The sequence below is a fragment of the Colossoma macropomum genome, unplaced genomic scaffold (genome assembly GCF_904425465.1).
Source record: "Colossoma macropomum unplaced genomic scaffold, Colossoma_macropomum, whole genome shotgun sequence".
NCBI lineage: Eukaryota > Metazoa > Chordata > Actinopteri > Characiformes > Serrasalmidae > Colossoma > Colossoma macropomum.
The window spans coordinates 19,628,872-19,753,909 of NW_023494802.1; the positions used below are offsets into that span (position 1 = coordinate 19,628,872).

Sequence of the window (125,038 nt, forward strand, 5' to 3'; positions counted from 1 at the left end):
ATAAGTGGATACAGTTTAACACCACTGTGCAGTGCGCCGGCCGCATCAGATCCCCCTGGGATGGGATTGAGTGGTGTTCAGATCCGACCCTCTTAGCACGGGCAGCCACTCAGCTCAGGGAAAGAGAGGGGGAGGGGGAAGAGGGGGGAGGGGGTAAGAGGGGGATAAGGGGGACAGATAGTTAGTTCAGCACCAACATTCCCAGATTACCATAGGACTCTCTGTCCCAGATCTGCGCCTTATTCTAACAGGAAAACTAATTAACCAAAGGCTCAACTAAACAGGTAAGTTTTTAGCCTAGACTTAAAGATGGAGGCTGTGTCTGAGTCCCAAACACTGACTGGTAGGCTATTCCAAAGCTGGGGGGCTTTGTATGAAAAGGCTCCTCCCCCTGACGTAACTTTATTTATTCTAGGTACTAATAATGAGCAGCACCTTGTGATCTAAGTGGGCGTGTCGGTTGATAATAGGAAATAAGGTCACTGAGGTACTGAGGATCAAGGCCATTCAGAGCTTTAAACGTCAGTAGAAGAATTCTGTACTCAATACGGAATTTAACTGGCAACCAATGTAAGGTACACAAAACTGGGCTAATGTGGTCAAATTTCCTGGTTTTAATTGTTAATTGGCTTTAATTGTTCAAATCAAAGTACACTTGGCAAACACACCCAGAACATCAACATGTTTTTATCACAGGGATCTTTGGTCCACTTACACACACACCCTGAGCGTCTGAGTATCTGAGGATAGAAGTGCTCACTAAATCTACCTGTTTGTATCTTTTCTAAATCTGGTTTAATAAAACTGGTTTTATGTATTATTATAATAGTTCAAACTGGCTTTATGTGTTGGTTTAATCACATATTTCATACGCTGTATTTGTGTCTCTTGGCTCTGGAATGTATGAGCTCGGTAGCATGTAATACCTCACTGTAATGGGGAGAGGGGGCTACTTAATAGCAAAATCACCTGATATTTGTTGTGAATCACCCTGAAGACTATTTTATGCCATAAAGTGTTTTAGTTGTATGTAAGTCAAAGAATTAACTCCTATATTGTTTTAATTACTCTGTTAGGGGCTGTAATTTAGCACCATTTTGAAGCAGGTAAATAACTCAGAGTGAGAGCTACCCAGGCTAACGTACAGCGTCCACACTGTGGGGTTAGTTTTAACAGCCTCTTAAAGGAAACAATGAGAGATATTCATATGTCCTCCTACATAAATTCAAAACAGTCCATTTTATGGATTTTCTTGTATACAGATTTCTGTGTTATGATGTATGTATTTTATCTATTAAGGCTGTAAAGCTTGCCTGTTCTGAAAAAATGTAGAAAATGTGCTGATATTTGCTTTTCTACTGTGTTATGATATACATACATCGATCAGGCATAACATTCTGACCACCTCCTTGTTTCTACGCTCATTGTCCATTTTATCAGCTCCACTTACTATATAGGTGCACTTTGTAGTTCTACAGTTACAGACTGTAGTCCATCTGTTTCTCTGCATACTTTGTTAGCCCCCTTTTACCCTGTTCTTCAGTGGTCAGGACCCCCATGGACCCTCACAGAGCAGGTACTATTTGGGTGGTGGATCATACTCAGCACTGCAGTGACACTGACGTGGTGGTGGTGTGTTAGTGTGTGTTGCGCTGGTCTGAGTGGATCAGACACAGCAGTGCTGCTGGAGTTTTTAAACACTGTGTCCACTCACTGTCCACTCTATTAGACACTCCTACCTTGTCCGTCCACCTTGTAGATGTAAAGTCAGAGACGATAGCTCATCTGCTGCTGCACAGTTTGTGTTGGTCATCCTCTAGTCCTTCATCAGTGGTCACAGGACGCTGTTGGCTGGATATTTTTGGTTGGTGGACTATTCTCAGTCCAGCAGTGACACTGAGGTGTTTAAAAACTCCATCAGCACTGCTGTGTCTGATCCACTCAGACCAGCGCAACACACTAACACACAGTGTATTTTATCTATTAAAGCTGTAAATTGTCTGGTTCAAAAAAATATAGAATTTTATTAAATAATTGTGTTTTGTACCGATTTACTAGTGTTTTGGTGAATGTTACAAGTAGCCCTTACATTTACTACAGTTAACCCCGACTCTATGTTTGGCTGAATTGTACATAAACAGTATGTCGCTGTTGTCGGAAGAAAACCTCGTATCTCCAAAATGATGACTTTACAGAAAAAGGAAAAAACATACTTTACTGTCAATGTAAGTCAATGGAACCAGACTTTTTTCCAAGTCATTTTTGGCCATTTCTTTTGGTCCATTCATCATGAAATTTACAAACATGTGCTTTCAAATTATGTCAAAAACAAAAAAAAGAGGTTTTCTTCTGATGTACTGGAAATATGTTTTGTTCATAAACTGTATGTGCTGGAAAAATAAAATACAAAAAAAGTATCGCTGTTTTTGTTGATTTGTATTTTTCTACGTCATTTGAACACAGAAGCTGCCCTTTACACTGTGTGATAATGTCCTGATGAATGGACCAATAGAAATGCTCCAAAATCACTTACAATAAAACCTCTTTACATTAACTTACCTTATAAGCTAAGAGCGTTTTAACCTTCTCTTGTAAAGCTACTATTTTGGAGATACATGTTTTTCTCTGGACAGCGATATTAATCTTCCTCAAATGCTAAAATTATTTAGCAAATCTAAACCACTGATCACACAGGACACTGTCTGTACTGCATGGACGATAGTTTGTAAGGGCTACATCTAGACCACACTTGTCACGAATGAGTTAGAGATAACGTTTGATTTTCTAGTCTTCAGGGCTTCCATTTAACATCAGAAGTGCCTACATGCGAGAGAGGACCTCTCCTCTCCTGCAGATGGACTGTCTCGAGACCACTTCAAAGAAAACATACTTTCAGATTACCTCTGTCTGCGAGCTCATAACCTCAATTTCCTCCACCGTGTGAAGTCCGGCCGTATACGTCCATCACAGCCGCATTCCACGGGCCTTATGTAAAGCCGTGTGCATATAAATATTTCTGTTTTTGCGAAATAAATTACTATAACAGAAATATTATGAAAGAGGAAAGTACTGTATTTAAACCTTGACTGTTTTGAGATACTGTACGCAGACCTGGGTGGGCTGCTTTTGTGCTTTTCTAAACGTACGTCATGTGACATTAGACTATCCTGAAGACCCCTTTTAACCTCTTAACAGGCCAGAGTTTTATTACACACGTCTATAGCCGAAGAACAGCTCAACCCGTTAGCACTGAAGTCGCTGTAGTTACTGAATAATAAGTGTTAGTAGGTAATAAGCCTGGGATTTTAAGGGGTTTAACACTGAACTGTGGCACATTATATAGTACTATAATACATTATATAATACTATGTAGGCAGATCAAAATTGACAATGGCAGCTACACAGAACAGATATGATTTTCCATTTCATCCATATTAAAATGGATCATATTTTTCTTTACTCTGATGCAAAGCGGGACATTTACACGTCTGCACTGCATAAACTTTAAGTAACTTTAAGGGTAAAGTGAACAACATGCGATGCCATTATCTCCAACCCTTAATCTAAGCCACAAGCATTTGGCTCAGGAAATTCCACTGCGCATTCAGCTGCCTCTTTTACTGATCTGGAAAAGAGAGGAATTCCACACAAATTGAAGAAGAAAAAAAACCCTTTCGTAAATGCTCCGCATTTCTGTGGCCTGAAGGAAACACAAGGAAGCTAAATGAGTGTGTTTTTCAGAGACAGCCCTCCATCTCATAATAACGCTGTTTGGCATGCTGACTTCATCACGAATGTACACGCAAATTGACGTGATAAAACATGCACAGGATTTGCGGCCTTGGCTGAATTACACTGTCATAAACTCCATCTCTCTTTTTTTGTCCCAAGAATGGCCAACAGTACTGTGCAAAGTCAGAGATCACTTTTCATTTATTTAAGTAGTACCAGTTAAAATGGCTATTAAACGCAATATATACATGTTTCAGTGTCAGGAAAAAAAATAATCAGAAAATAAGCCTCAACAACCATAATCTCATATTTTTCAGAGTTCATTGTGTCCATTCTTTGTATTTTATCACAGCTTTTCTTCTTTTTAGGGGACTTTCTTTTGGTTTTTCAAAGAAACCTGTAAATGCAGAATTTTTACACACCTCCAAACTTCAGTCTTAGAAGTTGGTTGCATCTTCTGCTTCTCATGGTCTCAAACACAGTCAGTGATGCTGAGATTTGGACTCTGGGATGGTCTGTCCACTGAACAACTTGACAAAACTTGAATTGGTTGGACAATACTTGAAGATTTAAAAAAAACTCAAGAAGAATTATTAGTATAATGCTTTTAAATATGTGTTGTTTGCAAAAAATAAACTAATTTAAAAGGGTACACGTCACGGGATATGGGATTTCCTCACTTTTTAAATTAAACAGACTTGATGTAGTACCTTAACACTGCTTAAGTTTCAAAACACTATTCACTCTCTAGTCCATACAATCCATATATGAAAACTAAGCTGCAAAAATGGCCTGTTTTAAAAGTCATTGTTTTTGTGATGTCATGAAAACCAGATATTTACATATATCTGCCCATTTAGCCTATATCAGTTTAACCCCACCCATTATCATCATAGGGAATGTTTCAGTTCAGACTGTTTTTGAATAAGGCACAATACATGGAAGCCAATCAGAACAGAGCTTATTTACATATATCAGTCTTAAATGCTATATATTCTGCCTTACATGTTATGTAAATATGCAAATAGATATACTTCTGTTTCTACTCTCTTATACATCTTATGTCTAACTTAGGTCTATTTTTTTTATTTCTGCCTAATTTATGTTTATTTTTATTTCTGCAATTATATGTGTTGCTACTGTAACTCTGCAATTTCGCTTCGGGATCAATAAAGTTGTATCTAAGGGATAAAGAAAGGTTAGAAGATGGTCATGTACAAGTTAATTATGACTGTTATTGATATATAAAAACCACAAAAATGTCATGTGGATCTCATAGAAAACAATAAAATACAAGGAAAAATTAAGATAATGGCAAAATAGGTTTATTTCCAATCAGTAACTTGTTACTATGCAGTCTGGGCAGGTACTATAAACTGAAAACTGTTGTTGTTGTTTTTTTTACAGTGTCTACTACGCAAAGGTAGGGATCTGTCTAGGGCCCCAATGAGACAAGGGCCCCAGGAAAATACAAATTAGATTTACTGTACATGTTGATATTAAATAACATATTGCTAAATAAATAAATAAATGAATACAAACATTCATTGTAGTGACTATTTTCGAATTATACATATTGCAGCGATTGTTTTTCAGAATTTCAACATAATCCACCCCTCGGTCAAGGTTATAATGGATTATTCCATGCTGTTATGTACTGAGCCTTTAGAGAAGCATTAATCATAAAGAGTTATTGCTTAAAACAAATAAGAAAGTCTAGAAATAAGTTCAATAAATTATACTGTTCATACCACAATCTCAAATTGAGAAATATTACATATATCTTGGTGTTAATTTGATTTCGCTTGCTAAGATATATTGTGTAGACAGTTGTGTCACTCAGGAGCCCAGAACCTCAACTAAATTAAATCTGTACATCCAGGGACCACATTCCTGTCTTTTGCTTAATCAGTCTATAGTTGGTCTTTATTGTGATACATGCAGTTGCTCGGTGTTCTACAGCAGTACTGAAGATACCCATCATATACTCATATAGAAAAGTGTTCCGTGATTTTATCGCCTCCTCGAAAACATATCGTCATAACGCCCACCCTTAGCAGAATCTCCCATCTGAGAACTCTGTGATGCTGCTGTCCCTCTCTGTGATGTGAAACAATGGCCACGTCTTTTCAAACTACAGGCCAAAAGACCTTGTCGAACCCTTCAGTGAGCTGGAAAGAGACTTTCTTCACTGTGTCATTTTACCATGCAGACAGTCTGGGAACAGGAGAGACACTCTGTACCACTTCTCACTTTCCAGAAGCTGTGGTAGAGACAACATTGACTTAACGTGAAGGTTCTTTGACCTATAAATAGGTTCTTCACACTCACGCATTTACAGAAATGACCATTCTCTGAGAGGTTTATTAGGGAACCAAAAAAGTGGTTCTTCTATGGCATCACTCCAGAAAACAACACCTTTGTTGGGTAACACTTTATTTGGATGGTCCACTGTAGATGCTTTGTAAATGCTCAATTGGCCTTTAAGTAACATTCAACTTAATATCCATTAAATTCAACTGAACTTCAAGTTTAGTGTGAAAGAATGTATTAAATCTAACTCTAAAGTGTGGTTTTCAAAGGGAGCCCCATTTATTTGGATAGAAAACATTTTGGAGGTGAAATCCAGGGGGGTTGAGTCCTCTGAGGTTTGACGGTGGTGGCGATAGGTGGGGGTGGGGGACTTTTGAAGGGTACCGTCTTAAAAGTCAACTTGTAGATCTTAGGAAAACACACACACACGCACGCACACACACACACACACACACACACACACAGACATGCTTAACTATGCGAGAAAATGGTATCCAAGAAAAACACAAACCCAAAACCCTAATGTTCCTATAATGGAATCCCATTTATGGTGCTTCACTAATGACCTAATATATTGTTTGCTTTATGAGGAAATACAAGAAAAGACAATCAGTTTGCAGTTGATAAAATAGGCTTTATGGAAAACACAGTATTAAACATGTCCACATTAAATCACATGTTCATATTTTCCAATATGTTTTATTTGTTTTGATAGCAAACTAAGATATTAGAGTGCTGTAATGTTATTCAGTATGAGCGTTTTTGTAGTACCTTCTTAAAAAAGATGGTTCTCTTAGTGAAGACAGTGGTTGTGTTTAGAACTATGAGTTCTATATGAAACCATTTTATGCTTCATGGTAAAATTGTTCTTCAGACTGATGAAGAAACAGAATAATTGAAGAAAAGTGACGACCAGTAACAGCGAAGAACAGTGTGAATAAAAAAAAAGTTTTCCCAGATTTAATGTAAATATATTCTAAATGTATTATGAATATGTTTCTTGTGTATGCACTGTAATGGAAAACACTACTGAATACTTGGGACAGTGTATTCAGTGTTCAGCCATCACTACTTTTTCAAAGTATTTTGCCCAACACTGTTTATCATTAAAATCAGTGTTGGTATCAATTCCTTAGATCTCTTTATCACATGATTTCTTTTTCCCTTAGAACCAACATATTTCTGCCAGTTAATAATTTTGGCATTAAGCTGTCACTGTGCTCCTGCACATAATGTTTATTTAACCCAAAATCTTCATTAAAATTAAAAAAGTTTTGAATTACTGGCTCCCCAATAACACTTATCCCATATAAATAAAAAGAAGGCGTGGCCACGACTTATTAACGCATGGAAATGAGATCCTAATGCGTGGCCATGACTTAGTAAGGCGTGGAAACAAGATAATTAAGTCGTGGCCACGACTTAGTAAGGCATGGGAACAAGAGTATGCCTTACTATGTCATGGCCACACATTAGGATCTCATTCCCATGACCTACTAAGTCGTGGCCATGCATTAGGATCTCGTTCCCACGCCTTACTAAGTTGTGGCCATGACTTAATTATCTTGTTCCCATGCCTTACTAAGTCATGGCCACGCACAGATGTCACTAGCGGGACTCCGTACTTTTACACCTCTCTCGGCCTAATAATTCTAACTGATTTAGTCCTGCTGCCGTTCTCACTGCAGGTTTGTTGTGAGGAGTTTTGTTCTTCCCTTGATGGAGGAAGGAAGAGAGTTCTGATTGACTGAAAGGCGTGTCAAGTCACTGTTGGTCAAAATGGTCAATTCTTCCATCAAGCATTGTAGATAGTTACCAGTAACTTGGTCCATTATTAATTAGAAATTATTAACAATTGAATTAGTGTGTGCAATCATAAGTGTGTGCATATTGAGTATTTAGAACTGGAACTATTCATTTCATAAGAATGAAATAAGTATAGTAAAAGTCTTCATGGCTGCACTTTCTGGTTCCGTCTGCAGAACACACGGCATCGGATAAGTTCCATTTTGTGTAATTAGTGCATATCCAGAAACACATTCACACTGGTTAGCAATGCTCATTGGACATTTAGAAATCTAGAGTTATTATTGTTGATTTGCTCTACATTCGTTTACATTGCACAATTATGCACAACATTGTGCAAAAATCTTGAAAAATCAAAACAGCACTGACATTAGAATACATACAAACAAACAAATTAACACCATACTGTGATTCTATGTGTGTGAGTGAGCTTACGTATTTCAAAACCTTGAGAAAGTCTAGTATCTACAGTTACCATCCAGTTCATAGTTTATCTAATCACACCTTCATTAAATTAAATCAAGTGTTAACATGCAAAACCACAATTACTGCTGAGGTAGTTTTAAAAACGAGTGTGTTTACATGCACTTAATTATCCGATCATAATCCGATTTCTGCAGTTATCCGATTATTCAATTGGTCATGTAAACACCATACTCCGATCTAGAATCAGATTAAGAAATCTGATAAAAAGGCTGGATTTTAGCTCAGTAGTCAGATTTTTGTGCATGTGAACTCTTACTCTGATTTCTTTCAGATTTCTCAGTCAGCGCATGTGTGAAAACAGAAGAGATATAAGCGAGCAGCATTGCCGCGAGCAAAACACTTGGAGTGATGATGAAACCAACTGTGTGCTTGATGAAATGAGGGATTTAAATATTCTGTATTTTTTAGATGATGTATGTTCATATTTCCAGGTAAAGTTTTTTTTGCATAAAAGCTGCAGCATGAAGTTTGAGTTTTACGTTACATTTACGTCACCTTTTCTTCTGTGAGTTTATCGGCTTGTTGCAAAGCAGAAATCTGATTACTGCCTGACTCATGTAGGCCTGGAGTTTCCCCATTGTCTGATTACTCAAGTGCATATAATTGCGTTGATCGTATTACTGACAAATTAATTACTGACAAATTAATTACTGACAAATTAAGTATTAAGTGCATGAAAACGCACTCAGTGTTTACTGGACTGTATATGTATACATCATTAATTATCTAGATACTTAATAAATTACTTGTACGTTTCACTTACATTCTATATTGACAGCTCCATTTTGCATGTTTCAATATCAAAAGATGACAAACATGGTAAAAATATAAATGTTTTCTTTACCAAACATCAAATTCAAATCATAACATAACCCCTATTAATGAACACTGATATGGCATTAATTAAAAGTTAAGAAAACACACTTTCTCTGCTCGATTTAAATCATCTGCAGGCCCCCCTCTAGGCAATTCCGCCAACTTGACTTGGATTTTTCATTAATATAATCAAATTCTGCGTAACTCGTTTATGTGATTAACTAGGACAGTGTTGTTGAGCTGCTAGCGAGCAATGGGTTGAAAGGGGAGGGTGAGAACAATCCACACCTTACCACTAACACAGCCATGCGGTGTTAAAATGCACAACACAACTGCAGCTTACTTTCTATCAAAAAATCATGTGCAACTGCCACAATGAATGGAAATAGTATTTCAACACACCAAAAACACTTTTATAAAGCTGACTTATCTACTCATCTATGGAAATGAAAATCATATCCATTGCCACCAACATACTGCTGTATTATTTCCAAGTGATTTCTGAAGATTTTGTCAATGAAATTTAAGCATAAATATTGAACATTGCTGTGGTGGGCAGCCCGAGAATGAACCTATACGCTGGAACGGGTCCAAGAGCTCACAGACCGTTTTATGCCCGGATAAGCACATTAATAGAGGTTTAGAGTGTTGACTGGTGAACAATGAGGCTCAATCTGGGTCCCCAGCGTACAGATCTGCGTGCTGTTAGATACGGGAGGTCCCACACAGACTAAGGAATGTCTAAAGTGGGGTTTTAACTGCAGTTTGTTCAGCTTTGAAGAATCAGAGCGAGGCACTGTTTCTCCTGTATGAACGCGATGACAGTCATGATGGATTGATGTAACAGACCCTCTTTAAATGGCCCGCCCATGATACAAAACACGAACCATGTGGTAATATTGGCAGCCCTCATTGGAGACGAGGTGCTGATCAAAAGTGATTTGATTTAGTTTGACCTAATCTAGAACCTAGCAGCAGCTTTAGTGTCCAGATTTGGTGCGCAGTTCTTTCATACCCTTAAAGTAACTCTTAGTTATCACACATGGGGAGCCATTAAACAAAGATAGCGCAGAACCTCAAATCATGTAACTCTTGACGCGTGAATGTGCCTGGCTTTCATCACCTGCACAGCGCTTGAGGGCATCTGCCGAGACATTATTTATTTCCTACAGGTGTAGGAATAATTTACACTCCCAGACTCCGCTATATGACCTCCATCCGTCATCTTCAGCCGCAGATGTTTAAAGAGGAACCCACTTGTCTTGGGGCAGTTTTGATTGTTTGTTTTTGTTTTGTTTGTTTGTTTTCTTGGTACCATTGTTACGTCATTCAAAAGCATCTTCAAAGCATTTCTGTAACTGTTGGAAACAGACCTTGGTTTTTACTACCTGTTTTGTGTGTGTGTGTGTGTGTGTGTGCATGTGTGTGTGTGTGTGTGTGTTTTACACAATTATGCTTGAAACTGAGTCACATTTTAACTTGTATTTTGTTTTGCTTTTTTGGGTTGAAGGAAAAATCATATCACTTTCTGTTTTATCTCTATCTGCTCAGCCCACAAGGTTTTTGGACTAAATCCTATGGGCTAAATTCTAGCGGTTGACCACAACACTACAAAAGAAGCTTATAGTAATGGCTCTAATTAAATTGGCAAAGCCTTTAGACTTCTGGGGCCATCTGAACATCTGGACCCACCACTGTTTGTGTGAAGGCTGGTTGGCTGGTAGCTGCCCGCCAAGTAAAATTATTTAAAGTTGTATGGAAAAGTTCAAATGACATGTTTTGTTGATTTTCTTAGTAAAATGAAGACGTCGTTTACAGAGAACACACCTCTGCACATTGAACATGTGGTGGGGGCAGGGGGAGGAAGTTATGCCACATTTTAGGGAGTCAAACTCAACCACTATAGGGCACCTGCATTTTTATTGCTACAACATTTTTATTGCTATAATATTCATAATATGCAAAAACCTCAGCAGAAAATATAGACACTTGTAGTAGACTTTGAAATATTACATGAATACTTGAAATATTCAAAGTTTAAATGTCCCCAGGAGCTCAGTCTTTTAATCCTACCTATTTGTTTAAACTAGACACCTGGCATATTTTCTTTGCTGCACGTTCATTAATTCTTGGGCTCCATTTGCTGCGAAAATGTTGTGTATATTGTATATAATGTATGTATGTAATGTATATAATATAGTATATTGGCTGAACTGCAGCTGAAATGCAGCTAGTGTGTTTGGTGATACGACTGGTGTGGAACTGTAAAGAATTGTGTAAAACTGAGGTGTGACTGCTCTCCCTTAGACTGTTGTTGGGGTAGGAGAGTCTGAGCGCACATTAGGTTGCAGTGCATGCTGGGGTCTGTAGTGCAATGCATTGTGAGATGGGCTAATATTAACAGAAAATCAATATGCTTTCGTGGGCCGGATAGGCCTCGTGTTTGACACATGGGACTTAGAAAATTAACAATTAGTCATTTAAGTATGACTGTACTAAAAGAATTACAATGTGGGCAAAGAGTAAGAATAAAAGCTATTTAACCCTTAGAAACTTTAAATGTTTGGGGAATTTTTTGGTATTTTGGGGAATTTTTGGGTATTTTGCTCAGATATGCCATTGTTTGACATGTAAATGCTAACAGAAATGTTATATCTTTACGAATTTGGGTCATAATGGTGATTTTGGAGCTGGATTGCTGGTTGATTGATGGTCACAGGTGGATGAAATCGCTCTGGATGGTGAGGCAGAGTCTGATGAGTGATCTGATGTGTGAATCATGTCGCTGTTTTAACCCTTTGTTGGAATATGAAGGCCAAACAGCAGAGCAATAATATCAGAATTTTAGGTGATTTTCCGAGCCGAATTACTCACTGATGTTATTGACCTGTTGCCAATTAACCACCAGGTGTTTTTTTTAAGCATTAGACAACTTTACCAGCCTTTTGTTTCCCCCGTCCCAACTTTTTTGAAACGTGTTGCTGCCGTCAAATTTCAAAATGGGCATATATTTTTCACAAATAATAACATTTCTCAGTTTCAATATGTACTTTATTGTCTTTGAGGTATTTTCAATTAAATATAGGGTTTAAATCATTTGCACATTATTACATTCTGTTTTTATTTACATTTTGCATGCTATTTGTGGCTTGTTTGGAAAAGGGGCTGTAGGTTTGCACCATTTCTATTGGTGCATACATTGTGAAATCATAACAAAATATGATTTTGCTCGCTTATATTTCTTCTGTTTTCACACATGTGCTGACTGAGAAATCCGAAAGAAATCAGAGTAAGAGTTCACATGCACTGAAAAACAACAAAACAACAAAAATAGAGATGCCAGATTTTGTTCCCATGGTAACAATATGGGTCTCTTAGGATTTAAAAGATCAGTTTTTGAGCCCTTGCAACGAAAAACAGTATTTGTGATATTTTTTTGTAAATAATTATATATGTATAGTACGGCATTGTTTGATGCCTTTCATTTAAAATGAAGGGGCCACTAAAATGTAAATAAAACATAGTTTGGCTTTTTATTGTAAACGGTTGCACAAAATAAAGCAGAAAACAAAATAAAAAAGGGGCTGAATGGTTAACATATGTTTTTTTCGTTTGAGGGGCTCAACTGATAAGGTTGGCAACTGCTTGGCTGGAACGAAAACCTGCAGTGACACCAGCCCTTTGAAGATAAGATGGGGCCCCCTTGATTTAACTTATCTAGGAAAATCAAAAAGGACTCTGGCCTTCCATTTCAATAAAAGTCAGTATGAATCAGAAATTGCATTTTTCACTTCTTCCTTCTACACCATGACTCAGAAGATGTTTTAGTGGCAGGCAAAAGTCACAACGCTTCAATAAAAGATCACAGGAAAATGAGAATGTTGTGGTATGACATAATACGATGAACTGTGATTAATATGACCTGAACTAACATAACAAGGCCCATTCTGATTTCAGGTTGACTTGAAGCTCGCAGTGGCAGGTTTAAGGTTGAAGACTCCCCTAAATGGCCTGGTACTAATTCTACATTGGCCTTCCAGAAAAATCTATAGACTTCAGTCATATTTCAAACGTTGTTAAATAAACTGTATGATTTATATTTCCAATCAGCCAGCCTGACAAAGCAGTCATCAAATGTTTGTAAGACTTCAGTTACTACCTTTGCATATTAAAACAGTTAAAATTATATGTGAAAATAGAAAGATAATGTTTGTACAGAATTTATGTCCATGTAAGGAAATGTTGAAGCCACAACAGCCACGAAATAGAGTCCTAGTCTATGTCTGTGGCCTCTTTGAAATGTTCACAATGTGAAACGTCTACTTAAATGGAAAGCTGTACTGTGAACTTGTCTAGAAAGACTTAGACTTTGTCTCTGCTTCAATTGAGTCTTGACAGTCTTGAATTAATCTCGGTCACGTTCTTGGTTTGGTCAGTCATTGTCCAAGCCTGGTTCTTAATGGTTGTGATTTAGCTGGGATGTGCTGGATCTATGGTGCTTTGGGGGTCAAAGTGAGTCACCAGCAGGGACTCCATGTCAGTTCTATGTCTGAAGTGAATGTTCAGAGAGGTCAGAGGGGACACACTCTTCCTGCCTCCTGCTGAGGGGCCGCCGGTGCTCTCCACTATTAATTTCAGGATGGACACACACGCTTACGCTTGTTGTTGTTTTTTTTCCTGAATAAGTTTGCAAATATACATTAAACATGCAAGATTTTACACCAAAGTAATTTTGGACCGTTTATAATTTTTCATCTTAGCCCAACAATAAATCTAACTCTACCTCAGCCACAGTAACACAAAAGCATTTGCTCTTTCAGTTTTAAACAGGTTTTGGAAAACTGCTTTTGGAAAAAGTAAATTACAAAGTGAGAAGCATTTTGTTGGCCCTCTTTTCTTTGGTTATCATACAAATTAGGATCATTTTGTCCTCAAAATGTACAAAAACAAGCACACACACACACACACACACACACACACACATACACCTCTGTTCTTAGGGCTGAAAGATTAATCATTATTTGTCTTACCTGCAATTTAAAAGAGCTGCAAATGTAATTATAGCCTATGTTTTCAACAGCGTTGGCTTTTATTAGACCAATCAGAAATTACAAGCAAACAAACATCTATGAGCTGTTTATGTGACAACACAGCACAACCAGGCAGTCTAGCACACTAGGTCCAGTGTTAAAGCCTCAAGCTAAGAAAATGGATATGCTGGTTCTCTTGGCCAAAATAACAGGCATGGACCTTAATTTATAAAAAATAGTGACTATTTAAATCACAGTCACAATATTGGTCAGAAAAATTGCAATTAGATAATTTCCCCTAAATCGTTCAGCACTAGACTGGCGACTTGTCCAGGGTGTGTCCTGCCTTCCGCCCCATGACAGCTGGGATAGGTGTGTGTGTGTGTTCAGCACTAATTTACACCAAAAAAGACAGAAAAAGAGAGACGGTCTGCCCAGAAGTCCACAGTGCAGACTGAGTGCACGCTTAATGTGATGTTTTTCCAAACTGATTAAACATGTGCACTTGTTAAGATCACAAATATACAGTTATGTATCATATCTTTGTGGGACAGGCAGTTTCTGATGTTCTCTCGATTTTAACATTCATCACTGATATTTACAAAACAGCATGTTGCGCCATCACCAACACATTGACCACTGGGATATACGGTACTGTACAAAGGTCAGACACCACTCTTCATTTACAACAATTACATATAAGTTATTCATTTTTCAGGAGATATTTCTGAGGAGATTAGATATAGGATGAATATATCTTAAAGCTTTCATCTTTGAGAGGGAGAGAGGAGAAAAATCAATCTCCACTTTTGCTTCAGCTCTAAAAAACATTTCATCTTAGCCCAAAAATAAATCTTGCTCTACCTTAACCACAGTAACACAAAATAACCACAGTAACACAAAGTAATTGCTTTTGCCCTTTCAGTTTTAAACAGTGTTTCTGACCGTCTTTCCACTGTGAGAAGACTACACAACACTATGAGTCTGAAAACATGTGCAGCTGTGTAGAAAAAACTGTGCAAATCAAACAAAGAAGCTGCTACCTCAACATCACTGAATGTGTTTGGGAGTACTTCGTTCATGAGAAGCAGAAAACACAACCAACTTTTAAGACTGAACTTTGGAGATGTAGAAAAATATTCCTGCAGAAGCCTTAATACAGGCAAATCTATTCTATTATATATATGAAGCCAAAAATATCATATATATATAAAACCTTGTATCTCTATTTTCAGTTTTTGACATAATTTGAAAATGCCTGTTGTCCTTTACATTGTATGTAGATTACACGATGAACGGACCAAAAGAAACGGCCTAAAACGACTTGGAAAAAAGTCTGGTTCCATTGACTTACATTAAAAGTACAGTATGTTTTTCCTTTACCTGCAAAGTTGTCATTTTTGAGATACAAGGTTTTGTTCCGACAACAGCGATATACATATACATATATACATATATATATATATATATATATATATATATATAAATATATAAATATATACATACACACACACATACATGTATATATGTTTTCAAGCTAGTATTCAATAGATGTTTGCCATTTTTGATCACTGGATAAATGAATGGTCTCTAAATGAAGAGTGGTCTCTGACTTCTATACTGTACTATATTGTAGGCCAATATTGCTTTGATGTGTTTTTCAGGAAAAAGCTTGTTTAGAATGTGAACTTGCACTGTTTGAGGAACAGGACACACTTGGGACACTTATCGAAAAGCACACAAGTGACAGAGACAGAGACAGAGACAGAATCTGCACTAGATGAATATATACACTGTACAGGAACAGCCCAAGCAGAGGCTGAATCTCCAGAACATATCTGTTATGTCATTCTCACACAGCTAAAATTCCTATGAATATGACTCAGCTGTGAACCATCAAGTAGTATGAAAATACTACTTGGAATTTGTGGTGTAGGGTCACACACCCTCCCGCAGATGAGTGTGGGGGGGAGGAAGGAATAAAAACTAACTAGGGCCGAGTGCTACTATGCATAATTACTACCATCCCTCTTTCATTAACTACAGTTCTTGTAAATCGCTCCATCGTGTTTGTCATGATGAGTCCGCACTCTTGAAGTGTGGCTCGATCCCTGTTTATTCTGTAAGAAACTCCTCTCTCCCTCCCCCAGCCCAAACCTTTGACCACTACCTGACCAGTCGCTCTGACCTTCCACATTCATTTACATTTACATTTACATTTACATCATTTAGCAGACGCTCTTATCCAGAGCGACTTACAAAAAGTGCTTTGTCTATCCAGAGAAAGAATCTTCGCTAGCTACCGATAGGTTAGAGAGAAAGTCAGTCCTAAGCTCAGATACTGGTAGAATCAGAAGGTCATTGACACCTAGTGAAAAAGGGACAGAGTTAAACACAGAACAGTGCAATACGATAAAATACATAAGTGCTGTACAATACATTACAATCAATACTTAATTTAGTGCTCATTTAAGTGCTGAATAAACAGGTGTGTCTTCAGTCTGCGTTTGAAGACAGCGAGAGACTCTGCTGTACGGACAGCCAGTGGGAGTTCGTTCCACCACCTGGGTGCCAGCACAGAGAACAGTCTAGTTGCTTGCCTTCCACGCGCCTTGAAGGATGGCGGGTCAAGCCGAGCTGTACTCGAAGCTCGAAGGGCTCGTGGTACAGTTCGAGATTTGACCATTGCCATCAAGTAGGGAGGGGCTGGTCCATTTTTGGCCTTGTAGGCAAGCATAAGGGTTTTAAATCTGATGCGTGCAGCTACAGGAAGCCAGTGAAGGGAGCGCAGCAGTGGGGTGACGTGGCTGAACTTTGGGAGATTGAAGATGAGTCTTGCTGCTGCATTCTGGATGAGTTGCAGAGGCCTGATGGCCTGCATCGGAAGACCAGCCAAGAGCGAGTTGCAGTAGTCAAGCCTTGAGATGACAAAAGACTGCACTAGCACCTGAGTGGCCTCTCTCGAGAGAAAGGGTCGGATCCTCCGGATGTTGAACAGCAGAAATCTGCATGACCGAGTTAGGTTCACAATGTGAGTCGAGAACGATAACTGGCCATCCAAAACCACACCAAGACTTCTTGCCTCTGCTGACGGGACAATCAGAGAGTTCTCGAATGAGATGGCAAGATCTTGATGAGGACCTGTAGTTGCAGGGATGAACAGTAGCTCAGTCTTGCTAGGATTGAGCTTCAGGTGGTGAGCTGCCATCCATGAAGAGATGTCAGACAGACATGCCGAGATCCGACTGGAAACCTGTGTGTCCGAGGGTGAGAAAGAAAGCATTAGTTGAGTGTCATCAGCATAACAGTGATAAGAGAAGCCATGAGATGATATTACATTGCCAAGAGAGCTAGTGTAAAGAGAAAAGAGAAGAGGACCTAGCACCGAGCCTTGTGGGACACCAGTGGAGAGCCTGCATGGAGAGGATATGGACCCTCTCCATGTTACCTGATAAGAGCGATCCTCCAGATAGGACTTGAACCACTTCCACGCAGAGCCAGTGATTCCAAGGTTGGTGAGGACATCCAGAAGGATTGTGTGGTTGACCGTGTCAAAAGCTGCTGAGAGGTCAAGAAGAATCAGGACAGATGACATACTGGCTGATCAAACAAACTCATTCACATTCCTGCTAATGAGGCACTTTGTTGTGTCCGTAGGCCGTCGGAGCTGTCGTTAGGCTGAGATTGAGCGCTGGCCTGGGACGCCGCATCCATATTTTGATTGAGCACTGCTTAGCATCTTATCATAAACACTTCACAGCTCTGCAGCTTTGCTTAAGAAAGCAGAGATAAGCCAAGCTAAGCTTGTCAACGGGAGGCTTAAAAATCACACAGGGGATGTATGCTGACTTACGCTTAAAAATAAAGGTTCCAAAAAGGTTCATCCCAGATAGCGAGCATATATCAGTCTGCTGGCTTGATAAGGTCGGCACCCTGCTGACTGTTTGCCGCTGCTGGTCCACCGTCTGGCCTCCCAGAATGCTGTCCTGCATACAAGCTCTAACTAGTTTTTAATTAGATTATAAATGCACAGAGACTTTTATTTTAGAAAATAAACTAAGACAAAAATTACAAACATCTGAGAAATTAAAAATTATTATATTTATAGAAAATGGTGTTGCTGGCACTGTCCTGAATTAAAATTATTTGCTAAACCAATTTACAAAGTATTACTAAGGAAAGGAAGGAAGGAAAAATAAGAAAATTAGACTGTAAGTGGAAAATGAGCGATGATAAGTGGAGTTTTGTCTAATACTCTGCTTAACCACCGGTGGGCCGCCTAGAAAACGCTGAGCAAAACGCCAGTGGACCGCCAGCTTTGCCATCAGCGGGCCAACAGTGGCCCACTATCCTTTTGCTATCAGGGATGCTTTGGATGTACAGTCCTAGAAGAAGTCTTTAAAAGGCTGTTGCACTGATTTTTCCACCGACATTTCTGCATAATTTAATCATTAAGATGTAAACAAACTCATTCAGACTGGTTTGATGTGAAATGGTACATTGTAGAGAAAGTTACGGGAACTTACAATGGTGGTGATCAGAGCCAGCAGTCTAAAGCGTGTTATTGTTGAAATCTGCACGTATAAAATCCAGCCAGATGAAGATCCGGCAGTCTTCAGTCTTTAGTCTTCACTGGTTGCTGTTACCAGACTTACTTTAACTAGTTTACACTTTCCATTCTGTGTAACTGGATATATTCTGCCCTCTGAAGCCCTCAGGCTGAGCGGATTAGCAGAAAGCTAACAGGCCAACAGGCTAAAACTACAAAAATAAAAGACAAACTTTGAGTTCAAGCTTTCACAGAAAGACTTACTCAAAAACTGAGACTTACAAAGTAAAGATTATGTTAATAACATGACTGTTATGAGCTTAAAATGTCTTGATTTAAACTAGAGCTGACGTCAGAGTCCAACATGCTGAGCTAATCCTACTAGCTTGACACTCAACACACCATACGGCCAGTATTACTTTAGCACTGGTTGAGTGAATTAACAGATTTTAAAAGTGAATTAACAGATTTTTTCACACAAAAATGCAATAAAATGGCATTGATTTATGGTTTTATGCTTGTAGTTGAGAATAACCCTGATAGGAAGAGGATAGTGGGCCACTGTTGGCCCGCTGATGGCAAAGCTGGTGGTCCACTGGCGTTTTGCTCAGCGTTTTCTGGGCGGCCCACCGGTGGTTAAGCAGAGTATCAGACAAAACTCCACTTATCATCGGTCAATTTCCACTCACAGTCTAATTTTCTTATTTTTCCCTCCTTCCTTTCTTTAGTAATACTTTGTAAATTGGTTTAGCAAATAATTTTAATTCAGGACAGTGCCAGCAACACCATTTTCTATAAAATCATTTTCTATTAGGCCTAGCCATAATTTTTAATTTCTAATTTTTGTCTTAGTTTATTTTCTAAAATAAAGGTCTCTGTGCATTTAAGGAGATTAAAAACTAGTTAGAGCTTGTATGCAGGACAGCAATCTGGGTAGCCAGACGGTGGACCAGCATTGGCAAAGAGTCAGTGGGGTGCCGACCTTATCAAGCCAGCGGAGCGATATATGCTGCTATCTGTGAAGAACAAAATTGAAAAGTTGAAATCAAATATAAGGCGGCACGGTGGCGCAGTGGGTAGCGCTGTTGCCTCACAGTGAGAATGGCCTGGGTTTGATTCCCGGCTGGGCGACCAGGGTCGTTTCTGTGTGGAGTTTGCCTGTTCTCCCCGTGTCTGCGTGGGTTTCCTCCCACAGTCCAAAGACATGCAGTCAGGCTGATTGGACATGCTTAATTGCTCCTAGGTGAATATGTCTGTCTGTCTGCCCTGTGATGGACTGGTGACCTGTCCAGGGTGTATCATGCCTTCCGCCCAATAACAGCTGGGATAGGCTCCAGCACCCCACCAGGATAAGAAGCCAGAAGGATAAGTGGTTTAGATGATGTATGTATGTAAATCAAATGCCTTTTTTAGCATAAATGATCTGTGTAGGCTATAAATATGATCCTGGGACTACAGCGTTTCTCTCTCGCAAGTTCAGGATTCTTGAGAGATCGATTACAAACCTCTGCACAACAGCATTTAAACATCCCAACGATAAATATTATGTACATTTTTACTTATTCCACCATTTCTATCATATTAGGATGTCATTAGCATTTAACTATGTACTATTAGTATGTAAATACGGACAGTTTACACTTTGCAGGAAGTTCTGTCCACAAGCCACTGAAAACATCATGGGGCACAGCTATAAGGTGGATATAAAAACTTATAAAAACTCAGAACCCCGGGTTCCTATTATTCCAACCACTGTAAGGAAATATGAGTCTGTAAGTGGGTAAATTTTCCTACAAAGACTGAACTATGCAGAAATTTTTTAAAAATGTTGGAGTTCCCCTTTTATTGTTATAGAACCTTCACACTATATAGAGTTTCTTTTAAACAGGCTCTTAATAACTGCACTTCTCATTAACATTAAAAGGTCCTCTAAAGAACCATCTTTTGAAAGGTTCTTGGTTTTTGGTTCTTCTATGGCACCTTTATTTTTACGAGTGTAGTGTAATTTGGGATTTTTTAAAAGTTAACTTCCTTTAAAAGTTCTTCCTTATAGTTTGGTGTACATGCACAAGCTCTACAAATAACGTATATGTCTATACTGTTATATATGTTGCTGCCTTTGTGCTTTCGGAATATACCTGCCCATTCAAAATTAAGGGACAGTAAACTTTTCATATTATTTGAAATAAATTAGAATGTTTTTGTTGTCAGTTTCTAATGACTTTACATACTAAGCTGTTTAGATCTTTGTTTCTGAGCAAAATCTGCAAAACTGGAACAACTGACATGTTCTACTTCAGCAATAAGGCCGTACACTGCATATTTCAGCCACTTGTGATATCAGCACTTAAACGTTTAAGCTGTTTAATTCACTTTGGGGTTTTCAGTATATTGTTAATATGTGTTTTTAACACTAAGTTGGACAGAACAGACCAACATGAATTCCATTGTGGTCCAAGCTGGTTTGTGCTGATTTATGATGGTCTAGTTCTGGTTTAGCTTTTTACCCAGAATGGCCATGCTGGTTGACCAGTGTACCAGGCAGCATCCAAAACATAACATATGCTGGTTTTGCTGGTGACCAGTCATGCTGATCAATGCGCTTTTCTTTCAGGGAGAAAACTGTCAAATGATTATTTAGGCAAAATCTGCTTTTCATACCAAATAAGATTCATTGATGAACATAAAACTGAGTGTCACAGCATTTCGCTGTTGTCAGAAGAAAACCTTGTATGTCCATTTTTGTCCATTGTTTTTCAGTTTTTGACATAATTTGAAAAGGCCGGTTACCCTTTACATTGTGTGTAAATTTCATGATGAATGGACTAAAAGAAATGGCCCAAAATGACTTGGAAAAAAGTCTGGTTCCACTGACTTACATTAACAGTAAAGTATGTTTTTTCCCTCTCCTGTAAAGTTACCATTTTGGAGATACGAGGTTTTGTTCCGACAACAGTGATACACACATCAGCCAATAGCTGTTTTATGCTACCAAAACCTTTGCAGGTATTTTTCTTACATGACTGAAAGGTAATGGTGAACATTACTTGGAAAGTCTTGGAAAATTACTTGGAAGGAGTCAAGGTGTCCCCAAACGTTTGACAGGCAGTATTTACACTTTAACAGTTCATTTCTTTGCACGTCTGTTATTTTTATATGGATCATTTACAGAATTAGTTTAAAGTCAGAGATGAAACACATTTGAGACTTTTAACTGACTTGGACTAAAATCATTTTGCTTTGAGTGGCTCTGTATCTTAATTATGTTTATTTTATTTAAAAAAACATTGAATATTCAATTTGTCACTACTAAAACAATCAGATAGACAGACAGACAGATAGATAGATAGATAGATAGATAGATAGATAGATACTTTATTGATCCCAAAGGAAATTTAGCAGCCAGTAGCAGTCACACAACACAGTTATGATAATAAGGGTGAAAATAATCATGAAACTAAATATTAAATCATAATATTTTTTCATTAAAACACAATAAAAGTTTACTTAATTGCAGAAAATGTGTTTTGGTAGCGACAATTCTTAATGTTACACACTCATTTTCAGACTTTGTGACACATTTACTTCCAAACAATGGGATCTAACTGCTAACTATGTGGCCATGAGGGACAGAGATGCAGCCTTACTTTCTGCTTTAAAATGCAGGGGTGTGGCTAAAATAAGGCTCCACCCATAGACTAAAACTCTGTGTTTTTATAGTGACATGAAAAATTTCTAATAAAGATTTTTTAATCAAAAATTAAACTCATGATAAATCAAAATATTTCAGCTTCTCTTTTAGAAACCATTTCAATTATGATTTTGTGTATTTTTAGCTTATTACTATCTGTATTAATGCCTAGGGTTTAAAGTAATCATAACATGACCCTTGTAAGTTTCTAAGGTTTAAATATCTAATAGTTTTTTTGTTTTTTAACTGTGGGACCGGGGAATTAGTTTGAACTAATTCAGTGGAAAGGTCTATATACCTTATCAGTTAGTTTCTAAGCACTTCTTTTATGTTTATATGCTGCTTATCACTCTATTTGCTTCTTCAGTCTTTGCACAATTTGAGACGTCTTCACCACTTTCAGTTGAATCCTCTGACCACCAGTGGCGATTATAGCTCTTTTTTCCTGCCACTGTTCCAGTTCAGGTGCCAAATAAAGGCCTTCAATTTCAGAGAGCAAAAGTTTGTGTTAAATCACTGCCACCCTGTGGACAAAAACCGAACAACAGCCCCTGTTTCACATAGAAGGGCATGAGTACCGCAGTCAAGGACCAGAATACACTCCACAAATGAATGAATGAATAATAAATAAATAAATTGAACTTAATTTAATTATGCCACATATTTGCATTCAATCAAATACATTAGAGTCAGCATGTATGGACTTGGTACCTCAACAAAAATGCAATTGCAATTAATGTTGACATATTTTCTGCTAACCCCCTCGGTCCATGTTTTTTAGTGTACATATTACAAAGTGAAGGACGTGCCAATTCGAGCACAGCAGAAATTCCCTTTGAGAGCTTTAATCAATACTTCATTAGCCGGTGTGGTGGTTCTATCAGAAATATACAGGCTTCATAATAGCTGAAACATGCTGTTTCTCTATTTGTGTGTTAGATATGTGCATGTTTATTTATTCATGTGTTTGTTGCTATTCATTGATCCCATTTTCTGTTGTCAATACATGAAAGGCTGCTTTCATTAAAGATAATAATGAATAATTCAGCCAATGTGTTGGAAAGAAGGGTAAAGAAGAGAATAAACAATACCATGAAAAAGTCAGAGACCACCCTTTATGTATTTAATTCCAGCCAAAAGTAGTTTGTAGTTCTACAGTTACAGACTGTAGTCCATCTGTTTCTCTGCATACTTTGTTAGCCCCCTTTTACCCTGTTCTTCAGTGGTCAGGACCCCCATGGACCCTCACTCATTAATTATGTTATTACACTTCTGTTAATTATTAATCAAGATGACAGGCAAGGAATGACAGAAATAGACACATTATGTGAGAAATCCCATTGCGAAATGGGGAAAAACCCTCACAGAGCAGGTACTATTTGGGTGGTGGATCATTCTCAGCACTGCAGTAACACTGACGTGGTGGTGGTGTGTTAGTGTGTGTTGCGCTGGTACGAGCGGATCAGACCCAGCAGTGCTGCTGGAGTTTTTAAACACTGTGTCCACTCACTGTCCACTCTATTAGACACTCCTACCTTGTCAGTCCACCTTGTAGATGTAAAGTCAGAGACGATAGCTCATCTGCTGCTGCACAGTTTGTGTTGGTCATCTTCTAGACCTTCATCGGTGGTCACAGGATGCTGCCCACAGGACGCTGTTGGCTGGATATTTTTGGTTGGTGGACTATTCTCAGTCCAGCAGTGACACTGAGGTGATTAAAAACTCCAGCAGCACTGCTGTGTCTGATCCACTCAGACCAGCACAACACACACTAACACACCACCACCACGTCAGTGTTACTGCAGTGCTGAGAATGATCCACCACCCAAATAGTACCTGCTCTGTGAGGGTTTTTCCCCATTTCGCAATGGGATTTCTCACATAATGTGTCTATTTCTGTCATTCCTTGCCTGTCATCTTGATTAATAATTAACAGAAGTGTAATAACATAATTAATAAGCCCTTGGGAAGATATTCATATCAGACACATGTCTATGTCAATTGCTTTACTTATAAATACTTTCAGTACTGTGCAAGAAGAAATTCTGCTTTCTACTGCCTAAGAAACATGGATTATTTAGCCTCTTCTTTCTTTTTCATGTACTTGGCAATAAAATCTCCTGTACTGAATAGTCACAGCGAGCTCTAAACAGAGCACTGTGAGCCTGCACTGTTGAATACAAGACATATAGTCTTATAATTAATTCATATATCGCATATGAATTCAACCGCACTATGGAAGTGTGTAGCGTGGGCGAGCCAAAGGCGGTAGGATGCAAGCTCAGAGACCATTTATTAGGGCTAATCAAATAACCATCCATAGCCATAGTTCGTAGGTCAGGGCACAGGCAGACACAGCAGGCAATCAGATTATAGACAGAGGCAAACCATAATCAAATACCGGGAAACAGGCATGGTGGTCAAACACCAGAAAGCTACCAGGGACTTAGAGCAGCCATTATCAATTATATTAGTAATGTAGTAATCTAACGATTAGAAAAGGCCAAACAAAACAGATGCATGACATGCACAGCTTCTCTAAGCATCCAAAATAGGTTATTGGAAAAAAGATAAACTAGAAAGCCTTTTCAAAGACTTACTAGAAAAAAAAGATACTAGACGCTAGAAAAAAAAGTATATATATGCATCCATCGGTCTCTGTTGTTGTACATTGTAACAGAGAGAACTTAGAATATGCATCATTATCATACAAATGTCAAATAATCACTGCTCACTAATAGAGGAGATAAGTTTAATCGACTACTTTTTAAATGGAATAATCATTAAGATCAATCAATAAATCATGACAGCACTACAGGATATATAATAAAAATTAGAGAGCAAGGAAATTTAGCAAAGAAAGAACAAAGAAACTTGGCTTAGAACTAAAAAACAAGAACTAAATACATAGTTGTATGCCAATGTATGAAAACCCCTGGTCAAAAACACGTTTTGTTGGTTTTCTACATGAAAATTAGTTAACACATCCTTTACGATTTGGATTTGTATCCAATCTAGGACCACATGTGAAAGGCTACGTTTACATTACCAGGTTGAAGTGGCACAAATCAGATTTTTTGCCCTAATGTGACTCAGATCTGATGTTTTCAGGGCTGTGTGGATACAAATCTGATCTTTTCAAACGACCTGAGCCATTTTCATATGTGGTCCTAGATCGGATACGTATCCGATTCGTGGCTATGTGACCTTAATGTGATGCTCAGATCGGAATTCATGTGCTTTTTCTCCACTGCGCATGCGCCATCATTCAGCGTTACCATGGCAGCAGTGCCGAACAGAAGAATCACCTTTTTCTCCTTCGTCTCGCTCTAATAATGAAGCTGAGAGCTGATCAGAGTTAATTATCTTCTCAGCGAAGCTCGTTCTGCTCGTTAGTTTGTGCTGATGATGAACGTGATTTATTCACGTGACGTTACTGAGTAGGATGAGCTCATGAGGGTCATTTCAGGACGCCGGTTCGTCACATTAATGACAGATTTGAATCACTTACCTAAACGAGTGTGAACCATCGTGTCAGAGATCGGATATTTGAGCAAAAAATCAGATTTGAGCAATGAGGCTTGTAATGTGAACGTAGCTGAAGTGGCTCAGGTCGGATTTGAAAAGATCAGATTTGTGTCCACACAGCCCCGAAAACATCAGATCTGAGTCACATTAGGGCAAAAAATCTGATTTGTGCCACTTCAACCTGGTAATGTGAACTGAATGTGATTATACCAGGGGTCATATCTTTTTGTCTTAACTTAAAAACTGACAGGTCAAGATAAGATTTTTCACAAATTTGCATTACAGAAGCAAATCTGACCTTAATTTAGGAATCTTACAGCATCTTTTCTTACCTCAAGTTAGGAAATCTTCATTTTCTTGATTAAAGTCGACAATCAACTGTCATGTCTGTTACCTAGCAACCGACCATGCGTGCACAGCTGAAACATAAACACGTAATCAAGTTAGTTAGCCAGACAGCTAACATTAGCTACCGTTACTGATGTAAACAAAGTCAAATAAAACTAAAGCGCGATAAATTGAACGTTAAGAATATTGTGACAGCGCCCCCTGCTGTTTATCAGACCGTCGCCGCTCCACAGTTTCAGTCTCCATTTCCCAGACACTTTAGTCGAACGCGCTAACGTTATTCCTCCTAATGAACAGACACACGTTCAGCTCCGTCTCCTCATTATTCACCACCATCACTGTAATATTTTATCATCAACATTAACACATGAAGGTAATAACAGGGGACGGTGGAGATCGAGTCTGCAGTGTCTGGGCTTTTAAATGCTGTTCGAAAGAAATGCAAGTCAAAACACTGTTTTCAGTGTAGATAAATGTAGCGTCATTATGCTATTTATAGTGACCTGGGCTGTCTATCACTGCATAAAACAATAGAAACAGACAGTTAAAACAGAAATTCAGACAGATCTGGGGTTTATCTTAAAGTTAAGAAAATGTTTAGGATATTTTGGCAACTTAGGATGTTTCTGTAACACTGTTTTCTTATGTGGAAATAAGAATATAGACTTAAGACCTGTTGTTCTGTAATAGCCTGTCCTAAATTCAATCTTAACTGAAGTTGCCATGACAACAAAGCAGATATGATTTCAGACTTAAGATTTTTATGTAATACGGCCCCAGAAGTATGAATATTAATATGAATATTTCCCATGGACACTGCAATAAGGGAAGCCTGGAAATTTAGGACTGTTTCCTAGAAAGTTCAATGTGAAAATAAAGGGCTTGGGAACATTGGGATGACCCTAGGAAAACCTGGCCAATAGGAGACAACTGGACATCACTAAAACTGAGTTAGACAAAAAATTAAGTGTATGGAGTCCTGAAATGGGATGCCATTGTGAACCTGTTCATCCCCAGCACTTTGTTACACAGTGATGCCAGACTCTCTCTTTTGCTCTTTCTCTATTTTGTTATTTAATACCTTAACCAATTAACAAAGAAGACACTAAAGAACCAAAAACCACTTAGAATTTCTGTTTATCAAGCAGAAAAAGGTTCTATTCAGCAAGAAAAGAGTTGCTGAAAATGTAGTTATCACCCAAGAGAACTCACTAGAGTTATGTATACACTGCAATATAATCAGCTGAGTTTTTCTAAGATATTTTAATGATCTCATTTTGCAGGTTAGAGCCTACAGACTCTGCATTCTGGAACACATGATACATGACAGTAACAGTATCCCACACACTGACAGGCACATGCCTTCATTAATACACCTGTAGTTACAGAAGCACTATGTTCTTGCATTATATAAACCCCTTTTAACTGACCATTTATCCTGCTCATTATGCGGCATATGATAGTTATTCCTTGTCATATGGATGGATGGAGACGGGATGGAGGTATTTTGCCTACAGAATGCAGTATGTTTTGAACAAATGCTGAGGTTTTAGTTTGGCTGAACATGCACTGAGCTTCTTGATGAACAGCAGCAAAACACAGCCTAGAGGTTTCCAATACCCAAACCGCAACTTGGCACACCATCGATTGTTTAATCCTAGTTTAATAATGGATCATAATGACACGTCCACTTTCAGCTGCACCACATTTAAATTAGACTGAGTTTTCATTTTGTTCGGCGAAGAACGATACGGACTAGTGATCAAAACTGTCAGGTCCTCATGCTTCAAAAGTAATTGTGAGCAAATCTCCAGCGCGGGCCTTGAAGGCCTCTGCTGAAGCACAACATTTGTTCTGTTTTACTGACCAAAGAATTTATTAACATGACACGTGTCTGGCTGTTTTGGGGTTTAGTTGAATTTGACAGTTAGAAAACTGTTAGAAAAGTTAGTGCACCAAATGGAATTATCTGGGCTTCTGCATGAATGGTTTCTAAAATATGATCTTCAACAAAACCATGGTTGTATAAAAATATACAGGTCGATTCAAAAAGATTAATTCGATAACAGACATGAGGCGCCTAGGAACCAATCACAATCCAATTGAAAGAGGGGGTCATAGAGTTTCTGACTGTCAGTGGAAGATGGCTCCCTTCAGTCTGAGAGGAGATGAGACCCCTGAGCAGAAAGCGTTCTGCGTTCTCCACTTCAATAAGAGTGAATCCGTCATAACTGTGCAGCGTGATTTTCGTGGGCAGTGAAGCTCCAACAGCTCAGAGCGTTCGTCGTTGATTCCACAACACTGGATGATCTCCGAAATCCCACTGAAACAGCTGTGAGTGCAGCGACACCCGACATGATCAATCCAGTATGGGATGAGTTTGACTATGGCGTTGATGTTGTCTGTACAGCTGGAGGAGGTTCATACTGAGCACTTGTACAATCACATAATAAACTTTATGCTCATTTAATCCATTTACAGTTCACTGCATTGATCTGTAATGATTTACAAGTGAAATAAATCATTTTGAAATCAGATGAACCTTTATGAATCACGGTGTGTTATGTTGCAGATAATGTGACACCTGGTTTCTACCACTACAACTGTAAAGGAATCTGAGTTAGTACATTTCTCTAGAAGTCAGCATTTCATCTCGAACCACTCTGAATGACTTTGTTTACATCTAAATGACTGAATTATGCAGAAATTTAAAACGAAACAATTAATGGAAAATTCCCCTTTAAGAAAATCAAATCACATTTTAGAAGCTGTAGAAATGCAGAAATGGATGCACAGATTTTCCTGCAACATCATAAATGTTAGCTGTCAGTTTCTCCAGTCTACCTTTAAATCTCCTAGAAAAGGATTTCGCAAGAACAGTATTAGGCTCCATGATGAGTACTAACTGTGACATTTACTTAAGTTTGGTGGCTTTTGTACTTTTCTGGGAATTTTCAAATGACAAAAAATGATTTACACTCAAGTATATTTGTTCACATTTCATATTCACTTCTAATCCCTTATTTTGGGTTTACTGTCTTTCTCTTTTGATGCTGACAGCATCTGGGCTGCTTTGCTGTTGATCACGCCTCACTATTTTGAGCTTCATCCTTCTTTTTTGGACCTTGAGAGTCACAAAGAGAGAGGAATAGCGCCTAAAACGGCACCTGTGCTGATAGATGATGCCCACTGCAGTCCTTTCTGAAGGATTTGTGGCCTAACAGCCTTTTCTGTAGTCCTTCTAGCTCTTATTTACTGATGCAGGTACTGGAGCGTGGCCTCGGGCTATTTTACTCACCTCTGCTTATGCCAGTGCAGTGGAGACTGACACTGTGGCATCTGAAACTGCCCGAAGATGCATTCAATTATAACCGTTTCATTTCTAATATGCTTGAGTGATGGTAACAGGACGCGGGCGCTTTAGTTAAAGGGTGTGTTAGCGGTCAGACTGAAGCCTGTGCTCTTCATAAAGCTCCCTCTCTCTCTCGGTGTGCTCAGGAGTTCCGCCCCTTCAGCTCCTCTTCTCCTCACCCTCTCCTCTCCTCATTTCGCCAGCTAGTCTGCCTCTTTCCCTCCGCTCATCCATCCTCTCGGACCATTTGGTCTCATCCGCGGGAGAGCAGCGGCGGCGGCAGCAGCAGGGCGGTGTCTCTGCTTCCTTTGCTGGCTCCTGAAGACCTAAATGGTCGACGTTTGGACGGAAATCCGACTGTCGAGCCTGTAAAGACAGGTAGGCATCTATTGTGTTTTCCTGCGCTGCTGTAACATCGTGTGTAGTCACCGGTTTCTATGTTGCACTGTTAGCCCACAGTCAGCTCGTAATAAACCAGCGTTCAGTGTCTTTTACCTCAGGTTTCCGAGCTGGTCTGTGTTCAGTCTCAGGTATTTTTTCTGACATTTGACATTTTCTGCACCAGGCCAGCGCGTCAGCCCGGGGGCTCCACTGCTGTGGTCAGTGGTTGGTCGTTTTCTCTTTGTTTGGCTCCATTAACAGAACTTGCTGTGCTACATTTAACCGTTTCCTATGCAAACGCAGGGCATCCTTTTGTTTTTGACTCCTTATGTCGGACAAGCCCCAAATTAGCCTACCGGCGCTCCCCAAGCCGTGCAGGTAGAGCTAACCAGTTCACCTCACATCACACAATGGCACAGGGAGATCTAGGACAGCGGGGCGAAGCTTAAACCTATTAGAAAGGCATATTTTCCCTCACAACACAACCATGTGTTCTGCCTGCATGGTGACCATTGATTTCTGCAGGCTTAATATCTAGATGTCATACAGACCGGTCAGTTAAACGCCTTTCAAAGTGGGTTCTACCTGTCAGCCCGGACTGCTACACAATAAAATGACAGAAACGAGAGCCTGAACGACGGAGACACCGAGCTGTTTCCCAGCTGACAGGGTTTTATTCAGTAAGCTGGCTGTGGGTTTGAGGGTGTGGCACGGAGGCCAGCGTGCAGTGCCCAGCACTGACACCAATTAAAGGTGTGGCAAAGCTACGTGGCAGTTACAGACCAGCATAATGAAGTGATGGAGAACCACTTTCATACAACATTTGGCAATTAGGACTAGTCAACAGGTCAGGTGTAGTTGAAGAGCTGGAGCGTATAATGAATAGTCAGGCTAATTAAAGGAGCCCTCAGTGTGGCTGTGGGGACTACATTTCCCAGCATCCATTGTTCCCTTTGCACATTTAATTCTGCTGTAAATCAGTTTCCTCATCTGTTTGGTGAAAAGCTCACCCTGTCAGTGTTTGTTGAGGTTTTAGGGCACCAGATTCATTGCTAAAACAAACACTCTTACCATATGAGTTTTATTTGCATGTAGACATGTGCTGATATAAAAAAATTAATAATGTAGAAGATTATACGTGTTTGAAAAATCACTGTTAATAGCAATAATGTGTTGGTGGTTCGGAACTTCCCTGCTGGCACTTTATATAATCATCAATTTCTGGATTACTGTTTTCCACCGGTTTTAAATTGCCCATATCTTCAAAAAACAAATTTTCATCACTTTTTGGAAATGAAAGAGTTTGATGTAATATATAAACACTGTTATAGTTTCAAAATGTACCAGTCCCTACAGTCTATATATGACAACAAAGCTAAAAAACACCAATTAACATATATGTCTATTCACCTTCCAGCAGTTTAATGCTGCTCATTCACACTGAAGTTACAAGGAGTGCTACAATATATATATATATACATACATATATATACATACATATATATATATATATACACACCGATCAGGCATAACATTATGACCACCTCCTTGTTTCTACGCTCATTGTCCATTTTATCAGCTCCACTTACTATATAGGTGCACTTTGTAGTTCTACAGTTACAGACTGTAGTCCATCTGTTTCTCTGATACTTTGTTAGCCCCCTTTTACCCTGTTCTTCAGTGGTCAGGACCCCCATGGACCCTCACAGGGCAGGTACTATTTGGCAGGTGGATCATTCTCAGCACTGCAGTAACACTGACGTGGTGGTGGTGGTGTATTAGTGTGTGTTGTGCTGGTCCGAGTGGATCAGACACAGCAGTGCTCCTGGAGTTTTTAAACACTGTGTCCAATCACTGTCCACTCTATTAGACACTCCTACCTTGTCAGTCCACCTTGTAGATGTAAAGTCAGAGACGACAGCTCATCTGCTGCTGCACAGTTTGTGTTAGTCATCTTCTAGTCCTTCATCAGTGGTCACAGGACGCTGTTAGCTGGATATTTTTGGTTGGTGGACTATTCTCAGTCCAGCAGTGACACTGAGGTGTTTAAAAACTCCAGCAGCACTGCTGTGTCTGATCTACTCAGACCAGCACAACACACACTAACACACCACCACCACGTCAGTGTTACTGCAGCGCTGAGAATGATCCACCACCCAAATAGTAGCTGCTCTGTGAGGGTCCATGGGGGTCCTGACCACTGAGGAACAGGGTAAAAGGGGGCTAACAAAGTATGCAGAGAAACAGATGGACTACAGTCTGTAACTGTAGAACTACAAAGTGCACCTATTGTAGTACTTAAATACACTAAATATATATATATAAAAAGAAATATATATACACATTAGACTGTAAATAACTACACATATACACAATATACACATTAATATGCACTAGTACACAATATGTTGACTATCATGGTATACCTTATGACAGAATATGTCAATTTGCATGCATGTGTTCCTTTGGTTTTAACACTAAAGACTCTCTTATATATTATATGTTCCAACAAGAAGAGCTGTTTCACTCACTGTTGCTCCTACAGTACATTTGACCGTTAACATAATTTCTGGTGATGACATTTCGTTCCCAGTGGCCCAATTCAGCAGTATTACGCTTGGACAATATATATTTCCACAAAGAGTTACGTGCAATAGCCTACTGTTACACGAGGAGCAAGAGATGAATCTCACTTAGGCCCACAATGTTCAGATAGAAAATGAATATATTCCATCGCCTGGTAGGCAAGCAGGCACACAGGCTTACAAAATGAAGTACTGTGATGAGGTACCATCCCACACAGTGCCTCCAGTGCTCTCAGAATGAGCCCCATAGGTCCTATATGTTTCATGTACCATATGCATTCTTCAGTCATACTGCGTATTAATGTTCTTTTGCCTGCAACTGTTATTTTTCCAATATGTGTGCTTATCTATTCAGGCTTATCTGCCTGGGGAGCGTTGCAATTGAGGTCGAGGGCAGTCTGTGATTCTCCGTGAAGTTTCCAGTGCACAAAAGCATTGACTTGTTTCTTATACAGCAAGTACACAGTCTGAGCAAGCCATTTATTTTTAATCTAAAGTTCTTCCTGTCCTTACTCTTATAGTGATTTGTGTCTGTCTCTTTGTCCTGCGTATAAGGCGCTAATAAAGGCCTGCTAGTGTGCATCTGTGGGCTCATTTTGCCTCCAGGCCTGACAGTCGCTGAAAAATACTCCACCCCCGTCTCCTCCCTCTCCGTGGACTGCGAGACTGAGCATCACTCTTCACTGATGTTTAACGGTGTCCTTTATGCCGTCTGCGTTGACCCAAGGGATGACAGCTGGGAAGGGAGAATGTGTGCGAATTAGATATGGGTTCAGGGCCGGAGAGGTGTTTGATGTACTCTTCTGCCCTAAGGATGGAGGGAAATCTCCCATGAGGGCTTTGACAGTGGTCGGTGATGGATTTGTTACAAGTTAATTTCCCCCAGCCTTGTGTTTTTTTTTTGTGCAGCAATACCGAAGAAAAAAAATATGAATTCCTTCGGTGACAAAAGCCGAGAGCCCATGCATTATTCAGCCGGCAGTTCGGTTCTGTGGTCCTCAGGATGACAACATGACTTGGCTTGATTGCACTGAGTCAGAGTAATTTTCTTGCGCAGAACTATCAAACAGCTTCTCACATTCAAAGGATTTGTGGGCATCCTTTATGCAGCAAAGCGAAAGCGAAGGGAAAGGGGAGCCTTGTCACAGGAGAAAACGTTGAGGACTTGGAGCAGGAGGTGGTTTGCCTGCTTCAAAATCAGATTTAGCTTTATCTCCCTAAGGTAATATCCCTGCAAGTGTCCTCCATCAGTTACTATGCTCCTTAGATGTGGGAAACCATCGCCTCAAGGCTTCTCACCTATTACTGGGCCTGGAGACTGTTATGAGCATGATATTGATGTGCTCTATGGCTGGGCTCCCCTTTCTCTTAACCAAGTGGCCACTTAACTCCAGATCACAAGCAGTAATACTCTGCCTCCATTAGCATGTGGTTTAGTGAGCTGTAGAGGCTAGTGATAATGGGTTGTTGGGTTGGTGCAGTTCTGCACTCCTGTAAACGAGATTTAACTGTATAATTATTGGCTTTTAGGTGCTATAATAACACAAATGAGTCTTGATTTAAACACAAATAATTATTGAAGCATCAAATAATCATAGCAGTAGCTTCTAATAAAGCTTCTGCTATATTTGTGACAAAGCTTGAAGAAAACCAAGTAATTAAAGCACACATTTTCACACTACCCACACAGTTCACACCACCTGCAACTGTAAAACCAGATGTGCTTACTTATGTACAGTTAAAACTTGACTGTGAACTCATTACTGAGCCTGCCGAGCTTAATTAAGCTCAGTGTCCAGTTATAGGTTTTGTGTAGCACCAGTACTGGGTATCAGTATTGGGCTGATATCAGCAGAAAATGCTGGATTGGATATCGAAGGGAAAACAGAATGAATTTGATTCAGTGCTGTAACAAATCTATCCTGAAATAGCACACGTTCGCATTGTGAGGTGTGATGTTAGTTGTGTATTTCTTCCTGTGGGGTAGAGGCTGAGAGGTTCAGCATTATAGCTTACTTTTAGATGCTTTCCGATCTTAAGTGGTTCAATTAAAAATGGCCCATTTTAATGTTTAGTAGTTTTTAAAAGAGCCCATATCTTACAGTTTTCTTGTATTTTATTTTTTCCCTTTGCCTTCATCCACTTTTAGCATTTGTGTGGTTTTATGTACCAAAAACCTCTCTTTATCCCTTTAACAGGCTGTTTATGGTACGGTGCATTTAAGACTGATATAAGATAAATGAGCTCTGTTCTGATTGTCAGAAAGCACTCAGAGGTGAAACATTGCCTCGGACTTCAATGTGAATGAGCAGGGCTGAACTGCTATAGCCGAATAGGTGGATATACGTAAAGAAGTTGGTTCTTGTGACATCACAGAAAGAGTGAATTCAAAGCAGGCTGTTTTTGCAGCTGTTTCCATATATGGACTGTATGGACTGGGGAGAGAAATGTATGTTTTAAAATGTTATCAATGTTTACTTATTAGTCTAAACTCCTTTATTTAATAAAGCAAGTCATTTAAAGCAAATAGCACATTGCTATAGGTGTCAGCCGATACTCAAGGTTCCAGTATTGGTATCAGATAAGAAAAAGCAGAATCGCGGCCTCTCTGGATTTAAAGAATGTGTTTATTATTACTGAGACAGTAGGGGGCAGACACCTTGTCATTAGTAAATGTGTTGGCTCCTGCACCCACTATTTTAAGAAATAGGCTCAATCGCCATTTCAGTGTCTCAGTTCTCTGCCTCTGGGCTGTGCAGTGGAAGACAAGGGGTAATCTGTGAGTTTCTCACTGCGTGACTTGTACAATTACACTGGAAAATAGTGCTTTGCATTAGAGGTGAGTGACAATTAAAATTTTTTAATATACTTCAAGACATTTTTTTTATATGCAAAAAGCATCTTGATATTTAGTTTTGGAGGTTTGATACCCCCAGTAGTGACGCATTAAAAAACATACTATAAAAATCTATGAATATAATGATTTTTGTTCAGCGTTTCACATCAGTTAATTATGCTGTTTTTGTAATGAAACATGCAGTTGGACAGTATTTTTTAAACACTCAGGATATCCAAGATATGCTCAGAAGACTGTATTGTGATGTAATTTATCATGATAACAGTAAACGCCATCATTTTGCCCTCTCCCACTTTGAGTTTATGTGTGCAGCAGTGGCAGATGAATATAATATACAACCAAAAAAAGTTGGGACGCTGTGCAGAATGTAAATAAAAACAAAATGCAATGATGGGTAAATCATTTAAACCCTATATTTCTTTGAAAATAGTCCACATATCAAATATTGAAACAGAAATTTTATTGCTTTGAGAAAAAATATATGCCCATTTTGAATTTGGTGCCAGCAACACATTTCATTTATAAACATTATTTGATCGTGCAGTCTTTCACAGAGTGGTGAACCCCTCCTCATCTTTACTTCTGAAAGACTCCTCTCTGAGATGCTCTTTATACCCAATCATGTTACTGACCTGTTGCCAATTAGCCTAATTAGTTGTGAGATGTTCCACCAGGTGTTTTTTAGCATTACGCAGCTTTACCAGTCCTTTGTTGCCCCGTCACAACTTTTTTTGAAAAGCGTTGCTGGCATCAAATCAAAATGGGCAAATATTTCTCAAAAAAACAATACAATTTCTCAGTTTCAGAATCTGATATGTTGCCTTTTTATTATTTTCATTTAAATCTAGGGTTTAAATGATTTGCATTCTGTTTTTATTTACATTTTGCACAGCGTCCCAACCTTTATGGAACCTGAGTTTTATTATATCAACACAATAACAATCTTTCAGTTCACATTCGCTCACATAATATGTTTTATGCATGTGGAACCTGTGTCTACAAATGATCAAAGTAAATTCAAAACACTGAGTTTACAATATAGCTTTCATTTCCTACTATATAATAAGGTTTTCCTCTGCAGCAGCAGATTCACTAGTAATTTAAATACATTCCCTTCTAATGATGCAGCCCTAATGTACTATTTTATGCTAGAACGAACCCCTCTCAGAAGGAAAGATTATACCAAGTTTTTCCATTTTGTTTTTCTTCAGGTTTGCATTTGGCAAATAACTGAGGTGTTGTTAAGGGATAGTTCCTCATTTTGCCAATTCCTTTTGCTGCTTTTTCTTACTTACTAATCCTAATACAGCTGAATTTGCCTGTGCATTTCCCTCTTTGCCTGGGGTTTAATAGGAATTCCACTTTGTTTGATCTCAGGCTCTTAATGACATTTGCACTCTTTTGGCTTTTTTGGCAAAGACACAGAGTGGCTCTGTGCTTGGCAGCGTATGTTTTAGCCCGGTGGTCCTCAGTGCCAGCTACTGGGAATACATGAACTGCTTTAACTCAACTCATCAGGTAAATATCAAGACCTACGAAAGCTGAGTCAGGCATTTTAGAGCCAGGAAGATACAAAAACGTGCAGGGATTAAGAATTATTGTTCTCTGCAAACGAGGCCTGCACACATTAGACTTTCTAAAAGGCTGGCTAACTGCCACCAGGTGAGCTGAATCTAATAAGCCTTAACTGACTGAACAAAAGGAAAAAGCTGGCTCTGTCCCCTCCTGATTGGGGAGGTAGCTCCCAGTCCCGGGCCAGTGACCGTCACGACAAGTTAGTAACAGGTTTCACAGCTATATTGTCATAAGGGAGGCCTTATTGTTATTGTATCGCCAAGAATAGCTTCAAATCAAATGCAGCGTAATTATCTTAATCGCATTTGTAAACATAATTGAAAAACTTTTGGAGACAACTAAGTAGCTGTCCCTTCAGACTTGCTAAGAAGTTCACACCAGGGGGTCAGGGTTGGCTAAAGAAGCTGAGGACAAGAAACTCTGTTGACTAGGATTCCTAAGTTTGCATTCCCAAGCAGTCTGTACAGATCCGTGAACGTGCTGTTTGCTGTTAATATGCACACCGATATTGTTGAAGTTTGGCAGGAAATGAACAAGACGGGTTTGAATGGAGCAGGCGCTTCTGCGGAAATTTGCATAGCTGTCACTGGAAATGTGTGCAGGCAGCTGCTGTTAGCCTGATCTTACACTATGTTCTGGCTGCACAAAGAAAACCATAATAATATATATTGAAAAAAGAGTTTGGCCAAAGTAAATGAAATATTTATTAGGAATGCATCAGTCATGGATTTTTTTTTTGGCCTGATTTTTTGTGAGCCTTTTTTAAAAAACCTGGAGCTCACACTGTGTGGGCTAAATTAAGGACGACTTTCATTGATTTTTCAAAATTTCTGCTTAATTTAATTGTCAAGATGTAATCTGAGTCATTCAGAGTGGTCCGATGTGAAATGCTCCATTCTAGAGGAAAGTACAGAATTATTCACAGTGGTGGTGATAGGAACCAGAACTGTGAAGCGGCTAATGCCTCTAAAATTACAGAAAGTTATAACATGAAGTGGTTGTGAATACTTCGCATGATGCCTGAGGGTTTGTTTTACGGTAGTTCTGATATAGATGACTGAAGATTTTTGCCTAAAACATATATTTTTTTAATCTGTTCATGGCAGATAGGTTCATGCAGGGAACTGTAATGCAAAATAGTATCCAAAGCAAATGTTTTTTGTTTAGTTTTTTTTTAAACAAACATTACCTATAAAAAAGTCATAAGACACATGTAGTTTGTCTGGTCATTTTGGAAAAGAAATAAAATGTCTAAATTTGTGTTGTAGACATTGTGACACCTGGTTCCTATCAGCACCGCTGTAAGTAAATCTGAGTCCTTATGTTTCTCTACAATGAACCATTTCACATCTAGCCACTCTGAATGACTGTTTCCAGCTCAACCACTGAAAATGTGAAAGATCAGTGGAATTTCTCTTAACATATAAAACACACCAGTGCATTTCCAGTACTTTCTATAAGCCAAAGTTGAAATACACTTTTAGAAATAAAGGTACTAAACGGTCACTGGGGCAGTTCCCCTGTTGTCACTGGGGTGGGACCCTCAAGGCTCCATCTCAGTACCTTTAGTCAGGGAACATAACTGAACCATAATCCACTGAAATGATATGGTCTAAGCTGTACTGACTCCACACACCCCGTCTCGTCTCCAGGCTTTTATTTTACTGTTCTGTTTTAATACATTCGGTTATGAAAAGGTACAAATACGAACTTTTCACCTGGAAAAACTTATTTAAGGTTCACAATCAGACCTTAAAACCACTGTTGTACCTTTGAGGGAACATTTACACTGTTTGTACCTTGATGAAGGAAAAATGTGCCTGAACAGAACCTTTATTTCTAACAGTGTGTAAAAAATATTATTATATTGCTCTTTAAAGGAAATACCAGCTAGCCTAGCAATTTATAGAACATGAATCAACCAAAGTGCTGCATAGGAAGTAAAAGGCAACTGGTTGTTTAGCACAGTGAGTCATGTATAATTATGCTATGACACTTTGGTACAGGTGTAGCCGCAGCATTCAAATACAGCGCAAGTGCACAACTCATGTTATTTAAGTCATAAAAAGGCAACACTGTTTGGCCACAATACAAACTAGAAACCTGCAATTCCTGAAGGAAACGCAGAATGGTTGCACAGCGGTTACTATGCTATCCCAGGTGGTTGCTAAGGTGTCGCTAGGCAGTTGCTATGCCGTTGCTAAATAACTGGTAGGCAGTTGCCATGGTGTACGGGTTATTTATACAACAGTTAATTCCGGCCACGCAAGCTGATTGGTTGAGAAGCGTTCTAACCGTGCTGTTATTTCACCATAACATCACAGGTTTTTCACAAATACTGTATCAATCTGATGAGACACCGCTGCTAAGCAACAACTCTGACAGCTGTAGGAGATGCTCAAGCTACTTGAACGTTTTTACTTCTTACTTTGCCACAAACAGAAAATGGACACTTTTAAGATCACATTTGACCGACAGCCGATTTGGTCAGACTCTGAAGATGAGACGACACTAAATTCCCAAACTGTCATCACCACTGAGTAGCTTTTCAGTCAGCAGCTGAGACAGAAGAACAGCTGAACAACCTGGAATCAGCCAGAAATGAACCCAACACCATTCGCCAAACTAAATGGGCTGTAAGATGCTTTACAGACTGGCTGGAACAAAACAACATTAATATTGATCCAGAAAACTGACAAAACTGAGCTAAACTTGATATTGGGTCAGTTTTATGGCTCAGTCTGTACTTCAGAAGGCGAGGCTTTCTGCAGACTGTGCAGCGAGTGGGCGGAGCTCGTTACTCTGACGTAGCAACACGCTGCTTGTTAAGGAACTATAATTTGGCGGAACGAACTGCTAACATTAAAACATATTAAACGCCGCGTTCACGACCCAGTTTATTAATTCATTACTTTATTTATTTAACTGTTGTATAAAAGCAATAGCCTTCGGCTCGTGCCTGCGACCAAATCACAGCTGTGATGTTATTTCGCGATAACACGCTCCCTTTTGTGTTCTATTGCTGAAGTATTATGCAGGGAGTTGCCAAGTGTTAGCTACATATTGTTGAAAATGAATGGAGTCTATGTGAAGAACAAGGGATGAAAAACGGCACATAGAGGAGTGCGAGTCAGTATGGCTGTGGGTTAGAGTTTGGGGACTTGTCCTAAGTGAGTACATGCATTTTGGTGTCTGTTGAGCAAAGGAAATAAAGGGCTTGGGTGAGGGCGAAAATGGATGGGAGTCTATTGGAGAAACGACGGAAAAAAAAACAAATGGATGAGTGCGGGTCAGAATAACAGTGAATTTGTGTTTGGGGGCCTGCTCTAAGATAGTGTATGCCAGGGGTGCAGAACTCCGGTCCTGGAGGGCCGGTGTCCAGCACAGTTTGGTGATTTACCTGCTCCAACACACCTGATTACACCATCAGTTAATTGCCAGGTTAAGTGGGTGTGTTTGAGCAGGGAAGCCTCCAAACTGTGCTGGACACTGGCCCTCCAGGACCGGAGTTGTGTACCCCTGGTGTATGGGAAATGGTGTCATAGTAATAAATGGTTGATTGTCGATTGTATATTTGGAGAAATGATTTTATGATTTATCCTTTATGTAATCCCTCTAGAAGTTATTGCTGAATTTGAGCTCCAACCATTATTTCTCCGTTTCCAGTTTCACTCTCAAAAGCTCATGAAGCCGGCTGCGCATCAGCTCGCTGGAGTGAGATAAATCAGATGTGCGAGGCTGCTCTCATGTCAGTCAGCACTGGAACGTCCCTTGGCTGAAATTTCAAATATTTTTATTGAAGTTAAGCATTGACAGTTTATTCTTGTGTCACTATGGCAACTGTATTTTACAAAGAGAATCTCGCTTTTGTTTAACGTCACATTATCCCGTCAGCTCGGGGTGTATGCAGCTTTTTGCTGTCATCTCCCTCTCTTTAGATGTGTCACACTGAAAGCCTGTCTTGGTGTGAGGCCTGAAGTTGGGAGATGGCTTTGTGACAGTGACATCAGTGAAGAGACAGCGGAGGAAGTAAACACGTTTGTTTTTGCCAATAAGTAAGTTGACGCCTTTAAGAAGAGGATACTGTGGAAAAGGTGGGCCAGCTTTGCATGCGCTGGCCAGTGCTGCTAAGTGCTAGTCATCATCGGCATTAGTAATTTTCAAATTGAGTAAATTATCAGGAATTCTCATCATCTAATTATTTGTGTGCCTATCTCTGTATATGCTTGTAGGGTGAATCGCTCCATTAGAGATTTATGGGGCGTCGTCAAATGGTCTGCTTTTTACGCAGTTATCTCAGTGTCCTTGAAGTGCTCACAGGACTGCTTGACAGCATGTTCTTAAAGGACCATGTCCATATCTTTGAATGCTGACTTCTGCACTGAGGGCATGTTTAGACAAATCAAATTAGGTTTTTCTTCCTTAGCTGATTGGATTAGTGTCTTTATTCGAACCATTAGTATGACCCATTAGCAGTCGTTTGCTGAAATGGTTGTGATAAAATGATGGAGCCAAAATAGGAAATAGCAGCATCGGTTCTTTGTACGTCGAGGATCAGATTGGTATCAATTATGTGAAAACTGAAATGTAAGATTTGCTGCCTGGCTGAATGTAGTGCAAGTGCTTTTACAGAGTACATGGAACTTGGAACTGACTTGGACCTTAGACTAAAATCCTTTTGCTTCAAATAACTTAATACCTTAATTAAGTTTATTATTTAAAAAATGTTTGAACATTCCATTTGTCATTACCAATACAATTATACAAGAGTTAGTTCCAGCCACGCAAGCTGATTAGTTGAGAAGCGTTCTAACCGTGCTGTTATTTCGCTCAAACCATTTGAGCGTTTTTACATCTTACTTTGCCACAAACAGAAAATGGACACTTTTAAGATCACATTTGACCGACAGCCGATTTGGTCAGACTCTGAAGATGAGACGACACTAAATTCCCAAACTGTCATCACCACTGAGTAGCTTTTCAGTCGGTAGCTGTGACAGAAGAACAGCTGAACAACCTGGAATCAGCCAGAAATGAACCCAACACCATTCGCCAAACTAAATGGGCTGTAAGATGCTTTACAGACTGGCTGGAACAAAACAACATTAATATTGATCTGGCAAAAACTGACAAAACTGAGCTGAACTTGATATTGTGGCAGTTTTATGGCTCAGTCCTATTTGGTCAGACTCTGAAGATCAGACTACATGTTTGGCGAATGGTATTGGGTTTATTTCTGGCTGATTCCAGGTTGTTTAGCTGTTCTTCTGTCACAGCTGCCGACTGAAAAGCTGCTCAGTGGTGATGACAGTTTGGGAATTTAGTGTAAGAAGCTGGAGAACGAACTGCCGGCTGTGCAGCGAGTGGGCGGAGCTCGTTACTCTGACGTAGCAACAAGCTGCTTGTTAAGGAACTATAATTTGGTGAAGGAACTGCGAACATTAAAACATATTAAACGCCGCGTTCACGATCCAATTTATTTATTTCTTACTTTATTTATTTAACTGTAACTGTAAGCAATAGAACACTCGAGGTCGTGTGTTATCGTGAAATAACATCACGTTAGAAAATATCTGTTTTGGACAATTCTTAATGTTATGCACTAATTTTCAGATTTTGGGACACATTTACTTCAAAACAATAGGATCTAACTGTACTATGTGGCCGTGGATGTGGCTAAAAGTAAGTATTATTTTCACAAGTTGAAATTTGGGACAGATACCTCCCTGAAAGTACCCTGAAAATGACCATTTATATATATTTAGCCTACTACTATCTTAGTTATTGCCTTGGGTTTAAATAGACCACAGCATAATTACTGTAAATATCTAAGGCCTGAATACTTAGCTGTTTTTTTTAAATAGTTAGCGGTGTAACGTATCACTTATTTTAGTATTCCTTACTTACAAAATAAAACATGCTTATACAAATACATTTAACATACAAACTACCAATGCTGGATGCTGAGCAATTTTCCTCTGACTTCAGTGCTCTAAGGCAACATGCACAAGCTGGCCATGGATGTGAATCGCAGAATAAGCCCCCAGATGTGTAAAAGGGTTTGCAACCTCTTCCTTCTTTGCTACCTGTGACACTTGTCTTTCATAAATTTCTACACGTGGGGTGCATGAACTTTATAGCGATACAACACAAAATTGGCTTTGTAGACCATTCTGTAGTTAGCTGCTAGTTTAGCTGCTTAGCTGAGCACAGCTGCGCATTGCCTCCAGCCACACCAGACTTTTTTTGTGATACAACTCAGTGTCCACGCAGTAAATGTTTTCTTTTTTCTGAACCAGCTCTTACTGGTACCACTGTTAGTCATCATTCAGATTACTTTGCACACCTTGTTTATATTTTAACAGTTCTGCCAACTTCGGTGAGGTGACTGGAGTGAGATTTTCAGGTGACTGGTGTGAGATTTTTTAATTTTATGCATACAGATGTCATTGTTACACTGAATAAAACATTAATTTGAACCACAGCTGACAGTCATTAGCATGTAGACCCACTTACAAGTCATGAGCCGGTCCACAGTTTAGCTCTAAAACAGCTACAAACACAACTGAATCAAGCCATTAAAAACACTGAATACCTACAGGTACAGGTGTGTTGGAAGCCGGGTTAGAGCAAAAATATTGTAAGGCGTCTGCATTTGAACTGTTTCTACTGGCCTGTTTCTAGGTTTCAAATAATCATTAGTCATTCATAGTTTTAATAAAGCCTTATAAAGCCTGTGTCTTGTTTAGAGCAAAGGCAGGGATGGTGACATGTTCTTCAAGTTATCTTTCCTGTGATTGGCTGTTTATCAACTGAAAAGTACAAGGGAAAGTACAGATTTTTAGAGTTTTAGAAAGTAATCTAAAAGTTATGAGTAGTTACATTACTTCTTTTCAGAAAGTAATAAGTAATCTTATTACAGTTTAAGAGAAATGGCTAATAATTTGTAAGGGATTAATTTTTTGAGTAACTACCCCAACACTGTTGACATAATGACATAAAAAGGCGGAGCTGTTGGGGATACAGCCTTCTCAATAGTTTAATATGAACAAAGCAGAAATTACCAAGCAGAAAGAACAAAAACAGTCATTATGCAAGTTTATTCTGATCACGTTGGTTGACTTGAGACTTCTTTGCACAGCGTGAAAGCTTGAGAAAAGACCCAAAATCAGAGAGTTGCCAACCCTGATTCTAAGCATAGCCTGTGTTTAGGCAGTTTAGCCTAATTCAGCTTCCATGGAAATAATGTTGGAAGCAGTAACCTTTAAGTCATTTTTGCTCTTCAGTTTTCATGCCAGAGAAATATTAGGGGAAGTTCTTTTAGGAATACTTCATACTATTTCTTGAAGAAACTTGATAATATTCATTAAAGAAACTTGAAATGGTGAATTGAATTTGCAGTCAGCCCAAACAATCATACCCTTAGTTTGCTGTTCACCAGCCCTCCTCCTCGAGATCCACCTTCCTGCAGGTTTCATCTCCAGCCCAAATCTAACACACCTCATTATGCTAATCAAGAACTTCTGAAGTAGGGCTGGGCGATTAATTGAAAAGCAAGTGAAACTGACATTCAGAATCTCTAACCGACGTAATCTTGCTCATGTCGGTTATTGAGATTTTTTAAAATTCTGTTAATCCTTTCCCCACTCTGTCTGTTCATGTACTGTCCCCTTAAAAACTTACTACCATGCTGTAGTCATGTGACTCCGCCACGTCCACTCTGTGACCTGGAAGCTAAGGCTACGTTCACACAGCAGGTAAAAGTGGCCCAAATCTAATTTTCTCACCAAATCAAATTTTTTTGTTTGGCTGTTCAGATTATCTTTTAAATGTGATCTGTATGTGACATCAGTCTGAACAGATCAGCTCCTAAACTGACCCACAGAGCAACAGAACAGAGCGTCACGCTGCTTTACGGCTCATCCAGAGGTAAACAATCACGACCGCCAGTGAACGCCAGTCGCTCCTGGAGGATCAGCTTCATCTTCACCAGCATCACAGGAGCCATCATGAAGCTTCACTGACTGACAGCTGGGCTCATCACCCAGAATGTGTTCAAGCTGTAAAAAGGGCGTGGTCACTTCTTTGGTTTGTGTCCTCGGATTCTTTAAACTTTGCTTTCAGACTTTTAACTGTTCTTTGACGCTGCAGCCTCGTTCTCCTGCGGCCACGTTCGGACCTTTCTTTCTAAATCTCTTCAAACATGGAGGGTTTTGGATGAGTCTCTTCTAATGCTTGTACAGAAATATCACCCCAAATGTTTATGAGTCTCAGCAGCACAAAATTATGACGAATGTCAAGTTGGATTGACGCAAAGCCGTGTGAATTCCGATCTGGCTGTTCAGACGATTTACATTAAGATATGCAAAACATGTTTACAGTACAGACCTTGTGAGTGAACTATCAGGGCAAAAAACAAACAAAAACAAAATAATCGTTCATTAATCGTAAAAAAGGTAAAACATTCAGTTAATCGTGATATTGATTTGAGGTCATATCACCCAGCACTATTAAGAAGGCAGTTATTAGATGGATCAGGTGGGGACAATTAGTGCTGGAGCTACAGTCTGCAGGAAAGTAGATCTCCAAGAGCAGAGTTGGTGACCACTGCTTTAGTATATGTACTCCCTGCTAGAAAAAATCCCTCAGTGGTCATTTCATTTCAGGTCTGCGTTTGGCGAGATCAGATTTGCATCAAATATGCGAAAATCAAAACATCAGATTCGCTGCCAGGCTAAATGGAACGTAAGTGATTTTAGAGGATGAAAATCTAGTTTCTCCGGGCTGATTGTGTAAACTGAGATGACCCTGTAAAAGAGCAACAGGATGGAATCTGGTGTTCTGGTGGGATTATAACTCATAATTGAGAGCACAACTGACCTTGTTCTCACTCAGTGGGCAAGAAAGTGCTGTCACTCCCTGCTCACCAAGCAGTGTACCAGATAGCTGGATATTGAAAAGATAATATAAGGCTACGTTCACATTACCAGGTTTAAGTGGCACAAATCTGATCTTTTCAAATCCGACCTGAGCCACTTTCATATGTGGTTCTAGATCGGATACATATCCGATTCATGGCCATGCGGCCTTAATGTGACGCTCAGATCAGCTTTTTTCCACTGCGCGTGCTCCATCATTCAGCGTTACCATGGCAGCGGCGCTGAACAGAAGTTAAAGCCTGTAAACGGTGGAAAAGCAGCTCATCTCACCTTTTTCTCCTTCATCTCGCTCTAATAATGAAGCTGAGAGCTGATCAGAGTTAATTATCTTCTCAGTGAAGCTCGTTCTGCTCGTTAGTTTGTGCTGATGATGCACGTGATTCATTCACGTGACGTTACTGAGTAGGATGTGCGCATGCGGGTCATTTCAGGACGCCGGTTCGTTCACATTAATGAGATTTGATTCATTTACCTAAACGAGTGTGAACCATCGTGTCAGAGAGATTTAAGCAATGAGGCTTGTAATGTGAACATAGCTTAATAGAGTCAAGCGCTTTGAGTTGCTCCTGAGAGTGTGCCATTGCTATAAGGCCTTTAGGTTAAAGGAGCTGCAGTAGGCTCCATACACATCAGTGGAGGTGTTCACTGCTAGAAGGGCAAAACACATTAAAACTGTTTCAGAAATGGTGTCTGTGAGGTCAAGACTGATGTACTATGCATAATCTTGTTTTACAGTAAGTGCCATATCTTTGTGGAACAGAGTGTAGTCCTTTCCCAGCTTGGTTTGATGCTAATATGGATTAGCATGGTGGAGACCTCTCCCCTCACACTCCTTCCTCTTTACAGACATGCCTCAGGACCGCATTTGTATCACGCTGAACCATGCGATGTAGGGAAAGAGCCTCTGCGGTTTGAGGCTTTGCTCTCTCATCGAAACCCTCAAATAGTTGGCAGCTCTTTGATTTAACGCCCTCATGCAGTGTTTTTCAGAGGCTCAGGCCATGTCCCAGAATCGATTTCGTTGGGTCCGAGTCCTAAACCAATTCTGGGAAAGTTTCTCTCTCGTGACAAGGACGTATCCTCACAGGAGCTCCGCCCCAGCTTCATGACAGCAGCCAAACTCCAGTCAAGGGAGATTGATGGATTTGATACAAACAGCATTAATATAAATGCTCCAATTAATTTGAGTCAGCCTGCATGTGGACATGCATACTAACCAGGCAGTACGGTATACGCGCCGGTCCAGGAGCAATCCTCCCTCCCTTTCCTGCTTCTAGTCTCGGGAGCTGATTATATGGAGTAAGACGACGTCATCACCTCCTTCTTTTCAGCGAGGCTTTGAAGATTAATGTGTTTAGGTCTGCAAATGAAAGTGTGTTGATCCAATATTGTGAACTGCGATGAGTGCCATATTTGGCTGCTGTATATTTGCTTATGCTTATGTAGGGCTGAGAAATATGACTAAAAATCTGTATCTTGATTTTGTTCATCCTTTTGGTGGTAAGTGAACTGCAGTGATGAATAGTCCAGAGGAGCCCAATTTGGCACACAGATGCACCTGTTTGTATTCCCACAGTGCTATGAATTGAACCCAGTGACGATGATAGTGTTATCCATTGTACTTTGCTTAATTTTGTATCTCCAAAACCCGATTTTGAATTTTTGTCATAATCTGAAAGTGCCTGCCCTTTACATTGTGTGTAAATTTCATGATAAATAGACTAAAAGAAACAGCCCAAAATGACTTGGAAAAAAGTCTTGTTTCATTGACTTACATTATGTTGCATTAGCTGCTAGTTTAGCTACTTAGCTAAGCACAGCTGCACATTGCCTCCAGCCACACCAGACTATTTTGTGCTACAATTCAGTGTCCACACAGTAAATGTTTTCTTTTTTTCTGAACCAGCTCTTACTGGTACCACTGTTAGTCATCATTCAGATTTCTTGGCTGTGCACACACCAACTTCGGTGAGGTGACTGGAGTGAGTTTTTCAGGTGACTGGAGTGAGATTTTAAATTTTATGCATACAAATGCCTTTCTTACACTGCATAAAACATTAATTTGAACCACAGCTGATAGTCATTAGCATGTAGACCCATGAACAAGTCCTCAGGGAAAAGTCTGGTTCCATTGACTTACATTAAAATTAAGGTATGTTTTTTCCTTCTCCTGTAAAGTTATGATTTTGTAGATACAAGGTTTTGTTCCGTCAGCAGCGATATATTGTATAATAGTCAATATATTGCCCAGACATTCGCTTATGGCAAACCCAGAGTAAAGTTTTTGTCTGGGCCACTGTATTTCAGTCAAATAATTCAGCAGACAATGAGGAACATTAATGCTAGGTGCAGGGGTGGACGATATGAGAATATGATTTTGTTATCGTGATAAATTACATCATGATATGCTTTTCTGAGCATGGTTATTATCAATACTAAAAACATTAAACAACTGAATGTATCGTTAAAAAAAAATTTGAGCTGCAGCTCTCATGTGGCGTAGCTTTCTAAAGTTTCTCTCTACTGTTGTTAGGTCACAAGTTCAAATCTCAACGGTGCCAGATGTCCAGAAGAGCATAATTAGTACCATTTAATTGGATGCAATTAATTGTGGAGTAATGTGTGGTGCATGAAACGTTGCATAAAAAACATTGCATTTTTAAATATGGCATCACTGTGCATTGTCCATTGTGTCTGTTTAAACTTATCAAACTTTTTAAAAACAGATTATCCTGATACGCATTGTAAACGCATCATTATAAGTATTTTTGGCACAATTCCCACCCTAACTTGACTTGCAAAGTTACCAGCTCAACAGAATCCCCTCATTCTAAGTGAGAAAGGGAATTAGCCCATAAGAATGGAAGCTGGCATTACTACAACCAGGAGCTCTATTACAGCGCACTACTGTGCAGCTCTCCTAGAGAGGAACAGTGCTGTTTTTGTGCCCCGTGAAAGGCCACCTCAGTGGCTTTCGGATGTGCCACATACTACCCAGAAATAACTTTCCCCTCTCACACTCTGCTTCCCTGCGAGAGAAGACAAGAGGAGGCGTTGCACTGTTGCTTATCCCCATGGTCATTTTTATTCTCCTGAAATCTTTTTTTGTGAACTGCTGGCATGTTTGACTCGAGTCATTACAGGCGCTGTCCTGTGGCTTCCCCCCCTTCGCTGTCGTGACTTTGTGCCATGAATGATGGATTCCTGTAACAGATTGCAGCACAGATGAGTGATTGCGCTCAGGGCTACAGAGAACTGGTCGCAAGCATGGTTCCCCTTCTTTCCAACAGCAACGCTGCGGGTAGAGAGTGCAGGGGAAGATAGTTGATGACAAATGGCATAGCATGGCCGTCATTTTGCAGGAAATTATTCCCCATCATTCCCCCGGCTTTTGGGGCATTTATCTAAGCGAGCCGGCATCCTCGACGGCGTTGTTCAGATGCTGGTGCAAAAGGGTCACTGATAAGCCATATATGGAGGTTTCGGCCCTGCGCCTATTGTGTATAATAATAAGATGCTCGTTTTTTTAGAGCTGTGGCGACAGTCATACCGTAGTGAATAGTAACAGTACAATACAAATGGTAAAATGGCCAATGGCTATAAGAGAGACATTTTGAAATCTGAATCAAGGAGGGATTCTGGTGTATAATATCACCAAACTCCACAAAAGACACTATGAACTTAGTTGAATGTGACAAATTTAAATTTGAAATTAGTGAATATGGCTCCTTTTGACAATGATGTACCTTTTTAAGCACTTGTCTTTGAAGACTATCCCTGATAGCCTACTGAAGAGCTCTAACTAGAACTAGAACTAGAAAAGCCACTATTTAATATGTTAATATATTAATTAAGAAGTTTTCACAATGCACGATATAAAAAAAAAATTTCTCATATCTGATAAGTTGGAAAAGACAAAGTAGTGACACATTAAAAAAAGTCACATCAAAGGCTGAACACAGTGATTTGTATTCAACATTTCACACACTGCTTCACTAAATCCAATTAAACAGAACTAATTATGCCCTCTTTGTAATCAAACATGCAGTTGGGAAGTGTTTAAGTACTGGTGATATCCACAGTTTGCTCAGAAAAGCTTGTTGTGGCACATTGTGATGTAGTTTATCATGATAACGATGAACATTGTCATAGTGCCCAGCTCGAACATGTAGTACTCTTATTACAGCATCGCGTCCCTCAGCCTCGTTGGTTTGACAGAATTCATGATTTAGACCTTTTTTGTCTTCGTCCAATGTTGTCTCAATACAATATCCAGCATGCATTGCACAAATACATTATACAACGATTGCGAAGGCCTACCCCCCTCTGCAATATGGAAATCCTGACTTGTGGTGGAAACTATTTCAAACAGACAGCCTGCCCTCATGTATCTGCCCCAAAGCAGTCATAGTTTCTTAAAAGTACCTTCTGCCTCCACGATACATCATCACTTAGCCTTAAAACAGAAAATCTCACTCTAGCTTTGCTGTCATGAATACGATTATCTTCAAGGTCTGGAACTTTGCCTTTAGGGGCCACTTAAAGATGGACAAATAACACCAAACCCAGTTGATTAGCTAAGTTAGTGTTCAGTAAGGATAAAGGCTTTCAGCTCCAGTAACTGAGTAGCCCAACAGATGACAATAGTGAAGTGATGTCGGTGTGCTTTGTGATATTACTGGGCATTTTAGCATGACGTTTAGTAATTCATGCATTGTAGCAAGATGCACAAGCCTTTAGGATCCTTTGAACGATGCTAGTTATAGGTTTTATTTAAGAAAGTCCATTCACAGTATTCTCCATCTTCTTAAAGATGGACAAATAACACCAAACTCAGTTCATTAACTATCAGCCAAGAGCCAAGTTAGTGTTCAGTGAGGATAAAGGTAAAGACGTGGCAATTCTGGATGCTCATGACTCCAGGGACAGTGAAATGACATGACACTGCATTGCATCACCTTTTCTGAACGAGTTATCCATTTCAGGCCTTGAAGGTTACCACTCTTTTGGCTCAGCAGTGAAAGAGAAAAATAGACTGCTTCGCTGCTTACATGAAGTTGCTTTGCAATATGTCCATATGGGCTGGTCAAATGCCAGAGAGCTGACTGTGCCCTCATTGCTCAGTATGGCAAAAGCTGGAAGCTTTGGCAAGAGGCACTTTCAGAGTCTTGCTCTATAATGCCTGCGCTTGATAATCTCCTGTCCAGTATAGAGACCATAAAGGTGATGTTTCGTGTTTTTGCGATATCTTGACAAATCCCTCCTGAGACGCTCTCACATGTGCTTACAGCCACTCACAATTGCCTCTTATAAGCCATCCTTGGCTGGGTTTCTTTGTCATCTCCGTTGCTATCAGCATTCAGAGCGTGATGCCTCTTTGCAAGATTATCCGTGATCAAACCGACTTCTGACGAGAAGATAATAGACAAAGCCATGGCGGCGCGTGCGGAGCAGGCCAGGGGCAATCTGATCTCGGAACAGCAATCATATCTCTCTGTGCGGCACTTTCGGCCCATAAAGGCGGCTTGATCTTTCTATTGACATTTTAATGACCTGATGTCAAACGCAATTTTGATCATGACGAGACCTCGACCATCGTCTTGCCTGCGGACTTGTTAACATGCAGCGTCATGCGCACATATGAACGTCTCGGACCACACAGAGGGCAGAGAGGCCACGTGGACATCCCAGCTTTAGATGCTGAGCTCGTTCTGGTCAACACCGCCAGTTTAGCATGTGGAATGAGCTTTGGCTTCGAAATGCCCTTGTCTTTTGTGAAGATTTTGCTCAGAACCTTTTTAGAGGCTCAGGGCTTTTTGCAGCCAAAGTGTGTCAAGTATTCCTTATTGAGTCCCTTTGTGCAGATGAATATTCAAGCAACTCAAGCCGGTGCAGAAAGAACTCTCCTTTTAAATCTTTCTTACACCTCAACCTGAAGCTAGAAGGCATTGGTAAACTGTATGTATGAAGACAAAGCTAATTGTGACCATCTTTACTGCTTGATTTCGTTTTATAGTGCAGTTGAGTTTATGACTAATTGGCCCCTCAAGCTGCTGATCCGAAACCTTCAATCTCACACATGAAAAGCCTATGTGAAATCCTCTTATGGTAGCTGAAGAGAAGCATCTAGAACAAAAAAAGGGCATTTTACTGAAGATAAGAGCAGGCTAGCCTGTATCTGATTGCCTATTATCTCTCACAGACAGCTGATTAGGTCTGCATGGACCAGAGCAGGCATTCGGCTCCAGTAATTGAGTAGCCCAACACATGACATTAGTGAAGTGATGTCGCTGTGCTTTGTGATATTACTGGGCATTTTAGCAGGACGTTCAATAATTCATGCAGTGTGGCGGGGTACACGAGCCTTTATGATCCTTTGAGCAATGCTAGTTATAGGTTTTGTTCAAGAAAGTCTATTCACAAAATTCTTTCTGGGTTTTCTAGGTTTTCTAGGTTTTCTCACTAAAGTAAGAGATAAATGTTTGGCAGATTAATTAACAATAACTTCAATTTTGAATGTTATTACAGTTTTTTAACCAGTGAATATTAGAGTGTGTTTCTGTTGATGACTGATCTAGAATCTAGAATAAAATCTAGAATAATTTTAGTCATTTAAATCCAAAATAGTGAGACCGAGGCAGAATTTATTAGGATGTATAATATGAAGATGGATTAGGGTGGATGTATGAAGATTCATCCGATTTCAAAATGATTTATTTCACTGGTAAATCATTATGGAACAATGCAGTAAACTGTAAATGGTTTAATTGAGCATAATGTTTATTATGTAATTTTATAAGTGCTCAGTATGAACTCAGTGGAGAACGCAAAATGCTTTCTGCTCAGGGGTCTCATCTCCTCGCTGACTGAAGGGAGCCGTCTTCCGGTGACAGTCAGAAACCCTATGACCCCTTCCTTCATTTGGATTGTGATTGGTTCCTAGGCGCCTCACGGTTGTAAAAATATGGTGCTTTGAAATCAGATGAACCTTTTTGAATCACCCTGTATAAAGAGCTGTTAGACCTGGCAAAGAGACAGTAGAAGGCTATAAATACTAGCAGATGAGACTATAAACTCCTAGGAAGGATAACTACTTGGAGGGGTCACAAAGTAGATGGAGGTAGAAATGCTAATGAGAAGGCTGGACTAGGGAGGAGACATGGGAGGAGGAAAATTGTGGCTGTGTACAAAATAACATACTGCACCAGTATATACTGCATACTGAACATTACTCTTCATAGTAGTATACATTGTAGTATGCTTTAGATATTTAAATGAAGAGTAGCATGCAGGATACAGTAAGTACTGATGCAGTATACAGCACACTGTATGCTATTCCAAATGCAGCCAGTGGCTTTCTCACCAGCAGCAGCTGCTATAATAAGCAACAAAGGCTACGACAGCTGGAAAAAACACCTGTGCTGTTTTGACTCACTGCTTCATGCTTGTTTTTCTACTATGGCAAAAATGCCAAATTAATTAATGGAATCGATAAACATGAGTTTTTTGAATAATCATAATTTCACTTTTTTATTGGGTGTTGACAGAATTTTTCAGTGTTCCTTTAATTGTTCAGGGCAGTTTCTTTCACTGTAAAATTCAGTTGATTTTATTTACCATGTCATCAGGTGAGCAAGGGCTCTTTTATGCCGCTGTGTTGACGTTGTTGCTTAGTGACTTTGGTTTCCTCAGTAGGAGATATTTACAGCTGCCGTTGCTACAGCCGCTCCCTTATATTAACGCAGGGGAGGAAAAGTGCAGCACATGTTCATTCACATCATGAAAGAATTCCAAGTAAGGCATAAGCAAAGTACCCACTTTCGAAGCTGGAGGGGCCAAAAGACTGACATGTGGAGACCAGATGTTGTCAAAATTGTTTAAAGAACAATTGCAGGTGGGTGCTTTGAAAGCAGACTCGTGCTCACTCTGATGAGACCTGAAGTGCAGAAAATGGAGTTTCTCAATGCCGAGAACAAAGGTTGGCTGGCCAGATGCACTGCAGCCCCTTTTTAAATCCCAAAGGAAGCCAACTTTTCTGTAATTCTTCTACCGTTTCCTTCTCAGAGAGGGGGGCTTAGAAACTCATCCGCATCCAAACTCCGCTGTCTCCTCAAGAGCTCGGTTATTGCCCTTTTTTAATCTCTTTGGTTTATGCACAGATATGTTTCTTGTGTAAATGCCATGTGTGTGCGGTTTTGAGGGTTTAAGCACTAAATCCCGAGACAAGCAGCTGTTTGTGAAAATGTTAAGCACAGATTTCTGACTCTGTTACTAATACCATATTATCCTTCATCTGTTTACAAGAGAGGCATAATTATTCAATGGAAATAAAACCCTACTTTATTCTGTGCTAATTAGCGTTTTCAAGAAACTGTTGCATTTCTTGTCATGAGCTCATCCACACGAGTGCCTTGCCTATTCGCCCACCTATTCTCTGCTCTTTCTGGGGGACGTTTGAGAGAAAACAGACAGTCTTTCTGTAGTGAATATAATAATATAATATGCATTCATAATATGCAATCATATAATATGCATTTTTGTTTGACTAAGGCTGTTTTCATGTCCATTTCCAGTTTTCTGTTGCTGATTTATTTGTGATATTGTATCGTTTTCATTTCATTAGGTTTGTTTCGCATTAAGGATGGCAGTACAGGCTACATGTCACGATACACAATATTTAGTTTTTATAAGGTTTGATTAGTTTAAACAGACAGGAATTGACCCATAATGTCACAGTTAAAAAATACGAGACGTGCACTGATATTTCAGTCAAAATCAGACACTTAAAAATAATTTTAATGTTAATAAGAGTTAAAAACGCTGATCGTTCCCTTTGCTCTCCTGCGCTGGTCAGTACAGACATGTTCAAACATTTGGAGCAGATAAACAGTGAAACACTCAAACCGGGTCTGCTGTAGCTGGGCTCTATCCGGTCGTCAACTTCCATACTTCTCAGCTTTAACTGCTTTAATGCATTTTTAACGTAACTTAATATCCTTTGGTACTAAACGTTTTCATCTCTGGTTGGAAATGTAATAAAAGTAAAAATTTAAAATGAAATTAAAATTAAAACCCAGTAATGTAATGACTTGCCCAATAATGTAATACAATATCTTAAATGATAATGCATTATTACATCTACAAATAAAAAATAATAGCTTGTTACATTATTGGGAATGTATTACATTTTCAGGCTGACCATATGTAATGCCTTATTACATTAATGTAAATATATTATTTAAAACTTGATCATTTTTGCTCAAATATGTTGATGTAATACTTTTAAGAGCAGCTACAAAAGGCCTAATACTTTGCTTTCATGCTGTATACAGGAAATAAGGGAGCGTCACTGAGACAAAGTCTTGGAAGAGTTCATTCATCTTTCAGAAAGAGCCTCCACTTCCAAGACGTCTTGTAAGACGTAGCTACAACTAGAACTCGCTAGAAAAAGCCATAAAGACTTCTGAAAAACAGATTATCAGTTAAAATAAAGCTGTGTTATGGACTGTAACGTTGAGTTTCTCTGAAGTCAGTGCCCTAAAGTGCGTTCAGACCAGCAACTGTCATATGGTGTGTCCTGTTCAGACAGCACATATAAAAACTGACTCAGAAACATAAACATAGGCATAGTAGCCAATAGTAATACTTTGAGCTGGATGATTACCAGTTGCAGTACAATACAAATGCTTGGTATTTTTCCTGAGAACTATTATCTACAGTTACCGTGGAAACATTATTGTAGAGTTTGAGAACTGACATCATATCTGCTGGTTGAGTTTTTATTCCGAGCACTAAGATGGCAAACTGTATGCAGAGGAACTCATTTCCAGGAGAGGTATAATTTCAAGAACTATATAACTGAGCGAAGAGCTCGTACTGGTACTTGGGATAATATTGTTAACAAAGTAACCTGCATCAAAAACAGTACTTGTGCACCAGTATCAGTATAAAATAATTGTGCTTTGCATAAAGTGGAGTGCAACATTATTCTCAGAAAGGCTCAGTGAGACAGAAATACAAAGATCAGGCATAACATTATGACCACCTCCTTGTTTCTACCCTCATTGTCCATTTTATCAGCTCCACTTACTATATAGGTGCACTTTGTAGTTCTACAGTTACAGACTGTAGTCCATCTGTTTCTCTGATACTTTGTTAGCCCCCTTTTACCCTGTTCTTCAGTGGTCAGGACCCCCATGGACCCTCACAGAGCAGGTACAATTTGGGTGGTGGATCATTCTCAGCACTGCAGTAACACTGACGTGGTGGTGGTGTGTTAGTGTGTGTTGTGCTGGTACGAGTGGATCAGACACAGCAGTGCTGCTGGAGTTTTTAAACACTGTCCACTCACTGTCCACTCTATTAGACACTCCTACCTTGTCAGTCCACCTTGTAGATGTAAAGTCAGAGACGATAGCTCATCTGCTGCTGCGCAGTTTGTGTTGGTCATCTTCTAGTCCTTCATCAGTGGTCACAGGACGCTGCCCACAGGACGGTGTCGGCTGGATATTTTTGGTTGGTGGACTATTCTCAGTCCAGCAGTGACACTGTGAGGTGTTTAAAAACTCCAGCAGCACTTCTGTGTCTGATCCGCTCAGACCAGCGCAACACACACTAACACACCACCACCACGTCAGTGTTACTGCAGTGCTGAGAATGATCCACCACCCAAATAGTACCTGCTCTGTGGTGGTCTTGTGGGGGCCCTGACCACTGAAGAACAGGGTAAAAGGGGGCTAACAAAGTATGCAGAGAAACAGATGGACTACAGTCTGTAACTGTAGAACTACAAAGTGCATCTATATAGTAAGTGGAGCTGATAAAATGGACAATGAGCGTAGAAACAATGAGGTGGTCAGAATGTTATGCCTGATCGGTGTACATCATAAAATATAACGTGTGCCGTGTTTTTCTCATGCCACATTTTAGCTGTGTTTTTTCCTGTATGTTAAATTCAGCATATATAGAAGTGTCTTTTCTGTAGAGGATGCTATGGTCACTGCACAATTCCATGGATTATTTCACGTTTATTCTAAATCAGTGAGCTAAACATAATAAAAACCCTCCTATGACTATTAATCACATGTAGTGCCCATCCCTGCTTATCAGAAGATGCTGTGCGGAGGTGCTTTTTAAAATTTGACGCACTCTTTTGTGTTTTTTGGTTCAGTTGCTGCTGTTTTTAGGGGGCGAATAATGAAGCTAGAGAGCTTTATATCTCCTACAACTCATGCTGTGGTCACATAAAAGCGTAAGCCGTTTTTCTTCTCAGCAGTGCTGACTGTGGTATTAGAAGCAGTGGACTCCCAACCAAAAATCCTTTTCACTGGGCAGAGCTCTGTGCTGCTGACCATTAGTCCATGTTTGTGCCGTTATCCTGTTTCCTGTCACTGTTGATGTGGGGGTGGTTGGTTTAATCCAAACCTGAAATTGGCTCCTGTCAGAACTGTGCAGAGAGAGAACTGGACATTTAAGGCTGTTTAAAAAGTATAAACTAATGTATTTACTTTAAGCTGCTCTGAGAGAGCTGTTTACTGTAATCTTATTAGCTACACCTTTAAAATGAAAGGTGCTTAAATGGTTCTCTCTGGAAAAAAGGATCTTTAAGAACCATGTTTGTAAATTAGATGTATGAGTGAACAACCTTTAGGCTTGAGGAACAGTCAAATCATGTAGTTTCTGTACCGTTTTAAGGGTAATTCCTAGAACCTTTACACTACTCTTAGCCCCAGTCCCATTTCACCCCTTGCCCCTACCACTGAGCCCTTAGCCCTCTGTTTTGCGCGTTCACGTCTAGGGGTAGGGTGTCCCAATTCTTGTTGAGATAGAGGGGTAGGGTGAAGTGTTACGGCTACATGACCCTCCAAACAGAGGTTTTTCACAGACTCACTCCAAATTACGACGCCGTTTTAGGGCCACTGTTAATAAAAAATAAAAACAGTAGACTTTGAGAAAAAAGTCTTAATATTTCGAGAAAAAATTCATAATATTTGGAGGATAAAGTGGTCTAACTGTAGGGGGGCTGCCATAACGTGTTGGGGTCTCGGTTGCTGTACTGGCGCCGGAGCTCCACTCACTCCTGCCTCTCTGTGGATCATTTTGATCATCATTTTCACTGTCTGTGAAACTTCATGCCCTCTTTGAATGGGGGGAGATGGAGCCCCGATATCCGTGTAGACGACCCTGCCTGAGATTCTCCTTCAACAGCACAGACGGACAGTTTCCTCCGAGTCCGTCTGGCTCTTTATTCTAGATGAACACAGTTTCCTGCTTAGCCGTTTCAGCCGTTTCTTATGCTAATAACAGGCTGGTGCTGATGTGCAGGAGAGACAGGGAGACTGAGTGTTTCTTTATGGGTGAATCGATATGAAAGTATAACTCCACCAACTCACCGCCCCTCATTTAACACGAGGAGGTGCTGCCTTCACTGTGCAAAGCCTTTGGCCACAATATTGCGATCTTTCCTAGAATTAATGTCACTTTTATGTCGTAATTCTACGACTTTTTTCTCAAAGTTTTATGACTTTTTTCTCAAAATATTACGACTTAATTCTCGAAGTCTACTATTTTTATTTTAGGTTGTTTTTTTTTTTATTTGAGGGTTGTTCCATTTTATAGGGCAAGATTTCAACCACTACCCCTTGTAATTCAGCTCGAAAACAAGGGGTAGGGGTAAAAAGAAGAAATGTGATTGGGCCTTTGTCTTTAAAAAGATTCTTCGCACTCATACATCTTATTTACAAAACTGGTTGTCTAAAGAACTGTCCACTGAAAGGTTTGAGGGAACCAAGAGTGGTTCTTCTATGGCGTAGAACCCTTTTTGGCACCTTTATTTCTAAAAGTTGCATATGCTTCAGTGTGTAATCCCGTATATTGCCTCTTGCGTTTGATTGTGTAGAGCTGGAGTGGTCAGTCAATATATCAGCTGAAATGCGTAGTGATTGACGGTGGACAAATTGCTCCATCAGTATTCTGCGCTCATTTCTAATAGATGAGATATCACTCCAGTGCTTTGGAGTCATGACTGTTAGGTTAACAAGATGCAGAGAGCTTTCATTTCATCTGGCCGATTTTCCTGAGTGATCATTATCGTCATTTCGCTTTATTCTTTCCACTAACGATTCAGCGATCCTTTTACCACTTCGTGTCCCGTAGCGGTGCTCCCACATAAAAAGCTTAGCGTGGATTGTAGACTGCGTTACAGCAGCCCTCCACACAGCTGAGATAATCAAAAAACATAATTTATATGCCACCAGCTCCCAGTCTCCATTGTAGAGCTACGAAACCAGTCCTTGGGTAAAAGAGGCTAGTCAGCAAGTGGAGTTAATCAGTATGGATCGGTGGAGAATTTAATGAAGTGCAGGAGACATTCGTCTTCAACCTGACACGCGGCTGAGCTTTTGGTTGGTAGTTACTGAATGCAAAGCAGTGAGATTATAGCGTGAGGACGTTTGTTTATTTGCACCGGAATGTTTGTACTTATTCACATTAGATCATTTTTTTTTCTCTCAGGGTTTGCGGCTGTTTCCCTCCACATGATGTCAGTAAATGGTATGGAAATGAGGAAGATTAGCATACACAGAGCAGCGCCATACTGTGACTGTAACTCCATTAAACATGAAAGAGAAGTTTACAGACTAAAAGTCACTGGTACGCTTGAAGGGTATGAAGAAGGCTCAAAGGCAAATAAATTAGCCCATTCTTAACTACTTTGGGGGAACTTATATACACGTTTCAATATATAAATGTACATAATTTGATTTAACGTTGGGCAGTGAACTGAGAATAGACTGGCCTACAGGTATTGGTGTCTTACAACAGTATAGATTTGCTTAGAGCCCATGTGTCAAACACAAGTCCCGCTGGCCAGATCAGGCCCTTGACAGTGTGCTGCACTACAGTCCCCAGCATGCACTGCAACATTATGTGCACTCCGACTCTCCTACCCCAGTTACACCTCAGTTCTACATAGTTCTACGCAATTCCACACCAATTGTATCACCAAACACACTGGCTGCATTTCAGCTGCAGTTCAACCAATATAAACACTTAACATCAGCTCAGCAGCTCAGAAATTGAGCCAAGTCTTAATGAACTTGCAGCAAAGAAAGGATGCCAGGTGTCAAGTTCAAGCAAATAAGTAAGTTTAAAAGACCTGGGGACGTTTAAACTTTGAATATTTTAGGTATTCACGTCATTTTTCGAGGTTGACTACAAGTGTCTGTATTTTACTGTTTAAGTTTTTGCAAATTTTGAATAAACAATGGACAGTTGGGATTATAGCACAACATTAAATAAAAATTAAATAAAAAACATTTTTTTTTCTCTGGCCCACAGATTTGTTGAGATTTTCTAATATGGCCCCTTGTACTCGTTGAGTTTGACACCACTGCCCTAGACTTTTAGTTATATCAGTATTGATAAACAAGCAAACTTGTTTATCGAAAGTTTATCAATGCTGGTTTTGTCAAACAAGTTCAAAATTAGAAAATATATAAATAAATTATAGTTTTCATTTCCTTTTTGTTTGCTTAATAATTACAGTACTACATACGCTTCCCTTTAGAGTATTTTTAGGAAACTGCAAGTCTATCTGGAGGGTCTGGTCATGAGTGGACAGGGCTGTAGGCGTACCTTTTTTGGTGATACTGCTTGTGTTCAAATAAAATTAGGACCACTGGTATACATTTAAGAACATGTTTTATTATTCAAAATTAGACAAGGGGAAATTGTAGGGCTGAAAGGTTAATTGTTTTTATATTGAACTTGCAATTTGAGCGCAGTTTTCCAATGTCCAACGTTGTTTTTAGTGGGTTAACTAAACCTAATGACAGAGCTCATGAACTGGCAGTCTGGCCCAATACATTCAGCGTTCCCTCAGGCTTAAAAAATGGATGTGCTGGATTATTGAGGCAAAGAAAGGCAAAAAGGCTTTAAGCTTTATTTAAAGAAAGGAGCCGTGTTTAAATGGCAATCGCAGAAATTATTCACCCCTTAGACACTGGCATGGTTTTTCGTATTGGATAAGTAACAGAGGCTGCCTCTTCAGTTGAGTTGATAAGCTAAACTACTGCATACACTGTCGCACTACTTCTACCTCAGACACGTCTTTAATAATGTGTTCTTGGTAACATGCTCATGTTAAAGCACTTGTACTAGAAACATAATATAAAAAATAAAAAGTATAATTTGAGGGGAGCTTTTACAAAAAATAAAATAAATAAATAATATAAAAATTTGCATTTATTACATGCAGTTACTGAATAATTTGCCTTATGATTCGGTCATGTTAATTCAGACGGACAAACCAAAATATGCCCTGGAGAATAAGAGGTTAATATTCATATGCTGGCACCTCAGACTGCTAACTGAATACTTGAGTACCCGTGCCACAAGTCTCATATGACCACATGATCAGACTTTGTGGTTGGTGGAAGGTTTCTGTGCACATTTACAGTGTCAGTCATTTTTCATGTCCTTGTTTGTGTAAATATATAGTCTGTTACAAAAGTTTAAATTGCCTGTATTGCTAATGTAATAAAAACAGTAGAGGAAATGAAGAAAGAAGCTACGCGTCTGTTTGAGTCTTTGCTGTGATGATGCAGTTGCTTAAGACGGTCCTTCATTGATGTTGGGGAGGCATTGGAACGGTTTAGTGTTCGCACTACAAATTTTATGTGGTCGTTTGTGTCCCTGACAACCTCCGAAGGTGGTCTGAATGACTGGATCACAATGTGTTTCCAAGACACATTGGACCCCATTCACACCTCAAGGGCTGAGCACTTGTAATCAGATCACCCAAGACATGCCATCCGTTTGGGCGCCCCTGGTCAAATGACATGTTTTGTTGATTCTCTAAGTGAAAATAAGTTAATATATCCTCTACAGGGAACACATTTTAATGCAAAATTACTATTTATTAGTTGGATTTAACATACTGGAAAACAAAATAACACATAAAATGTAGTCTGTGCAAAAGTAATGACACATTTAAATGTTACGTTTTATTAATATCACATTTTATTTTATTTATTTTTTGTTAACCTCTTCAACTCCTTGGTTCCAAAAAGCACTTCATCATATTCTTCATAACTTTCATATTTCATTAGCTACATTCTAAAGGTGGGTGTCATATGAGAGCTGTAACTGTCTTCTTTCCAGCCAAATAGATGGGTGATGTAATTTTAAACCCTTATAATAAAAGAAGCTGAACTCACAATTTTTTTTCTACTCAAAGTCGACCCATTTTTCCACAAATCTGGGCTATAAACTATAAACAGATGGCGTCTCTTCAGTGATCTGCTCTGTAAAAATTATTTTTATAAAATAATACAAAGAGCGTCTTAAGATTTTTGGCTTTCAGCAGTAAATTGTAAGCATATAGCAACATGTGTATGATCATAACACACATTTTCTGTTAATTTGAGGGGAGCTTTTACAAAAAATAAATAAATAAATAAATAAAATAAAAATGTACATTTATTTCATACAGTTACTGAATAATTTGCCTTACGATTTGGTCATGTAAATTCAGATGGAAAAACCAAAATATACCCTGGAGAATAAGAGGTTAAACTTAGCAAATAAATAGAGATTGTGTACTAGAATTTACAGAAAAATGTCAGATTTACGTTTGTTCCCTGTAGAGGATGTGTTCACTCAACAAAACACATAATTAGACCAGGGGTGTAAATGCGGCCTTTTAGACATTCTTTTAGCATAAAGTTATCAGCACACAGAAAACCTGGGTTCTTTATTTTTATTAACAAGGTTTTTTTCTTTTGTGCAGCTCCATTCCATGTAAATTACATTTTAATGCATTGATATTAGTCATATGGCGTGTTGCTCATCTCAGCTTGTAAATTCATTGCTATTAAATCATTAGTGGGTCATCATATTTTGTTGTCCTTGGAATGGGATGGGAATCGTTTGCTTTTATGATTGGAGACCATATGTTGGTGGAAAACAAGACCGAATGGCTGGCAGAGATGTGATTTAACGTCCCTCCAGCAAAGACAATGCTAGTAAGTGTGTAAATGCTTGTTTTTGTCTATGTGTGATAAAAGATAATAAATGCATGATGAAAAATGTAAAAGTACAGGCAAAAGTTACTTGGAACTTGGTATGTTTATATACTCTCTCCTTCTGCCTCTCTTTCTCTTCCTGTCCTGTTCCATAGAACAGAAGGCAGTTGTCTTGCACTCTCATTGATGCAGGCATCTGCCGCACCAGAGGGCTCTGAGCTAATGTAATTTATGGCATCACTTCTAATAGCATCAGAGGGAGAGCGAGGAAGAGAGAGGGAGAGATTGGAAGAACGTGCCTCGCAACATTGCTCAGGCTCAGTGCCACTGGGTTAGCTTTCTGTGAACCATTCCCTCTTCACAGTGTGCCATTGTGCTGTGCGTTCTTCAGTAGACGGATGAGGGCTCTCAGTGACTGCCCGCCTTAATTAAAGCAGCCAGTGCGTCCGTTTGCACATAAGGAAAATGCAGCTTGCTTGGTCGTGGAGATGAGTTTTAATCTGTGGAGTGACTTAAATGTCAGCGAGAGCACAAGGTTGTGCGTTTTATTAAGACTGGACTGAGAGGGAAGTTTGAATATGTGTGTGGGGGGGTAAAGCCTGACCGATACATCGTCCAATATTGACAATATTGAGTTTATTGGTATCAGGGAAAACGTGGCTGATGATGCACCTATAAATACTAACCGTTTTGTTTGTTTCTTTGTCAGGAGACAAACTCACAATCTCCTGATTACACAAACTTTGGCCCAATCCCATTTCACCCCTCGCCCCAAGACTTAACCCTTAGCCCTCTGTTTTGCACGTTCACGTCTAGGGGTAGGGTGTCCTGATTCTTGTTGAGATAGAGGGGGAGGGTGAAGTGTTGGGGCTACAGGACCCTCCAAACAGAGGTTTTTCAGAGACTCCAAACAGAGTGATATGAGAAAAAAAGAAAAACTGGCAAGACGGACAACAAGAGACCAAAGAAACACACAAATGTGAGAATTTTCTCCATTAAAAAATTACACTAACCGTTATATTATCTTAGTTTAATGTCGTTTCAATGTATTATGGTCCTTTTCTTTGAACAAGAAGCTGGTGAATATCTGACTTCAGCTTCATATCACTGAAGAATTAGGGGTGGGTGATAATAAATAATTGCCCCCCTCTTTGAAGGCATATGATTCCCTAAATGTAACTAAAGCCCAGCAGTGAGGAGCTGAACTTTACCCTCCTCTGCTGTCACTGCAGACTGGCAGGGTCGCCTACAGAGCAGCGCTGGTAGCTGTTAATGAAGCAGTGATGGTTGTCCCATTTTGTAGGGCAAGATTTCAACCACTACTCCTTGTAACTCAGTTCCAAGGGGTTAGGGTGACACTCGAAAACAAGGGGTAGAGGTAAAAATAAGAAATGGGATTGGGCCTTTGTTGTGGTTTTTGTAGGGCTGCACTGATCACCACAACAGCCAGTCAGTTGCAAACAGCTAATCAATATAACCCTTTATGGCAGCAACATGTGACAAGCATGATGTGCCGTTTTAAGCTTTGAGACTATTTTTGGCCAGTCACTGTGAGTTGCAGGCTCATACAAGCATGTACAAAATACTCAGGTGACATTTGGCACTCAGGACTGCTGTGTGAAACAAAATCATTACAGACACATTCTGATTGGCTGGCATTCAGCATCACTTCTGGAATAAACTTAAAGGCCTAAACATCCTAATTTCTACTGTTTGTATTCTTCATGACAGCAGTTTTTATGTGTGATGCTAAGGTCTGTCACAATCGTGAAGTAAAACTGATGATTAATAGCCATATAAATAATTGCAATTAGCAATTTTTGCTCATTGTGTGCAGCTATTAAAGTACAAGCCTAAAATGGGCAAATTTACTGATGACCGATTTGGTTTCTTAGCTGTTGATTTTAGTAGCCCCCCCAGCTGACGACAGAAACAGCTCAAGCTCAAATAAACAAATATTACTCATCACTGCTCTCTAAACATGTTATAGTCAGAATGTTATAGTCAGAAGTTAGAACTTAAGGCGTTTTCATAAGACCCATGACGTCTCTCGATAAATGTAGTTTCTGTGTTACTGCAGTTGCTGAGAATGATCCACCACCCAAATAGTACCTGCTCTGTGAGGGTCCATGGGGGTCCTGACCACTGAAGAACAGGGTAAAAGGGGACTAACAAAGTATGCAGAGAAACAGATGGACTACAGTCTGTAACTATACAACTACAAAGTGCACCTATATAGTAAGTGGAGCTGATAAAATGGACAATGAGCGTAGAAACAAGGAGGTGGTCATAATGTTATGCCTGATCAGTGTCAGGCATAACATTTTTTGCGTATTTTGAATAAACAATGGCCAGTTTGGGTTACAGCACAACATTAATTAAAAATGAAATTTTTCCTGGCCCACAGATTTGTTGAGATTTTTTAATACGGCCCCTTTAGTGGTTGAATCTGACACCCCTGCTCTACAACATACAACATCCTTGAACATTAGCAGGTTTAATCTCCACTGGAGAGTATTTTTCTTGAGCATGTCAGAACACAAAGGTATGAGCGTTGACGTCATTGCAAATGATATGGCAAAGATTTCAAGGATTTCAAATAGAAATGACAGAACAACAACCTCACCCATACATACTCTGTATGTGCCAGCATGTGCAGAGGTTTCTTTTGTGAGGACGGAGCTGAGTGTCTTACAGCACATGCTGCCATTCTGTGTGTGCACACCGCTGCTTTTCGGTGAAGGTGAGGGTGAGGCTGCCTTACGGGTCCTTTTTTTCCTCTTTCCAGCATGCAGCGTGGACGTTATTGACAGTCTTGCACTAAAGGGGATTGTATTGATCCTGCTGAGAGGGCAGGAAATTTGGTGGTAGTGTTGTATGTGTGACAATTAACCTCAACATTCGTTTTCTTTCTGCCCAGGATTGTGAGCGATCAGAATGTCGGAGAAGGGGTCAGCTTCAGATGTGAAGTATGCCATGGAGGGAGACAGCAGAAGAGCCAATCAGGTTGGGCTTTTTAGACCTGAATGCAACATAGTGCAATCCAATGCAACACGACATGCTGCATCTTTCATGCAAAATTTCATGAAGTATGACACATTATGTAAATAGCACGTTTTTCTGCACGTCTTGATGTTACTGATGTTCTTGATACTAACACCATCATTCAGTTAATGAGGCACAGTGTGATAATATTGAGATCCTCTCTCATTAAATCCTTCAAAGAGTTCGCTTTTCATATTGTTGTCCCATCAAAACCTCAGAACTGTTTTTTCTGTATTTTTTAGCCTAATTATTGCACCGTTTAAAAGCATGATTTAATTGAAAAAGGACCAATGAAAATGGTCCAAAACAACTTGGAAAGAAACATCAAAGTGAATGGATTTTTTTATTCCAGACATAAGAGATTTTGTTACAACAACGAGGACATACCCAGTGCTCTTGAAACGCTTTCGTTTGTTTCTAGGATCATGACTCAAAGATGTCAGACGAGCACCGAGACACAGACGACTCTTCTGAGAAGACGCCCAGCAGGGTGTCCAGATCCCCACAGAAATCCTCCAAAAGACCAAAGACAGTGCCTGTTAAAGTCGCACTGCTGGATGGATCTGACTATGAGGCTGGAGTGGAGGTATGGCAGCTGAGACTTGTGTTAAATGTGTGCTGGAAGTGGCTGGATTTCTGAGTGAATGGCTTCAAACCTAGTTGTTGGGGGTGCACAGCTTTGCACTGATGGTACCTACATCAGGTAACCTAAGTACATTCTAATTATTAATCAAGTTGGCCAAGCTTCTGGTATTAAAACATACAAGTACAGTACTGTTTAAAAGTCAGAGACCACCCTTCATTGAATTAATTTCTAGTCCAAAAAATGATTAATTTTTCAGCATCAGGAAAAATAAATAAAAAAAATCACCTTTGTTTTCATTACAGCTTTCATTTTTTTGTGAGCCTCACTTTTAGTTTTTCAAAGAAATCTACAGGGATATTTTTCCACACCTCCAAAGTTCAGTCTCGGAAGTTTTTTGCATTTTCTGCTTCTTATGATCCAAGTAATCCCAGACACATTCAATGATGTTGATGTCTGCATTCTGGGGTGGACGGTCCATTGTTCTGCGAACACCTTTGTTCTGAACATCTTCTTGACAGCTACACATCCTTTCAGACCCACTGCGCCAAGTCGTCTTCTCAAAGTGGAAGGATGGACAGAAACACCTGTGGATGTTTTCAGATCTGAAGCAGCTTGATTTTCTCCTCTCTCTCAGAGATAAACGCTTTAAGTGCTGTTTATCTGATAGGGACTGTTTTGGTGGTCTGCCAGGTCTGGTGCAGTTTTTAGAAGCCCCTTTTTCTCTATACCTCAAGTTTTAAAAACTCCTGTTTTCCACTTGTTTACATTGGCTTTATCCTTCGTGATGCAAGTGGATTATATTATATCTAATCGCCTCAGAAATATCTCCGGAAAAATGAATAACTTGCTCATAATGGCCATTTTGATTGGAATTACAATAAACGAAGGGTGGTCTCTGACTTTTCACAGTGCTGTATGTAAATGATGGGTGCACAAAGGCTCCATGTGGAGTCATTGTACTGGAAAAACCTAAAAGCTTTTAACCCTGTAAGATGGAGCATGTCACCACTGACACAATATGTACTGTTTAAGAAATACACTAACATCTGCGGTGTCCACTGTAGAGTCAGCGTACCAGATCACAGCAGATGCAGATCCAGGGTCAGTGACCTTTTATTTATTATTATTTTTTTACCCTGTTTATATTTTTGGCAGCCAATCAAAGGATTTAAATATAACCATCCTGCAAATCGAATCAAGGCACTGTGTTATTCTTTGGCACATTGCTTTCATCTTTTATACTGAATATTTCTGTTCAATAACTGGCAGAACTAAAAAGCTAAATTTGTACTAAATCAGAGTGCAAATGTTACTTCATCACACTGTGAAACTGCTTTATAAGACTTTTTGGCTTAGGGTTTAATGGGCACTACAGCCTAAACTAGAGTTTCACATGTTATTCCTTATGTTATGCAGCATTCTGTAGCATAACAACTCAGTTTCATTGATTTGACAGAATTCACAATTTTATATTGTTTTCATGTTGTTAATTCATCATTGGGAACCATTGGGATTTCCTGTGGCGTCAACCAGTCCTGACTGCCAGCCTGCCTAATGATCTGCTGGCTACCTTGGTTGTCAAACAAAATTGTAAATAAAACAGGAATTCAATCTTTGTTTAACATAATATGTACAGCAGAGACAAGCTTTCCCCTTTTAGCCAGGAAAAAAGAAGCCAAACTGAAGTGGCATCTAGACAGTCAGGTTGCAACCTTGCTAACTGTATCTTAGTTTGCCTTCCTGTTCATTTGATGATATTTCTGTTATTTGAGTAATCCATTCTCTCATTGTATTGATGATATGAAGACGGTTACTGAAGTTAATTATCAAGCTAACTTAGCTATCTGCTTTCCCTCTGTGCTCTACAGTTAATGTTAAAAAATGAAAGAAAAAAAGTCTGCACCAAAAGAAATCACCCCAAAGCAGTTCTAGTTTTTCAGATGTTTCTCCTTTAGAGAATATATCATATTAGAGAATATATCATCAGAAGAGTGTTTTCCTAGTCTTTAAACCAGAAAATCTCACTCTAGAGACAAAGTGATTAATCATTACAACAGATGTAGAGATGGTTTCATTTATAATTTTGGCCAGAGTGTCCCTTTAATAAATGTACATATATACACACACACAACTCCATACTATTGTTAGTAAAGGTGGCTTCTGTCTAGCCTACTATACCTGCACATATAGATTGACATCTTGTGCATCTTCTAGCCAAATCTTGTAATCTGGAATACCTATATATCTATATTCTATCCCCTGTGTACCTGCATCTCATCTATTTATCTACCTCAGGCTCACATAATGCACATATGGAATTTGTTTCTTTTCTTACATTTTTATTTTTTGTTAATTCAAGTACTACAGGGGGGCTACACACCAAAGATTTTCATGCACCTTCGCACCTGTGTAAACGTGATGCGACAATAAACGTGATTTGATTTGATTCCACTTTTTCTATTCAAATACCAGTACTGATAGTGAAACCCTGAATATCGACCAATACCAAACTACTAAGCTTGTAAATGAGCTATTATTGAGCTTCACTTAAGATGACCATCTAAAAGAAGGCTATGCTCAAACTATTGATACGCTCTTCTACCACACAAGAAGAAATACATAGCTTATATCATCACATCACACAATGTGCACATGGGCTATTTCAGGCTTTCTTTTTCTCACATAACTGATCCAGAAATGTCTGCTGATACCTGGTATCGGGTCAGTGCTGTCTCTGATTGTTACTATTATCGTGGGGACATTTGCTGTGACTCACAGGCTTCTGTTCTTGTACCAGTTATTCAAATAAGCACAAAGACTTCAGATTTACTGTTGTCAGCCCATTTCCCATAATACTAGCTCTAGACATTGTGGAAGACCTGGTGGCTGAAAATGAACTTAGCTATAAATTTAGCGTGTGCTAAATGCACTGTAATCCTGCAAATTTGTATAGTGCAATCTGTACTTATGTAGACAGTGTTTTGGCTATGCAGCACATTGGACTTCTAATGAAACATAAACCATGAGGTCTTTGCTCTAATTTGACAGCATTTACATCTATGTTGGTTGGAATCACAGCTGTCTTGGGACCAAAAGTCATTATAGACTGCATGAACTAATGATGCATCTACATGTGTGCGTATATATATACACACACAAATCAGGCATATCATTTTGAGCACCTCCTTGTTTCTACGCTCATTGTCCATTTTATCAGCTCCACTTACTATATAGGTGCACTTTGTAGTTCTACAGTTACAGACTGTAGTGACACTGAGGTGTTTAAAAACTCCTGTAGCGCTGCTGTGTCTGATCCACTCGTACCAGCACAACACACAAACACACACACACACACACACACACACACACACACACACTCCACCACCATGTCAGTGCTGCTGCAGTGCTGAGAATGATCCACCACCCAAACAGTACCTGCTCTGTGAGGGAACATGGGGGTCCTGACCACTGAAGAACAGGGTAAAAGGGGGCTAAAAAAGTATGCAGAGAAACAGATGGACTACAGTCTGTAACTGTAGAACTACAAAGTGCACCTATATAGTCAGAATGTTATGCCTGATCGGTGTATATATTTTTATATATATATATATAAATAATAAGCTCAGCTTTAACCTTACTGTTTCAGTTCAAAGTGCATAGACAAAACAACACTGTACTAATGAGTACCAACAATCTGCACTGTATAAGGGCGGCACAATATATTGTCTGTTAATGCATGATTGCAGTGTTGGCCATTGCAATACTGATCTTGCAGAGGCAGCAATATGCAAATGAACCTCTAACCTATCACAGAATTTGATCTTTATTCTGTAGTTGTTTGTATAAATCATGATCACCTTCAAATGATACAGCAAATACAAATAATTTGGTTAAAATAATACACACGAATCTTTAACAATGTCGCATTAATGGTTCATCATGCCTCTTATGCTCTTGAGTGTGTGTAGACTCCAAACAACAGACTACAACAAATTCCACATAAGAGAACATCAGTGAATATTAGAATCTTTGAAAACTGCAGAGGTGGATTTTAAGAAGAAATTTCTTAAGAACGGTTGGTGATTGAGGCCCAGTGTTTTGTCCATACATTGCAGCCCATCAGTATACTTTAATAAACAGTCATATGCAAAAGTTTGGATAATTAAATTACATGTCATGTTGACTTTCGAGGTGAAGATTAGTTAACACATCCTCTACAGCAGAGGTTCCCAACCATTTCTAACTCACAGCCCAGAGAAGCGACCACAAAAGCTTCCGCAGCCTGAAGGATTTTACCAACCAGATCATTTAAAGTGCAATTATAATACAGTCACCAGCCCAGCCTGTTGACTTTGCTTGATTTTAAAGCAGAATAAACACAAAAAAATAAGTGAACATTTTCTAACTCATCTAATGAGATGCTGATGTTGATTGGCAGCTATGAAGTGCTGGATGACATGCTGAAGAAATGAAAGTGGTGAAAGCAGGTCTGACTCTAGATGCAGAAGGTCTAGATGCATATTATGATGGCGTATTATTATGTTCGGCTTCTTTTTTTTTTTTTAAGGGACTCATACAGCACAGAGCGGTATTTTTTGTTTTCTGTTCTCAGACATGATAAAAGACGACAGTAAATTAATCACTGATAATGTCCTGCACACCGAATGCTTTTTCTTGAATAGTGAAAATGAAACATTATTTATTTGCGCTATTGATATTTGTGAACTTTCGCCAGTGACAGGATTCGTTTGTGCTTTATCACGGAGGCTGTTAGCATCTCCAAAAACATCCGAGCTGTATCCGAAAGCTCTCTTGAAGTTCCAGCTCCTGAATGCGATTGTAAAACTCTGTTTTCCTTTTTCTTTTCAAACGGGAAAGAAACCGACTCACCGTCATCAACTGCCCGTTTTGTGAGGAGCAAAGAAAATCTTTGTCACTTAAAGACGTGCCCGGTTGTTTCTTTTTGTCACAGTGTAATAAGGCTCGGTGTTCACTGCTGTATTTTTCTTTTCTTTCTGTTTTTTTGTTTGGTTTTTACTTGGTTTTCTCAGTCTGAGATATGGTGGCTGTTTCACTTGTAGGTGGTCCAGCCTCGGGATCTTTCTTTTTCAGAGGTCCTGTTTGTAAACATTAATCCGTGATGGATCAATTTCATAAGAATGAAAATAAAAATAAACGTTTTACTTAGCTCCCAAAGTACTTGACTTGAAAATGTAAACATAGCTAGCGTTTAAGAACAATAAATGAGGTCAAAAGATGTTATATTTTTGCCAAAAACTATTTAAAAAATATATATATTTTTAAAATGATATTTGGTTACATGTCTACAAATTGTAACTAACTAACTAACTAAATACATACATACATACATACATACCCAGCAAGCAGTTGGGGGGTAAAAAAACAGCCACAGCCCCTTGCAGTACCAGAGGGCTGCAGCCCACAGGTTGAAAACCAGTGCTCTACTGTATAAATTTAAAAACGGCAATTGTCTGTGAATTTTACAGCACAACTTCTATTTATTTGCTGAATATATCAGATTAGAAAAAGGTTAAACATAACATATTAAATGTACCAGAACTTTTGTAATAGGGATGTGCATTTTGACTAATTTTGATATTCAAAACAAAACAAACAAAAAAAAGGAATTTAGCCAAAATCCAAAATTAACATAGGGCTGAAGCTGAAGGCCCACTCTTTTAGGTGATAGCACTGGTGGTAAGAGACAAAAATATCAGTAGCGCAAAAATTTTGCAGCATGCAGAGGGTTATTATGTAAAAACGCTGAGGGAAATTGGCAGTTTTCCTGTTGGATGAGTAACAGAGGCTGCCTCTTTTTTCGGAGTTTAATAGAGTTTAATAGACATACAAACAAAAACGAACAAAATTAACATTTTACAGTCCTGTTAAAACATAAAAACAGAGTTTTATTGAATTGTTAGTTTGTATCTCTGTCTATCCGCGATGAAACGGAATAAGTACCCGAATTGAAATTTTACTCTTCTGATTCTGGCATTTCGAACAGTTAAGAGAGCACTCGAGTTCCTACATTGTACAGTCCACATTTTATGTTTTATTTTCAAATATTTTAAGCAATACTATGCAAGTTTTTATTAAAATTGAAAGAATTAGCATTACTGAGTCAAGAGAATAAAGGAAATGGTGTGTGCTGCTGTGAGTCACCCTGAAAAGCCTGAAAGTCACAAGTCAAAAGGAAGGTCCAGCTCGATGTCTAAATACAAATCAACATTATACTGATGAAGATGTGAGAACAACAGTAGATAATTCACTCACATCCTCTGAAATCAAGTCCTTCAGCAGGTTTTGACTGAGTTCTGAACTCTTTCGATTCTTCCCCTCATCAGATTCATCTGCTCATGAAAATATGAAGCTTAACCAACCATACAAAATGTTCTTCTTAGCATTGTGTACAATTACTCAGTTCCACTGTAGGGGTCTCAAAACTCCCCCCGTCTTACATAGTGTGGCTTTAAATTCAGCAAACAGTAATTGTGTATTAAAATGTGCAGAAGTGTGTTCTCTGTAGCGCATGTGTTAGAAAATCAACAAAAGCACCCTGGTTTGGCATCAGGGTGCCCAAACGTTTACATGCAGCTATATGTATTTTTATTTATATACACTAGTAAAGCTCATACGTGGCTCAGCCAAAAAAATAATCATATTGAACATGTTCTTGTTTAGAGCTCATGTACCAATTCTCTCATCAGCCTTGCAGCGTGCAGAGCTACACGGCTCCACTTCTCCTCCTATAGAGGTGCCGTGGCGATGACAGATGACTGCATGTGTCATGCTCTCCGCAGTAGCTGTAGGGGATTGTTTTGGGGGGAGGGGTGGCACGCATTGATAGGTGGAGAGCTCTCGTGCACAATTCCATCTCCAGGGAGCTCCACGCATTCGTCATAGATCAGAGCCATGGCAGCCTGCCTGCCCCGAGGCTTCCCTTAGCTGATGGATTATGATGGCCTATAGCAACGCAGCACATATATGGAACCTCATTCATTGCCCTATACAGTGTTCCTCCCATTCGCTGTTACTGCTGCTGACCCCCATCGAGAAAGACATACTGTCAGGTCAAAAGGTCAGAGGTCATTTGTAATCTCAACTAGCCATACTTAGATGAAGGTTGGATTTCGTGGAAGTTTGTCAGACTACGTCATCTGTCTTTACATCTTAACGTCGCACACACAAAGAAGGCCTAAAAAAGAAGGTCCAGCTCGATGTTTAGCTCTCAAACGCAAAATCAGCATCATAGTGATGAAGATACGATGACAATAGTAGATCATTCACGTCCATCCTCAGAAGTCATGTTCCCTTTGAATACTCTCTCACCGCGTTCAGTCATCAGACATAACAAAACGTTCTTCTTTATGTGGCGTGCATTTACACATCTTCACCAGAGAGGTCTCCAAATCCCCAAATCTTACATGGTGCAACTTTAAGAAGATACAGTATTAATAAAAATCAAATAATTGTTGAAAAAAAGAGCCTAACTTCTTCTTTATAATGTTGTTCAGTGTTCTACAAGTACAGATGATACCCACAATATACTCGACTGAAGTAGGATAGAATAGCGTATTATTAAAACCTTGTAAATTTACATTTTTATTTTTTATACCATTTGATAAACACCATCTGGCCTTTAAATTTTGTGAACAATTCATGACAAGTAGATTAAAAAAATGGTCCAAATTTGCTTAAAACAAAATCTCATTATGCCAACTTATTTTTATTATTATTATTTTTTTTTAATATTTTCCTAATATTTGTGCCATGGTTTCCTTGGAGACACTTGAACTCAACATCATTGTGCAGCTCAACGTGCTTAGAGGAGAATGCTGATTGTGTTACGTCAGCTAACAGACATCACTAGCATTACCCTAAGGCTACGTTTACATTACAAGCCTCGTTGCTCAAATCTGATCTTTTGCTCAGATCCGATCTCTCTGACACGATGGTTCACACTCGTTTAGGTCAGTGATTCAAACCTGTCATTAATGTGACGAACCGGCGTCCTGAAATGACCCTCATGAGCTCATCCTACTCAGTAACGTCACGTGAACGAATCACGTTCATCATCAGCACAAACTAACGAGCAGAACGAGCTTCGCTGAGAAGATAATTAACTCTGATCAGCTCTCAGCTTCATTATTAGAGCGAGACGAAGGAGAAAAAGGTGAGATGAGCTGCTTTTCCACCGTTTACAGGCTTTAACTTCTGTTCAGCGCTGTTGCCATGGTAACACTGAATGATGGTCACGCGCAGTGGAAAAAAGTACATGAATTCCGATCTGAGCGTCACATTAAGGTTGCATGGCCACGAATCGGATACAAATCCGATCTAGAACCACATATGAAAGTGGCTCAGGTTGGATTTGAAAAGATCAGATTTGTATCCACACAGCTCTGAAAACATCAGATCTGAGTCACATTAGGATTTCGGATTTGTGCCACTTCAACCTGGTAATGTGAACATAGTCAGTGATGGCGAAGAGGAAGAACGTCCTACCCACCCAGAGTGAACAAGGCCAGTTACTCTATAGCCACAGATGACTGTGGGCTCGAACTTGTGAGCTCCTGATGATAGGGCCATAAGAATGTTTTTCTCCTGTAACAGAGATATTAGATTTGGATACAGCAGCAACAAAATTGTGACGGAATTTGTCACGATAAAAATAACATGGTCATATTATCCACCCTTAAATCATAGGGGTAACAAGTTGGATGTCTGTGTGCACCCATCGGGAAAATTGCACTTAAAAAAGGAATACAAAGAGGTTGAAGGGCGGTTCATTTACGCGTGCATGTGTGTTGATGTGCACAAGGTGTGGCTGCACCTCTGGTGAGCGCGCTGACAGGACGCACTGAAGCAGCAGCTCATTCATATTCTGATAACCTTGATCAAAATGCGCTGAATGAGATACAGTATTTGAAGCGATAAATTAAGTGCCTCTGGAAAAAGATCCCCCACTGGTAATTGACTCCTCATTGCGGATTGATTCCTGAGCTCACACACCATCGATAATGATGAACTACAGGGGTTTCTGGCAGCGTAACTCTCTTTACGCTTCCAAAAACTATTTCATTATTTCTAAACATACAGATGCACAGAGCAGATCACACAGTTGACCACGATCTGTCCGTAAATGTATTCTTTTGGTGCGTGGTTGGACAACCTGAATTTGAACTTTATTAATTTCAAATTATATTTCTTTAGTTCTGTTTATATTTATATTACTTTTAGGCTGGAGCAGGTGTAACCCAGGCTCCTTCACAGCCTCACTGTGTTTTGTTGAATGAAACAGGACCATGATGGAATCTGCACCTGTTTATTTCCCTCTGAATGCCCAACAGAAAGCATGAGACCAGCGGAAATCGCCCTGCAGATCTACCTGCTGATTAAAACCAATATGCTTTTCGCTATATATGCTCTGGTTACGATATACACGTACAGTGTGCACAAAAGTTGCGAAATAACGTTCTGAACAAAATACATGAAACAACCATAGGCATCACGTATGGCCTGGCTAACATGGCTTTCTGTTGCTAGCAGTGTGCAGGGCTGTATTAAGCTTATTTTCACCACAGAACATCACAATTATCTAAATATTACGACTCTTCTTCTCGAAATACATACATACATACATACATCATCTAAACCGCTTATCCTTCTGGGTCGCGGTGGGGTGCTGGAGCCTATCCCAGCTGTCATTGGGCCGAAGGCAGGATACACCCTGGACAGGTCGCCAGTCCTCTTCTCGAAATATTACAACTTTTTTCATAAAATATAGCGAGTTTTCTCAAAATGTTATGACTTTTCCTCCAAAAATGTTATGACTTTATTCTCAAAATATTACGACTAAATATTACGACTTCATTCTCAAAGTCTTCTATTTTTATTTTTATCAACAGTGGCCCTAAAATGGCGTACTTATATAACATCTAGACTATGTTTTTTTTTTTATATATGTCAATATAAACTTTATACAATGAAATGAAAGGAGCAAATGAAAAGAGGATCCCTCACACGTCAGCACGCAGAAGAAGAAAAAGATGCTTCACTGTTATTTTCCCTCTGAATGCCCAGCCTCCACGACCACTTTTTCAAAATAAATGTCCCTTGTGGCTTATTGACAAAGTGGTGAATTAAGTACAGCAGAAACCCTCTATTAATAGATATATTCATAGAAATGCATATTAGTAAAAATCTAGTGAAACATTCCAGTCAGTGTTAATCCTGCTACACTGGTGTAGGTTTTTTGTTATGTCTTAGCTGGGCTGAAAACCAAAATCAAAAAACAAAGACTTTCATAATTTTCACAATTTCATAATTTATAATTATATTTGGTGTTGGTGATTTCAAACTCTGAGGCTGATGGTATCAGCGTACTAGCAGGGTCCTTAGTGGTTTAATTAATATGCTGTATTCTGCATAATTAGCAGGTTTTTTAAACTTGTAGTGGAGAAGTTCTTGAGTATTGTACCTCCTCTTGTTACTTGCTGTAAACAGAGATTATAAATCATGTGTCTAATTTCCTTGCTAGAAACCAGGAAATGATTCCACACAGCCAACTGTTTATCACCTTGTTGATCTGCTGCTGCTCCAACTGAATGTGTCGGTGTTGACTGTCACAGGAGTGCGAAGGAAAAAACAGAGGTTTTAATCACAGTTTCTTGTTTTCATTATCATTCAGACGATTTGTAAGCTCTTAGATTTTGACACTTTGTTGTTGTCCTATTTAATTCTTTGTTTCTTTTTTCACTGAAAATAGTCAAAAATTGCATTCTCTCTTTTGCACAAAAAACAAAAATGCTATTTTTGACCATTTTCGCCTGAAACGTTTCGGTGGACGAAATGTTGGTGCATCCCTAATTTTTTACATAATTGAGCAATAGTAATGCAGGAAATGAAAATTCTTGGCCAAAAGCAAAACTCAGGACACAATAGGATGAAAATTGCTGACCTAAAAACACTGACAGTAAATAAAACAGTTTACAGTAAACTTATTAGAGCATGTAGACTGGTGGTTCCTAACCCTGGTCCTGGACGACCCCCAGCCCTGCACAGTTTAGTGTTTTCCGGCTCCCAACACACCTGATTCAGCTAATCCGCTAATTAACAAGCGGCTTAGTTGTAGAAGGACTATATCATTGAGTGTGTTTACATGCACCCAAAAATCTGATAACTGCAGGAAATCAGATTTTGTCAGTAACCCAATCAAAACGTTTACATGCACTTGAATAATCGGATAATGGGAAAACTCCAGGTCTACACGAGTCAGACAGTAATCAGATTTCTGCTTTGCAACCAGCCAATAAACTCACAGAAGAAGACGCGACATAAACATAACATAAAACTCAAACTTCATGCCGCAGCTTTTTTTTTCCTGATTACTGAGCTAAAATCCAGCCTCTTAATCGGATTTCTAGATCAGAGTATGGAGTTTACATGACCATTCGAATAATCGGATAACTGCAGAAATCCGATTATGATCAGATTATTGAGTGCATGTATACGCACTCATTGTTTTTTCTGCCTTTTTTCTTTTTCCAATAAAAACCAAAAGTGCCATTTTTAACAATTGCTGCCCGAAAATTTCTGGTGGTTGAAATTTCAGCGCGTCCCTAGTTATCATGGAGGAAAACTATTTGTTGTTTACAACCTGTCTAGGTTTAATTAGCTACAACAGCATAGTCCAGTTTGATAGCAACAGTTTGATAACAATTACTACTTAACAGAGGTGTTACTAGGACGCCATCTTTGGGTGGGCATTTGAATTATTTAGGTGGGCAACAACAACAATGTTGGTTTTCCTAAATAGGCTAGGTAAACAACAAGAAAGTGGGCAAAAGGAATAAAATTACAGCATCCGATTTTTATAGGGGGGTCCAGGACTGTTACTCTGTGAAATTAAACCCGGTAAAATTTTGACTTAGATTTTATAAGCAGTGAGCATTTGTATGAACTAGAGAGGAAAACTTTTCATTGGATGGGCAGATAATTCCTCTGGGTGGGCAAGGCTTATCTCTGGGTGGACAACGCCCACCCCAACCCACCCATAGACCCCCCCCCCAACCCACCCATAGACCCCCCACCCATAGACCCCCCCCCCACCCCCCCGCGCTACTCAACAGCACATTTGTGGGCGGAGCATAGAAAGCTAAATTCACCCACTTGCCACACTGCTATGAGTTGGGTGGTAAGATGGTTGGTGTTTAGTGCAGACATGATGCCATAATTAGCCTATGTTATGCATGAGCGGATACCCCGAAGACTCTGCACAGAACCAGTACTTAAAGCTAATGGCAGAGAGAATGTAGTGCTTATTTTTAGAGTAACAACCTCCATTTTTACGCTTAAGGGTGACAAATCTATATCAGCCTTAGCATTAGTATTGGCAGATATAGACATGGGGACACTGATCGTCTGCTGCTGGCGTGTAATTTTCATATTGGCACATGCATATTTATGCTCTCCTCTTTTTAAGAAGAGCCCATTTCACTTGCTTACTGATTAAGCAGGCAAACTCCTTCCATGAATCACCCTTGGCAACAAGTGTGGCGGAGTCTCTCGTGTAGGGACTGCGATGAGGGTGAAAATCTCATCTGCGGTTCTGGATGGGTTTCAACGCTTGGGGAGCCGTCAGAATCGACTGCCTCGATTTCATTATTTTGGCGAGAAATATTAAACTGCCCTGAAATCCCACTCTAATGTGCTTGGGTAATTGAGGGCCTCCCTTGCTAACTCATCCATGTCTGTTGCATTTCTAAGAGCTTTTTCTTTTCTTTTCTTTCTTTTTTTTTTTTAAGATTCTTCATGCATTGGTCACTGTTCCCCCACCTTCTCTCTCTCTCGGCCTCCCTCTCTCGCTATTTTGGGGGGAAAAAAATCACGAAGCCTTGTGCTTCAGCTATTAGAGATTGGGAGTAGACTCACGCTCACAAAAAAAGGGAAAAAAAAAGCCCTCACCACTTCTGTTTCCATGGAAACAGCTGCTCTGTCTCCCTGTCGCCGCGGGAACCAGGCTCCCTGGGAGGCGAATGCTCGGTGTCTTTGTAGACGGGCACTGCCAAAGCCGGCGTCTTAATCACCCCGCCTCTGCCACGCTTTTGTGCAGAATAGCCGGGTGTGGCCTTGAGGTGGTCCACATGCTGGGCCCTGACTGCATAATAGAAGCATAATATGCGTAACCTTAAAGCTTGATTCTATTCATGATGTGCGCGTCTGCTTAAGCTTAGCACTTCTGCTCTTAAGTCCATTGTACAGTACCGCTCAGTTTCACAGCAACAACCAAGAATTATGAGATTTAAGAGTTATGATACCAAGAATAGAAGTTAGAACATACTTAATACTGTTGGACTATTTTCAGGTACAGTGTCCGTCTATTCCTGACCGCTCTACTTAGCAATTCTACTTAGTCCCTTTATTCCCCAAGAAAGGGACCAAAGTACTCAGTGACCCGCAAGCTACGTCCGGTCAAATCTGATCGTAAAATGAGCACACGTTAATTTTACTGAGAAGTTTTGTTAATTATCAGTTTCATCCTTGGCATATCTGTATGAAACTCACATCTGGTAGAGGTCTGTGTAAAATTGAGCATAATATTTTATAACCTGAAAAAATCCACATTTGTAGTGAAATTATGAAAATTGTCAATAACATTAATAACATCAGCAATAAAAGTAAAAATAGCCCTGTGACCAGAGGGTTGCCGGTTTGATCCCCAGAGCCGACAGCACATGACTGAAGTGCCCTTGAGCAAGACGCCTAACCCCCAACTTGTGGATAGGGCTGACCACCACTCTGGGCAAGTTTGCTCACTGCCCCCTAGTGTGTGTGTTCACTAGTGTGGGTGTTTCACTGCACAGATGGGTTAAATGCGGAGGTCTAATTCCTCTGTGTGTGAGCACAGTTGGCCAATGGTTCTGAATTCTAAAAACATTTGCTTTATGCCACTGAAATGGTAAATAACGACCCCCTATAATATAAAACGTAGCTTATCTGGTACAGTAGAAGCTCCTATAATGCAGTATTACCGCTCACACAGTCAGTGTTTTACCAAAATAATCACAAAACACACACAATCACTTCACTTCACCACCTGAAAAAAGGCTCTAGTTTTTTAAATGAAGCTTTGTCATCATAGGGCAGTTTCCTGAATCAGACACAGAGTAGAGTTCATATCATTCAAAATCAAATCTGCACTTGTTTCTACTCAGCTTTGTTGAATAAGGGCCAAAATGATCGACGAAGATCATGTGAAAGGAGGGGGTTCATCTTCTACACTGTACAGACCTCTCAACCTCTCTTTTCCTTTCTTTCTTTGTGTGTGTGCTGAGACAGAAGTCCTGTAAGGGGCAGGCCTTGCTGGATATGGTGTGTGAGCACTTGAACCTGCTGGAGAAGGACTACTTTGGCCTGACCTTCTGTGACGCGGACAGCCAAAAGGTACTTTTCCTCACCATTCTGATTCTCTTGTGAATGACTGGTGTGTGTATGTTGTTGCTGCTTTTGGCTTGATCAATGTCCATTATGATATCGATAACAAAAGCATGGTATAATTCATTATTTCCCTCTCGTACACCACAGTTAAAAGCTTGGAATCACTGCTTTCAATAACATGAAACCAGTTTATTGCTTAATACATGTACAAAATAATTACGTACTTTACGGTTATATAGGTTTCAGCTCATTTGTCGGAAGCTGTCAAGAAAGAATTAGTCTAGAATAATGAACAGAGCTCTAGGTGATTCCATGATAATTGAGAAAGCTGAAGAACACTGAAAACAAAGCTCTAAGAAAATGAACATCCAGTGTGCCTCATATTCGAAAAGTAATGATCCAATTTTGAGGCAGGTAACTAATAATAGGAATTAATATAAAAAGACATTTGCAGTATATTAATCATCATCGGATAACTTCTCGCTGTTCCCTAAACCCTGAAACATTGAATGAAAAAAATCTTGAAATACCTTCTCTTCTCTCTAAAATTTTAATCTACTCTGTATGTTATTGAATGACACTGAACAGCAGTTATTAATGACAAGTGATTCCAAACTGTTCCAAAAAGTAGTGTAGCTTTTTAAAACAAGCAAAAACTATTTAAGGTACAGATCTTAAACTTTATTTCCAATGTGCAGATACTGAAAATGTATTGTTGAAGGCACAGCCTTGTTTTCTTCCTTTACGTTTTCACCATTTTTGTTATTCCTTAAAACCGAAATGAACAGAGAAAAGACCAACAGGCAGATTTGAGCCTGTCGATGCAGAATGTAAATCGAATGTAAACGTAATCCACTGCCTCACTCACTATATGGAATAATTATGTATTTATCTAATTACATTTGAACATTACAGTAAAACAAAAGTAACAACTCTAACTAAGGGTTCATTGTCACCATATGCTGTCAATCTCTCAATTATCTCAGGCCCAGTAACGCTGTTATCCCCTGAGTGCTTTCACTATTTCCAGAATTTTGCATGCATACCAACTACCGCCAACACTTTCCCCTAAGATTCCCTCCTGCTAATGCAGCCTGCTCTCTATAAATAACTGTAGCTCTGCTGGTTCTGTCGTGCCCGTAGATTGCCACTGTTGGAGTTATCGTGTCTTGCAGAGAACGCTGAGTGCCCTTGTATATATCCCAGGCTCCACAGTGAGTGTTTGATTGATGGTGGTCTACCCTGTTTCAGGTGGACCCCTGCTCTAGTTGAACGCTAATGATGGCTCTTCCTCAACTGCCACCATGCCATTTTGCCCATTGGAGGCTTCTTTACACCCTCTTTACACTCTCTTGGCCTTCGCTGCCGAAAACCCACTGAGTGGAGTCAGTGGTAGTGAGAGCCAGAAAGCGAGCGAGTTTCGTCAGGTGTCGGCGGCAGCGGTGCGCGGCACTGACAGCTAGTAGGATCAGAGAGGAAAGGTGTTGTTTTTTTCGGAGAGTAAGCAGCCAGCGGGAAGCTGCTAACAGAGCAAAGCTGTTTTTCTGTTTCACTCGTCGGCCACGCTTTGAACAACAGACAGCTCACGGCGAGACTGTAAGACGTCTCTGCTCATGAAGTGTTTTTTGGTTAACCTGTTTATTACTGTTTTTAGGGAGTTTAGTCGAAATTGGTCAGCTGTCGTTTTTAATGGCATGTAATATAACTCTATTCTCTGTTTACACTAAATCTCTACAGTGCACTGCATCAGTGTATATCGCTGCTGTAAGAACCAGAAGAACACCTCTTATCTCCATTTTTTTTTCAGTTTTTGACATATCTTCAAAAAGCCTGTTGTTCCTCACGTTGTGTGTAAATTTCATGAAGAATGGACCAAAAGAAACGCCCCAAAATGACTTGGGAAAAATTCTGGTTCCATTGACTTACATTAAAAGTAAAGTATGTTTTTTCCTTCTCCTGTAAAGTTACCATTTTGGAGATACGAGGTTTTCTTCCGACAACCGCGATATGTTTGTTAAAGTGACCATATTCTGTATTTGTATTGTATTTTTTCCCTTTGTGTCCTTTTGTGTGTTTTTATGTACCAAAAGTCAAAAACTATCCTCTTAAACAGGCTGTTTTGTTTTTGTGCCTTTAAGATGGACATATGTAAATTACTTCTATTCTGATTGGTTGCCCTGTATTGGCCTCAAAAGGCATTCCACTGAACTGCTGAACTGAACTTCTTCTCTGATGACTTGTGGCATCACAACCATGATCAATTGAAAACAGGCTGGAAAATAATATAAGAAGCGTATTTTCCATATATGGACTTGCAGTATGTTTTAAATCTTAAACAATGTTTACACATTACAGTACTGTGCAAAAGTCAGAAACCACTGTTTATTTATTTAATTTCCAGTCAAAACTGCCATTAAGCACATATTTATTTTTCAGCTTCAGGAAAAAATTGACACAGAATACACAAAAACTAAATTTAATAGTTTTTTTCCCCAGTATTTAGTGTTTCCACGCTTTGCATTCACTACAGCTTCCATTCTTTTAGGGAGACTTGCTTTCAGTTTTTCAAATAAATCTGCTGGAATATTTTTCTCTGCTTCTCTGCACCATCTAAAGGCCAACAGACCTGAAGCAGGAGCCGAACTTGTTTTTCCTCCTATCTCTCAAAGAAGAAAGCTTTAAGTACTGTTAATCTGACTGTGGTTTGCTGGGTCTTACATGCCACAGTTCTTAGGAGTCCCATTTTTTCTGGATGTTTTTCATATTTTTTTGAACTCCAGTGATAGAAACTCCTGTCCTTATTTTACGTTGTATTTTTCTCGTCCTTATCCAAGTAGATTATTTTATATCTTCTGTAGACATTTTAGATGCACAGGAGAAAGAAATCTGCAAGGCAGCTCGGGTGAGTTTGGGAAGTTGCTTGTGTGAATGTAAGCGTCTCTTTGAAACAATGTCGGTGAGACCTTTGGGAACAGCTTTTTTTGGGAGGACAGACGTAGCTGGTTGGTTTTAAGATTGGAAGGATGGAGGAGGTAAAGTGTCTGTTGGGTGCACAGCAGTAAAAAGTGGACAAATTAAACACTGATAAATTTGTGTTTGAGGCTTTTCTGTAATTTTCTGTTAAAATATAAGGTGCACTACTTTTTTCCACCACTGAAAAATGAATTGCTTGTACTTAACAGACATTTTGACTGGTGGTCTCAGACTTTTGCGCAGTACTGTACATCAGACTCTAATTTCAGAAACACAAGGTCGTTTCGGTTTTGATACAGGCCCTTTAACACTCATTGTTTTATCATATGCTGATACTATTGTGTTGGAATATTTGACTTGAGAGTGTGTTGTGTGCTAAAGATGAAATGCCTTGTAATTACTTCAGTTCAAAAGTGTGTATGAGAGTGTGTGTGTGGATGGGTGCGTGTGTTAAGCAAACACTTAAGAGCCTCAGACACATTTGGGTGACCTTAAGCCAGAATGGTGGGACTAAGATGACATTTATCTATTCCCTGATGCTTCTGCAGCTGCTGAATATTAATGCACTGACCATTTAATGGAATGCATATAGAATTATTGCTCTGGCCAAAGCAGAGACACATTGTGCATTCTGATGAAAGAGTCCAATAGTTCTCCTCACTCTGCTGTACTGTTTTGCTTGAAAGAGCTTTGACCCTCATGGGAACTGTGCTGTCCTTCCTTTCAGAACTGGCTGGACCCCTCCAAAGAGATAAAGAAGCAAATCAGAGGTAAGTACAGTAGGAAAGTATGACAGCGTTTTAGGGCCGCTGTTAATAAAAATAAAAATAGTAGACTTCGAGAAAAAAAGTCGGAATATTTGGAGGATAAAGTGGTCTAACTGTAGGGGGGCTGCCATAACGTGTTGGGGTCTCGGTTGCTGTACTGGTGCCGGAGCTCCACTCACTCCTGTCTCTTTGTGGATCATTTTAATCATTATTCTCACTGTCTGTGAAACTTCATGCCCTCTTTGAATGGGGGGAGATGTAGCCCCCGATAGCCGTGTAGACGACCCTGCCTGAGATTCTCCTTCAACAACACAGACAGACAGTTTCCTCCGAGTCCGTCTGGCTCTTTATTCTAGATAAACACAGTTTCCTGCTCCGCCGTTTCAGCTGTTTCTTATACTAATAACAGGCTGGTGCTGATGTGCAGGAGAGACAGGGAGACTGAGTGTTTCTTTATGGGTGAATCGATATGAAAGTAGAACTCCACCAACTCAGCGCCCCTCATTTAACATGAGGAGGTGCTGCCTTCACTGTGCAAAGCCTTTGGCCACAATATTGCGATCTTTCCTGGTATTAATGCCCCTTTTATGTCGACATTTTTCTCAAAATATTACATTTTTCTCAAAAGAGTACAACTTTATTCTCGAAATATTACGACTTTATTCTCAAAGTCTACTATTTTTATTTTTATTAACAGCGGCCCTAAAACGGCATTGTAGGAAAGCCTAATGTTTGCTCTCTGTTTTCTCAAATATGTACTAGGGCTGAACACAATATGTTGCTTGTTAATCATTATTACTACATTGGTCTTTGCAGCACTAATATCACAAGACTAACAATATGCAAAACAGCCCTTGAACCAGTTAATTTTCTGTAATGTGTACTGTGAGCAGAAGTGAAGTCTTACAAATAGGTACATTTCAGTGTGTTTTTATTAGATAGAATAATCATGCTTTTCATTTTTAAACTCAGCAAGTATTGCACTATTACTTTTATTTCATTGTTAAATTTTGATTGGAAAACAAAAGGGTTAAAATCCTGAAAAGCCCAGCGGAAAAATGATCTAATCAGAATGTGAACAGCCAAGCTATCTCTCCCATTGGTTAGGACTTCAGGAGCTGGACTGAAGGTCTTAGATTAACTACATTAGATTACCTACCAACCTACAAGTTACAGTCTAATCAACCAGTTGCATGTTAATTTTAATTAGTAGGACCAATTCAGCTTCTCTCTACATCCCCCATAGGTTTTAATTCCATTGTTAGAACTGGAAAACAGCAGCTTTATGCCAGATGTTAATGTTTAGCCTAAAAAAAGTTAATCACTGTAAGAATAGCGCTAACATACTATTAGAAACCCCTTAGTGGTGCTATCAGAAATTAGCATTATAGTAGAGGTAGGTTTTTCTCATTTTTTTAATCAGTTTTTAATCATATCACACTAATGATTCACCAGCTTGTTTTTAACCTCTTATTCTCCAGGGTATATTTTGGTTTTTCCATCTGAATTCACATGACCAAATCGCAAGGCAAAATATTCAGTAACTGCATGGAATAAATGTGAATTTTTATTTATTTATTTATATTTTTTTTTTTTTGTAAAAGCTTCCCTCAAATTAACAGAACATGTGTTTTATGATCATACACATATCGCTATATGCTTACAATTTACTGCTGAAAGCCAAAAATCTTAGACGCTCTTTGTATTATTTCATAAAAATAATTTTTACAGAGCAGATCACTGAAGAGACGCCATCTGTTTATAGTTTATAGCCCAGATTTGTGGAAAAATGGGTCGACTTTCAGTAGAAAAAAAAATTATGAGTTCAGCTTCTTTTATTATAAGGGTTTAAAATTACATCACCCATCTATCTGGACAGAAGACAGTTACAGCTCTCATACAACCCCCACCTTTAGAATGTAGCTTATGAAATATGAAAGTTATGAAGAATATGACGAAGCGTGTTTTGGAACCACCGGTGGTCTCAAGGAGTTGAAGAGGTTAATGAATGTAAGATGTATTGCGAAGGGAATATGTAGCAGTATTACACTACAATAGCACAACAGCCCTATCATACCAGCAATACTAGTATTTTGTCCATATCCTGCAGCCTTAAATGCACACCACACATTCCTGCATCTTCACCTCAGTAGATAAAGGAAAATTGTGTTCTCGTGTTGCATTTTAAAGGGCACATCCCTTTCCTAACCCATTGTTTTTGCTTGTCTGGTCACAGTGGGCTCCTGGCAGTTTTCCTTTGCTGTCAAATTCTATCCTCCTGATCCCTCTCAGCTGATAGAAGACATCACTCGGTGAGTGCGCTGAACCTGGGCTAAAATCCTCTCTCTCCCTGCTCTCCCATGTGCAGCTATTGCATCTCCGCTCTGCCATTTTGCTGTTTGTGCTTTTACACAAATGCTCGAGTATTTTGCTGTTCGCCCAGGATTGAACAGGCGCATCCACTCAGCATCTTTAGACCCAGCTGTGAAGCTCACACCTGTTTTTACCAAAGCACTGCATTTGATCCTCTCGATAAAATAACATTAAAAGATGAAATTTAAAAGCAGAAAGTAAGAATTTAAGAATCTCTCTGGCTTGAAACGTTTCTTTGATCTCCATCCTCTGTTCTGAAATGCCTGCACCAGCCCAAACCACTCGCATCTGCAGCTGAGTAATCCTGAGCTTGTGGATTTTGCTTCAGTCCTCTTCCCAACCGTATGTTGTGTTCTTAGGCGCGCTCTCAAAGGCAAACACAGCATCACTCGGCATCTCGAGTAACACACTCCAGAGGATGGAGCCTGGACGGTGGTTGCCATGTGAACGGTTCTGGTGTCTGTGTGTGTAGGTATTACCTTTGTCTACAGCTGAGGGAGGACATGCTGTCTGGGCGACTGCCGTGCTCATTCGTCACACACGCTCTGCTGGGCTCCTACGCCGTGCAGGCCGAGCTGGGTGACTATGACCCTGACGAGCACGGGCCCGACTACGTCAGCGAGTTCCGCTTCGCCCCCAACCAGACCCGTGAGCTGGAGGAGAGGGTGATGGAGCTCCATCGAACTTACAGGCAAGGGAGGACACCACACATACCCCTTATTCAGCATAGCTGGTCAAATCTTTAAGGCTCGTTTATATCTGACTAGATTAAATGGATTTTGTGCTGCTAGACTGTTCAGTAAAAAGGGAGTTTTCAACTCTGGTTCCTGGAAGAGCTTGAAACAGTGGATTCAGTTCACCTATTAATTGCCAGGTGTAGTAGGTTGTTTTTAAGTAGGGCAGTTATTAAAATGTGCTGGACACTAGGTCTCCGGGACTGGAGTTGTATCAGTTTTGCATAAGTTTGTACTTAAGTACTTAACTGTACGTAAAACTACAACTTGGGCTACGTTCACACAGCAGGTGAAAGTCCCAGAATCCGATCTTTTTCTTCATATGTGACACAGATGTGTGTCTGTCAGTGTGAACAGATAAACACACTGAATCTGACATTTTCAATTCCAATTTGAGACGCTTCCATATGTACTGAAATCCAATACGTATCCGATCTGCGGCAATGCGGCTCAGTCTGAACAGACATTTCATGAGACTTTTACGTCAGTCCAACTCGACATTCGTCATCATTTTGCGCTGCTGAGACTCAAACATTTAGGCTGAGGTTTCTGTACAAAAATTAGAAGAGACTCATCCCAAACCCTCTGTGTTTGAAGAGATTTTTTTTTGAAAGAAATGGTTGAACGAGGCCGGAGGAGAACAAGGCTTCAGCGTCAGGGAAAAGTCTGAAAGCAAAGTTTAAAGAATCCGAGGACGCGAACCAAAGAAGTGACCACGCCCTTTTTACGGCTCGAACACATTCTGGGTGATGAGCCCAGCTGTCAGTCAGTGAAGCTTCATGATGGCTTCTGTGATGCTGGTGAAGATGAAGCTGATCCTCCAGGAGCGACTGGCGTTCGTTGGCGGTCGTGATTGTTTACCTCTGGATGAGCCGTGAAGCAGCGTGACGCTCTGTTCTTTTGCACATGTGGGTCAGTTTAGGAGCTGATCTGTTCAGACTGATGTCACATACAGATCACATTTAAAAGATAATGTGAACAGGCAAACAAAATAATCGGATTTGGTGAGAAAACAACTAACAACAATCCATCTAATGCATATCACTGCTGTTGGAAGAAAACCCTGTATCTCCATTTTTGACATTTTCAGTTTTTGACAATTTGAAAATGCCTGTTGTCCTTTACATTGTATGTAAAAGTCATGATGAAAGGACTAAAAGAAACGACCCAAAACGACTTGGAAAAGTCTGGTTCCATTGACTTACATTAAAGTGTGTTTTTTTCTTTTCCTGTAAAGTTATCATTTTGAAGATACAAGGTTTTCTTCCGACAACAGCGATATATTGCTTTAACATAACGTTCTCAGAACCTATAAACCCGCTTCTATGAAAATGCCACGACAGCTTGTGCTGAATTTTTGCAAAACCACAGAAAAATATCCAGTCTAGAAGAGAACAGTGTGCACAAGTTTGTTTTTACTGTTGAACTGAATAACACTGAACACCTATAGACATTGTTTGTTTATTTATTCTTTAATACTTCCTAACAACAAATGAACGTTATGCTTTTTTAAACAAGGTGTCTGATTATCCAAAACAAAAGCAGCATCAGTTTGGACGTTGTGGCAGATGCTGAGTCTCAGTTAACTGGAGTGGTGGATATTAGCCTCATGTTTGGAGTTAGAACCAGGGTCATGATTAGAGCTGTAATTATAATCACAGTACATAACATTTAGGGTTTAGCTTGCTTATCTTATCCTAAAAAGTCAGGTCATGTTTTTGTCTTTTTGTGCTATCTATGTATTGTTTTACTCAACACTTGCTAAGGGGTAGGTATAAATGCTTAGTACATAGTAAGCTCACCATTAAATGTAGTTAATGTGGCGCAACCTGCTTTGAATTAGTAATGCATAAACCTAAAATTAAGCACGTACGTTATTACTAGTCTGCATTTTAGCACAGCTGGACATACAGCTGTTGCAAATGGCCTTGGACCGGAGTTGAATACCCCTGCTCTAGACCAGTGTAATCTTTCTAGTTTTGGCCCATTGGATGCTGTTGGTCAAATGCTTGTTTCAAGGATGAGGTAATTACTCTTCACATACAAACAGAACAGAAGAGAGAGGGGGGAAAAATATGAGCCTAAGTTGTGACTTAATGGAGAAATATCAATAATAAAATGTGAATAAATGTTAAAACGTGCAATATCAAATGTACAAGACTAAAGTTAATAGTATTATCAAAGTTAGACCTCAGTTTTCCAAAGTTAATTACACTGTTTCTTTGCTTGACCAATCAAGAAGCATCAAACTTACGTTTTCGAAGAAATGGTGGACTTTTGGATAGAGGAGAGAGAGGATCTCCACATGTTTTTGTGCTGTCTGTACACTGTCAGTGTAGCCTCAAGAAAAGCTGGAGGGCATAATACTGGTAAAGTTTAGAAAAACATTTGTGTTTTCCACCTTCAGCTCCTGACAAAGTTTAAAATAGACACCCTGACTACACCATCGCAAAATTCAGTGCCTTCTAATGACTCATTTTTTTGACTGACGAGACAAGCAGTCAGATTTGTCCTCAACCGACTGCTTTGTTGAGACCAAATTTGTTTGAGGACTTTGTTGAGGACTGAATCTGAACTGTGCTATAAACAGAAAGATTCCATATACAGGCTCTCACTTTATTTCCTCCTGCACATAAATACTACTAAACCATAGTAGTTACTGAATAATGAGTTTTAAGATTAGAAACAGAATAATAAGCCAGCGGTTTCTGTCCAATTAATAATAAAGGTTAACTGTGTTAGCTTCACAATGTTCAGTTCAGTACTCAGACTGTCCATAGATGGAGCCAGGGTAAGAAAATGATGAATAAATATGAGCTGGTAACAGTGAAACACCATAGCAGAACCATATTCATATAACAGTATAGCAGTAATCGGTTATCTGGCTAACATTTTCAACTCCTTGAGACCACCGGTGGTTCCAAAACGCACTTCGTCATATTCTTCATAACTTTCATATTTCATAAGCTACATTCTAAAGGTGGGGGTCGTATGAGGCTGTAACTGTCTTCTTTCCAGTCAAATAGATGGGTGATGTAACTTTAAACCCTTATAATAAAAGAAGCTGAACTCAATTTTTTTTTGTTCTACTGAAAGTCGACCCATTTTTCCACAAATCTGGGCTATAAACTATAAACAGATGGCGTTTCTTCAGTGATCTGCTCTGTAAACATTATTTTTATAAAATAATACAAAGAGCGTCTAAGATTTTTGGCTTTCAGCAGTAAATTGTAAGCATATAGCAATATGTGTATGATCATAAAACACGTTCTGTTCATTTGCGGGGAGCTTTTACAAAAAATAAATAAATAAATAAAACAAAAAAGTTACATTTATTTCATGCAGTTACTGAATAATTTGCCCTATGATTTGGTCATGTAAATTTAGATGGAAAAACCAAAATATACCCTGGTCAATAAGAGGCTTAGCTAACCAACAGCTAGACATTAGACAGATGGTCATGGAATTGATAGAGGACTCTATCTTAACAAGTGCCAAGTTGTCACACCATGTCTGCACACAAAAAGATTTCAAAGAAAGTTACTAACTTGCAGGAGTAAGTGCATTTTAGAAAGCAGGTATTAGCATAGAATTAAGTCCTTTCACTATAAAATGTGGCTAGCACTATTTCAGGCATGATAATTTAGCATGCTCTTGGACCAAGCTACCCAAACCCATTATGAACGCTCACAATGAATCTGAGCTGAAGCCAACTTGCAAATACAGACAGGCAGCGCAGTGGGAGATGAATTAATGCCAGTGACCAGACTGAGGGGAAAAGCTGTTGAAATCAGCGCCATCCTTTGAAAGAGACTAGTTTGGCGGTCCTGTCTATAGAAAAGAAACTGTTAACCTTACGCCTTATAGCTTCTACTCTTTTTTGTGTTTTTCATTATGATATTCTAATGACATGATGATGATGATATAACGATGATGTGGATTATAATTCTAATGGTAATCTGTGTGCTCTGCTGTAGGGGTATGAGTCCTGCAGAGGCTGAAGTGAACTTCCTGGAGAATGCGAAGAAGCTTTCTATGTATGGGGTTGATCTCCATCATGCCAAGGTGCACATGTACAACTATACATTTATTATACATACACTTTCTATATATACACAACCCTGTTTCAAAAAAGTTGGGATGCTGTGCAAAATAAAAACAAAATGCAATGATGTGCAAATCATTGAAACCCTATATTCAATTAAAAATAGTACAAAGACAACACATAAAACATTAAAGCTGGGAAATGTTATTGTTTTTGAAAAATATATGCCCATTCTGGATTTGATGCCAGCAGCATGTTTCAAAAAAGTTGTGGGCATGTTGACCACTGTGCTGCATCACCTCTTCTTTTAACAACACTCTGTAAGCGGTTGTGAACTGAGGAGACACTGCTGTAGTTTTGAAAGTGAAATGTTTTCCCATTCTTGCTTGATACTGGATTTCAGCTGCTCAACAGTTCAGGGTCTCTTTTGTCATATTTTCTGTTTCATACTCTGCCGAATGTTTTCAAAGGACTGCAGGCAGGCTAATTTAGCACCTGGACTCGTTTACTCCGGAGCCATGCTGTACATGCAATGTAGTTTGTCATTGTCTTGCTGAAATAAGCAAGGCCTTCCCTGAAAAAGACGTCATCTGGATGGCAGCATATGTTGCTCCAAAACCTCATTCAGCATTAATGATGCCTTCACAGATAGGCGAGTCGCTCAGGCCATGTGCACTAATACACCCCTATACCATCACGAATGCTAACTTTTGAACTGTGCGCTTATAACAAGCTGGATGGTCCCTGTCCTCTTTAGCCCTGCGGATGCAGTGTCCATGATTTCGAAAAAGAATTTCAAATTTTGATTCGGCAGACCACAGGACACTTTCACTTCGCCTCAGTCAATCTTCGATGAACTCCGGCCCACAGAAGGCGGCAGCGTTTCTGGATCCTGTTTATATATGGTTTCTTCATTTCATTTTTGAGTTTTAATTTGCATTGTGGATGCAGCAATGAACTGTGTTCGCAGACAGTGGTTTTCAAAGTGTTCCTGAGCCCATGTTGTGATTTCCACTACAAAATTGTTTGTGTTTTTAATGCAGTGCCACCTCATGGCCCAAATATCCTGGCCTTTCAGTATTGGTTTTCAGCCTTGTCCCTTGCCTACAGAGATTTCTCCAGGTTCTCTGAATCTTTTAATGATATTTTGTACCATAAATGAAGAAATCCCCAAGTTCTTTGCTATTTTAAGTTGAGAAATGTTATTCTTGAATTGTTGCACTATTTGCCTGTGCAGTCACAAAGTAGTGACCCCCTCCCCATCTTTACCTCTGAAAGTCTCTCTGGAATGCTCGTTTCATACCCAATCATGTTGGGTGTGAGTAATTGTGAGATGCCAGTAACTGTGAGATGTTCTAACAGTTTTATTTATTTATTTATTTTTTTTAAACCTTACACAACTACCAGTCTTTTATTGCTCTGTCCCAACTTAGAAACGTGTAGCTGGCATCAAATTCAAAATAGGCATATATTTAAAAAAAAAAAAAAAACAAAATTTCTCAGTTTTTAAATTGGATATGTTGTCTTTATACTATTTTCAATTAAATATAGGGTTTAAATGATTTGCAAATTATTGCATTCTGTTTTTATTTACATTTTGTCCCAATTTTTTGGGAATGGGGTTGTATAAGCGGTAACACTTTAATGCAATACATTCTTAACACCACTATTTTTTTTATGGCATTTTCATATTTTTCCTAGTTTGACCCTTCAAACAGTCTGTAGTTCCACCCGTAGGCCCAGCTGACTGCACACTATACTGCCCCCCCTAAGCTGTTGTCTCTTCAAATACAGCTTTTAAAGTTATATTATAGCTTTCTTGATAAAACCCAAGTTATTTCCAGCGACTATGATGCCGTGAATGTGTTTATCACTGAAGCACATCAGATATCATTTGCAAGCGAAACACGCCGAAGATGCTGCAATGTCAGTAATATCAGTAACTTTAGCGCTGAAGGACACCTTTAGGAGACAGTGCCGGGCAGAGCTTGTGGAAAACAGGAGTAACAAAAGCAATAGAAAAGTGCAAAGCTACAGTTCCCTTCAAAACAAGACATAATGTAGCAGTATGAGAGTGAGAGGCTCCAATCCCGGAGGAGTTAGAACATCTAGGCCAGGGGTCGGCAACATGTGGCTCTTTTGCTGTCCTGTTGCAGCTCCAGAATTGGATGTTTAGGTAAAAATAAAATAATCCTCCTTTACAGTAAAATAAAGCTCTGCTGATCGTTCAACACAGTTTAACAATAAATGGTCTTAAACACTGGAGTTAATGAAGAACGGCTAATTCACCCTTTAACCCTGAAGATTGGTGTACAGACATGGTCATCATAGCAACACAGACAATCTCGCCTAGCTAGTAGCTAACGACAAGGCAAAGAGAAAGATTTAAGACGAATGTCAATAATTTGGAGACGAATGGACTTCTTTGCATTTATAATCACTCCAGCTGGTTTCCTGATATGATTAATCTGCAACGAGAAACTGACACTAAAAACTAACACTAAAAAGTTCTGAAGCTGAAGTCAGATTCTCATTAGAATTGTCCTGTTCCACCTTAAATGGCGCAGCAATTCTGCCAAATGTAAGGTTGAACGGGAAAGTTCAAACAAGAAGCTGTGAATGAGAAGCGACTTCAGCCTCGAACGTTGATAAACTCTACTTTCGTGGAAAAGTTTCCTGCTGGAGATGCGAGAAAAGCAGCTATAGCTGAGCTAAAGCTTAAAGCAGAGCAAAGTCAGTCTGCGTTTTTGTTTATATTATATTTTTAGCCTGTACTGCATCAGCACATACTGAGACATATTTACAGCCAAGATAGTAAAATGGGCATAAAATGTTGTGGCTCTCAAGGTGGTTTGATTTTTGTTGAAAGGACAAAATGGCTCTTTTTAACATTTGGGATGAGACCCCTGATCTAGGCACTGTTGCTCTCACTGAACAACAGCAGTAATGAAAATTAGAAACTGTTTAACCTATTTTCACCCTGTGCTTACATGAGTTTCATATTTAGCTTCATGTAAACTCTGCATTTACATGATAAACATAATATAACTGAATTATTGAAAGTAATATATGCATTGTAATAAAGCTTATTTTGTCCACTCATATAGCTATAACAAAATGTACTGCTTTAGAAATGGAAAAACTGTCTTTAGGGTAAAATGTAAGCAAATACGACAAATGCAATTAATCACAGTTAACTGCAAAAAATGTGATTGTGATTATTTGCCTTGTTTGACCTGTGTGCATCACTATTTTCATCGTACATGCAAAATGATAAAAAATATGGCAACCAGGTTTGAGGAAAATTCTGTGTGTGTGTGTGTGTTCTACAGGACTCAGAGGGCATTGACATAATGCTGGGTGTGTGTGCCAGCGGCCTTTTGATCTACAGAGACCGCTTGCGCATTAACCGCTTTGCCTGGCCCAAGATCCTCAAAATCTCCTACAAGAGAAGCAACTTTTACATCAAAATCCGCCCTGGAGAGGTAGAGAAAAAGGTCTTTTGAATTTTTCAAGGTTTTCTTCTTACATGTTGTTCATAAAGGCATGTTTACTGGATTCCGGTGTTATTAAAGATATCGACGACGGGATTAGACTTGGAATTTGGAAACTGTTTTAGATATCGACCTTTTAAAATGCATGTCGATATATAGATGGGAGTGATTCCTTTTGTGTTTTAGTTCAGCAGATAAGCTGTTTTTAATCCTCTTATTGATAGTGGTGAAGCGAGTAGTCCAATAAGCAGTTAAAGGAAACTAACTGGCCAGTCTGATTTAGACTTACGTGGGTGTTCCAGACTTTACACTCAGAAGCTGAAAGAGATTAATTAAACATATTCCAAATTCTGCAGCTTTCCAAATGCTGACATGTCTCACAATGTCTTAAAACAACATTTATTACATTTGAGTTTCTGCAGTTTGGAGATTGTGAGCGTCTTGCTTAGGGAAATAGGTTTGTAACTCAGGGCTGAGTTAGGAAAAAACAGTAAGGAGTCGCTACAAAGAGAACACATACTAAATTTTTAATGTGTGTGTTTTTAATAATCTCTATATCCCACGTTATTGACTTACACTAAGCAGTACATTCTTCATTATCAAGATAAAGACGTTTCACTGCGATGGTGTTCAACATCAGTGCACTTTAAAACAGCAAAGACTTGAGATCCATCAAAGTCCACTGATCATGTCAAAGATACATCACAGTCTTTTGCCTCCTCCCCTCTTTTTCTCCCTTCCTCTGCCGCTCTCTCTCTTTCTTAATCCGTTTTGCTCTGTGATTTGTGGCTATATGCTGTTGTGAAACAGGATCAAAAGACTGCCATTATAAAACAAAACCTCACATTGCCTTTAGACTGACCTGCTACACTTACTTGCTGGGGCAGTTTATTACAGTAACCGGTTGCTGTCTAACCTAAAGGAAACTAATGGTTCCTATTGAAAACTGACCTCTGCACTGGACAAAATATTTAGCACTGACCTTTATACTTAATCTGCAATGCTTTTTTTTAAATAAGAAATATGATTTGACCTAAAAACAAGAAACAAATGTCATAAAAATAAATAAATAATACACATAAATGTCCTAATGTCATAGAGAGCATTACAGTTAATTATCTGATACATGTAGACAGTTTGAACACTAATGTTATGCTTTAAAACAAATTACGATTAAATTGTTTGGGTTCCTTTAAAATCGTTTTGTCAGATAGAACCTTATAACTCCAAGCAGAAAGTGAGATCTTAGGATTAGAAGGTTCTTCTGCATTTAACATGTTTAAAAAAATTTCATTTACAAATTTGGTGGGATTTTGATTTTGTACATTTAGAATATATTTATGGTGTCTGTCATGGTTATGAATTAAAGAGACGTGTCCCACGTCAGTTTTGCTATAGTTTTTGCTGCTCAGAACACAGACAGAGCCTTATAATTCCAAGGGGACGATTTTTCTTTTAGTCGCCGCAGCTCAAAGATGTGGACATGCAGCACAGTGAGTTAAAAGCTAAAAGCCTTGTGTGGAGGACATCGAGGCTCTCCTTCAGCTCCAAGCCTGAGTGGACAAACCACAGGAGAAACCTTGAGCTCTGATGTGAAATACAACACTAGTGTTGATGTATGTTTTCAAAACATGTGCAAAACGTGTGTTCAGCGGTACTTTCATTATTAAGATAAAGACGTTTCACTGCGATGGTGTTCAAAATCAGTGCACTTTAAAACAGCAAAAACTTGAGATCCATCAAAGTCCACTGATCATGTCAAAGATACATCACAGTCTTTTGATCCTGTTTCGCAGCAGCGAAAAATCACCGAGCAAAACGCCTTCAGAGAGAGAGAGCAGCAGAGAAGGGGAGGTAGGAAAAGAAGGAGCAGTAGAAGAGGTTATCAGTGCTGGAAGTCTGAAGTCTTCTCAGTTTGCTTGCCCTGCTTTTCTTCTCCTAATGTGATTATCTCCAGCAGCACATGCAGCCTGTACGTCTTCCAGATTCTGCCTTGGATGTGTGACAATTCAATGCAGAAACCAGACTTTGTGCTTCTTCCTTTCAAGATATCATATTAACTTATGTCTTCATACAGCTGTTTCAAAGTGGTACCTTTGTGGAAGGAAACAAAGGCTTTGTTCACACAGCAGGTAAAAGTGGTTCATAGTCGTGATTGTTTACCTCTGGATGAGCCGTGAAGCAGCGTGACGCTCTGTTCTTTTGCTCTGTGGGTCGGTTTAGGAGCTGATCTGTTCAGACTGATGTCACATACAGATCACATTTAAAAGATAATCTGAACAGACACAAAAAAGAAAATCAGATTTGGGCCACTTTTACCTGCTGTGTGAACGTAGCCAAACATTCCTAACTTAATGCATATTAAATGTAACAAGTTTTTTTTAATTATTATTGTATAATAATAAAATTATAAATAAATGTAGAAGACAGGCAGCATTTTCCAATGGTGTGAAATAATTAGGGCTGGGACCACTTTATTTATAATTACTGACGAAGCTAAAGTAGAATTTAGCATTTTTTCTTACCATTTTGTATGCATGAGCTCTCTGCGCCAAGCTGCTTTTCAAAACATTATCCATTTTACTTCTCTGACACACAGCAGTGAGTTGCCCTCTGAGTGAGTGGCGCATTGGAGAGCTGCTACATGAGAAAAAAACAGTATTTTTTTTACACTTAATTATAGTTTAATGTCATTTTGAGGTCTTTTCACACAGTCGAATTTTAATGCTTTGAAATCTTCACATCACGTCACATCAAAGGGGCATTCTGGCCTAAGACTAGCATTTAATGTTACTAGTCACGTTATGTAATATTGTGTAGAGCACGACTGCTTATCGTCTCAGCCCTAAAAAAACTGAGTAAGTTTTTGTTCTGACAGTGATGAAAATTGAAAGTGTGCTTGGTAACGTCTCTCAGTCTTATGCATATTATACAACTAGTACTTCTACAGATCCACAGTGTGCTGGTTGGTCTTTCAGCCATTCATTCATTTCTATTTGTAGACTGTCCTAATTTGTAAGCTCACTGAAGCGTACCCTGTTTGGCTGCTATCTAAGTTGCACCTTTCCCACCATCTTGTCTGTAGTAACACACTGCCCTTCTCCCTTCACCCCCTCCTACACATATACACACTCCCCTGCACCCCCCAGTATGAACAGTTTGAGAGCACCATTGGCTTCAAGCTGCCCAACCATCGAGCCTCCAAGCGCTTGTGGAAGGTCTGCATTGAACACCACACTTTTTTCAGGTAGGCCCTCACTGCCGTGTCACTCAGTACTAGGGCCTGACCGATATGAAAACTATCACCAATACTGATTTTAAGGAGCTAACAACTCCTATGACATTGATAATATTGGGCGATGTAATTTTATATGGTCTAAAGTTAATCAGACTTAGTTAAACAGTGCTTTACTGAGTGAGTGTGTTTACATGCACTTAATAATCCGATAACTACAATTTTGTCAGTAATCCGATCAACGCGTTTACATGCACTTGAGTCATCGGATACTTGGAAACTCCAGGTCTACACGAGTCAGGCAATAATCAGATTTCTGCTTTGGAACCAGCCAATAAACACACAGAAGAACACGTGACGTAAACGTAACATAAAATTCAAATTTCATATTGCGGCTTTTTTTTTTTTAAACATCGTGCCGCTTCACCTGAAAATATGAACACACATCATCTAGAAGATGAATATTTAAATCCTTTATTTTGTGTTTGGTTTCAGCGCCGTTTTGCTGCGTCTCGCGACATCCACCGTCTGATCTCGCGCATGGAGCAGAGTGAGACTTCACATGCACTGAGAAACCTGATTACTGAGCTAAAATCCAGCCTCTTTATCAGATTTCTTAGTCAGATTTCTAGATCGCAGTATGGTGTTTACATGACCAGTTGAATAATCTGATAACTGCAGAAATCTGATTATGATCAGATTATTGAGTGCATGTATACACAGTCAGTATATGAGTGAAAGTAATTTTGTCAAACTGTTACATTTCTTAAACTTGAATAAACAAACAAACAAAACAAACAAGTGTTAAATAAGATAAATAAGATTCTGTTGGATTCTGTTAACTGGCTCTTATTTTTCTTATGTTTCATTAGTTCTCTTCACAAAAGATTTTGAGTTATGAACAGGTTAAATTAATTTTTATGCATCTTTCAACATGAAAAACGGTGCTAAAAGTGAACAGTAGCTTAGTGTCAGCTTAACAGTTCTCTTAAAGAGAATTAGAGTGGCGTGTAGTGATTCTCCTCATATTACAGCTGTCTGGTCATTACAGTGTAGAACAATATACTTAAATATAACTGTTTTATTCATGGCATTTTCATAAACACTAATAATCTCTGAAACTTTGGTCCAACCAATCGGTCAGGCCCAGCTCAGCACTGTTCTTTCTTTTCTTGTCTTGTCTTTTTTTCAGAAGAGTGTTAATGTTATTCAGTCTCTGGTACTGTGTTCTGACAGCCAGTTGTCACATGAGCTGTTTTTCCCCTCTTCCTTTCCTTTTTTTTGTTTTACATTACAATGTGTCTCACATTACTAAGAGTCTGGTAAACATTACAGAGAAGTGAGTGAGGAAATATACGCCGCATTAAAAAACAACAATTATCCCCAGTGAGGTGTGAGGGGTGTGAATTTGTTTGCATCTTCTCATTTTACAGAGATAATTGGACGCTGAGAAAGTGCAGTCCATCATAAGTTAGATCATTTTAAACAAGCCTTATTTGCCTGAGTAAGTCTGTTTGGACTGAATGGCTGTTTCCCTACAGGTTGGTCTCTCCTGAACCCCCACCCAAAGGTTTTTTGGTGATTGGCTCAAAGTTCCGCTATAGTGGACGGACTCAGGCCCAGACCCGTCAGGCTAGCGCGCTGATCGACAGGCCGGCCCCGCAGTTTGAGCGGTCAGTTAGCCGGAGGTACTTGCTGTCACGCAGTCTAGATGGAGGTGGGTTTTCAGAGTTTCTTCCAAAGACTCACAAATTATTATTTTCCATATAATTTGATAACAGTAATTAATGATTATTATCATATGCATTTCCTGTTGAACAACCACCCCCCCCGACTTCACTGCATAAAACATTTTGCAGAAAATAAAAGCCTTGTTTTGGTGCAATACACAAAAACATTTATATAATATATTTCATATAATAAATATTTATATGAGTGAGTGTGAATAAAAAATAAAAATATCTACATTTTGAGGACATGGCAACGTTTTGGGCCTTTACATTCAACATGCAGCACCTTTAAAAGTGTCTAAACAAAAATAGCAATATTACTCTCCTTTCTGGGACATGGATTTGTGCTGTTGCGAGTGAATGGCTAGACTTCTTCCTTTACGTCTAGTAAGTAAAAAGCGTGCATCACCATCTGGTGATAAGCCTTTATCCGTAATTAGAGATGACGACGTAACAGTATCAGGCCAACATCAGCAGAAGATGTCCTGTAACAAACCTGAAACAGCAGTCACTCAGTGATGTTAGCTGTGAATTTCTTCCTGTGGGGTAAAAGAGTGTGTGGTTTTACCATAACAGCCTAGTTTTACAAGTTCATTATAAGTTACAAATCGCTGATTTTAGAGCTATTTTAAAGTATTTTAAAGCAGTTTTTATTTTAACCCCTCTCTGCAGGCCATCTAGTGGCCACTCTGCCGAGGAATGGAAATTAACTTGTTGGATATTTTTATTAATATAAACAAATAATTTAATAGTTTCATTAAAAATTTTATTACAATTACTAAAATATTTTTAAAAATTTCTAGTTCAACTAAAAATATTCACATTCAAGGCTGAATTGAAGAACCTTCCAAACAGGCTGAAATTGTAGCTACCATGTGGGGTTACAGTACTTGAAGTAATACTTTAAGTAGTTTTGAAGAAAATTATTTTTAAACAGGGGTTCCGCATTAACCAGTAGTCAAGGTTTTAATATTAGTATCTATATCAGAAAAGAAAAAATGCTATCATGCCATCTCTGCTAATACTGTCGATTTGAAAAATAGAAGGGCATAATCATTTTATCAAAAATACTTCAAACAAGCTTTATTGATATGAAAAAAAAAGTTACAGTTAACTTAGTTGTTTTATTGCCTATTTTTACCAGCACTGCACAGCACAAATACAACAGTGGTTTCAGCCTCATATACAGGGAGATTCACTCCAAAGAGGCCCCGAATATTCTGTTGTAACTCCCGTTAGGATGAAGCAACCTGAACCAAAAAAATACGCTACATACCTTGACGTCTGTGTGATCGATTGCATTACATGCGATGCTGGAAGTGATCTCCCAGAAGTTGCAAATGGAGATTAAACAACACGACAGCTGTCCGGCGCCTACCTCATCGCTCTGACGCAGGGGCATCCCTGCTTGTTCGAAGCTCCATATACTGAGGAGCACGTTGCATGTTATTTCGTTCAGATTGCGAGAGTTATTACAGAATATTAAGGGCCTCTTTCGAATGAATCTCCCTGTATATCAATGTAAAAAGAGACTGACATATTCCTACATGCTTGAGCAGCTTTACTGAGTAGGTGCATCTTCAATGGAGGCACAACAGAAAGTTTTTATAAAACAAAACAAATTTATAAAAAAAAAAAAAATAATAAATATAAAAGAAATGATTGTAAACAAGCACACAGTGAGGCTTTAAGGTGTCATGCCGGTACCTCCTGTTGTATAATATGACTGTGTTACTGTCAGCCTCTGCTCTGGGGGACACAATGGACAGACTGTCTCAGCACACTCCTAGCGAACCCACTCCTGGCCTGGTCAGAGACGAGCTGGACCGGGACTACATGGATGTCGGTCAGGAGCATGATCTAGACCAGGATCAGGACCAAACTGAAGACAGAGGGTCAGAATCTGATGCTACTCCTTCAAGGGCTATGGAGCTGAAGGTACGTTAGAACGGTTAATAACTCTAATGAATGATAATGCAAATAATTCAAATGTAGAACTATATCTACTTAAATTGAAAATTGCTAGGGAAAGAAAATGAGTGAGAAATATGAGATGCTGTCAGACTACATCTCTTCATACTGCCTTATGTAATGAACTGTAAGACAAGCCAAATTAAACAGCAGTAGGAGTGGAATGCACAAAATGAGCTGTAATACAATTGAAAAAGGTATGACTTTCCAGCAGTTGAAGGCCTTCTGGTTATTTTAAGCAGAACTGTATTAATATTCAGCAGATATTTACACTTAGCTCTAGGAGTCCAACCACATTATGTTAACACCTGACCAACACTAACCTCTGGCCTTGACTTCTCCTCCAATTCAAAATGTAATCCATCTCCTCTTAGGCCTCCTGTCCCTGTCCATCCCTCTACAGCCTCCACTTCTTCTTATCTCTCGTTTGCTCCTTCACTCCTGATGCTCTTGAGCTTAGATAGGAATATATTTCTATGTCTAGCTGTTTTCTTAATCTCTCCTCTCTCCGAATATATCTTGCCTCCTTCTGACTTTTGCCTAATCTGTCAGTATACTTTGCTGCCTTTGCTGTGCCCTGCTGGGAATTTCTTAATCTAATCCAGATTACTTCTCTGCTAGCTTTTAATCCCTCCCCTGCTTTCTACTAATTGCTCTTTCCTCCATTCTCTTGCTTGCAGAGGGAGGAGCCGGGGTCTCCTCTAGATTCTAAAGCAGAGGTATTCTGTGGTGTCTAGCATATGTCTGTCTTGACTGTCTGTCTGTCTATATGTCTACCTCTATGTAGACCCCAGTAGCATGTCTGAAGTCCATTATGATTAGCAGTGAAACCATCATTTTGTTAGCCATGCCACAGAGCATGATTTGCGTGTACATGGCTTTTCAGTCCGCCCAGACCAGTCTTTGGCCCAATCCCATTTCACCCCTCACCCCTACTGCTGAGCCCTAAGCCCTCTGTTTTGCGCGTTCACGTCTAGGGGTAGGGTGTCCCGATTCTTGTTGAGATATAGGGGTAGGGGGAAGTGTTGGGGCTACATGACCCTCCAAACAGAGGTTTTACAGAGACTCCAAACAGAGAGTTATGAGAAAAAAAAGAAAAAACAGTAAGATGGAGCACAAGAGACCAAAGAAACCCACAAATGTGAGAATTTTCTCCATTAAAAAATTACGATAACCACTGTATTATCTTAGTATAATGTAGTTTCAGTGTATTATGGTCGTTTCAGTAGCTTGCTAGCTAACTTTCCTGTTCCACCTTAAATAGTCCAGCAGTTCTGACGCCTGAAGCGCCAGAATGTAACTGCTGCACCATTTAAGGTGGAACAAGAAAATTCGAACAAGAAGCTGGTGAATATCTGACTTCAGCTTCATATCACTGAAGAATTAGGGGTGGGTGATAATAAATAATTGCCCCCCTCTTTGAAGTCATATGATTCCCTAAATGTAACTAAAGCCCAGCAGTGAGGAGCTGAACTTTACCCTCCTCTGCTGTCACTGCAGACTGGCAGGGTCGCCTACAGAGCAGCGCTGGTAGCTGTTAATGAAGTGATGCTCTTTTTATTTGAGGGTCCCATTTCAGAGGGAAGATTTCAACCACTACCCTGTAACTCAGTTCCAAGGGGTTAGGGGGACACTCGAAAACAAGGGGTAGAGGTAAAAAGAAGAAATGGGATTGGGCCTTTGTATTGATTAATCAGTCAGTTCTTAGTGTGAGATTTTCATGGCTATCTGTGACCCCACATGTGTTGTTTTGGAGCATGTTATAGAACACTGGGCCAAAATCATACTGAACCTAACAAATTTGGGTTGGAGTTTGCTACATAACGTTGAGTTTCCAGTTTAAATGTGACAGCACTGAACTGGACTGTTCTGTTGTAGCTAACTGAACTAGGCAAGTTGTAAACGATGATTTTACCTTTACGCTTACATTAGATTACGTGACAAAAAACTACACTCAGTCAGTTCTAACTATAATGCTATGCAAAATTCAGATCCCCTCTTCATTTATTCAGCTTCAGGTCAAAATGGTGATTAAGTACAAGTTCATTTTTCAGGAGACTTTTCTAAGATTCCCTTACGTATCTAATTAGAAAGTCAAAAAAATAAGTGGAAAAAACAGGAGTTTCCAAAACTGGATCTCCAAAAGTTATTAAAAGATAGAAAACTAGGAATCTTGACAACTGTGAAAGACCTGCTAGACCAGGGTTTCTCAACCACTGGGCCATGGACCACAAGTGAGCCACAAAGCAGCCTCCGGTGGTCCTCGGGCTTGTACTGAGGAGGAGCCAGTGGTCCATAGTTGGCCAGTGATGGTACTTCAAAAGTCAGTGAAAAATTTTGACTTAATAATAACAAAGAAACTAAAAATAAAATAAAAACGTTCCCAAGTGGTAAACAATATTAATAAAATTCACAGTAACATTAATGGTTTCCTGTGGGCCTCCATGCTTTCCGGTGATAAACAGGTGGATCTTGAGGTGGAAAAGGTTGAGACACTCTGTGCTAGACCACCAAAACTGTCACCACCAGATAAACAGCATTTAAAGCTTTCAACTTCAATCAAATCAAAACAAAATCAAACTGCTTCAGATCTGAAAACAAAAACAGGGTTTCTGTCCAGACCTCAACATCACTGAATGTGTTTAAGCCTACTTGGATTGTGAGAAGCCGAAAATGCCACCAACTTCTAAGACTGAACTTTGGAGGTGTGGAAAAAAAATTCTTTGAAAAACTAAAAGCAAGTTTCCTGAAAAGAACTGAAAAGAATAGACAAAAATCTAACACTAAAAAATGAATAACTTGTTCTTAATGGCCATTTTGACTGGAACTTAAACAAATGAAATATGGTCTCTGAATTTTACATGTTACTTTATGAGTGTGCGGGGATCCTTGAGTGTCCAGTCAACTTTTGAATACTGAATTTACTATGTGGATATTTGTTATGATGCATCAAAGAAAGTCAAGGGGAACACAGAGGCCAACAGTTCAGTTCTAATAGGACTGTAAAGAGCAACATTTGTCTGTTAGTAATTAAGTATTTTGTACTTTGTTACTACAAAAACTCAAATGTTTGAACGTGAGCAATGAACTGAGAATGCAGAGCGAGTGCCGCTGTTGCTAGGCTAACTACTCAAACTGATATTAGCTAGAACAAAATAAGGCTACGTTCACATTACCAGGTTGAAGTGGCACAAATCGGATTTTTTGCCCTAATGTGACTCAGATCTGATGTTTTCAGAGCTGTGTGGACACAAATCTGATCTTTTCAAATCCGACCTGAGCCACTTTCATATGTGTTCCTAGATCAGATACGTATCCGATTTGTGGCCATGTGACCTTAATGTGACGCTCAGATCAGAATTCATGTGCTTTTTTTTCCACTGCGCGTGACCATCATTCAGCGTTACCATGGCAGCAGCGCCAAACAGAAGTTAAAGCCTGTAAACGGTGGAAAAGCAGCTCATCTCACCTTTTTCTCCTTCGTCTCGCTCTAATAATGAAGCTGAGAGCTGATCAGAGTTAATTATCTTCTCAGCGAAGCTCGTTCTGCTCGTTAGTTTGTGCTGATGATGAACGTGATTCATTCACGTGACGTTACTGAGTAGGATGAGCTCATGATGGTCATTTCAGGACGCCGGTTCGTCACATTAATGACAGATTTGAATCACTTACCTAAACGAGTGTGAACCATCGTGTCACAGAGATCGGATTTGAGCAAAAAATCGAATTTGAGCAACGAGGCTTGTAATGTGAATGTAGCCTAATTCCTGTCCTCCATGTGACGATGACATGCACATTTTTTGCACATCACCCACTGAATGGGTCGAGTGGGATTTTCTTCCAGTGTTCTGTAAAACTTGTCCAACCTCACAACAGTTGTTAAAAAACAATGCATTTGTAAGCTGAGCATGGGTAGGTCAATTAATTGGTCTTTGATAACATTTGAGTAATATTAGAATCAGTTCATATTTAAAAATCATAAACTTTGGCTTTGTTTTTGTCTCACTTAACAAGCCTAGGATGCTACATCTGCAGCACCTTGAAGCTCATTACTTCAGCGAATACTTTCAGGCCTGGTGTGAGCTTTGTGAGTTTAATGGATGAGAAGAGCTGAAACAGATGGTACAGAAATAGCAGTGCGGTTTGAGCATATTGCCAAATTAGTTCATTTGAACACCACGTTGACTTAGATGGATCAAAGAGTGGCGCACATATTGCTTCCTACTTGAGATTCCTTTCACAAGTGTAATGGGATTAGGGGTGACATAGTTGCAGCATTTCTTCTTCTTGCTTTTAGGCGTTTCACTTTATGTATGTTTTAGGCTGTACGTTGTTAGAAAGCTCGAGTCATTTGTGTCAATGGCCCGGATACATTATTATCTTCCATTGAGAAAGCAACATTTGGATCTGTGTATCTGGGACATTAACACAACCTTGCCCCACTCTCTGCAGTTCCATGCCTGACTTTAGCCTGTGTGTATAAGAGACTTGCTCTGTCTGTTTGGCTGCCTGCCTTGCCCTCTAAACTCAACCATGCTCTGCCTCCCTGTCTTCACTCCTTCCACCGTCTCCCCCCTGCCTCTTCCTCGCTGTGCCTCGCCCTGCCTCGCCTCGCGCCATATCTCACACCCTCACCCCTCTCCCCAGTCGGACCAGGACTTGGCCCCACGCCCCAAACAGGAGGTACTACTTCTGGCACATCCATGCCTGAGCTGTTTGTCTCTGATAAGATCCTATCATTAGTTTCTTTTCCATGCAGTGGAGGTCATGGAAACTGGACCCCGAAAAACGGTGATCTGTTGACTGCACAAGCATGTGTCATATTTTCAAATGTGGTGTGTTTTATTTCACCTGATTGTGTCCAAGGACCATTTGGGAGGTGTAAACAGTTAATACTTTAAATACTCCAGGTTTTTAACCTGAATTTCGACATACTTTCTTCAATGAAACAGAAAACATTTTGACTCAAAACATTCTTATCGTAGAAGTCAGTGGGCAGTTACTTAAGATATTAGGTTGAAAATCCCTGAAGTATTCCTTTCTTGCAGTTGCCAGATGTAAGATAAATGTTATTTATGAAATAAACATCACCCACTACAGGTATATTTACAGAAATTCCTGTGCAATGAAAAAATAGGACATTTGCTATACACCCACTGTTGGCCAGTCTGAATATCTACCTATTTAACATTCTGTTTCACACATTGCAGTGAGGACGTTTGCCTTGTTGATGGGTTTGTTTTGCAGCAATTCCTGGATAAGCCGGAAGACGTACTGCAAAAGCATCAGGCCAGCATCAACGAGCTGAAGAGAGCGCTGAGGGAACCCAACAGCAAACTAGTCCATAGAGAGAAACGCCTATCTGCAGCCTCTTCTGGTAGCACTCCAGAGAAAAAAGCTGTAAGTATAAGAGGCTTAAAGAGCCTGCAGTGTGCAGTAGGATGCTTTATAATGTAGCTCCAACAATATGTATATTGCTCGTCATATCAGCTTTAGTGGACTCATATAGTAGTCTTTGCCAGTTAGTATAATTTTTTAAGCTTTTACTTTCACTGGGCAAAAAAGTTGATTGTGATCTTTATTTAATGGCTTTCTTTTAATGCTTCATACGCCGATCAGGCATAACATTCTGACCACCTCCTTGTTTCTATGCTCATTGTCCATTTTATCAGCTCCACTTACTATATAGGTGCACTTTGTAGTTCTACAGTTACAGACTGTAGTCCATCTGTTTCTCTGCATACTTTGTTAGCCCCCTTTTGCCCTGTTCTTCAGCGGTCAGGACCCCCATGGACCCTCACAGAGCAGGTACTGTTTGGGTGGTGGATCATTCTCAGCACTGCAGTAACACTGACGTGGTGGTGGTGTGTTAGTGTGTGTTGTGCTGGTACGAGTGGATCAGACACAGCAGTGCTGCTGGAGTTTTTAAACACCTCAGTGTCACTGCTGGACTGAGAATAGTCCACCAACCAAAAATATCCAGCCAACAGCGTCCTGTGACCACTGATGAAGGTCTGGAGGATGACCAACACAAACTGTGCAGCAGCAGATGAGCTATCGTCTCTGACTTTACATCTACAAGGTGGACAGACAAGGTAAGAGTGTCTAATAGAGTGGACAGTGAGTGGACACAGTGTTTAAAAACTCCAGCAGCACTGCTGTGTCTGATCTACTCATAACAGCGCAACACACACTAACACACCACCACCACGTCAGTGTTACTGCAGTGCTGAGAATGATCCACCACCCAAACAGTACCTGCTCTGTGAGGGTCCATGGGGGTCCTGACCGCTGAAGAACAGGGCAAAAGGGGGCTAACAAAGTATGCAGAGAAACAGATGGACTACAGTCTGTAACTGTAGAACTACAAAGTGCACCTATATAGTAAGTGGAGCTGATAAAATGGACAATGAGCGTAGAAACAAGGAGGTGGTCATAAATGTTATGCCTGACCGGTGTATGTCTTTCTTTAAGTGGAGACTGTTGAACTCTTATATCAAGCCATTGGCCAAGTGCAAACTAATAATGTTTTGAATTTGCCATGAAAGTATTCTGAAACGGGTTAATAGTGTCAATGTTTTTTTGTGTTCAAGAGGTGAATGATTACATAAATGATAACATTTGAAACAGTGCTTTCATGTATGTTTCAGTAGGTAGTGGATATGAAACTATCCCGTCAACTTAAACTAATTCTAGGGCTTACTAGAACAAGAGTGTACAGACGACACTCGCAAGCAATTGAAACTGTTCACTCTATATTGATATATAGGCCTCTGAGGAACCCTTATTGATTGAGAAGCCAGACGGTTGTCAAAGAGACCTGACCCTCAGTTCAAAAGAGGAAAAGAACAAGAGCCCCGCTAGAATAGATCCATCTTTCACTGGTTCACAGCACGAAGGAGAGGAAGCGATGAGAGAGAAAATCCATATGCCTCATGGCACAATGGGAAGCTATGCCATAACAAGGAAAGCAAAGGACTCCATCCCATCACCAGAGAAGCCTCAAAGAACCAGAGCTAAAAGTTCTGTACTGAAGAACAAACATATCCAGGATGCGCATTCTGTTGTGGACAATGATGATGATAACGGATTTCCACACGAGAGGCATGTGGAGAACAGTATTCATGCAAACGGCTATGATAAATATCCAACAGAGAGGCGATGGACTGAAAGGAGGTATGCAGAAGATTCTGTGAACCCAGATTTTTGGAATTATGAAGAGAGAAGCTGGGGTGAGGCTTCTCCCAATGCAGCCGTCGACAAACATATGAGAGATCAGTATAACGGAAGCAGATGGCAGAGACAAAGCATGGAAGGCGGAAAAGACAAAACAAGAACTACCGTTAAGACCCAAACGACCGCAGACTCAGTTCAGAGCAATGCCGCTCAATCGGAGGTAAAACGAGTCGTACCCCTGAAGCCTGAGAGGTCGAAGAAGTTGAAAGGAAACAAGGGAGTCAAGCCGCAAGACCACACTGAAAGTGGCAAATCAGTTAATGAGATTGAGGGAGCAAAGTCGAACGAGGATTCATCTGGAAGTGAAAAGGTACTGGATTTTTTCACACAAACAAGTAGGCCTGTAGGCACGGGTAGCATCGCAGCGGTCGCTGAAAGAAATCCGACTGCTAATGGCCATAATAGGGACGCCAGAGCACACAACCAGATACCACGACCAGACAGGCAGCAGTTTCAGGATCCAGCAGACAGCGTTAATCAGAGACTTAGCGCTGGGGATGACCAGGTCTATTGTGAAGATCCTTCCCCACTGTCCAATTTCCCATCAAACTTAACATTTCCTGCCTTTGATCAAATGACCCCTTTGTATCCTCTTGTAAAATCCCAGAGGACAAGAGAGGCACGAAACAAACAGACCACCTCTGTTGATTCCGGCCACAGCCTCCTCAAGAGCTCCAGCTTAGAATCCGCCAAGAGGAAACCAGTGGTAACAACTGCTTGGCATCTGCTTGTCACTTACAGGAACTGTAGGCATCGCATGAACCTGCACATCCATATTTTATAGTTTTACTACACACACCTGTAGAACATAAGCACCTGTATCTGAGGAGAGATGGGTGAAATGCCCAGTTTGGCATCTAGTCTTATCCATTGGCTGGTAGAAGCGTTAGGGTGTTGTAGTCGCTGGCTGATTGGATGAAGATGCGCTTCCTCCTTTCCCTTTCCCTCCTCTCCACAGCTCAACATCTGCTTGCACATTTGAGACAAACCATAGGATCCTCCATGTAATTTTCATTGCTTAAGCTTCAGGCTCACGTTCCTCTAATTCCCACTGTGCCTATGGCCTTTCCTTCCAACAGCCGTTTTCTGGTCCCAGTTTATCGGTCGGAAAGGGAATGGTTGTTGCTGGGAATCAAAGGCACCATGCTATTATGCTGAAATGCCATTTTTGCAAATGTAGGGGCTTTTGCAAGCAAGACTTCCAAAAATGGCCATATAATTGCTTATGAGCAGGGCACAGAGGTAATGTGATTGAGCTAAGCCATGGTCCTTGGATGAAATTGTACGACGTTGTGGCCTAAAAGGCTTCAGTTTCCCTTTCACTTGGGTAGATTCAAGGGCAGAGAACAGTGAAGCCCACTGAGCTTTAACTTGCACAGCCTTAACAGAAACCTAGGAATTACTGCTTAATATAATTTGGTATCACTTGACCTTTGTGTGCTGACTAAGCACTTCGATATTTTACACGAAGCTCCTGAGGGTTAAATCATACATTTTTCCACTATGTTGTAAATTGCAGTGCCATGTCAATAAAAAGAATTAGCTGAATACCTTCAAGGTCCTTGAAATGGCACTTACCACAGCTTCCTACCTTGAAAGTATACAAGCTCCCAGCTCTGAAGTCTTACGGTGCAACTTACTTGTCGTTAAAGAACCCTATAGAATGAATACCTTGTACTGACATAATTGAGTTTTGGACTTTTATATTACCAGCTGGTGGATTGTGGGCGTTGTGGTGTCCTGCTCTTTTTGCCTGAAACCTCAGAGCTCTAACTTTGCATTACTCTTCCTATTATTTCATTTCACCAGGAGCCCCTCCCCACTCCAGCAATTCATGCGGAACCACAGGAGGAAGCCCAGGTGCCTCATTTTTCCACTCATCTTGCCTTCTCCCATCTTGCTAACCCACAACTTCAGGCTTCAGCATCTTTGCCATGACCTAAAAGCTAATAGCTCATATTTGCTGTCATACCACAGTAGCGTAAAATCAAACGCATGCCCCCCACCGTCCCTACATAATCACATAACTTGTCCCATTGTGTCTGATGATTCAATGAGATGAGGTTTTGTCTCACTGCATGTGAAGATGTTCTAACATGGTGGGGAATCGTCATTCACCTACTAACTGCATCTAAGGCTGGCCTCAAAGAGCAACGAGCCAAGATTTTTCAATATGTTCTAAGTAACTCCTGAGAATTCAGATACAGACGGATAACTAATGCAAGAATTAATTTTATGGGCAACACAAATGTGATGCTCTACAGAGGTCAAACAAGTTTTGCCTTAATCCTCCCTCAGAGACACGTACACGTTCTGAAAAGAAAATTAATCCATCTCCTGAGTTTTACCTAACATCTAGATTCCCTCTAGTCTTGTGTACTTAGTCACTACACATAAACATCATCGTCTAAAAAGATCCTTGCTTTGTAAAATATCTATCCATGCCATCGCCTTTTTGTAGTTGCTTCATGTTACCACAGTCCACTTTTGTTGTTTCTACAAGCATAGTTTAAGCTCACATCCTAAATGACTGTTTTCCTTTTCCCGATTTCCACTCTTGCTGTATTCCCTCAGAGGGAGCCATGGGAACGACGCCTGGGATCTGTGTCCGAGGACGACCCTGACCCAGAAACCCTGTATCTTAAAGAGACCCACCTGGGTATTGAACGCAAATGCTCCAGTATCACCGTCAGCTCTACTTCCAGTCTGGAGGCTGAGGTGGACTTCACTGTCCTTATGGACCTTCAGACAGGGATGGAGGAATTCTCCAGAGGTATGTCCGAGCTTGGAGAGAAGGACTTCTCACCTGAATTTAGCTATTCAGACCGGCCAACCCATCCAGCCTTCACACTAGGGGCTGACCCCATCATCCTACCAGAGGAGAAACACGCAGAAGTATGGAGAACTGTGGAAGAACCGAAGCCGGTTGTAGAGCCAAAGCCTGTGGAGGAGCGTAAACCTGAGGTAGACCTTCCTCTGTATTGTAGGAACATATCTCGTTTCTGTCCAAATGTGTTTGATCATATCATTTTTTATTTTCTCTTGCATCTTACAGGGCATCAAAACAAAGCATGAATTTACTTGGGAATTTCAGTTCATGATTGATGCTAATTCTGTTCCATATGGTGCCGCCTTCCATAGTCGAATGTCAGTCCTTTGAAGGTTTGGTTGCTTTAATTTCAAAATTCTGTTACGTTTCTCACAGCTTCGTATTCTTTTCTTTTAATTCATTCCTCATTTTATGCTGTCAGGTTCTTTCAGCTAACACTGCCTTTCTAAACTCCAGCAGCCTCGTTCCTCGTCAAAACCTGACCTTTTGCTATTGTCTTTTTCTCTATAAAGCCTTTTGTGCCAAAAAAAGCTCCACGGTCAGTGAAAGCTGCTCAGGCTTTGAAGAAGGAGTCTTCAGAGCTTGCGAGTATGCAAGCGGTAAGACGAGAGGCTTCAGAGACGGCATCCTTTCAGCCCCACAGTAGAGAGAGCAGTGAAATCATTGCCTCACAGGCTCTGAGGAAGACCGAGGTCAAGATTGAGACACAGCCAAATGGATCAGAGGTCACCACAACCATTATGGAGATTGCAGATCAGGTATAGACTATTTATGACACTGTACATTATAGACATACATAAACTGTAGAATACGTTGGATTTCCTAAGGCAGCCTGTACTGAAGTCACTGTAGCCAGGCTTGCATCCAGCTGTTGAATTAAATTTAAGCGAACACCCTGCATTTCCATCAGCTCTGCACACAACATTAACACTGCATTACATTCATAAAAATCCTTCAAAGAGATGTAAAGATTTGTCTGTAAACTAATATTTAGCAACTGCATTACTGTTTTGTTTAATTTTATGGCTACACATATACATAGTGCAAAGACAAACACTCTGGCAAACAACGGCTCAGGAAGTTCCATTAATCAGTTGCAGGCACCTGCCGGTAATACAGGGAGATTCACTCGAAAGAGGCCCCGAATATTCTGTTGTAACTCCTGTTATGATGAAGCAATCTGATCCAAAAAATACGCTACATACCTCGATGTCTGTGTAATGTATTGCATTACATGCGATGCTGGAAGTGATCTCCGTTTTCTGCCAGACATATGAAGGGGTACGGGGGTATGCACCCGGTAGTTCCAAACGGAGGTTAAACGTGGCGACAGCTGTCCGGCGCCTACCTCATTGCTCCGACACATTGCACGTTGTTTGGTTCAGATTGCTTCGTCCTAGAGAGAGTTATTACAGAATATTCGGGGCCTTTTCCAAGTGAATCTCCCTGTATAATTGCAGTTTTTTCACTCTTTGATAAGATACAAAGGTTTTCATTTCTTCAGCTGGTAACTGTCATTCAAAAATGGAAATGTGATCAGTCTGATGACCATTTCATTCACATTTACTTCATTTATTAAGAAAACGCATTGCCTTTTTTTTTTTTAACTCAGCAACAATGCATTCACCTCAGGCGAGGTTCCAAAATAATATACAAATATTGGAAATTTTATTTGTTATCAGGCTTTTTATATGGCAAAATGTGCATAAAGTAAGTGGATGGAAACCTAGCTAGTGTCTATGTTATAGTAAACAAGCTGTATAAGGTCATTTCCAAGTAAACAGGTGGCTGCAGTGTATCCTACATTCTAAATATGCTTGACATTGGGTTTCTTTTTGATCACAAACATGCAAAAACATTATGTTGCAGGACCACGGCATGAGTGGGTTGCGAGAAGCTTCTTTCACAATGGCCGAGAGGATCTCTCCTGTACGTATGCGCCAGCACAGATATATATGCATCAATATATGTAAATGTAAATATATGAAATAATCAAATTGTTGTGAGCTAAGTTTATGTCCGCTGGTGGAAAATTGTGAAAGCAAAGTGTCCAGCTGGCCTGTTGTACAGGGAGATTCACTCCAAAGAGGCCCTGAATATTCTGTTTTAACTCCCGTTAGGATGAAGCAACCTGAACCAAAAAATACACTACATACTTTGTGTAATCGACTGCATTACATGCGATGCTGGAAGTGATCTCCGTTTTCTGCCAGACACATGAAGGGGTACGGGGGTATGCACCTGGAAGTTGCAAACAGAGGTTAAACATTGTGACGGCTGTCCGGCGCCTACCTCATCGCTCCATCGCAGGGGCATCCCGGCTTGTTCAGAGCTCCATATACTGAGGAGCTCATTGCACGTTGTTTCGTTCAGATTGCTTCATCCTAGACAGAATTATTACAGAATATTTGGGGCCTCTTTCAAGTGAATCTCCCTGTAGTTTGACTGCTCTGTGTATAAACTGACAGCTTTGGATTTTGTTTTATTGCATGTATTGTTATTCCTTTTTCGGACAGGTCAGTTTTGGATCTTTGGCAAGGGAAGGTTCTGGGTCTCCTCTAATGGTAACAGAGAATGTGACATCAACCACAACGACACATGTTACCAAGGTAGCAGAGAAAGAGATAAGGCTATTTATGTCATCAGAAGATAAATACGGCCCATAGGCCTCTAGCAGTGATGACCAAGATTATTCTCTCTCACTAGTGTCCGTTTCTCTATTGCAGACTGTGAAAGGAGGATACTCAGAGACAAGAATTGAGAAGAGGATTATCATTACTGGGGATGACGATGTTGACCAAGATCAAGTAAGTTCTTGAAGAGAGAACAGTGAAACCTTGGAAAGTATCTGAAAAAGATGTACATATTTTTCCCCCCGACTTGAAGAGTTTGCTTTTTCACAGGCGCTTGCCATGGCAATAAAAGAAGCCAAGCAGCAGCATCCTGACATGTTAGTAACCAAGGCCGTTGTTGTCAGGGAAACAGAATCTTCCACACACGACCCACATGAGGAGTCCAAGGTATCTGTCATATCCAGTCCCAAAGAGCATAATTAATCCTCTCCCTGTGAAAATAAACACGTATGCTTTCACTGAAATGTTTATCTGTCACATTGGTCTTTTTAATTAGGGCATAGGTGGAGTCTTGACAGGGTCATAATAATGTGTCAGTAACATTACAGTTGACTTCCTGTGCTGTTTCCACTGGCGGATAGTGCTGACGAGCACAAGCTACAGTACAGAGTTACACAGACCTTACTGTGAATGTCCAGGGGGAGTCCAACTGGAATTTAAGAAGCGATTATAAAGTTCAATAACACACTCACTAAGACCTACTTTATTACACATCTTTATGACTATATTGCACTGCAGCAACATGTATAAGGTATTATAATAAAATGCTTGCAATAAATTACAAAACTTACCTTTATTATAAATAAGACAGAAATTGTGTATTCTTTCAGGTTTTATATGTTTTGTGCTAAGAAAATAGATATTTTATTTTAAAATTTACTTTTTAAGCAATAGAGCATTTGATGCGCCAGCATTCGAATACTGAAATCTACGACGGCGTTTTAGGGCCACTGTTAATAAAAATAGTAGACGTCAAGAATAAAGTCGTAATATTTTGAGAAAACAGTCATAATATTTTGAGAATTTTTTTTTAATATTTTGAGAAAAAAGTCGCATAAATGCGACATAAAAGTGGCATTAATACCAGGAAAGATCGTAATATTGTGGCCAAAGGCTTTGGGAAGGGAAGGCAGCACCTCCTCATGTTAAATGAGGGGCGGTGAGTTGGTGGAGTTCTACTTTAATATCGATTCACCCATAAAGAAACACTCAGTCTCCCTGTCTCTCCTGCACATCAGCACCAGCCTGTTATTAGTATAAGAAACGGCTGAAACGGCTGAGCAGGAAACTGTTTATCTAGAATAAAGAGCCAGACGGACTCGGAGGAAACTGTCTGTCTGTGTTGAAGGAGAATCTCAGGCAGGGTCGTCTACACGGCTATCGGGGCTCCATCTCCCCCCATTCAAAGAGGGCATGAAGTTTCACAGACAGTGAGAATGATGATCAAAATGATCCACAGAGAGACAGGAGTGAGTGGAGCTCTGGCGCCAGTACAGCAACCGAGACCCCAACGCATTACAGCAGCGCCCCTACAGTTAGACCACTTTATCCTCCAAATATTACGATTTTTTTCTTGAAATATTACAAATTTATTCTCAAAGTCTACTATTTATATTTTTATTAACAGTGGGCCTAAAACGCTGTCCTACAAATCACTAGTCAGGTACTTATGTTTTGTTATGGGAAGACAGAAAAATCAGAGACTTAATATTCAGTCAAATGAAGACAGTAAAATGTGGTGAAATATGCTTATACATATATATATTTTAATATGCGATCATGTATATAAACATTTTTCTGACAAACTATCATTGTTGGCACATCGTCCACCTCTAAGAAAACAACATGTTCTCATCAGCATCCAGTGTTGTACCAGTTAGCTGTAGTGAGAGTTCATGAGCTCATCTGAAGAGGCAGCTCCGTTACTCTGCACAGTAAACACAAACATGAAAACCTGACAAATTCCCTTAGCCTAACAATTTTTCAGAAAACACGTTATACAGTTCACATTGGTATACAGTACTGATGTTAATGCCCATCATTGCTTTTTCTCAGTCCTGATCTCCTAGGTTCTCAGGACTGTGTACAGGAGAAGTTCTGGATTTTGAATCGCCCAGGACCTCACCGGTTTGCATACGGATAAACACCCACACTCAGTCAGAACTCAGAACTCACCGTTTATGTACACATCCTTTTGTTTTTACGCTCGCCGTGGTTGTGAAAATTTGAATGGGAGCTTTTGACTCAGACTCTGACTTTGTCTGGTTTTCTGACCCATCTGGATCTGTACAGTCTCCAGCGCCAAAGATTTTGGCCAGCCTGCTCTGCAGCACAGCATCCAGAGCTGCTCTGTTTAAGGGAATACACCTTCACAGCCCAAAGTGAACTTTCTTCTCTTTCTACAGCCCAAAGTGGCACTGGGCATGATTCACTAGGCCATTTGAAAAACTTCCGAACTGATGATTTGTCTTGGTGTAAGGACAGCATCATCTGTTGGGTAGCATATCTAGGGATGGAAAAGTTACTTGTCTCTGCATACATATGCCCATGCTTACTCGATCAGCTAGAATTAGATTCTGAATCTCAAACCAGTGATCTGCATGTGGCAAAGCAGGCTTTAGTCTAGGATAGATCAACAAATTTAACAAACAACGGACAGCACCAAACCAGCTACAGCAGGTCAGTGCACTCATCAAACAGGCACATATGGTGCTGACAGGGGACGGACAGATTGCTGGACACAAGGACACCAGTCTTTGCCAACAACGGAAAGAAGAGGCTTCTGAGAAGCAAAGGCTCTCAAACTAATACTTGGTAGAGAGGAAAAATCCATGAAAAATGCTTCAAAACATTATGATCTAACTGCTCGGCATCCTCAAAAGAATCCTTTGCTCCACTTCGCAACGTTAAGATTTACCACTTGAACTCGTACAGTGTTGGGATTTATTTTCTTGGACTTAATGTATATTTGGACTTGGAAAACCCTACCATAATGCTCCTGTATGCGTTTCAACATGGTAACAAAAGTATTTTTTCTTCAGTTACATGTACGCCGATCAGGCATTACATTCTGACCACCTCCTTGTTTCTACGCTCATTGTCCATTTTATCAGCTCCACTTACTATATAGGTGCACTTTGTAGTTCTACAGTTACAGACTGTAGTCCATCTGTTTCTCTGATACTTTGTTAGCCTCCTTTTACCCTGTTCTTCAGTGGTCAGGACCCCCATGGACCCTCACAAAGCAGGTACTATTTGGGTGGTGGATCATTCTCAGCACTGCAGTAACACTGACGTGGTGGTGGTGTGTTAGTGTGTGTTGTGCTTGTACGAGTGGATCAGACACAGCAGATCTGCTGGAGTTTTTAAACACCTCAGTGTCACTGCTGGACTGAGAATAGTCCACCAACCAAAAATATCCAGCCAACAGCGTCCTGTGGGCAGCGTCCTCTGACCACTGATGAAGGACTAGGGGATGACCAACACAAACTGTGCAGCAGCACATGAACTATCGTCTCTGACTTTACATCTACAAGGTGGACTGACAAGGTAGGAGTGTCTAATAGAGTGGACAGTGAGTGGACACAGTGTTTAAAAACTCCAGCACTGCTGTGTCTGATCTACTCTTACCAGCACAACACACACTAACACACCACTACCACATCAGTGTTACTGCAGTGCTGAGAATGATCCACCACCCAAATAGTACCTGCTTTGTGAGGGTCCATGGGGGTCCTGACCACTGAAGAACAGGGTAAAAGGAGGCTAACAAAGTATCAGAGAAACAGATGGACTACAGTCTGTAACTGTAGAACTACAAAGTGCACCTATATAGTAAGTGGAGCTGATAAAATGGACAATGAGCATAGAAACAAGGAGGTGGTCATAATGTTATGCCTGATCGGTATATATGTATATGCACCCATACACATTCCATTGTGATTACAAGAGAAAGCTCCCTGTAATCTTCAGAAAGAAAAGACTACACACTGGATATGTACAAACTAACCTGTGTCTGTTAGACTTTTATCATTCTGGTTATAAATATAAATGGTTACGTAAATGTTTTGCACAAAAATTGAAGAACCAATGAATGCCCCAAATATTTTGTTTTATATGATCATTTTTAACCTAAAACTATTTGAAGCCCTAGAGACACTGGCCCTAATGTTAGTAATGCATAATGTTAAAGTCTGTTGCATATTTGTATCATATGCATGTGAAACTCAGCCATTAATAACTTCTGCTAGTTTTTAGAGACATAAAAGGAGAAGCTAACACAAATACTGCCAGTTTGGCTTTCCAGATACCCCAGAGACACAAAATTGTCTTTAGATACGTTATTTATTGATTTTTGTGTGTGAATCTTATTCTCGGTTTATTAGCAGAAAAAAAAACCAGACTCTTTCCTTACATTGGTGCACCACGTCCCATACTGGCAGTTAATGGATGCCGTATTAAGTGTCGAAGAGATCACGTCTTACAGGTTTTAGTGTGTTTCAATCTGACAGTTCCTGACTTTGTGGTAAATGTCATGAGCCTTTGGTTTATTTTCTCAGTGGAGTGTGTTCAGTGATTCTCTTTACAAACTTCCCTCTGTAACACTAGTGCTGGAACAGCGTGAAGAATGACTGCAGGTATACATGTTGTAGTGTGTTATGAGTGTATGGGCTTTTATTGGTATGTGTATTACTATTCTTTAAACAGGTCTTGGAGGATCTTGTGTTAGGATGAAGAAAAGGTTGTCAGAAATGCTCTGATTTTATTAGAATGCTGGAGGTGTCTTGTTGTAGATGATTTTCTTATGGACCTTCAACAAAAGATTGCACCGTGATCATCACACCTTCCTCAACTTGAACATGTCCAAGATAGACGTAGAGCTCTCAGACATCTAAGCAGTGCAATTACAGACTTGTGGAGGGGCGGTTTTCCAGACAAAGTTCAAAATTAAGCTGGAATAATCCTAGAAGAGTACAGAAAGAATTTCTTGTCATTTAATTGACCTGCTACTGAACTAAGACTTCATATGAAAAACTATTATAGTCATTGGATATTGGATCATCACAAGAATCTACTTCAACACGTTTATTTTCACAGGCCCTGCCTGCCACTACCTGGCCATGTAGTGCTTGAATTTCATTCATTTATAGTCCTATCAATTAATAAATCTGATCTAATCTGAAACCTGGCGTGCTGTAAATTTAATTTATACAACAGTTAGTTCCGGCCACGCAAGCTGATTGGTTGACATCACAGGTTTTTCACAAACACTATCACTCCGCTGAGACGCCGTTGCTAAGCAACGACTTTGACAGCTGTAGGAGACGCTCAAGCCATTTGAATGTTTTTACTTCTTTCTTTGCCACAAACAGAAAATGGACACTTTTAAGATCACATTTGACCGACAGCCGATTTGGTCAGACTCTGAAGATGAGACGACACTAAATTCCCAAACTGTCATCACCACTGAGCAGCTTTTCAGTCGGCAGCTGTGACAGAAGAACAGCTAAACAACCTGGAATCAGCCAGAAATGAACCCAACACCATTCGCCAAACTAAATGGGCTGTAAGATGCTTTACAGACTGGCTGGAACAAAACAACATTAATACTGATCTGGCAGAAACTGACAAAACTGAGCTAAACTTGATATTGCGGCAGTTTTATGGCTCAGTCCGATTTGGTCAGACTCTGAAGATCAGACTACACGTTTGGTGAATGGTATTGGGTTCATTTCTGGCTGATTCCAGGTTGTTCAGGTGTTCTTCTGTCACAGCTGCCGACTGAAAAGTTTGGGAATTCAGTGTAAGGAGCTGGAGAACGAACTGCCGGCTGTGCAGCGAGTGGGCGGAGCTTGTTACTCTGACGTAGCAACAAGCTGCTCATAAGGAACTATAATTTGGCGGAAGGAACTGCGAACATTAAAACATTAAATGCCGCGTGCACGACCCAATTTCTTACTTTATTTATTTAAATGTTGTATAAAAGCAATAGAACACTCAAGGTCATGTGTTATCGCAAATAACATCAAGGCTGTGATCATCTACGGTGACCAAATCACAGCCGTGATGTTATTTCATGATAACACACTCCCTCTTGTGTTCTATTGCTTAATTATAACCTTGGCTAGTGTTAGATTGCCTCTAATTTTAAAAGCAATCTTTATAAAACTGTGATTAGTCAGGCTTTTGTACTCTAAACTGTGGTTTAAAATGAAAAGAAATGTTAATCCAGATTTGTAGAGCCATATTGTCGAAGACTAGGCTTAATGTGTATCTGGAGAACCGCCCCTGTGTTTTCTTGTTAATAGTAAGAAAGTGCCATGGAGAAGCTGCTAACTTCTAAGCTAATCATCACCTTCTTTACCCGGACTTTTGTCTCATCCTTAAACCAAGATCTATAATATATATGTATAAAGACCCTGAACAGATTAGCAATGAGCTAATACCATCAACGAGCTCTCCTGCTGGGTAGTTTCCACCATTTTGCTCTCATCTCCTGTACTGGAGGAAGAGTGAAAGTGGGTTGATTGTGGAAACGGCCACGTCATGCGAGCAGATGGTGCTTCCGTTGTAGTTCAGGGTTCAGGACTCCCTCTCTCTTTTCTCTTATTATTGAACATGTGCCATTGAAACGTGATGTAAAACGGAGACAGAGGCTCTTTGATGAAGAGTGCCATCTATGATGTGCTTCTTTTGCGTTTACATTGCTTTCACTCCTACTCTGTACTTCCTACTGCTTGGTTCTCTGTGTTTGCTGTACAGTGTTCTACATGAAATAAATCAAATCAGTCAATTAACGTTGTGTTGTGTCATAAAATCATTGTCTTCAAGGGCTTGGATACCAGGGAGCAGGTTTTTTTTTAATTATGCACTGCCCTCATGTGGTACACTGAAGAATAGCAGTCTTCAAAATAAATAAATAAATAAAAGACATTAAAAAGGGGGGCACTGCTCAAATTTACACGCTTTCCCCCTTACCCCAAAAGCCATCAGCCAAGATATGTTTAGTGTCTGATGTTTGCTTCTTGCAACAAGGCAAATACAAAAATGTAAAAAAAAAATTTGGCCTGTTAACTACATTTGGGCTAAAAGAAAGCCTTTAACTTAAAGCACATGCTCTGTTATAAAAGGGCCTAATATTGGCTAGAGTAATGCATCAAATGTGTCAAAAAGAAGAGGTGCAGCTTCACTTCCACTGCTCTCCCATATAGCACAGCAGATTCTGAACAAGCGTGAGCATACAATTAGACCAAAATTCAATTCATCATTTTAGACTGACTGAAGACTGAAGTCCGAAGTACAGGGTGATTCAAAAAGATTAATCCGATTTCAAAATGATTTATTTCTCTTGTAAATCATTACAGATCAATGCAGTAAACTGTAAATGGTTTAAATGAGCATAAAGTTTATTATGTAATTGTACAAGGTCTCAGTATGAACCTCCTCCAGCTGTACAGACAACATCAACACCATAGTCAAACTCATCCCATACTGGATTGAGCATGTCGGGTGTCGCTGCAATCACGGCTCTTTCAGGACGGTTTCGGAGATCATCCAGTGTTGTGGAACCAACGACGAACGCTCTGAGCTGTTGGAGCTTCACTGCCCACGAAAATCACTCTGCACAGTTATGACGGATTCACTCTTATTGAAGTGGAGAACGCAGAACGCTTTCTGCTCAGGGGTCTCATCTCCTCTCAGACTGAAGGGAGCCATCTTCCACTGACAGGCAGAAACTCTATGACCCCCTCTTTCAATTGGATTGTGATTGGTTCCCAGGCGCCTCACGGTTAGAAAAATGTGGCGCTTTGAAATTTGAATCTTTTTGAATCACCCTGTATATTCCTTTTTATTTGTTTGTATTTTCAAAATGGTAGTTTATGACAAAAATGTATGAATTTTTAGCTTTGTGGATCATGTACTAAAAACAGGTGGAATGACAGCTTTTACTGGTTTACTTAATATGAACAGTAAATTAAAAGGCAGAAATTACTTTTTGTCTGTTGATAAATTTCTTCAAGGTGAATTTCACTTAATTTTATGAATTTATGCATATAAAACTGGTTAAGATGCATCATTAAGAGTGGTAAAATTATTACCTGAAATAATTACAAAAACACTACCTGATGATGGAGACATTGTTTTATGATAGTTTAGAGATGAATGTCTAGTCTAAAAATTTCATGTCCAAGAGGTACATCTATTTATGGTGGAGAGGTACATGCAAGGCGTTCTAAGATAAATTAGCCCCCAAAGAAAACTTATCTTTTCACCTTTACCGCGATATTACAGTTATCAACATATCTTCACTGTCAGAACAGAACCTTCTCCAATCCCAACTGCCATTTTCAAATCATGTGGAAAAATGACAAAAAATGGAGATACTAGATTTTGTTCCCACAAAAAACTGAAAACTGACGTGTAGGTTCACTGGTGGTTTTGCATAGTACACAAAACTGTTAAATGTGTGTTGTAGACATTATGACCCCTGGTTCCTATCATCACCCCTGTAAAGAAACTGAGTTGATACCATTTCTCTACAATGAACCATTTAACATCAAACTACTCTAAACTTTATATCTCAATCAATGAATCATGCAGAACCTCTGAAAAATGGCCTTTATAAACTATTTTTGGACCTATTTTTGATATTTTCTAAACTCGCTCACAAAAGTTTTGTAAATTAGTTTCTTAAAGGGGAACTTCATCAATTTTGCAAAATTATTTAGTCATTTAACGGTTTAGATGTAAACAAAATCATTCAGAGTAGTTTGGTGTGAAATGTGCCTTTCCAGAGAAATTGTTCACCACTGTAGTCCTAGGAACCAGACGTCTTGTACATCATTACATTTTATCTGCTACCCAAAATGACCAGTGAAGTTACAGGTGTCTTGTGAGTTTTTATGTGTCACGCTGATAATGGTTAAAATGGTGCTAAACTGAAAAAATGTGTTTTCTTTGGGTACTACTTTTTCCTTACAACGCGCTGCATGTACCTCTCCGCTCTGAAAGCGTTTCCGAGAATGGTCTGACCACAGAGCCACAGATTTACACACCGGCAGTTTTACACCTGCAGAAACTGGAATCAAGGTAAGAAACGTTTGTGAGTGAAATAAATTAGTCGTCGTTAGCCACCGTGCCGATATCACTGTTAGCTGTTAGCTTAGAACAGATCGTCTAACGAGGGTCACGCAAAAAAAACAAAAACTATCTACCTCACTATCCTACCCCATAAACTGGAGAGCAGAGCAGCAAGTAGTTTGTTGTTGACACCAGCACTTTCCATTCACCCTGGGTTGCTCTGCGTTGGTGGGTTCAGTCTCTCTCTCTCTTCCTTTTGTCTGTTTCTCTTCTTTAAAGCGCTGCAACTCCTTTGTGTTTTCTGGTTCAAACTGATATGGATCTACGACATTTTGAGAACAGTTTGAAATCAGTCCTCTGCATACTCTGCAATCTTACAAAATAGGTAAGAAAACAACAACAACAACAAAAAAAAAGCTGTTGCTGGCGTTAGCCATGTTAAACGGCTGTAGCTACAGGCTAATAACAACCAAAGCACGTTAGCCTGCGCGCACTGATCTCAGTTGAGAATGCGGCTTTGAGAGGAAACACGGAACTAATCCAGGAGTAAAACTTACTAAAAATACATTTTAGCCCAAAACCTTATAACAAAACTAGCACAAAAAAATGTCTCAGGTATCAAGCCATGCATTCATAACCATTTTGTGTAATAACAAAAAGGGATGTAGCTTTCAGAGCCATTAAATGCCAGACGTCTGGTTCTTGGTCCTATAATGAACAATTTTGATCCAGTAATTTTCTCTGGAAAAGCGCATTTCACACCGAACCACTCTGAGTATTTTTGTTCACGTCAAAACCATTGACTGATTAAGTAATTTTGCAAAATCGGTGGA

General features: G+C 39.7%; 1 protein-coding gene across 1 annotated transcript; it reads left to right on the forward strand.

Moving 5' to 3' along the window:
- Positions 1–29,820: 29,820 nt before the first annotated feature.
- si:dkey-178k16.1 (band 4.1-like protein 1) lies at positions 29,821–118,164 on the forward strand. The gene is made up of 24 exons (XM_036591997.1): positions 29,821–30,029; positions 65,933–66,018; positions 66,479–66,643; positions 81,005–81,109; positions 84,804–84,846; positions 87,080–87,155; positions 87,689–87,907; positions 91,928–92,015; positions 95,328–95,492; positions 98,639–98,736; positions 100,266–100,441; positions 102,196–102,392; positions 103,106–103,144; positions 107,073–107,108; positions 107,673–107,825; positions 109,195–109,971; positions 111,471–111,521; positions 112,236–112,625; positions 113,004–113,249; positions 114,361–114,420; positions 115,008–115,100; positions 115,218–115,298; positions 115,395–115,511; positions 117,180–118,164. Exons 2-24 carry the CDS (start codon positions 65,950–65,952, stop codon positions 117,183–117,185), a joined length of 3,450 nt encoding a protein of 1,149 aa, XP_036447890.1. The 5' UTR covers positions 29,821–30,029; positions 65,933–65,949; the 3' UTR covers positions 117,186–118,164.
- Positions 118,165–125,038: the final 6,874 nt, after the last annotated feature.

Coding starts and splice junctions, on each gene's coding strand:
- si:dkey-178k16.1 (XM_036591997.1), top strand. CDS start 65,950: ATGTCGGAGAAGGGGTCAGCTTCAGATGTGAAGTATGCCATGGAGGGA. Junction 103,145..107,072: donor CTCTAGATTCTAAAGCAGAG/GTATTCTGTGGT, acceptor CCCTCTCCCCAG/TCGGACCAGGACTTGGCCCC. Junction 115,101..115,217: donor CAACGACACATGTTACCAAG/GTAGCAGAGAAA, acceptor TCTCTATTGCAG/ACTGTGAAAGGAGGATACTC.